This window comes from Budorcas taxicolor, chromosome 11, assembly GCF_023091745.1.
Source record: "Budorcas taxicolor isolate Tak-1 chromosome 11, Takin1.1, whole genome shotgun sequence".
NCBI lineage: Eukaryota > Metazoa > Chordata > Mammalia > Artiodactyla > Bovidae > Budorcas > Budorcas taxicolor.
Window position 1 is genome coordinate 89,240,875 of NC_068920.1, and position 119,205 is coordinate 89,360,079.

The 119,205-nt window shown below is 40.6% G+C and overlaps 1 protein-coding gene and 1 pseudogene across 1 annotated transcript; one reads left to right on the top strand and one right to left on the bottom strand.

Annotated features, from left to right (window-relative positions):
• The first annotated feature begins 8,310 nt into the window (after positions 1–8,310).
• On the top strand, positions 8,311–92,299 carry MSH2 (mutS homolog 2). The gene is made up of 16 exons (XM_052649449.1): positions 8,311–8,548; positions 15,000–15,154; positions 18,428–18,706; positions 19,518–19,664; positions 22,104–22,253; positions 22,867–23,000; positions 33,259–33,458; positions 56,573–56,682; positions 75,723–75,846; positions 77,523–77,673; positions 80,099–80,196; positions 83,522–83,767; positions 85,018–85,222; positions 88,041–88,288; positions 89,874–90,049; positions 91,859–92,299. Exons 1-16 carry the CDS (start codon positions 8,338–8,340, stop codon positions 92,027–92,029), a joined length of 2,805 nt encoding a protein of 934 aa, XP_052505409.1. The 5' UTR covers positions 8,311–8,337; the 3' UTR covers positions 92,030–92,299.
• LOC128056645 (60S ribosomal protein L17-like) lies at positions 73,555–74,108 on the bottom strand (annotated as a pseudogene).
• Positions 92,300–119,205: the final 26,906 nt, after the last annotated feature.

A 119,205-nucleotide genomic window follows, 5' to 3' on the forward strand; every position in this document is an offset into this window, starting at 1 on the left:
TCTCTGCTTTTGAATATGCTATCTAGGTTGGTCATAACTTTCCTTCCAAGGAGTAAGCATCTTTTAATTTCATGGCTGCAGTCACCATCTGCAGTGATTTTGGAGCCCCCAAAAATAAAGTCTGACACTGTTTCCCCATCTATTTCCCATGAAGTGATGGGACCAGATGCCATGATCTTCGTTTTCTGAATGTTGAGCTTTAAGCCAACTTTTTCACTCTCCTCTTTCACTTTCATCAAGAGGCTTTTTAGTTCCTCCTCACTTTCTGCCATAAGGGTGGTGTCATCTGCATATCTGAGGTTATTGATATTTCTCCCGGCAATCTTGATTCCAGCTTGTGTTTCTTCCAGTCCAGTGTTTCTCATGATGTACTCTGCATATAAGTTAAATAAGCAGGGTGATAATATACAGCCTTGATGTACTCCTTTTCCTATTTGGAACCAATCTGTTGTTCCATGTCCAGTTCTAACTGTTGCTTCCTGACCTGCATACAGGTTTCTCAAGAGGCAGGTCAGGTGGTCTGGTATTCCCATCTCTTTCAGAATTTTCCACAGTTTATTGTGATCCCCACAGTCAAAGACTTTGGCATAGTCAATAAAGCAGATGTTTTTCTGGAACTCTCTTGCTTTTTCCATGATCCAGCGGATGTTGGCAATTTGATCTCTGGTTCCTCTGCCTTTTCTAAAACCATCTTGAACATCAGGAAGTTCACGATTCACGTATTGCTGAAGCCAGGCTTGGAGAATTTTGAGCATTACTTTACTAGCATGTGAGATGAGTGCAATTGTGTGGTAGTTTGAGCATTCTTTGGCATTGCCTTTCTTTGGGATTGGAATGAAAACTGACCTTTTCCAGTCCTGTGGCCACTGCAGAGTTTTCCAAATTTGCTGGCATATTGAGTGCAGCACTTTCACAGCATCATCTTTCAGGATTTGAAACAGCTCAACTGGAATTCCATCACCTCCACTAGCTTTGTTCGTAGTGATGCTTTCTAAGGCCCACTTGACTTCACATTCCAGGATGTCTGGCTCTAGATGAGTGATCACACCATCGTGATTATCTGGGTCATGAAGATCTTTTTTGTACAGTTCTTCTGTGTATTCTTACCACCTCTTCTTAATATCTTCTGCTTCTGTTAGGTCCAGACCATTTCTGTCCTTTATGGAGCCCATCTTTGCATGAAATGTTCCCTTGGTATCTCTAATTTTCTTGAAGAGATCTCTAGTCTTTCCCATTCTGTTCTTTTCCTCTATTTCTTTGGATTGATCGCTGAAGAAGGCTTTCTTATCTCTTCTTGCTATTCTTTGGAACTCTACATTCAGATGCTTGTATCTTTCCTTTTCTCCTTTGCTTTTTGCTTCTCTTTTCACAGCTATTTGTAAGGCCTCCCCAGACAGTCATTTTGCTTTTTTGCATTTCTTATCCATGGGGATGGTCTTGATCCCTGTCTCCTGTACAATGTCACGAACCTCATTCCATAGTTCATCAGGCACTCTATCTATCAGATCTAGGCCCTTAAATCTATTTCTCACTTCCACTGTATAATCATAAGGGATTTGATTTAGGTCATACCTGAATGGTCTAGCGGTTTTCCCTATTTTCTTCAATTTGAGTCTGAATTTGGTAATAAGGAGTTCATGATCTGAGCCACAGTCAGTTCCTGGTCTTGTTTTTGTTGACTGTGTAGAGTTTCTCCATCTTTGGCTGCAAATATAATCAATCTGATTTCAGTGTTGACCATCTGGTGATGTCCATGTGTAGAGTCTTCTCTTGTGTTGTTGGAAGAGGGTGTTTGCTATGACCAGTGCATTTTCTTGGCCAAACTCTATTAGTCTTTGCCCTGCTTCATTCCGTATTCCAAGGCCAAATTTGCCTGTTACTCCAGGTGTTTCTTGACTTCCTACTTTTGCATTCCAGTCCCCTATAATGAAAAGGACATCTTTTTTGGGTGTTAGTTCTAAAAGGTCTTGTAGGTCTTCATAGAACCGTTCAACTTCAGCTTCTTCAGCGTTACTGGTTGGGGCATAGACTTGGATTACCATGATATTGAATGGTTTGCCTTGGAGACGAACAGAGATCATTCTGTCGTTTCTGAGGTTGCATCCAAGTACTGCATTTCGGACTCCTGTTGATCATGATGGCTACTCCATTGCTTCTGAGGGATTCCTGCCCACAGTAGTAGATATAATGGTCATCTGAGTTAAATTCACCCATTCCAGTCCATTTTAGTTCACTGATTCCTAGAATGTTGACGTTCACTCTTGCCATCTCCTGTTTGACCACTTCCAATTTGCCTTGATTCATGGACCTGACATTTCAGGTTCCTATGCAATATTGCTCTTTACAGCATCGGACCTCGCTTCTATCACCAGTCACATCCACAGCTGGGTATTGTTTTTGCTTTCCTTCATCCCTTCATTCTTTCTGGAGTTATTTCTCCACTGATCTCCAGTAGCATATTGGGCACCTACTGACCTAGGAAGTTCCTCTTTCAGTATCCTGTCATTTTGCCTTTTCATACTGTTCATGGGGTTCTCAAGGCAAGAATACTGAAGTGGTTTGCCATTCCCTTCTCCAGTGGACCACATTCTGTCAGACCTCTCCACTATGATCTGCCCGTGTTGGGTTACCCCACCAGCATGGCTTAGTTTCATTGAGTTAGACAAGGCATGAGGACTACAATTAAACATACATTAAAAAGTGTGATCCAGCAATCCCACTTTTAGGTATATAGCCACTAGAAATAAAAATGGACATATGTACACATAGGAACTTATAAACGAACATTCATAGCAGCATTATTCATGATGGCCAAAATGTGGAAATAACCCAAATGTCCACTGACTGATGAATAAATAGAAAAAACGTGGTATAGTCATACAATGATATACTGCTGCTAAGTCACTTCAGTCTTTTCTGACTCTGTGTGACCCCATAGACGTTAGCCCACCAGGTCCCCCGTCCCTGGAATTCTCCAGGCAAGAACACTGGAGTAGGTTGCCATTTCCTTCTCCAATGCATGAAAGTGAAAAGTGAAAGAGAAGTCGCTCAGTCGCGTCCGACTCTTCGCGACCCCATGGACTGCAGCCTACCAGGCTCCTCCGTCCATGGGATTTTCTAGGCAAGAGTACTGGAGTGGGGAGCCATCGCCTTCTCTGAATGATATATTATTTGGTAATAAAAAGGAGTGACACATATGATGTGAAAGAACTTCAAACATTATGCTTAGTGAAAGGAGCCCGTCACTAAACATCCTGTCTTGTATGATTCCATTTACATGCAATGCCCAGAAAAGGCAAAATTATAGGGACAGAAAGTTGATCTGTGGTTGCCAGGAGCTAGGAAGGGCAATAGGGAGTGACTGCTTATTGGTATGCAGTTCCTTTTTGGAGGGACAAAATATTCTAAAATTAGATTGTAATTATGGTTATGCCTGCCTGTGTGCTAAGCTGCTTCAGTTGTGTCTGACTCTTTGTGACCCTATGGACTACAGCCCATCCGGCTCCTCTGTCTATGGAGTTCTCCAGACAAGAATCCTGGAGTTGGTTGCCATGCTCTCCTCCAAGGGATCTTCTCTACCCAGGGATAGAACCCACATTTCCTGTGTCTCCTGAATTGGCAGGCGGGTTCTTTACCACTAGCACCACCTGGGAAGTCCAGTTAGTAAACTGGACTAACCCTGTTAGTAAACCCCAAATCACTGAGTCACCAGGGCAGGCCTTTCCTGGTGGCTCGGATGGTAAAGAATCTGCCTGCAATGCAGGAGACCCTGGTTCAATCCCTGGGTCAGGATGATCCCCTGGAGAAGGGAATGATGACCCACTCTAGTATTCTTGCCTTGAGAATTACATGGACAGAGGAGCCTCAAGGGCTATAGTCCATGGAGTTGCAAAGAGTCGAACACAACTGAATGACTAACACTTTCATTACTTTTAATGGATGAATCGTGCAGTATGTAAATTATGCTTTCATAAAGCTGTTTAAAAAAGAAAAAGATGTCTTAATTTTCAGCTACAAGGGCCCTTTTAAATCCTCCTTTCTCTGAAACTGCAGTGACATGGTTGACAGCACTTCACTTACTGTCTCTTTTTAATAATGGGATAATACAACCAAATTACAAAAATTTTAGAAACTAGAGTGGTGGCAAAATTGGTGTTGAATTTCTCATGGGCATATTATCATAGAAAACTGAACTGACAATAATTTACTTTCAACATTAAGTTAAACGCATCAAAATTTACTAAACATTTCTCTATTTTTGGTTGTTTAAAAATCTTACTACTTCTTTGAAGAGCCTGTTTGTTAGGTGTATGTGCTTTTTTGCCCAACACTTATTCTGATTATAAATAAGTAATAATTATTATAAATTTGATAAATATGAGAAAAGTAAAAACCATTTGGGGGTAATGGTTTTATTGTGTATGTTAGTTGCTTAGTCGTGTCCGACACTTTGTGACCCCATGGACTGTGGCCTGCCGGCTCGTCTATCCATGGAATTTTCCAGGCAAAAATACTGGAGTGTGTTGCCATTTCCTTCTCCAGGGGATCTTCTCGACCCAGGGATCAAATCCAGGTCTCCTGCATTACAGACAGATTCTTTACCCTCTGAGCCACCAGTACTGCACCCTATCAAGCATATGATGTCTTCCAGCTATACTTTGGCAAAATCCCTCATCTTTTATTTCCAGAAACTCATAGTTTCCTAAGTGGGGCTAGAAAATATATAAAATTTCTGTAAGATACACTATTTCATATAACTTTCAAAATTATCAGCTTCCCTCATAGCTCAGTTGGTAAAGAATCGGCCTGCAATGCAGGAGACCCCGTTCAATTCCTGGGTCAGGAAGATTCCCTGGAGAAGGGATAGGCTACCCACTCCAGTATTCTTGGGCTTCCTTGTGGCTCAGCTGGTAAAGAATCTGCCTGCAATTCAGGAGACCTGGGTTCGATCCCTAAGTTGGGAAGATCCCCTGGAGAAGGGAAAGGCTACTCACTCTAGTATTCTGGCCTGGAGAATTCCATGGACTGTATAATCCATGGGGTTGCAAAGAGTCGGACACGACTGAGCGACTTTCACTTTCCAAAATTACCATAAATGTTTAATCTGTGCACAAGGCTTTAAAGAAAAGATGCTGTTAAAACAATTTCTTTAGAGAGTTTACTGGTGGCCTAATGGCCTGGGGTTTAGTCCCTAGTCAGGGAACTGAGATCCTGCAAGCCACATGGCATGCCATAAAAAACAAACCAAAAAACCCCAACAAACCAAAAGAAGAAAGCCCAACTTATTAGGCAAATTGATTACAAACACATTTCAAAGTATTACTTCAAGCTTGTCTCTAGGCAGGGTAATTTAAAGGTCCCTCTTGCAGACATTTTAGAGGGAAAAAAGTCCTCTGGATCATTGTTATTAGTCTGGATACAAAGAGTCTCTGAAATCATTAGCTATCTTTAAAGTCTGGTGAAAGGTTACCATCCTTGGCCAAGGCTGATAGCCTTGTAGATGAATTTCTAGACTTTATGCCCATTAAAATCAACCAGTAAGTAAATGTCAGTCGGTCAGTCGTGCCCAACTCTTTGCAACCCCATGGACTGCAGCCCACCAGGCTCCTCTGTCCATGAGATTTTCCAGGCAAGGATACTGGAATGGGTTGCCATTTCCTTTTCCAGATCTTCCCAACCCAGGGATCAAACCCTGATCTCCTGCACTGCAGACAGATTCTTTACTGACTGAGCTACAAGGGAAGCCCTCAATTAATAAACAAATACATAATTCAATGAGTAAGTGAAAGACACCGTCTGGGTGGGGGAAATGTGATGATAAACAGTGTAAAGGCTTTTAAAAAAAACATAAAATATTTTCCAAGCTATTACCTCATTTAATCCTGACATCACCCTTGGAGGTTATGACTATCATGTTGCCTTCCTCTGCACTCACTATTTATAATGTGTATGGGGAAAGGGGAGAGATGGATGGCACTTAGGCTAAGGTTATCAAAAAGCAGTGGTTGTTGTGATATACAGTTCATTCATTTACAGACATTTCCTGTGTTCCTCATATGTGCCAGGCTCTCTGGCACATAGATAGTTAAACTTACAGAATCTGGAGACTGAACTCTAGCTCAATCACTTACTATTAGTTCTGGATTTTGGGGTAAGCTACTTCACATTTCCTAGTTTCAGTTTCCTCATTGTAAAATAAGAATAACCATAGTTCTTAACACTTAGAGTTGCAAAAATTAAAATGTAAAAATAAAGAAAAGTTAATAAAATGCTGATAACATTGGCCATTATCATTAACTATAAATAAATATAATACTCATCTGTGTTCTTTCCAAGTGTTTGGTAAGAGACAGGTAAACAGATATTTCTAAAACAATGCAGCAAATATAATATGGATATGAATATGAATAAGGGAAAGACTGAAGGCAGGAGGAGGGGACGACAGATGAGATGGCTGGATGGCAGGATGGACATGAGTTTGAGCAAGCTCCAGGAGTTGGTGATGGATAGGGAAGCCTTGCATGCTGCAGTCCATTGGGTTGCAAAGAGTAGGACAAGACTGAGGGACTGAACTGAACTGATGAATAAGATGATACTTCAGAAGATAACTCAACTAATTACAGCTGGACAGAATGGGCTTCTTTCAGGTTTGGGCACTGAAGAATGACCAGTAGTTTGCTACACAAAGGGCAGGGAAGGACCTTTCCAGAGCAGAGGGACAAGTTTGTGTTAGGTATTGAAAAGTAAGAGGAAGTTTATTTCTGCAGCTGGAAGAGCTGGTGTGAAAGGAGGGAACACTAAACCAAGCAGAAGATGTAGTCAGCAGTCTGACAGCTCAAACTTTCTCTTCTTCTGAAACTATTTGAATTTTAACATGTAGGTCAGTGGTTTCTAAACCGGGCTGATTGTCAAGAATTTCCAGGGAGCTTTCTTAAAAGATTCCAGTAACATACCTTCAGAAATTCCAACCCATTAGGTGGGGGTGGGGCCCAGGAACACCTTCGAAAAGCCCCCAGGGGGAATTGTGCAGCTTTGAAACAGGGTTTGGGGCAGCTTTCATGGGGGAAGGGTGATCAAACAGGAGAGTGCAATACCTTTTGTTAGGCAGGTAACTGTGCAGGATGTATCCTGACCTCCTTCCTTCAAGTCTTTGCTCAATATTAAAAAAAAAAAAATCCAACCCTCCCCACCCTGTTCTTTACACCTAAACACTTCTAACAGTTTACTTACTATAAGTTTGGTGCTGTTTTAGTTGCTAAGTCGTGTGCAACTCTTTTCCGACCCCATGGATCCTCTGTCACTGGATTTCCCAAGCAAGAATACCGGAGTGGGTTGCGATTTTCTTCTCCAAGGGATCTTCCCCACCCACGGATTGAACCAACGTCTCCTACATCACCAGGCGGATTCTTTTACCACTGGGCCACCAGGGAAGCCCTACTGTAAGTTTGTGAAGTCGCTCAGTCCTGTCCGACTCTGCGACCCCATGGACTGTAGCCTACCAGGCTCCTCCATCCCTGAGATTCTCCAGGCAGGAATACTGGAGTGGGTTGCCATTTCCTTCTCCAGATCTTCCCAACCCAGGGATGGAACCTGGGTCCCCCGTATTGCAGGCAGACGCTTTACCGTCTGAGCCACCAGGGAAGCCAAACTATAAGTTTACTTAGCATATTATCTGAATCCATTCACTAGAATGTAAGCTCAACAAAGGCTGTGATTTTTCTCTTATCTTTACTAATCCTCAGATCCTACGTCTGGCGCAAAGCAAGTTTTCTGTTTTTGAATGAATGAATCAATCAAGGGGTGAAGTCTTGGCTAGGATGGAGTTTGCTTAAAAAAGAAAACGGAGGCAGCTGGAAGGAGAGGGGCATAGGTTAAAAAAAATACTGTGATAGGAAGGCTAGTTTTTCCTTGCTTTCAAGTTTCTTTTTGATTTCATTCTCTTGCTTACGGGTACATAATAAACTCAAAACCAGCCGGAACCTCCCACCTGACCTCTTAATCTAGCTATTCCTCCACCTGGTGCCCACGCCTGTGCAGCCGAGAAAACCCGGAGAACTAACTCTTTCAACGATGGGCGTCTGCCAGCGTCGGCGCGCGACCTAGGCTCACGCATGCGCATTATACAGAGTCGCCAGCGTGCGCGGGAAGCTGGGCCGCGTCCGATTATGATTGGTTGTTGGGGTGCACTCCCACCCACCGAGTCGCAGTACTGGATGCTGATTGGGTGTCTCCGCAGAGGCCAGACGCGCTTGGGGGGCGAGGGAGGGGAGGCGGGAAACATCTTGGTGGGTGCGGGGTCGTGCAGTTCTCTCGGGCGGCTGGCGGAGAGGTTTCGAAATGGCGGTGCAGCCGAAGGACACGCTGCAGCTGGAGAGCGCGGCCGAGGTCGGCTTTGTGCGCTTCTTCCAAGGCATGCCGGAGAAGCCGACCACCACAGTGCGCCTTTTTGACCGAGGTGACTTCTACACCGCGCACCAGGAGGACGCTCTGCTGGCCGCCCGCGAAGTGTTCAAGACCCAGGGGGTGGTCAAGTATATGGGGCCGACAGGTGAGGGCCGGGACGGCGCGGGCTCGGGGCGGGGGGGTACCCCGCAGAGTGGCTCCTCTCAGGAAGTGGTAGGGTGTCGGGCCGGGAGGCCCGGGGGCGGGGACGCTGGTGTCTCGTGGGGGCACTGCGCGTGCTCCGGTCCCTGCCTGGCCGAGAGGGGCGCCACCCGCCCCCTGCCCTGCCTCCGCCCTAACTCTGTCCCTCGGCAGTTGCCCGGGATCAGAACTAATAGCAATCGCCATGTGCCTGGCTTCATGCGAGGCGTTTGAACACATTGTTCTTTTTTTTTTTTTTTGCAGTCCGCGTGGGTGTCTGCTTCTCAGCCCCCGCCTTGGCGCTGTGGATCTCATCACAAACGCTGCCAATCCTCGTTATCACAAATGCCAGTCCAGGATTGAAATTTAGAATAGAAGGGGTTTAGGGAGACCGTTTTAGGTCACCATCGTGTTTTTACTTATTGGCAGAACGTCATTTATATCGCTGTTCAGCGCAGGGACTTACAGTGTCTACAGTTGCTAGGCACAGTATTGGTGGTCGGGACCTTGAACTCTGGAGTCAGATTGCCTGGATCCAAGTCTTAGCCCCTCCTCCTACTAGCTGTGTGTCCTTGAGTTAGTCATGAATGTCTGTGACTCCGCTCGGCATTCAGCGCCCTCGGTAACCTATCTCCATTTCTCTAGCATTATCTCTCCCTGGAAAGCTACTACAAACTTCTCACCCTCTGGTGAGTTAGGTGTTCTAAACATCTTGTTTTATTTTAATCTTTTATCCCTGACTCTTTTGTGAATGAACATTCTGGAAGGAGTAAGGAGTTGCAGGCTTTAGACCTGCCTTTGCCGTGTGCAGATGGGATGTTACTGAGGAAAGATGTTTAATTCAGCAGACAGACATTGAAAGCTACCTTGTCAGGCGGGGTTCTGGACACTGGGAGTACATAGATGAAAAGGCAGTATCCCCACCTTCACAGAGCTCCCTTTAGTGCATGTCTGTGTGCTTAGTCTCTGGATGTGCTAGGCTTTGTCGCTCAGTCCTGCTGGGGACTCTCTGCGACCCCATGGACTGAAGCCCGCCAATCTCCTCTGTCTATGGGGATTGTCCAGGCAAGAGTACTGGAGTGGGTTGCCATGCCCTCCTAGGGGATCTTACCAATCCAGGGATGGAACCCAGGTCTCCCTCATTGCAGGCGGTTTCCTCTGAGCTACCAGGGAAGCCCCCCTTTAGTGGAGAGCAAGGTAGAAATCTCATTCCAGTTGAAGACCTGTGGAAGATGCTGCAGAACAAGTTACAGAAGAGGCGGAGACAGGGTTGCCAAAGACTGTAGTCGGCAGAAGAGGCATTATAAGAGAGGCTAAATTTCACTTGAGTCTTGAGAAACCCTGTACCTGTCAGCAGGAACTTTCCCTTTCCCCTCAGTCCTCCCAAATACAGGCAGCCACAAATCTGCTTTCTCTCTCACTCGAAACATTGGTGTTGAGTGACTTCTTTCACTTAACATTTTCAAGTTTCATCTGTGTTAACAATCCTTCATTACTTTTTATTGCCAAATATTCCAGTTGTATGGATGTACCATACTTCATTTAATCCCCTTGTTAGTTGAGCCATATTTGGATTATTTTTTGAACCTATATTTTTAATGTCATCTGTATCCATTCTCTCCTTCCCTGTTGTGCCAGTGAAGAGAGGAGCCTTTTGCTGTGGTCTGGAGCCCATCTCCTCTTCTCACAGATGGCTTTCTGTTGATCATTTCTTCTCTTTGTCTGGTTCATCCTGTTGGCATTTAGTCTTCTTCATATCCTTTTGTCTGCTTTTCTCCGACTCTAAAACAACTAGTGATACATTATTATTATTATAAAGCCCTGCTACTTGTGTTAGTACCCAATTTATTGATGAGAAATCTGAGTCCTTAGAAAACAAAATTCCTTATCCTTTGTCTCTTTGGCTGTCAGAACTCAGCTTAGGAGGCATCTCCTCCTGGAAACCTTTCTTGACTCCCATCTTAAGGCTCCCTGCTTAGCTGCCCCTCTTAGGTGTTCCCTGCCTTAGGACCTTCTCCTTACCAGTCTCTGCCTCTGAATCCCAGCCCCTGGTACAGTGCCCACGTGTGAGTCAAAGTCGCTCAGTCATGTCCGACTCTTTTTGACCCCATGGACTATAGTCCATGTATAGTCCATGGAATTCTCCAAGCCAGAATACTGGATTGGGTAGCCTTTCCCTTCTCCGGGGATCTTCCTAACCCAGGGATTGAACCCAGGTCTCCCGCATTGCAGGCAGTAGCAGACACACCATCAGCTAAATGAAGATGGGGGTTCCAAGTTATTCCTGAGGCGGAGAATCTTGTACCAACCTGAGGTTTTTCTTCTGTGCCAGATGGAGGCTGGTTAGCTTTCTCTTCAGCTCCCCTTCAGTTTTTCTTCCTGGCTTTCAGACCTAAAGCATACAGCCAAACTCTTCACCAGAAACATAGAGTAACTATACATCTGGTGCTTATCTGTAAACAAGACTTCAAATGCATTGCCACATCAGTGTGTCACTTGTTTGAGAGAAATAGTATCTTTGGAGGATAACAGTATCTTTGGAGATGGTTTGACAACCTAGCTGGAGATTAGTAATGGAGGAAGTGTGAGAGGCCTTGGGGGGAGGGGAATCACCTCATTTGCCTCTTCACCCACCACTTTAAAGAAATCTGCACTGGGGACTTTCCTGGTGGTCCAGTGGTTAGAACTCTGTGCTTCCACTGCAGAGGACACAGGTTTGATTCCTGGTCAGGGAACTAAGATCCCTCATGCTGCTTGATACAGCCAAAATAAGGCAGTGCTGTTAATGTGTTTCCCTGTTGAGTGTGTCTATAGAAAGACAGGATTACTTTGGATCCCTCCGCCCTTGGCCAGGCAGATAACTTTGATGTGCAAATAGATGTAATAATAGAGTGTTGGGGCTTGTGGATCTGAGAGTGCTTGTTCATGTGTGCGAAGCATTCAAATTCCAAATCAGTGCTGGCCAGACAAGTATGCTGGCACATCCTACTAGGCTTATTTAAGAATTGTTTTTGAATTATGTGCCAGACCAGTGTTTTTTTCCTCTCTCCCCAGACGTGTTTTTGCTGAGTTGGACTTTATGTTTTGCCTTCTAAATTAAAGGATGATATCACTGTTTTGAAGCTCATTGCTCTATTTATTGGAAGTTGTTGACCGATAATTACAGTGGCATTTATAAACATCTCTGGGAGAAATTCCTCTCTAATTTTGTATTGACTGTGGTTCAGTGCTTTCCACGAGCAAATTTTTTTATGATAATATTTCATCATATGAATAATATTCAGTGTAGTGTTAGTTGCTCAGTCATATCCCACTCTTTGCCACCCCATGGACTGTAACCCACCAGGCTCCTCTGTCTATGGAATTCTTCAGGCAGGAGTACTGGAGTGGTTACCCATTCCCTTCTCCAGGGGAATCTTCCTGACCCAGGCATCAAACCCATGTCTCCCGCTTTGCAGCGGATTCTTTATTGTCTGAGCTACCATAAATAATGTTTCTTATGTATCCAACTGGATGAGCTAATAGGTTGTCCAATAGTTCTGGTTTGCATGGGGACTAAGAGGGCTCCTGGGGTGCTGGACTTTCAGTGCTAAAAGTTGGAGAGTCTTGGGCAAAGTGGGATTAGGTAGTCACCCTGTGTGCTCGGCAAAAACTGGAAATAGTTTAAATGGGGCCTACCATTCCACTGAGGTTCTGGTCCTGAGTGAGTCTTAATTGGGAGAAATGAGACTATTGCAACCTGGATAGACCTTAGATCTCTCATACGCTTCTTGAGAATGTGAGTATAGACTTTGCTGAAGGAGTAACATTCAGAGTAGACATAATTTTCATGCAGCTTACTTTTCTAAATGCAAGGTAAAGAAAGGTAGTCTATTGAAGTCTGTGGCTGTGTTTTACTTGCTGAGTTGAAAACTGGCAACCTAAATAATGTTTTCTTAAAAGTTTGAGTTAATTGCCTATTTTAAAGATTGGGTGGTTTCATGAAAACATGCAGATTTTGAGCTTCTTTTGGAAATTCTGCATAGTTGGAAACTGGGCAGATTAGCAGTAGCTTGAGTCCAGTGGCTGCTCCCTCTGACCTAGTGAGTCTAGCTTTTTCTTTTACCTTGTACTTTCCTCATTTTGTCACAGTTCCCGCATTTGAAGTCATTTGTCATCTGTCAGTTGTGTTCTTCCTTTGGCTTTCTCTGCTCATTTGATACCTGCCTGATCCCTGTACCTGGTCCTGGACTAGATCATAAGAAATGATCTAATAACTTTAGAGAGGCAAGATTTGAGCCTGTTTTCAGGGTGTCTGTGACAGCGGGGGTGCTTGTCCACTGCTTATGTAACTAGTAAAATGATATTGAAAGTATCAGCTGTGTCTTGCTGTACAAAATAATTGTATTGTGTCATTTAATTAATTTGTATTTGTATTTAATATTTGTGCTTGATACAGTCTACTGTTAAATTTAAGTCTCTCATAAGATCCAGACTTGTCAGAATAATCTGCACATATATTCTGTAGTTTTATTTCTGAAATTTATTTGACTGTACTGGGTCTTAATTGTGATTTTTATTGCAGCATGTGGGATTTATTTAGTTGCAGCATGTGGGATCTAATTACCTGACCAGGGAGTGAACTCGGGCCCCCTGCATTGCGAACATGGAGTTTTAGCCACCGGATCACCAGGGAAGTCCCTACAAGTATATTCTGAATTACCTTTAAGTGAATCATTGCTATTACCTGTATTATTTGAAAGTTGAGTTATAATTCCATTTGATGGTATAAGTGATTTTATTTATTTTGTAAAGAAATTGTTATTTATGAATCAAAACTAAGATGAGATTCTGTAGTCCATCTAAGATTATACATCTAAGACTATCAGGTAATATGTGGCTCAGCTGGTAAAGAATCCGCCTGCAATGTGAGAGACCTGGGTTCGATCCCTGGGTTGGCAAGATCCCCTGGAGAAGGGAACAGCTACCCACTCCAGTATTCTGGCCTGGAGAATTCCATGGACATACAGTCCATGGGGTCACAAAGAGTCAGACACGACTGAGCAATTTTCACTTTCACTTCACTTTGGCACTATTGATATTTTTGACCAAAGAGTTAATCTGTTGCTGTGAGGGGCTAGCCTGTGCATGGTTAACAGCGTCCCCTCCTCTACCTACTGCTGCTGCTGCTGCTGCTGCTGCTGCTAAATCGCTTCAGTTGTGTCCGACTCTGTGCAACCCCAGAGACGGCAGCCCACCAGGCTCCCCCGTCCCTGGGATTCTCCAGGCAAGAACACTGGACTGGGTTGCCATTTCCTAGATTATTCCCTTGCCCCAGTTGTGACAACTTAGATGCCCCCAGACTGTGATAGTGGCCACTAGGGGAGCAAGATCTTCCCCAACTGAGAACCAGTGATATGAGATGAAGACCAGTAAGTTTTAAAACTCTGTTGACTGGATAGTGAAAATAAATGGCATTAATACTTTACAGATGGTGGTGTTAATTGGTATAGCCAACCAAGGGGGATAGTCTGGCAATATTTATAAAAATCACACGTATCATCCTTTGAAAAAATCCAGTTTTAGGACTTTATCTCAGAGTTACACTCTAATGTTTAGAGAATGAAGCACATGCAAGATTATTTATGTAACCTGTTGTAATAACAAAAATTGGAAAAATCTATATGTCTATCACTTAGATATTAATTATAGAACTTCCTGAGGGTCATTGAAATGTTGCAGCTGTAACAGAAGGAATCTGATTATGTATTAGTGAACAATCTTTTAGAATACTAAATCAAAGTTAAAAAAGATATAGAACAGTATGTATAGTGTGGAGTTAAGAAAAAAAAGCAGTGCTTTATATTTGTCTGTGTGTGCGTGCATAGAATGTGTTTGGAAATATATTCTATGAACTGGTAACACTTGGGTGGTAAACTGAATGTGTAGGGGACAGTGGTGAAAAGGAAAGTCTCCTTTTTGATGTACCTTTTGAACCTTCAATTTTTGAACTATGTTACCTAGAACATTTTATCATAATTAGTAATTTATTTTATGGACCTTCTGAAAAAATTATATAAATATTATATTATTATTATGTATATAACTATTGTAATAGTTATTATATAAGACTTTTATCCAAACTTGTTAAAAACAGATGATGAAAAAAGATAAGTAGCATCAGCTGTATATATATTTATTCATTTTTTTAATCTTAATTTCTTATTTTGATATGTAGTTGGCTATATTTATCCACCGTATTATACCCTTCACCTACTAGAATCTCTGGGACATGAAATAGGTGCTTGATACGTTATTGAGTGAATGAATTACTGGGAAAACAACATAGCTTGGGGGGAGGCATTGTCTTAGGTCTTGAACACTTCTGACTTTAAATCCTGAAATCAGTAACCTGTATTTTTAATATTTTTCTTTAGGAGCAAAGACTCTGGAGAGTGTTGTGCTTAGTAAAATGAATTTTGAGTCTTTTGTAAAAGATCTTCTTCTAGTTCGTCAGTACAGAGTTGAAGTTTATAAGAACAGAGCTGGAAATAAGGCCTCCAAGGAGAATGATTGGTATTTGGCATTTAAGGTAATTCTCTTCCTTTTAAATTTAGTTGTGTTTTTAAGAATAGAAAAAATAAAAACGCAAGAGGATTCTATGTTGCTTTAATATTTTACCCAGGTGTTGTGATGGTAAAATCCTTTGGGAGACTTCAATATTCTTTAGCATGTGGTCTTTAAAATCACAGTTTAATAGCAATTCAGAAATGCAGTAACTCCTTATGAGTATGAGTACTCTGAGCTTTGTCACTGTCACTGAAACTCAAGTAATTAATAGCTTTTACGTAAAGTTGAATGCCAGCATTAAAGAAAATTTGATTTTTACTGGTTTTGAAGTAATATCACACAAATTAACATGTTCTGGGAAACTCATTTATACAGATTTGTAATGTATTTGGCTTCTTGTGTATTCCTTTCTCTTTCATTTGACCGTAATTTTTTTAAAGTCTGGAACTTTGTTTAATGCTGATCATATTCCTAGGTGTGTCTAGAAGGGCTTGTTGTGCTTCTAATGCCTCCATGGACATGATTGTGCTAGCTTGTTTTATTTAAGGACTGTATTTTTAGTCTGTAAAGTCGTATTTTTCTTCACACACAGTACATTCTCTCGTAGCTCAGTCAGTAAAGGATCTGCCTGCAGTGCAGGAGACCCTGGTTCAATCCCTGGGTCAGGAAGATCCCCTGGAGAAGGAAATGGCAACCCACTCCAGTATTCTTGCCTGGAGAATCCCATGGACAGAGGAGGCGTTCGGGCTTCAGTCCCTGAGGTTGCAAGAGTAGGACACAACTTAGTGACTAAACCAATACATGCACATTAATACTGGATAAAGGTTAAAATGTTGGGGAATTGAGATTTATCCTTGCAGGGGAATAAACATGTGGTAAGCGGGGGACAGTGCACTGGGCTTGCAGTTGGTGCATGTCATTTCTTTTCTCCTCTGGGTGATCTTGGCAAATTTCCCAGCCTTCTCCTATAACTGTTTCTTTATAAATGTAAAATTAGAAGGTTTTCAAGATGTTTTCTGACCTGAAAGGTCTATGAAAGTTTTTGTGTGTGCAGTATTTAAACATGTGATGTTGGTGCTGCCCCAAGTATAATATTCTTCAATATCCCTTCCATGTTGCCTCCCACCACCGCCGCCCCCGCCCTGCCTTTGAAAATGTAGACATTTCCTGAAGATTACATCTGAGAGAATTTAGCATCCTGTGTTATGGAGTTTCCTCAGAATTTTCAGTGATACTTTACTGAGAAAAGTGGGACTGAGAGTATTATCCTCAATGGCTCAGCATTAAGAATCCGCTGCCAATGCGGGAGAATCGGGTTTGATCCCTGGGTCAGGGTGGTCCCCTGGAGGAGGAAATTGCAACCTAGTCTTGTATTCTTGCCTGGAAAATCCCATGGATGAGGAGCCTGGTGGGCTAGAGTCCATAGTGTCACCAAGAGTTGAGCATGACTGAGCACACACACACATGTTATGATGGAGTTTCCTTAGAATTTTCATTGCTAGTTTACTGAGAAAAGTGGGACTTAAAGTATTATCCTACATCTTGAAAGATTTTAATAGAAAATTGAGGGTACTAAAACATGTTTTTCTATCTCACTCTTCACAGAGCTCAGTTAGTAACAACACCAAAATGTGGAATCATGAATTTAGGTGATTAACTGTTTTATCAGCTCATCACGCCTCACTCCTTTGTGTCATCAGAATTCTTTCAGATGAATTGTTTTTAACTCCTAGCTTTTAGATTGGGGCGGGGCGGGCGGGGCATTAAGTGTGTATCTTGATCAGGTTAAAATGTAGTATCTTCATTCTGACATTTTAAGAAGTTCAGATTTACAAGCTGCTAAAGTTGATATATCTTAATTTTTAGTTTATTGATTTTGTTGTAAAGTATTAGTGATATTTAGGGTAGTTGACTTCTGTGACTTTTTTTTTTTTTAACTTTTGTCCATACCAAGTGGCGTGTGTGACCTTATTTCCCTGACTAGGGATCAGACTGGTGTCACCCGCAGTGGAAGCTTGGAGTCTTAACCTCTGGATCATCGGGGAAGTCCATGTGAATGACTTTTTCCCCGTGTTCTCAGTAGTATGTTCAGAGCAGGAAGGGGCCTTAGTACCATCTAGTACTGTCCAAAACTCAATTTTTATTAGCTACTGGTTCACTTTTGAAGGTTTTTTAAAGATATCCTTCATAACCTGTGTGTAAATCTGAAGCATGTATGTGAAAATATGGTGTTTATGTTTGTGAGTGAATCAGTGCTCTTAAATTTAAGTATCAGATAACAGTTTTCCATAACATTTTCTTCTTTGGGGCTGGGCTGTGAGGCAGTCAGGATCCCTGGCTAGGGATTGAACCCAAGCTTCCTGTGCTGGAAGCTCAGAGTCTTAACCACTGGACTACCGGGGAAGTCCCTCTGTTTCATTTTTGATCCAGATTTTAATCGATTCATACAGAGTTACAGTATATTCAGAACCATATTGTGAAAAGATACTGTTATGATGCTAAAGACATCCAAGACTTATTGATGGTTATGGGTTGCCTAAGTTTGGTTGTCACTGCTCATTTGTACTGTTTCTTACTATGTCAGTTTTCATACTGTGGTCCGTCAGTTGCCCCGGAAATGCCTCATGTTAACAGGCAGCTGTCAGCTTCTGATCATGTTGAACTGCTGTAACCCACCAACTTGACACAAGTAGAGCCAAAAGCAAAGAAAAAGCCCTTTAGTTACCTTGTATATTCTTAGATTTGTAATCTTTTTGAAATATTGAAAATAGGTCAAAGACCCTTTATTTGGAAATCACTGTTCTAGAACAATCTGCATTTTACAAATATATTGATATAGAGAGATGACTATCCAGGGTTAATATTTTAAGCTAATAATGCAATATGTGTATAACTACTCAGTGAAAATTCCGATACGTGTAACTAATAGGTAGTATGGCAGAGTGTAGAAATGTAAGCATACCATTGAGAGGGTTATCCCTTTGGGTTCCTTGATGAATGAGTGAGTGTAAACCTAGCTGCCACATTTCAAACTGAAAATCACTTTTTTTTTTTGAAAATCACTTTTGATACTGATGTTTTGAGATGTGCCCAAGTGTTCTTATGGAAAATTAGGGAGGATAGTTTATAGAAAATATGGTAATATTAATTGGAATACATGGTTATAAGTAATTTTCTGTTTGGTAAGAAAATGTTTTGTTAATAAAATCCATCTAGGTTGGGTAATTTTTGTTTGCTAGTGAAATATTAAAGTACATTGAACAGTTTCTTACAGTTTCTCTTTATTTTTGCTTAGGCCTCTCCAGGTAATCTTTCTCAGTTTGAAGATATTCTCTTTGGTAACAACGATATGTCTGCTTCCATTGGTGTTGTGGGCATTAAAATGTCTACAGTCGATGGTCAAAGACAGGTCGGAGTTGGGTATGTTGACGCCACACAGAGGAAGCTGGGACTGTGTGAGTTCCCCGATAACGATCAGTTCTCCAATCTGGAGGCTCTCCTGATTCAGATTGGACCAAAGGAGTGTGTTATACCAGGAGGGGAGACTGCTGGAGACATGGGGAAACTGAGGCAGGTAAGGGGGTGGAGTCGGTGATAGAGAGTCTGAGGCTGGGAATGCCTCTAAAGTAACATGATGCTGCTTTATTTCAATATTTTGACAGAAACTTTGTATCTTTATTAGGACTTGTTCTCCCTCAGGTCATTACCCCCTCCCCCCTTCCTCTCTTTCCTTCTGAACTGAATGTCCTCTTAAAGGGATCACAGTTTATAAAAGAACTGCTTTCACAGTTGAGGGATGCAGGGTGGGGAGAGGTGATGTCGGGCCTTTAAAAGTAAAAAACTATGCCCATATTTAGCATGGATGTAACAAATAAGAGCCAGTTCTTCAGGATTACTTATTTCTTAATAGTTTGAGTAGATCTTTAGCCTCTTTTATTTTTCTGATTCTTTTATTTTAACAGAGTTCTGATTTTTGTTGTTCGTATACGTATCTGGTTTTTTATTTTAGATTTTTAAGGGTTCTTTTCTTCTTGTGAGCCTCAAATATGATAAGAACTACTTGAGAGTTAGCAAATCTGTGATGGGCATTTTTAGCATAAATATATCTAGGTAACTTTCCCCAAGTATTATTCTGTTTATAGTTTTTACTACTGAGACTATTTTTTGAAAGCTTCATGTAAGCCTAATTTTGAATTTCCACGAAAATTTTATTTATAGATTTTTAAAATACATGTTAGCAACATTTTCTTGGATGTATTGTTGTGTAACAATATAATGTGGGTTAATAAGCTGTTTATTAAACTGTTGTTACTTTATATTTGTCAGTGGCACAACTTTCTGTATTGCTTTTCTCCTAGTAATTTAAAATATTTCCTGTAAAATAGGTTATTCAGAGAGGAGGAATTTTGATTACAGAAAGAAAAAGAGCTGACTTTTCCACGAAAGATATTTATCAGGACCTCAACCGGTTGTTGAAAGGCAAGAAGGGAGAACAGATGAATAGTGCTGTCTTGCCAGAAATGGAGAACCAGGTATGTGGATTACACATGTGAATTTACCCTTAAATAGTGATGTTTTAGAAGGGTGGTGCTTCTGTCATCTATATTTCAAAGCCTAAAATGGATCTCTGATTTTTAAGCTTATTTTAATCTGTGATGAAGTTTGTGAAAATGGCTAGAAAAATTCAAACATAATCTTAAATATAACTTCATTATATTTATACAACATATATCCTTGGGGTGAGGAAGAGATTATTGTTTTACTGGTTTCACCAGAAAGCCTGATTACTGTCAGCTAAGTAGGTGAGATAGCAAAGTTGGTACTATTAAAGTTTTATAATACAGGAGCTGTGAGGTTTTAAATAAATTACTTCAGCTTCATTATGTCTTAGAGGATTGTTGTGGAGATTAGAAAGTAATAAGGATGGAAATATACACAGTGCATAATAATTGCAAAATAAATGTTAGATTTAAACAGTTTGTCTCAAAAATTGGCACTGGTTGTGTTCAGTGTTAGATATGAACATGCAAACAATGGTTGAAGTTTATTTTCAGTTTTTCAAATCTTTGAGGAAAGTATGGTTTGGGAGTTATATTTTTATGTAAAATATTAGAAACCTCTTTGGTTATTTCAAATGGTTATGTCAGTGGATCACTGACAAGTTAAACTAAAAATTTGTATATTTAAATAAGAGCGAGTTATAGCTACTTATAATTTTCAAAATTGACTTCAAACCAGAATAAACTGAGACTATTATTACTATCATGATTTTACAGTCATTACTTATCACATAATAGTTTGGTCCTTATAAACTAAGTTTATCTGTTTTACTTTCTTTGTGTGACGGAATGAAAAGGCATTGTGTATGAGTAATAATCCCAGTACAGACATTCCCTGACTTATGGTTCAACTAACGATTTTTTTTTTTGACTTTACAATGGTGCAAAAGTGATATTTATTCAGTAGAAACTATACTTTGAATCTTGACCTTTTCCTGGACTAGCAGTATTTGGTGCAGCTTTCTTGTGTTGCTGGGCAGCGAGCAGCAGCTCAGTCAGCCGTGGGATCACAGGGTTTAATAGCTGATACACTTACAGCCATGCGGTACCCATAGAACCATTCTGTTTTCTGCTTTCAGTACAGTGTTCAATAAATTTTGAGTTATTAAACTATTATAAAGTAGGCTTTGTGTTAGATGATTTTGCCCAACTATAGGCTAATGTGTTCTGAGCACATTTAAGGCAGATGAGGCTAAGCTATGATGTTCAGTAGGTTAACAGTATTAAATGCATTTTCCATTTATGATAGGCTTATTGGCATGTAACCTCGTAAGTCAAGGAAAAGCTGTATTAGAGAAAATTACTGTAGTGTGGAAAATTGGAAGACGCTACTGAGGGTTTCCCAGGTGGCTCAGTGATAAAGAATCTATTTGCCAGTGCAGGAGACTCAGGTTTGATCCCTGAGTGGGAAGAGCCCCTGGAGGAGGAAAGGGCAACCGACTCCAATATTCTTGCCAGGATAATCCCATGGCCAAGAGGAGCCTGGTGGGCTACAGTCTGTGGGGTTGCAAAGAGTCAGACATGACTAAGCACCCGACCATGCACACAAGCGTCTTAGGGCCACTAAAAATTGTTACCATCTGTCCCTGACGGTGACATAACAGGGGATTCTTATATATTTGGCAGAGGCAGATAGATGACTGTGTTGTCAATTAGGAAACGTATGCACCTTCACAATGAATTTGGTACCAAATATAAGTAGAATTTTCATTGGACTATCAGTTTAATGTCCTTAGCTTCTTTATGTTATGTTATAATAGTAATATAGACAGTTATTTCTTATTTAAATATATATACAAGGAAGTATATGTATCATAAGTGTATAACTAAATTTTTATGAATTATAAATACCCACATAACCAGCACCCATGAAACAGAATAGTACCGGGATCATAAGACCCTCTTTATGTTTTCTTCCAGTTGTTAACCTCCATTAGTACCTCTGACAGTATGAATTAGTTTGATCTATTTTTGTAGTTTATATAAATGGACTCATAAAGATTGTGCTCTTGTGATTTCCTTTATTCATTATCATGTTTGTGAGATAATCTGTACTGTCACGTGTTGTGGATTGTTTGTGCTTATATCTATTATTGTTATATGTAGTATTCCGCAGTGTGAATATGCCAGGCTTTACCCTTTTCACTCTTGGTGGACAGTAGCATAATTTCTCCTTTTGGCTATTATAAATAGTGTTGCTATTACAGTAAGTTTTCACTTCCTTAAAATCATTTTCTAGGCTTAAAAAGGTTTATTTAAACTTTGTCTGATTTTCTTGGTTTGAATTGGGAAAAAAATACCAGGAAAAATGATAATGTTTGAAATTTATTTTCATATTCCCATTTGTTTTTCTTTTTTAAATCTCTAGAATTCTAGTGATAGCCATCTTTTGTTTTAAATTCTTAATCTTAGGTTGCAGTTTCTTCCTTGTCTGCAGTAATCAAATTTTTAGAACTCTTATCAGATGACTCAAACTTTGGACAGTTTGAACTGACTACTTTTGACTTCAGCCAGTACATGAAATTGGATATTGCAGCAGTGAGAGCCCTTAACCTTTTCCAGGTAAAAAAAATACATCCGTTAAAAATATTTGCTTTTATATATAGAATATAAGACTTTTAATAAGGAGCTTAAATATTTTGAAATATTATTATACTTAGTTTTGAATTACTATATTTTTCTAATTGCAAACTATATAAATATAATTTGTCCTGACTTTATGAGTAAATTGTGTATTAACAGCAGTTTTAAAAACTTATATTTTAAGAAGTTTTATGTCTAAAACTGCAGTAATTATAAAGTGTTGTTGTTTGGGGGGAAAATATACAGCAAAAAATCAGATTAATATGGTAAAAGTCTGATTTTCAGATAAGGAGCTTCTGTGTACATTTCAGTTTAATATTTGAAGAATGTTAAGTTTTGTGTTGTCACAAGTTTGGGGAGTAAAGGGTTTTTTTTTTTTTTTTTTTTTTTCCATGAGTCTTGTGGGATTTTAATTCCCCAAGCAAGGATTGAACCCAGGCCTTTGGCACTGAGAGCTTAGACTTATAATCACTGGACTATCAGAGAGTATCCAATGTTAGTGTTCTTGTTCCAAAATTAAGTAATCCTTTTTCATGGCATAGCAAGGTCACTAATGAGCGTGCCACTTTCCTGTTTTATTTTTGTTTACTAGGGTTCTGTTGAAGATACTTCTGGCTCTCAGTCTCTGGCCGCATTGCTGAATAAATGCAAAACCCCTCAAGGACAAAGGCTGGTTAACCAGTGGATTAAGCAGCCTCTTATGGACAAGAACAGAATAGAGGAGAGGTATATTAAAAAAAAAAGTGTACACTTTTGTAAACTCTTAAGTAACTTCCAGTCACTCCCTATGCTTATACCACTTATTACAACATGCAATTTGGCACCTGTATTTTAACATCTAACTGCACAGAAAGTTAATCAAGTAGTGGAGTAGTGGTGATTTAGATGGATTAACTTATTTTCTTAATTATGTTTTTTTACCCTTCACTGTAAAAAGGTAAACTTTTATTAGAGAGGTGGTGTAGGTATAATGTCTCAGCATTTGAGCTTTGGAGCTAGTTTACCTTGGTTCATATTGAGCTCTTCCACTTAGGTGCTGTGTTATATTGGGTATTATTGAACCTCTGGGTGGCAGTTTCTTCCCTTTTAAAATGACAATGGTAACACACCTCCTTCTTAGGGTTGCTATGAGGATTAGATGATTTCATGTATTTAAAGTACTTTGAACAATGTAGCACAAAGGAAGCACTAACTCTTGATTATTCTAGAAAAAATTTAAGGCAGCCTAAACATATTTCAGAAAATCTTTAAAATTGAGGAAATAAAAAACGATATAATGCTGCTGCATATAATGTGAGTAGCATTGGAGTCTGTTTTATTTTTATCTTTTGTTTTAGATATAATGACGTGTAATACACATAAAAGCGCAAATCCTAAAGGTGTGGTTTGATGGATTTTCACAAAATTAATATCTTGGTAACAACATACAAGTCAGAAAACAACATAACTAGCATCCCCAAAACCCTTATCAGTTATCCTTAGAGTTACTGCCTCTCCTCACTTCAAGGGTAATAACTGTGTCTTTCTAGCCTCATAGATTAATTAGTTGTACCTGTTTTTGAACTGCATATAAGTAAAATAATTTTCTATAGTTCACTCTTAATGTTTGATAGTTTTAAAAACACAGTTGTAATCCTAATATAGTTTTGTATCCTAGTATTTTCCCACTTGTGCTTTTATTACATAAGCATTTTTTAGTGTTTCTGTTTTATGTTCATATTCAGTACTTTTTATAAATTCATAATATTTTATTGACTGGATATACTTTACCTTTTTCAATAATTAGGTTATTTCAATGGCCTTATTGTATACCTAACATTTTCAGTTTGGTAAATTAAGATATATTGCCAGAATAGGTAAAAGAAAGTCAGTAATTTTGTGGATTTGATCTTGTCAAATTGTTCAAGAATTTGTTGACTACCTACTGAATTCTGATGGTATACAAAAAGCATGATGATCCCTTGACTATTTGGGACTATATATATGCCAGGCAAACGTAAAATAGTTGATCAGTATCATAAGACACTGCAGATAATTACCAAGCTAAGCATTGATCCTATAGATTCTAAAGGGTCTTACAATAAAAATAACTCATGAAGTCAGCAAATTGTGGGTAAGTTGACATATCATTGAAAATATGGAAGTTGAAATGCTAAGGTAACTTCCTGAAGCCAGGTTTGCTGCAGAAGAGTGGGATTTAGTAACAAAATAAGAAATAGGAAGGATTGGATATTTACAAGTAATTAAGGCAGTTTACAGGTTTTTATTTTAATTATTTGTGACTGACTACATTTACATAAGTCAAATGTGAAATGGAACAGAAGGAGATACAGTGCTGAGTTTCTTGCTCTTATTTCCCGGTTTCCCAGGACTCCCTTCCTCAGGGCCTCTGCACAGCAGCAGGGACACATTTTTTACTGTACTCTGTGTGAATTGCCAACACTTGCCCTGGGAGCAACCAACCGGTCTTAATCGGATTCTCGAGTGTCCTTCCATGGAAAGTCTGTGCCTGCACAAGTAGAAGTGTATATCCATTCTCCCTCATCTCTTTGTTGTTTCTGAAAGGATAGGTAGTTGAATTCCCATGCTCTAGGTCATTGGTTGCATTTTTAACTTTGGGCTTGTAGGGACAGAGCACGTGTCAGTGGTCCTCTTCTGGTTTAACAGCTAGAGCGTGCTTGTATTTGGACCCTTCAAAAACCTGAGACATCACTTACTGTTATCAGAGTAGCAAGGTATTTAGAAGGCAAGATACCAAAATTAATTTTTTGGCTATAATTAAAGGTTATTTTCATAGGACATAGCAATAATTTCCAAAATCTGATACCCTTGCAAGACTGACTAATTAGGAATACGATTTGCGAGAATGGCTTTCTGAGTCAGATCATGATCTGTTTTTCTGCACCTGTAGGATGAGGAAATATTTTCTCCTTTCTATCTTGGGGAGAATTTTTTTGTTTTAACCAGCAATTAGGAAGGTCTGTGGTTTTCAAGGCCCAGTGCTGAAATTCCAGAGTGGGAAGACAAAGTTATATTCCTTAAGGCAGACTTCTCTTGGGCCAGTCTCCTTTTTTAAAATACCCTTTCTCAGTTCCGCCTGCTGTGATACATCATGCTTCTGGTTTATGCCTTGCTGGGGTTCTCATTGTCTCCCTCTGTGAGCATTTAAGATTTAGATGGATTATTCTTCAGAGCTGTGTATCGAATCAAGCTTTTGTTCTTACTGTCACTGTTTTGCAGTGATTTTCTAGCAGAGAGGTGGTGGAAATCTCCACTCCACCCTTCTGAAACTTACGTGAGGAGTTAATGTGTGTGGCTCTGCAGGGAATTCTGTTAAGGAAAGCAAAGATTTCTCTCTTTTCTGTTGTTACTAGAGCAGACAGAGGAACAGTTGTGACTAGATCTTTGAGTTTGATGGATACATCTATTCCAGAGCTATCAGTTCAGTTCAGTTGCTCAGTCGTGTCCGACTCTTTGCGACCCCGAGAATCGCAGCACGCCGGGCCTCCCTGTCCATCACCATCTCCCGGAGTTCACTCAGACTCACGTCCGAGTCCGTGATGCCATCCAGCCATCCCAGTGATAGGTTCAGAAATAACAATGAAAATAGGATTGCTTTTCAGTCATTGTCAGGCTCTTAGGAGGAAGAGAAGACTGGTTGCCTGGCACTTTGCTAAGTATCTCACGTTCATTAGCTGAGAGGTGGTGGAGACTGGCTCCTGTCTGGCCTGACTCCAGAGCCCAAGCCTTTCATCACTGTACTGTATTTCTTGTTTCTACCAATTGTGTTTAATTTGATCCAAGTTGAATTTTAACATCAGAAATGAAATGTACTATTTTGGCTTTTAAGTTATACCTGTGGAATAGCTTTATGTGTGGTAATGCTCATTTTTCCATTCATTAAAACCTGTTTGCACTGCAATACTTTATAGCTAGCTAATGGCTTAAGTACTTTAATCTCCAGTGAGAATTGCTATGTTACTACCTTCAAGAAGTGAGTTTCTGGGTATTTCTTCCTAACAGTCAAATTAGGAATTATAACAAGAATTCTGTCCGTATTACTATTAAGAATCCTCACATTTGCACATGGCACTAGGGCTGTTACCATTAGTTTTAATTTTTTAGGACTTTTTTTGTTTTTTGCCTTTCCATAGATTTATGTGAAGCCTTAATGAATTCTCCTTTTTTGTTGTTGTTGTTAGACTTCTTTAAAGAACATTGAATATATGTTAGCATAGGACATAGTTCACTCTTGAAGTTGCTGATGATACCATTTGCACATGTTGAATTGGTATTCTTATTGCCTTCTAGTTTAAAATTATTTTTATATGACATTTAATGGCAGTTTTATTTGAAATATGTCTCCAAATAAAAGTAGTTCCTATAAATGTAGAAATGGTGGTGGTGCTCATGGGATAGTATATCATGCTTCTTGCTTGAGGCAGTGTACTTCCGGGGCTGTATTCAGACTTAGACCTACATTTCTTTCCAGGTTGTGTTAAGTATCCTTCTGTGCAAGGATGTTTTTAGTTGGTAGTGAGTGTTGTGCGGAAACAGGCGTCTGGAGGTTATACAGTGAGTGCAGTTTCTTTGCAACTGCAGAGCTTTGCTCTGGCCTTAGAGGACAAACAGGAGGGCTGTGACTCCACTGCCTTCCCACCACTGTTTTCTCTGTTTCCAGATCAAGTTTAGTGAAACCCCTTATTCTGGTTTCTGGACTGATCTGCTAGTCCCTTTGAATTTTATTTGCCTTCCTATCCAGCCTGTACCACGAAGGCAACCCTTTTTCCAGTGCTTTCATGGGGGACATAGAATTTCTTACCCCATTAGCCCTTTGTCAAACTGGCCCCTCTTTCTCTATTAAAAGCTGCTGGAGAGGTCACACAATGCAAATTGAATCCACTGTACTTTTCAAGCTATCTAGCTTTCACTGCTTCCTGGTGTTACTTTTGTTATATGACTTATTACAGTGACCAGTGCAGCATTTTGTATTTTTCATTCAGCTTCTCCTGTACTTAAACAGATGGTTCTCCTCCCTGATTGTTGCAGTCTCAAAATGTGCCTATATTTTCAGTTTTCAGTTTTCTATTCCCTGGTTCTGTCTCACAAGAGGAAATTGTACTCTTTCCTTTCCAAAGGCAACATTTTCATTTTGCTTCTGGTTACAGTTTTCTCCTTTCCCTATTCTCTCCTTCCGTTTTCTTCTGTTGAGTCCTGTATTCTTCTCCCGTCAAGTCTCTGCTGTTGCTGCTCCGCCATTCCTTCCCAAGCATTTTCCTCAAAATCCTATCTCTTTAAATCCTGAGTGTTCAGAATATTGGAAAAGACCCTGATGCTGGGAAAGATTTAAGGCAAAAGGAGAAGGGGGCAGCAGAGGATGAGATAAGACAGCTTCACTACCTCAATGGACGTGAATTTGAGCAAACTCCGGGAGATAGTGGAGATCAAAATGTGGTTCCCAAGCTCCCATGGGAGTTCCCTGCTTTCTTGTATCACATTTTGTTGCATTTTATATCTCATTTGTTATTCAGCACTGACTATAAGAACAGACATGTCCTCCTTCACTAGATTCAGTGTTCTTTGAAAGCATATTCCTCTCTTATATGTTTGGCTATTTTTTTTTTTTTTCTTTTTTAATTTTCTCAACCCTACCTCGCAGATTATCTATTTAATGTATCAGATGAGTGGTGCTGTCTGTATTAAACCATGTGAAGAACAAAATCTTGTAGTTCTTTAGATACCAAATTTATTCTCAGCCATATAAATATACTGTTGTGAAATTCCAGCTGATTATTCATACAGTGAGATCAGAAATAGTGGTTTTAAAGAATGGAAAGAATGGTGAATTTAAAATATCAAAAATTTCACGACTAATTTTATAATTCTTTTGAAATTTTAGAGAGGAACTGACCCCCAAAATGATCTTATATTCTAGTCAGCTTGAAAATTAATGTATCAAATTGTGACAGCTGAGTAATTTTGAGTAGGATTGATAGGTATACCTTGTTTTACCAACAGTAACTTTGTTACTTCTGAAATTGTGATTTGAAAATGGCATTGTCATGGAAACAGTAGAGCAGTCTTTTTTAAAAAAAAACACCTCTGTTAGCCAGAACATAAACTAATACTATAATTATTTCTGAAATGGCTTATTGAATAGACTTGTGAAACTAGCAGTTTATTAGACTTTTAATGATACCCAGACCAAAGACTGAGGGGACTGTGTATCTTGCCTTGTCCTATGTGTTTTAGAAGCTTTTTCATTCTCTTGCTGTTTTACTTCTTAATACTCTTACTGGAACTTTATGCTCTTTTTTTGTTTGTTTGTTTTATTGTAGTTCAGTTGATTTATGATGTGTTCATTTCTACTGTACAACAGGGTGCTTCAGTTTTATATTTCTTCATATTCTTTTCCATTATGGTTTATTATCAGTGAATACAGTTCCCTTTGCTATACAATAGGACCTTGTTTTATATGTAACAGCTTACATCTGCTAACACCTCTTCCCCTTGGCCACCACAAGTCAGTTCTCTATGTCCCTGAGTCTGTTAGTGTTTGGTAGATAGGTTCGTTTGTGTTATATTTTAGACTCTACATATAAGTGATATCATATGGTATTTGTCTTTCTCTTTCTGACTGACTTAGTATGTTAATTTCTAGTTGTATCCGTGTTGCTGCAAATGGCATTATTTTGTTCTTTTTTAATGCCTGAGTAGTATTCCATTGTGTGTGTGTGTGTGTGTGTGTGTGTAAAATGCCTGAGTAGTATTCCATTGTGTGTGTGTGTGTGTGTGTGTAAAATGCCTGAGAAGTATTCCATTGTGTGTGTGTGTGTGTGTGTGTAATGCCTGAGAAGTATTCCATTGTGTGTGTGTGTGTGTAAAATGCCTGAGTAGTATTCCAGTGTGTGTGTGTGGGTGTGTGTGTAAAATGCCTGAGAAGTATTCCATTGTGTGTGTGTGTGTGTAATGCCTGAGAAGTATTCCATTGTGTGTGTGTGTGTGTGTGTGTGTGTAATGCCTGAGAAGTATTCCATTGTATGTGTGTATGTGTGTGTGTGTGTGTAATGCCTGAGAAGTATTCCATTATGTGTGTGTGTGTGTGTGTGTGTGTGTGTGTGTAATGCCTGAGTAGTATTCCAGTGTGTGTATGTGTGTGTGTACACATGTACATACACGCCACATCTTTATGCATTCGTCTATAGGTTGCTTCCATGTCTTGGCTGTTGAGAATAGTGCGGCTGTGAACATAAGGGTGCCTGGGTCTTTTTGAATCATTTAATTCTGTCTGGGTATATGCCCAGGAATGGGATTGCTGAATCATATGGTAATTCTATTTTTTGTTTTCTGGGGAACCTCCATACTGTTTTCCAAGTTGCTGCACCAACTTGTATCCCCACCAGTGGTGTAGAAGGGTTCCCTTTTCTCTCCAGCATTTGCTTGTAGGCCTTTTAGTGATGGTCATTCTGACCAGTGTGTGAGGTAGTACCTCACTAGCTTTGGTTTGCATTTCTCTAATAATTGGTGATGTTGAGCATCTTTTCATGTCCCTGTTGGCCATCTACCAATGTGTCTTCTTTGGAGAAATGTCTACTTAGGTCTTCTGCTCATTTTTCAATCGAGTTGTTTGGGTTTTTGTTATTTAGTTGTATATGAGCTGTTTGTAAATTTGGAAAATTAAGCACTTGTTGGTCACATTGTTTGCAAAGTTTTCACCCAGTCTGTGGTAATTTTTTCATTTTGTTTATGGTTTCCTTTGCCACGCAAAAGTTTGTAAGATTGATTAGGTCCTATTTGTTAATTTTTATTTTTGCTGCCTTGGGAGACTGACCTAAGAAAACATTGGTAGGATTTATGTCAGAGAATGTTATTGCTTACAGTCTCCTGTAGGAGTTTAATGGTTCATGTAATATATTTTAGTCTTTAAGCTATTTTGAGTTTATTTTTGTGTATGGTGTGACAGTGTGTTTTAATTTCATTGATTTACATGCAGCTGTCCAACTTGCCCAGCACCACTTGCTTAGGAGACTTTCTTTTTCCCATTGTATATTCTTGCTTCCTTTGTTGAAGATTAATTGACTGCATGTGTGTGGGTTTATTTCTGGGCTCTCTATTCGATGGGGTTTTATGCTATTGAGCAGTGTTGGTTACTGAAGATTCTGTGATCAGGTTTAGAGGAAACAGTGATAAGATATTTCATGGAACAGGAAAGAATCGTAGGGAGAGTCTTGATCAGAAATATCTTCTCTGTATAGGACTTTCTGGTAATCTACGGGTTAAAACTCCATGCTTCCACTTCAGGGGGTGTAGATTGGGGATCCCTGGTTGGGGAAGTAAGATCCCACATGCTGTGTGGTGTGGCAAAAAAAATTAGAAAAAAAAAGGAAATATCTTCTCCAAGAGTGTTCTTATCATTTACGGAGAGTAGCCTAAGGATACACAAGTTTTAGAAAGAAAAGAGAAAAAGAGACATGAGATAGGTCATCCAGCATCAGGTTACTTTCATCCTTTTCCTGACCCCCTGGAACTTCTCTTCCTGCTTTATCATGAGAACTCAGAAATTTCTTGTGACTTTTAGGACTCAAGACTTTTTTTTCAAACAGTTGCCTGCAGAAGAATCACCTGAGAAACTCATTCATCGCCGAGTCACAGGTGGGTCCCACTTTGGGCCCACCTCCAAGTGATTTTGATGTGTGTGATCTTGGACCAAACTCAGAAGCCCAGCTAGAGCCAGAGAACTAGCTAGGAAGGCCCAAGTTTGCCTTATTGGACTGTGTGATCTGGTTGCATCCCTTACTCAGTTTTGTTTATTTGTTAAAATCTAGAGTACAAACAAGCCAGAGAAATCTTTTCTGGAGCAGTAAGTGCCTGAATTATTCTGTTTGTACATATAGGCTGTGACTGGTTCACAATTCAAGTTTGGTAGCAGTCATGTTCCCACTAATTTGGCATTTGCTACAACGAATATATCTACTACCAACTCCCTCTCCACTATCTTGACATTCTATAGAGTTTGTTGTTTTTCTCTTTATTTTCATCTTTTAAAAGCTGATTTTTTTTTTTTTTTTACTTCAAGATCTTTTAATCCTGTGACTCTTAGCTAGGGGCTATCCCCCTCCCCCACCCTGCCGCCTCTGGGACATTTTTAGCAGTGTCTGGAGATGTTTTTGAATTGCTAGTCTGGGAAGAGGGTAGTGGGTAAAATTCAGGGATGCTCTTAAACTGCACAGAATAACAATAGCTCACAACAGAGGGGTTATCCAGCTTAAATGCCAACATCACCAAGGTTGTGAAGCGTTGCTTTAACATCTGTTGTCATTATACGGCTATTCCAGGAGCAGTGTAGTTTCCCCTTTATGTGACATGCTAGATGAACATGATGATGATGCAGGAATTGTAAGTGTTGATGGACAGATCAGAGAAAAGAAATTTAGAGAACTCATTTGGTTCCTTTCCCTGTTTCTGTGTAATTTGAGGATTAAAGGAAAATGGTTGTTCATCTGATAGTGTTCTAAACCTAGGATCATTGGCTGTGCCCACGGCCTATCTTTTGAAGCTTACCTTTCAGCTGTTATTAATACTTCAGTACTATCTACAATATAGTTTTTCAAACTGCATGTTGTGACCCACTGGTAGGTTGTGAAATTAGTGTAGCAGGTGATAACCAGCATTTTTGAAAAGTTAAAATAAAAGCGTGCACCACATCTAGTAAGAGTAGGTTTTGTCTTGTGAAACCTATTTTAATTATATATTGTCAAGGAGGAAAATTCCTTTTTCCTAATTCTTCCTAAATAATTATTCTCTTTGCTAATTTCCTACTCTTCTAATTCTTTGGCTGTGACCCTATGAATTAGACTGACAAAAGACAGATTAATAAGAAAACAAACAGAAGTTTATGCTTACACGTGGGAGCACTCAGTGATGAGTAACTCTAGGGTTAGCTAGAACTTGGGCTTACATAGCATCTTAGCAAAGAAACAATAAATTTTCAAAGTGACAAGACAAAGGGGAAGGACTTTGAGTTTCTAGGGCTACAAACTGGGAAGGTAAATGTATGGGAAGCTAATGGTCAATAAAAGATAGTTGGTAGGGTTACGTGGTTCCTCTGGTGCCATCTCCAGGGTGATTAGGGTCTAAATTTGAGTTTAATTGTTGTCCTTCCTGGCAAAGAAAAAGTGTGGGGGAGGGGTACCTGTGTAAATTCATGTCCTGCTTTTTTTTGCTTCTTCTCAGTTGTTCTTAACTTAAAATAGTCCTTAAGGACCAAAGTAGTCCTTACAGACACTAGCATGGCATGTTTTGAGGTAGCGTATTTTGCCCACTACAGCATCTGTGCATGGGTGTTCTGGGTCATGATGTAAAAGTATATTTCTTGCTGTGGCTTACAGGGAAAAAATGGAAAACCACTAACTCCAATTAATTATAAAAGCAATATAAACTGCATGTTTTATAGTTCTGGAAACTAAGATTTAATTTATTGATTTTGGGAAGCAGAAAACTTAGTTCAGTTTTTAATTAGAAAATTTTGGCTTTGTACTGTCATGTGGTAATTTTAGAGTGCGTTTTGAATTTATAAGATTTTCTGATAAATACTGGGTTTGGCAGCATTCTTGAATTGTAATTTTGTTTCATTAAAGATCATTGTTTACATGTGCAGTAATGTATCAATATCAGTGGAGTCCCAATAATGAGATTTGGATATTAACTGATTAGAAACTGCTTACATCACAGTGTTATGGAACTTTTCCATTGTCTACAAAAAGCTGACATTTCAGAATAAATTCAAACTTCTTACATAGAGTTTTTGAGTTGAGACATGCACCTAGTTGACAAATTTTAATTTCATATTAAAGATTAATTCTGAAGATTAAAATATTAAAGATTAATTCAAATGTAATTTATTAGAATTAAATAAATTATTAAAGATTAAGTAATATACAACTAAACCAAAATATTAAAAGATTAATTCTAATATTTATTTTAGATTAAATTTGGTAGAAGCTTTTGTAGAAGATGCAGAATTGAGGCAGAGTTTACAAGAAGATTTACTTCGTCGATTTCCAGATCTTAACCGACTTGCCAAGAAATTTCAAAGACAAGCGGCAAATTTACAAGATTGTTACCGACTCTATCAGGGTATAAATCAACTCCCTAATGTTATTCAGGCTTTGGAAAAATATGAAGGTAAAAAATTATTTTGTTTTTGTTTTCCTTCACTCCAGATATACTTAGCAAATGTGCTGTCCTTTTTAAAGTTGGTTCTGGTAACTCGTCTTTAAGTTTTTCTAATAACAGGTTTGTATTACCCTCTGGCTACATTGCAGAAGCCAGAAGTTGTGAGACAGTTTAGAATTCTTGTTTTTTAGAAATGAATATTAGGATTATGAGGTTTATTAATAGATCTCTTGCACTAACAGGGGAGGCTAAACAAGATTTGATTGATGAAGAAGATGAACAAGACCCGAAATGACAGTGCTTATGAATGTTTGGCTTCTTACAGGGCAAGGATGCAGTCTGGCAGCCACACTAGAGTAAGGATAATGTGTCAGAGCCAAGTGGGGCCAGGGAGCTTAGGTTCTGTTACCTGTGGAAAGGTCCTTGATGAGGTGCACCTTCTCAGATCAAGGACCACTGATGTAAGGAGAACATCCTGGAACCAGGGAGCTTTAAACAGTTTTGTTGGACTTTTTAATATTTTGCTGGTCTTGTGGACGGTTTCCTGTTCTGTAACTAGCTTCCACAGCAGAGCCCTCTGGGGGCCTCACTGAGACCGGATACAAATCATCAATCATAATGCTACTAAGCTGAATGAACTACCTTGAATCTCCTTGGACTAGTGGTTACAAAATAACACAATTCGTATGTTTCATGCCTTGACCAGGGGGCTGCCATGTAGGAACTTTAGGAAAACACTGCAGGCTAATTCCAGATCTGTTGGAATTAACCTTTCCAGTACACCTGTGAAAGAAAGTTAAGACAGAAAGTCTTGGTGGTAACAGTTGAAGTCAGAGGGAAGCTACTAGAATAAAGTAAGCAGAGTCATATAATAGTTGATCAATATAATATTAGTGGATAAAATCAGATTGCTCGTATGAGCATAGTTTTTAAAGTGAACATAAGTTTCTACAATGAATAGGAAGTACAAAGGTATATGTCTAATATATAAAGCATTTTAAGTTTCAGAGTTAAAAATCAATATCTCTTAGAACTATTAAAAATAAAACTTCAATATTATGTGAAAACTTGATGAACTTTTTTGGAGATAGGCTTAGAACAATGATGACTGGTACGAAATAAGTATAGATTTAACTTAAATTTTGTGATAACCTTTCCTCTTATTTATCTAGCAGAATGTTAAAGAATAGCTAACTGCTTGTCTTTTCAGAGTACCATTGTATATAAAGTAATCCTGTTCTAGTCAGGGCTTCTCATTAGACCAGTGAGACTTAAATGCTCTTGTATTTAGTGCCACCAAAGTGAAATTAGAGGAGATTGGTCTTTTCTGTTTTTTCTTGTGCCTCTATTTCCTCACCCTATAAATGAATATCTTCTACTGTTTTGATTTCCTGATTGCATCTCCTCTGGCTTCATTTCTGCAGGATCAGCTGGAAGTGCCAGGGGATTGACTAGTGTTAGGGGTGTAATCGAGGTGTGGTCATGGAGATAGGCTGTCTAAACAATTCACTCTTACCACTTAATATCAGCTGTTTTAAACATTCCTCTTCTCATCTCTTCCTTCATAAGGTAAAAAAGGTTTCCTTGTCCCTGCGTCCCCTTCTTATACCTGTACCCAGTGAAGTTTCTGAAAGCCTACATTTTCTTCTTCCATTGATTGCACTGGCTTCAGCCCTACCCATAGTACTGAAATGGCATTTGTTGAAACTTTCTTGTTGCTAAATTCAGTGAACAAGGTCTAGTCTTACCTAACCAGGTTTCACTGGTGTGTGTGATAGTCTTTTTTTCCTCCCAGTTTTATTTAGATGTAATTGACACATACCATTGTATAAGTTTAGGTCTACAACACAGTGATTTGATATGTATATATACTGTGTAAATCACCACAATACGTTTAGTTAACATGTCACCTCACCTCACGTAGTTACTTTTTTCTTGTGATGAGAACTTTTAAGATGTAATCTCTTAGCCACTTTCAAATATACAATACAGTTTTGCTTTGTTTTTTTTAACTACAATCTCCATGCTGTACATTACATTGCCAGGACTTTTAAATCTTACAACTTGAAATTTGTACCTTTTGACTACCTTCACCCGTTTCCTCCCCCAGCTGTCTCTGGCAACCGTGAACTCTGTTCTGTTTTTATGAGTTTGGTCTCATTAGATTTCACATGTAGGTGAGGTCATACAGCATTTAACTTTCCTGTCCCTTTTCCCTTGACATATGCTCTCCAGTTCCATCCATGCTGTTGCAGGTGGCAGGATGTCTTTCTTTACGGTTGGATGATGCTCCACTGTGTGTGTGTGTCACATTTTCTTTATCTGTTCCTTCCTCGGTGGACACTCAGGTTGTTTCCATGTCTTGGCTCTTGTAAATAATGCTGCAGTGCACGTGGGAGTGCAGATATTTCTTAAAGATAATGATTCAGTTTTCCTTGCCTTCCCCTTAAGTATAGCCAGCCGCCAACCCTCTATTTTTGACCCTCTTTTCACTCAGCACCTGAAACTTTAAAGCTGGGATTCTTGAATGCATTCTTGACAGTATCTTGATATTTCATGCAAAATTTTGTGTATATATATTTTGAGCGGGAGGGACGATCTGTCATTTTCATCAGATATTCAAAAGCGTATGTAACCTCCCCCCCCCAAAAATGTAAGAAATACTGCTTTGCACATTATTTGGGGACTCGTTCCTCATTCCTTGGTATGTGCACAGAAGTTAGAAATTTGACTTGAAAGTGGCACTCTTTAACAACCTTCCTGCATATATGTGGCTTAATGTGACTGAGCAACAACAATAAAATGTGCTTGAGGGTTTTCAACAAGTCAGTTATGAGATCATAACATTATGAAAATTCAGTGCTTCATATTGTCAGTTTGTTAACTGATGTCCAGTTAAAATATTTGAAATCACCCAGCATAGAAAGTATTAGAGGAGGAAGATGGTTCCAAGTTTTGTGATGCTAAGAGCTACACTTTTCTCTTTCTATAATATGGAATGTTGGAGAATTGAGGTGTATCCTAGGCACTGAGAGACTAACTGACCTGTCTGGAGTTTATTTTAATTGAAGTGTACTTGATTTACAATATTGTGTTAGTTTCAGATGTACAACATAGTGATTCAATATTTTTATAGATTATGCTCCATTTAAATTATTATAAAATATTGGCTATATTCCTGTGGTGTGCAAATTATCCGTGTAGCTTGCTTGTTTTACCCGTTGTAGTCTGTGCCTCTTAATCCCTGTCCTTCAGTTGCCTCTCCTCATTCTTTCTCCCTGCCGGTTGAGCGACTGAACAAGAGCATATGGGGAACAGTGTTCTCTGTATCTGAGTCTGCTTCTGTTTCGTTATATTTGTTCTGTTTTTTAGATTCTGCATATGAGTGATAACATACAGTAGTTGGCTTTCTCTAGCTTCTTTCTTTCTTTTGTTGTTAACTATGCTTATTTGGCTGCATCAGGTCTTGGTTGCAGCCTACGGGATTTTTGCTGTGTCAAGAGGGTCTTTTGATGCTCGGTGGCATGTGGGTTCTCAGTTCTCTGATCATACTGTTTTTCACAGTGGCTACACCCGTTTACATTCCCACAATACAAGGGTTCCCTTTTCTCTACATCCTCGCCAACAATTTATTTGTGGTCTTTTTGATGATAGCCATTCTGACAGGTGTGAGGTGATGTCTCATTGTGGTTTTGATTTGCATTTTTCTGATGATTAGCAGTGTTGAGCATCTTTTTATGTGCCTCTCATGAGTTTCTTAAAAAACACAGTAGAATGGCATTTTGCAGAGTTCAGTATAGCTTGTTAGCCTACTGATTTCATGGAGAAAGCCAAAACAGGCTAATTTATGAGGAAAAATCAAATATGCTGTCTTTAAAAGTAAACTCATTAAAAGTTTTAAAAAGATTGTATATTACTAGAAATTGAGTAAGTTCTGCCATCGTGTGTGATATTTTAGTTTTGACTAACTTTAGGTTTAATGTTACTTTAATGTTATTCCTGGAAAAAACGAAAATAAACTCAGAGACAGCAGAGGGCAGCAACAGTTTAGAAAGTAGATTTGCATTGAGTGATGAAAGCTCTGCTCTAAATTATCTTTCTCCTCTTTGAAAAAGAAAAGGCTATTTTAAAAGTATACTTGGCCTCTGTTATTCCTCGTATCTTTTAAAATTAAAAAGTTGAGGCACACATTTATAACATGGATGGATCCAGAGATTATCATACTAAATAAAGTCAGAAGAGAAAGACAAATACCTTATGATATCATTTATATATGGAATGTAAAGTACGACACAAATGATCATAGCTGTGAAACAGAAACAGACTCATAGACAGCAGACCTGTGGTTGCCAGGAGGGAGGAAGGGGAGGGGGAGGGAAGGATGGGGCATTTGGGGATAGCAGATGCAAAGTATATATGGAATAGATAAAAACAAGATCCTAGTGTACAGTACAGGGAAGTATATTCAGTATCTTGTGGTAAACCATAATGCAGAGGAATGTGAAAAAATATGTATAACTGAGCCATTTGGTTGTACAACAGAAATTAGCACAATACTGTAAATCAACTAAACTGGAATACAATTTTTTTAAAAAGCTGAGGCACAACCTAAAACAATGGTATTCTGCATTTGGAGCAAATTTCTGACAGTGCTTAAAGCAACTGTAAGTATCAAGATTACTTTATTGATGAACTTTATTATAACAGTGTCATACTGAGGTTTGTAACCCTTCCCCCTATCCACGTCCAAATTAAAAACCTTACATGTGCTATTTTCCTTCCCCTGGTCTGTACCTCCTCCTCAGTGAACCCATAGTAATCTTTTTTTAGCATGTCTGATAGTGTCATTTCTTCCCTTTTGGCTCTGAACACGTTGCTTTGCTTCCTGTAGCCTTCCAGAAGCAGCCCCATTCCTGCGCCTGGCCTGGCTGCTGCTGCTCGGTCAGGCTCCTTCATTCTCCCTCGCAGCACCGCTCTGCTCATTAGATTGTTTCTCCAGACTGCTCTGGTGACACATGCTTTTCTGCACGTTTTTACTTTGTCTTTATTGCACTTTACTACCTGGTCTATGTGATGGACTCCACTAATATTTAAGATTGAGCTCAAACCTCACTCTTTCTATGAAGCCTCCTCTGCCCTCATTATTCTGGTTTCCAAAGTACCTTCTGCTTATCTCCATTGCTTTTAACCCTAAATGACATAGTTCAATTCAGTTGTTCATTTGTGTCTGACTCTTGGCCACACCATGGACTGCAGCACGCCAGGCCTCCCTGTCCATCACCAACTCCCAGAGTTTACTCAAACTCATGTCCATTGAGTCAGTGATGCCACCCAACCATCTCATCCTCTGTCATCCCCTTCTCCCACCTGCAATCTTTCCCAGCATCAGTTCTTCACATCAGGTGGCCAGAGTATTAGAATTTCAGCTTCAGCATCAGTCCTTCTAGTGAATATTCATGACTGATCTCATTGCTGTCCATGGGACTCTCAAGAATCTTCTCCAACACCACAGTTCAAAAGCATCAATTCTTTGGTGCTCAGCTTTCTTTATAGACCAACTGTCACATCCATACATGACTGCTGTACAAACCATAGCTTTGACTAGATGGACCTTTGTTGGCAAAGTAATGTCTCTGCTTTTTACTATGCTGTCTAGGTTGGTCATAGCTTTTCTTGAAAGGAGCAAGTGCTAGGGTCCAGCCCCCGCAGGATCCAGGGGAACCCGAAGGAGAAATGGCGTTGGCAAATGAATGAATGAATGAATGAGAGAGGAATAGAAGGGATAAAGAGGCTGATATTCCTTGGTTTACATAGAAAGCCAATAAAACCCCGAGACAAGGAGCTTGCCCTGTTCACGGAGGCCACAGGTGCCCTCCCAGTCTCCCGAGGGAGTGAAGACGCAGAACGTCTTCCTGTTCAGGTCTTAGAAACCCGGGCAGATAAGTGAATGCAGGGAGCCTCTATGCTCCAAGGGATCAGCCTGAAAAAGAGAGTAAGAGAAAGAAAGAAAAAAAAAAAGACACGGGGTGACCAAGCTTCTTCGAGCGAGCCCAATTACTTTATTTTCAGAAGGGATTTTTATACCTTAACTTGTACATAGAGGGAAATGAAAGATGCAAGGTCATCCAGAGTCAGCCCAAACATTCCAGCATTCCATTTTGCCCTTATCGAAACCAGGATTTTTTCCTGCAAATCTTTCCCACAAATGATGTTGTGTACATTATCTTCTGGCCTTGGAGGCCTGTGGACATTTTATGACCCTCTTTTGATAAAGGCTGCTTTATCAACCAGAAAACTATTTTCCCTCAAAGTATTTTTCTTTATATTTCTAATCTATGTCAGCCTCAGAAAATGCTAAACAGAGTTACATTTCTTGAAGAGCAAAGGTGCAGTGAGTTACAAAAAAGAAAGAACCAATTAGCTCAAAAGTCTGATGTGGTTAATTTCAAGGCTACACTTGTTTTTCTTACATTCCAACTATGTTAACTAATGCACTCCCAGGTGCACAGTGGATAAGAGATATGGGAACTTAGCAACAAGCATTGGCCCAATAATGAAATCCCAAACCAGCACTACTCTAATAACTTTTAACTCTTTGAAAGGCTCTATGTTATAGGTTTCCCGTGCCTGTCACAGTTGGGAGGCTGTGAATAATCACATGCGTAGCTGCAAGAGTCTGGATAAACTTGCCAGGCAAGCCAGAATGCTAACAGAGGGGGTTTGATTTGAAATATTCCTCTCATGTCCAGGAGACTTATTAGCTAGAGCCGTAAGTTGAGCCCCCTGTATGTCAGGAGAGTTGGTGAAAGGCACACAATAGTAAGACAGACAGATTCTGGTTTGGGGGTAGATGCTCGAGCTGGTCTAGGGAGCCCCTTGAGTCTGGAAGCCTTGATTAACAGTTCTCTTCCACATGACCTTGTCCTGGGTGGGATGGCCCATGCTGCCTCCCGGCAAGCAAGCATCTTTAATTTCATGGCTGCAGTCACCGTCTGCAGTGATTTTGGAGCCCAACAAAATAAAGTCTCACTGTTTCCATTTTTTCCCCATCTATTTGCGATGAAGTGATGGGACCAAATTCCATGATCTTAGTCTTCTGAATGTTGAGTTTTAAGCCAGCTTTTTCACTCTCCTCTTTAGCCTTCATCAAGAGGCTCTTTAGTTCCTCTTCACCTTCTGGCACAAAGGTGGTGTCATCTGTGTATCTGAGGTTGTTGATATTTCTCCCAACAATCTTGATTCCAGCTTGTGCTTCATCCAGCCCAGCATTCCTCATGATGTACTCTGCATGTAAGTTAAATAATCAGGGTGATGATATACAGCCTTGACATAATCCTTTCCCAATTTGGAACCAGTCTGTTTTTCCATGTCCAGTTCTAACTGTGTTTCTTGACCTGCATACAGATTTTTCAGGAGGCACAGTAAGTTAGTTTAATAATAATCCCTCCTTTTAACCCGATCGCTTAGCTTCCTTCTAAATGGGAGATAAGAATATGAAAGCAATTTAGTTGGCATTTCTGAAAAGGAATCTGGTTTACTAATGTAGCACTTTTTAAACCTTAGGTTTATATAAAGCTATAGTTTAAGATCTGGCTGGTTTTTGTGTTTCGGAGATATTTTCTTTAAATTTGGTTTTTATCAGTTTTTAAAGCAAGGTAAACTCTGTAGTAATTATTCTACCATCCAGAGGTAATCATTATTAATATTTTGGTATATGTTGTTTCATTCTTTAAACAAAATTATAGAAGGTTAGTTCTGTTTAATACGTGCTTTGACAGTGAAGACTTGTTCTGATGTAGTTCATGTATTGGAATAATTGAGCATAATGTAAATTTTACATTACTTATGTACATTTTTGTCTATGGGAAACACTAGGTGAATGCAAAAGATTGGCACCCAGCAGAACTGAGCAGTGTAGGAATATACAAAACGTACACTCACACACACTCCCACCCCTCGGACATCTGTGATCTCAGTTCACGTGTGTGTCGTGAGCCACACTTACTCGTGTCTGGTGTTACAACTTTGTGCTCCAGTTTAGATGACTCACCATTTCACAATAACTCACGAGCTGCAGCCTTTTGGAAGTCCATCTCAAGAAGCAGACTTTGTCTTTTGTGAGGTAAATGCATTATTTATTGTAGTGTTTATATAGTTCCTATCAAAACTGTGCAGTTGTTCTTATCATTAAGAAAGAAATTTTTAATAATTTTTTTCTTTATTTCTTTATGGAAGTATAGTTGACTTACCCAGTTAGTGTCAGAGAAAATCGCGTGGTATGGCAGGAACCTCCACACAGTTGGTGACCAGAAATGAACTAGTGTGTGTAAAGGAGACAGAGGAGGAAGACTCACAGATGGGAAGGAAAACGGGGGAAACTGAGTTTTCCTTTGCAGTCGTAACCCCTTAAGATTATTTTTTCCTTCCTCTCACACATCAATTCCTGTAGCAATTTTCTCATCTTATCTTCTATTAGAGTATAATTTAAATGTCTTCTTTCTTGTCTTCCCATTGCTACTTAGATCACTACCTTGACTATCTTCAGTCTTATCTTCAGTGATAAAAGCTTTCACATTCTTGAGTCAATATTCATATTATCTCTGCATTTCTATTCTTTCAATCACCGAAATACACTAACTGATCATCATAATAAAAAGCGAACAGTGTTGGTGAGGATGCAGAGACATTTTCTTGTACACCTTGTGGCTAAAACTATAAATCAGTAAAGCCTTCCTGGAAAAATAACTTGTCAAAGTATAATTATTTGCCATTCAAATGCAGACAAGAGGGCAAAAGTCTAGAGGGATTAAAAAAAATTAACAGGTTTTTCTTCTAGAGTTAGATTGGAAGTTGACATTTTTACATTATTACTTTTATTACTAAAAAAAATGCAGAGCCTAGTGAAAAATAGTTTCAGGAATTTACTAATAGAAAAACAAAACACCAGAGTTGGGGTGGGGGGAATACCAGAAAGGTACTCAAACCTTTAAGTTTATGCATAATAATTTCCTAGAACTTTAAAATATAGTAGGTGTTAGCTAAATATAATTTATACGTTATAAATATTTTAAAATACTAAAAAATAACTTTTAATATTTAAAATATAATATCAAACAGTAGAGGTTAACTTATAGCAACTGACAGTTGGTACTATTTTTACTATTGTAAAATTGGTACTATTTTTTAAATTGAGTGTGCAGTTAGTACATTTTTATCCCACCAATATATTGTTACACTTTCTCATATAGCCAGTTGTGTTATAATGTGACATATGGATCCCTATGCAAAACTTTAATTAAAACCAGTTTACAAGATAAAAGAGGTCAAGATGCAACACTCAGAAACTTCATTAGTGACGCCCTGGTCACCAAATGTGTGGAGGTTCCCCCCACCACACCAAGTAACTTCTGTGACACTGACTGACTACAATTAATTGCGATTTAACTCAGTCCTGACATGATCCCCTAGAGATAGCATCAGATCCCACAGGTTAAGGGCTCAATCCCACAAGATGGCCTCCAACCTCTCCACCCAGTCTAAAACCCAGGTTATCACCTGTGCTTCTGACCAAGTGGTCCCAATGACCACCCCTCCCTTGGGAGTTAATTTGCTTGAGCAGCTCACAGAACTCAGGGAAACACTTGGTTATACTTACTGATAAAGGATGAAGATGAACAGCCAAATGAAGAGATAGGACAAGTCTGGGAGGTTCCTAAACATAGGCGCTTGTCCTTTGAGGTGGGAGCATGTCATTCTGGTATAGATGTACTTGCCCACCTGAACGTTCTCTGGCCCCTTCCCCCCCACTATTGGGATTTGGAAGCCCTCCTCATGTAGCCATGATCAATTATTAACTCCATTTTAAGCTGCTCTCCCCTCCTTGGATGACAGGAGTTGGGGTTAGAGCTAAACATTCCAAATCCTAATCATGGTTTGGTCTTCCTGGTGAGCAGCCCACCTCAGGTCACCTTATTAGAATATGAGATGCTCCTATTGCTCTTCTCACTAGGAAATTACAAGGGTTTTAGGAACTCTACCAGGAACCAGCGGCAGAGACCAGCATATATTTTCTGTTACAGAGACTAGCACAGTGTAAAATGATACTCATAACTAATCAGTGAAATCAGAAGAGAAAGTCAGCGTAGGAAAGAAAATTACTATTTTGTCAAAATGACAGTAGTAATAAAGGGAAACAACGGATGTTGTCAGAGAAAGAATTACTTGCAAATAAAGGAATGGGGACAGGTGGCTGTGATTAGCAAAGGGGATGACATGACCAGAGGACCTGAAAAGTAGGAGAGGGCAAGGGTGATGAGGGAGGAAAAGAGGTCAAAAATGTCTTGTGATAAACCGTAATGGGAAAGAATATGAGGAAAAGTATATATATGTATGACTGAGTCACTTTGTTGTTCAGCAGAAATTAACACAGCATTGTAAATCAACTATACTTCATAAAACAAAAAAAAACTAATAGGGTGACTGTTGGCAGTGAAGGAATAACAGAGATGCCCTTGTGCTGAAGGCTGTTACTCACAGTGATTGAATTATTTTGTTTACTGTGATTCACTGCACTGTTTACTGTGATTCACTCTTGGTTTCTTTACTAATTTGGTAATATTTTGATTCCAACCTCATATTTGTGTGAATACTGTAAACTTTAATTAGCAGCATCTTGCCAACCTTTTTTCCACTTATATGAATTTTTAAATCCATTTCATAAATATATTTAAGGGTGAGATAAAGTTTAATTGTACTTAATAAAACTTCTAGACTGGAATTAAAAAGATGAGAAAATTATGTTAAATTAGTCATGGGAAGGTGGGCATAGAATAAATTTTAAAATCTTTGTTAGTTGAAACTCATGTCTTTTTATTACCATATACCAAAATATTTACTGGAACAAGAATGCTAATACTAACTTTATTATTATTTTTCTTTATTTAATTTGTTTTTTGGCTGATCTTTGTTTCTGTTACGTGGGCTCTCTCTAGTTGCTGCGAGAGGGGGCTGCTCGTCATTGCCCTGCAGCGGGCTTCTCACGCAGTGGCTTCTCTCGCCACTGAGCACAGGCTCTAGGTGTGCAGGCTTCAGCAGTGGCAGCACGTGGGCTCCGTAGTTACGGCACACGGACCTAGTTGCTCCACGGCATGTGGCATCTTCCAGGAACAGAGATTGAACCCATGTTCCTGTGTTGGCAGGTAGATTCGTATCCACTGGACCACCAGGGAAGTCCCTAATACTAGCTTTATAATTAATTTAGACTTTAGGTTGCTTTTTCTGGTCTTAAACTATTTTGGAAAGTCTGACTGAGTAGATCTATGACCAGTGGCAGGCCTTGGACCTGAGTTTAGTGTCAGAAGGACACATGTAAAGAAACACCTCATATGTTATCCGGAACTTCCCTATAGTTCATTTTGATTTTAGTGTTACTTTCATTTAACTTGATTAGAACATCTTAGTGTCTTTTTCTTAATCATTTTGCCAGCCATTTCCAATTACTTCTTAGTTACATTTAATAAGATGTAAATGATTTGAGAAAGATGTTTACCAATAATTTTGGTGCAACTGCAGCCAGTTTACCTAGCAGCCTCAACTTTGCCACACACTGATCTAGGAAGGTCTTCTTGTGGTGGGAAGCTGGGGGCCTGTGGTGTGGTTGGCATCTGCCTGTGGTGGATAAGACCAGGCAGTGCAAGCATAGGTGCTTAAAGGGGCCTGGCAGGTTACAGATAAATCGTGCAGAATGGTGGGCTGATGAGCTGGGGAAGTCATGGTCTGACTAAAGTGGGCCACTGCTAGTCAGACCACTGATTATCACTGAATGGGAATTCTGACTGAGGATTTCCCATAAGGGCCCATGTTTCAGTGTCTACCGTGAATTCTTCTCTTTAAACTCTTCTTTGGTGTTCTCTCTGTAAAATGGCCCCAGTCATCTGCCCAGCAGCCTAAGCCTTGGGAATCAGCCTTGCCTCTTGCCCCTCTCTCGTTGCGTTCACTCAGTTACCAAGTCCTGTTGGTATCGCATCATATGTATTCTTCACCTCAGACACCTCTCCATCCCACCGCCAGCTCCCTCAGTTCAGTTCAGTTCAGTCACTCAGTTGTGTCCAACTCTTGTGACCCCAGGAATCGCAGCACTCCAGGCCTCCCTGTCCATCACCATCTCCCAGAGTTCATTCAAACTCAACGTCCATCGAGTCGGTGATGCCATCCAGCCATCTCATCCTCTGTCATCCCCTTCTCCTCCTGCCCCCAATCGCTCCCCGCATCAGAGTCTTTTCCAATGAGTCAACTCTTTGCATGAGGTGGCCAAAGTACTGGAGTTTCAGCTTTAGCATCATTCCTTCCAAAGAACACCCAGGACTGCTCTCCTTTAGAATGGACTGATTGGATCTCCTTGCAGTCCAAGGGATTCTCAAGAGTCTTCTCCAACACCACAGTTCAAAAGCATCAATTCTTTGGCACTCAGCTTTCTTCACAGTCCAGCTCTCACATCCATACATGACTACTGGAAAAACCATAGCCTTGACTAGACAGACCTTTGTTGGCAAAGTAATGTCTCTGCTTTTGAATATGCTGTCTAGGTTGGTCATAACTTTCCTTCCAAGGAGTAAGCGGCTTTTAATTTCATGGCTGCGGTCACCATCTGCAGTGATTTTGGAGCCCCCAAAAATAAAGTCTGACACTCCGTAGTCCAGGCTATAATCCTTTCTTCCCTGAACTACTGTCAGCCTCCTAATGTTTTTGCTGTCTTTTGCCTTAGCACTCTCTAATCCATTATCTGCTTCAGCCAGCTGTCTTTCTTAATATGTAAATATATTTATATGTAAAAATATAAATGTCATTAGCCCTTCGGGGGTTTTTCACTGGCTATAGGATTGGAGTATGAGCCGAGCCCTCATAGATTGTTGGCTCTGCCTGTCTCTGTCTTTCCTTTCTCTGCTAGTACTCATTGCCAGTGTTTCTTACACTTTTTGATGATGACTCCAAGTAAGGTTGGAGAAGGAAATGGCAGCCCACTCCAGTATTCTTGCTTGGGAAATCCCATGGACAGAGGAGCCTGGTAGGCTACAGTCCATGGGTTGCAAAGAGTTGGACACAACTGAGCAACTAACACTTCCACTTTTCACAGTAAGATACACATTTTCATTTGACTTGGTGCACTCCTGTGGGTGTGTCTGTGCACTGTTCAGAAACAAAATTCAACTGAGTAAATTTTAAAGAGCTTACTGGCTTTATTCAACAATTCAAAAACTGGGCAGGAGATAGAAAAGACCTCAATCTGTACAAAATGAAAGACTTGCATAGGCAGAAGGGAGCAGAAACAAGTTAATTTTGGCGAAACAGCTAGCAGGTTATGGTAAGGTTTATTTTCTTTAGGAGGATTGTAGGGGCCTATCAAGGACATTATGTAACTGGTGCTGATCAGGTGATTGCCGATTGACTGGCTTAAAATTCCATTTCTGGGAGAGACGAAACTATAATTAAGGAAGCCTTGATTTGATGACCTGCGACTTAGTATAAGCAACTCCATCTGGGGCCCGTTGTATTGTTTTTAACAACACATAGACACTGTATGCAGTGTCTATAAAAACTGAAATTATTATGTAATAAATAGTATTAGCTGAAATAATATATAAAACTTGAAACAAATAGAGTGTACTTTGACTTTTTTTTTCCTTTGAAAAATGCTAAGATTTTTAAATTTTATGTTGGAGAAAAGTCTGCTGTTTGAAAACACAAATTGCATTTGTTTTTTGTCTATTCACGTGAACTTGAACATCCTCTGGACCTCACATACACTGTGCACAATCATCAGCCTTTGTACTATTCCTTTAGATTCAGACATCTTCCCCCTCTTGTCTCACTTGGCTTTGTTCTCTCCATCTTTTTTTTCAAATGTACTTTAAACCTTTTTTAAAAATAATTTTTTTGCTTTTGGCTGTGCTAGGTCTTTGTTGCTGTGGTGGCGTCTTTTCTCTAGTTGTGGCAATGGGGGCTTACTCTTCATTTTGGTACATGGCTTCTCTTGTGGCAAACGGACTCTGGAGCAAGAGGGCTTCAGTAGCTTCGGCTCCCTGGGCTCTAGTGCACAGGCTCAGTAGTTGCGGCACACAGGCTTAGTTGCTCCCTGTCATGTGGGATCCTCCCAGATCAGGGATTGAACCCGGCATTGGCAGGTGGATTCTTTTATCACTGAACTGCCAGGGAAGCCCTGTTCTCTTCATCTTAGATTTTCATCTTTAGAGTCATTTCTTGGGGTAAGCCAAGCTTGTTCCTGCCTTTGGGTACTCTCCTGTCCTGGTTTTGTTTCCAAAACCTTCCTGTATTTCCCTGTTGTTATTATCCTTGCTTGTCATCCTTTGTAATGAGTTTATCAGAAAAGTACCAACATTTTATTTTGGGGCAATGCACATGTCAAAGTAGTTTTCATTAGTGTTTTTCCCAATAGGAAATTAACTTTTTTTTGTTTTGGCCATGCCATCTGACTTATGAGATCCTTGTTCCTGGACAGGGATTGATCCAGGCCCTGGGTTCAATGAAAGCCCTGAGTCCTAACCACGGAAATGCCAGGGAAAATTAACTGAAATTAATTTTCCCCTGAAAATTAACTTCTCTAAATTCACTAAGGATTGTCTCCTTAGTATTTCTCTCAATCAGTGGCGTGAACATAGGCGAGATGGAGAAAAGTCCCAGAACTGGTGTTAATACACCAGTTAAGGTTTAGATTTAGAAGCTGGCTTGGGTATGAAGAAAGCCTTCTTCAGCGATCAATGCAAAGAAATAGAGGAAAACAACAGAATGGGAAAGACTAGAGATCTCTTCAAGAAAATTAGAGATACCAAGGGAACATTTCATGCAAAGATGGGCTCCATAAAGGACAGAAATGGTCTGGACCTAACAGAAGCAGAAGATATTAAGAAGAGGTGGCAAGAATACACGGAAGAACTGTACAAAAAAGATCTTCATGACCCAGATAATCACGATGATGTGATCACTAATCTAGAGCCAGACGTCTTAGAATGTGAAGTCAAGTGGGCCTTAGAAAGCATCACTACGAACAAAGTTAGTGGAGGTGATGGAATTCCAGTTGAGCTGTTTCAAATCCTGAAAGATGATGCTGTGAAAGTGCTGCACTCAGTATCCCAGCAAGTTTGGAAAACTCTGCAGTGGCCACAGGACTGGAAAAGGTCAGTTTTCATTCCAATTCCAAAGAAAAGCAATGCAAAAGAATGCTCAAACTACCACACGATTGCACTCATCTCACACGCTAGTAAAGCAATGCTCAAAATTCTCCAAGCCAGACTTCAGCAATACGTGAACCATGAACTCCCTGATGTTCAAGCTGGTTTTAGAAAAGGCAGAGGAACCAGAGATCAAATTGCCAACATCCACTGGATCATGGAAAAAGCAAGAGAGTTCCAGAAAAACATCTATTTCTGCTTTATTGACTATGCCAAAGCCTTTGTGTGGATCACAATAAACCGGAAAATTCTGAGAGAGATGGGAATACCAGACCACCTGACCTGCCTCTTGAGAAATCTGTATGCAGGTCAGGAAGCAACAGTTAGAACTGGACATGGAACAACAGACTGGTTCCAAATAGGAAAAGGAGTACGTCAAGGCTGTATATTGTCACCCTGCTTATTTCACTTCTATGCAGAGTACATCATGAGAAACGCTGGGCTGGAAGAAACACAAGCTGGAATCAAGATTGCCGGGAGAAATATCAATAACCTCAGATATGCAGATGACACCACCCTTATGGCAGAAAGTGAAGAGGAACTAAAAAGCCTCTTGATGAAAGTGAAAGAGGAGAGTGAAAAAGTTGGCTTAAAGCTCAACATTCAGAAAACGAAGATATGGCATCCGGTTCCATGACTTCATGGGAAATAGATGGGGAAACAGTGTCCGACTTTATTTTGGGGGGCTCCAAAATCACTGCAGATGGTGACTGCAGCCATGAAATTAAAAGACGCTTACTCCTTGGAAGGAAAGTTATGACCAACCTAAATAGCATATTCAAAAGCAGAGACATTACTTTGCCGGCTAAGGTCCATCTAGTCAAGGCTATGGTTTTTCCTGTGGTCATGTATGGATGTGAGAGTTGGACTGTGAAGAAGGCTGAGCGCCGAAGAATTGATGCATTTGAACTGTGGTGTTGGAGAAGACTCTTGAGGGTTCCTTGGACTGCAAGGAGATCCAGCCAGTCCATTCTGAAGGGGATCAGCCCTGGGATTTCTTTGGAAGGAATGATGCTAAAGCTGAAACTCCAATACTTTGGCCACCTCATGTGAAGAGTTGACTGATTGGAAAAGACTCTGATGCTGGGGGGGATTGGGGGCAGGAGGAGAAGGGGACGACAGAGGATGAGATGGCTGGGTGGCCAACATCACGGACTCGATGGACGTGAGTCTGAGTAAACTCTGGGAGTTGGTGATGGACAGGGAGGCCTGGCGTGCTGCGATTCATTGGGTCTCAAAGAGTCGGACACGACTGAGCGACTGAACTGAACTGAACTGAACTGAACTTGGGTATGATTCCAGAAAGTGAAAGTGAAGTCGCTCAGTCGTGTCCGACTCTTTGCGACCCCGTGGACTATAGCCCATCAGGTTCCTCTGTCCATGGGATTCTCCAGGCAAGAATACTGGAGTGGGTTGCCATTTCCTTCCCCAGGGGAATCTTCGCGACCCAGGGATCAAACCCAGGTCTTCTACATTGCAGGCAGACGCTTTAAACTCTGAGCCACCAGGGAAGCCCGATGATTCCAGAGTACATCTTAATGAACCACTTTCTCTTGATAAACTTAGGAGCTTTCAGTGTATCCTGAAATTTGTTGTAATTTTTATCATAGTAAATGGTGATGAAATGTTTGATAGAGATTAAATTATGCTTTGTTTGGGTTGTTACAGAAATGTAAGTACTTAGGCATATTGACCTAAACATTGCAGCAGTTTCTGAGGCACACAACCACACTCTTCTAAAATTTTTCCTTGTGATGAGAACTCTTAGGATTTACCTACTCCTTAATAGTTTTCATATACATCATATAGCAGTGTAAACTACAGTCATCGTGCTGTACATTATATCCATACTGTTTAATTATCTTGTATCTAGAAGTTTGTGCCTTTGGACCTCCTTCCTCCAGTTTTCCTCTCCTCCCAGCCACAAATCTGATCCCTTTATCTATGCATTAGTTTTGTTGTTGTTCTTGTTGTTTTAAGATTTCACAGATAAGTGAGGTCACTGAGTGTCTGTCTTTTTCTGACTCATCTCACTTAGCATAATGCCGTCAAGGTCCATTCATACTGAATGGCAGTATTTCCTTGTTTTGTTTTTTAATGGTAGAATAATAGTTCTGTGTATGTGTGTGTATATGTAATCACATTTTCTTTAACCCTTTGTCCATTGGCAGATACTTAGGTTGTTTCCATATATTGGTTATTGTGAATAATGCTGCTTCAAACATGGAGGTGCACATATCTTTTTGGATCAGTGTTTTTGTTTGCTTTGGTTATATTCCCAGGAGTGAAATTACTAGCTCATATGGTAGTTCTGTTTTTTTTTTTTTTTTTTTAATTTAATTTTTATTTATTTGGCTGCACTGTGTCTTATTTGAGACATGTGGGATCTCATTTCCTGACCAAGGATCGATACTGGGCCCCACTGCATTAGGAGCTCGGAGTCTTAGCCACTGGACCATGAGGGAAGTCCCCCGGTAGTTCTGTTTTTAACTTTTGAGGCTCCTCCATACTGTTTTACATAGTGGCTGCACCAGTTTACAATCTCAACCAAGAGTGCTCAAAATGTTCCCTTTTCTCTCATCCTTACCTTTGTTCTTTGTTATCTCTTGTCTTTTTGATGATGGCCATTCTAATTAATGAGCCTGAAGTGTTATCTCATTGTGGTTTTAATTTTCATTTCCCTAATTTTGAGCTTCTCTTCATGTACCTGTTGGCTATTCATGTATCTACTTTAGTGAAATGTCTATTCATGACTTTTGCCCATTTTTAAATTGGATTAATTGGGTTTTCTTTTTGCTGTTGAGTTGTGTTAGTTCTTTATCTATTTTGGATATTAATGCCTTGTCAGGTAAATGGTTTGCAGATATTTTCTCTCCTTCCATAGGTTGCCTTTTCATTTGTTGATTGTTTCTTTTATTATGCAGGAGCTTTTTGGTTTGATGTAGTCCCTCTTGCTTATTTTTAATTTTATTACTTGTGCTTTGGGTGTTCTATCCAAAAAATCATTGCCAAGATCCATGTCAAGGAGGTTCCCTGCCATGTTTTCTTTTGGAAGTTTGGTGTTTTCAGGTCTTATCCTGTTTAAGTGTTTAATCTATTTTGAGTTAACTTTTGTGAGTGGTGCACTTAAGGGTCTAGTTTCATTCTTGTGAATATCCAGTCTCCCCAGGACTGTTTATTGAAGGCTGTCTTTTCTCCATTGAATATGTAGCTGCATTCTTGAAAATGAAATCTTCAAGGAGTTATGACTTGAATGAATCTTTAGGGACTGACAAACTGGAGTTCTTAGAAACGTTGAATTTGATTACTTAAGACATTCCACATTTTGATACATTTAAGAAGCTAAGAATTATTTCCCTGTGTGATCTTTGTTATCCTTGCTAGATGAGTATTGCATGTATCAGAACTGCTGCTGCTGCTGCTAAGTCGGCTTCAGTCGTGTCCGACTTCGTGCGTCCCCATAGACGGCAGCCCACCAGGCTCCCCCGTCCCTGGGATTCTCCAGGCAAGAACACTGGAGTGGGTTGCCATTTCCTTCTCCAATGCATGAAAGTGAAAAGTGAAAGTGAAGTTGCTCAGTCATGTCCAACTTAGAGACCCCATGGACTGCAGCCTACTAGGCTCCTCCATCCATGGGATTTTCCAGGCAAGAGTACTGGAGTGGGGTGCCATTGCCTTCTCCTATCAGAACTAATGACCAGTGACTGCTTGCTTCTTCATCCTTTGCTCCTTTCATAAAATCATTGATTGAGCAGATGGTTGTCAGTTGCCTGCTTTGTGCTGGGCATTGTTCTGGGAAGTACAGTAGTAGATATGACAGATAAAGTCTCTCTTAATGAAGGTTCTGTAATTGTGGAAGAGTAAAGACAGATAAATAAACGAGCAAGAACTTCAAATAGTAATAAGTGCAACAAAGAAAGCATAATATTTTCATGTGATAGAATAACTTGGCTAGGCCAGGAAGACACTAGATATGGTGGTTGAAGATGGCCTCTCCATGGATTTGCTGTCTCAGGTAAATCTCAAATGATGACAGAGAGCTGATTGTTAAGATACAGGGGAGGCTAGTGGGGGTAGCTAGTATAAGTGCCTACAGCTTGACTTGTTGAAGGAGTGAAGAGAAGCTAGGGTTGTCAACCATAGAGATGAAGAATCAGGGCACTATTAGAAGGTGAGGCCTTTCTGAGGTTCTTAACATTTTTTATGCTTGGACCCGTTTGACTTCCAATAAAGCCTGTGAACCACTTCTCAGAATAATGTTTTTAAATGCATAAAATAAAACACGTAGAGTTAAATAGGAAGCCACTTACATTGAAACACACTTATCAAAATATAAAATATTCTTGAGAAATATGTGCTTTTTATTAATGCATTAAAAAACATGGTTTGGGTGAAGTTCTACTTTGAACTAATTAGTTTAAATGTTACTTAAAGTTATCTAGTTACCTCCAAAAACTGTGATATGAAAATGTTTGGAATTTTAGTTGATTACAAAGACAATAATACTATGTGATTTATTACTTCTATTAACGTTGGAAGGTACTGATAATACTACTGTGATTTATTACTTACATTAACATTGGAAGAAAATGCTTGATTCCAGTTAGAGGTTATAGAAAATGAAGATGAGATTAATTTCTCTTTGTTTATGTAGTACCTTGAATTCAAGGATCTGTGGACCTTTGTTTAAGACTCTAGGATAGATCATGTAGAGCTTTTCAGATGGTGGTAGCTAGTTGAAAATGGAGTATATCGAAAAATTTAATGGTGCCCATCAGTTGATGAATGAATAAATAAAATGTGGCATGTCCATACAATTGAATATTGTTCCTCAGTCAAAAGGAATGAAGTAATGATGCATGATACCACATGGATGAACCTGGAAAGCATTATGCTAAGTGAAAAAAGACAGTCACAGTATAATATCCTTTTATATGAAAAGACCAGAAGAAACAAATCCATAGCATGGAGTAGTGGTTGCCTAGGCTTGAAGGGGTGGCAGGGGTTTGGAGGAAAATTGTAAGTTAATGCTAATGGGTACAGGGTTCCTTGTTTCTTTTGAGAGCAGTGACAGTTTGAAAATTGATTGTGGTTGTGATTGCATAAATCTGTGAATATACTGAAAACCACTGAATTGTATACATCAAAATGAAGAATTGTTTGGTATATGAATCATATCTCAATAGAGCTGTTATTTTTTAGTTAAAACCTTAACCAGTTGGGAGGGGGGGGAAGCCAGCTGAAATTGGCAACTAGGGCTCAGTACAAATTACAAGTAGGGAAAGGAATTCAGGATGCTAGGGAATTCCTTGGCAGTCCAGTGGTTAGGATTCTGAGCTTTTTACTGCCGAGGGCCCAGGTTTGATCCCTGGTCAGGGAACTAATATCTCCCTAGCCATGTGATGCAGCCAGTAGATAGAAAAACTGAGACACGGTGGAGTATTACAGCCATGAAGGGAAAAAAATAATTCCATATGCAGTGATATCGATGGACCTAGAGATTGTCATATAGAGTGAAGTAAGTCAGAAAGAGAAAGAAAAGTATTGTATAATATCACTTATATGTGAAATCTAGAAAAGTGGTACTGATGAACTTACTTGCAGAGCAGAAGTAGAGTCACAAATGTAGAAAACAAACTCATGGTTATCAAGGAGGAGCAGGGCAGGGTGGGATGAGTTGGTAGACTGGGACTGACATACATACACAACTGTATTTAAAGTAGATAACTAACGAGAATCTATTATATAGCACAGGGAACTCCACTCGGTGCTCTGGGATGAGCTAAATGGGGAGGAAATCCAAAAAAAGAGGGGATATATACGTGTGTGCAACTGATTCGTTTTGCTGTACAACAGAAACTAACTTAACATTGTAAAGCAATTATACTCTGATATCAATTAATTTATTTAAAAAGATGCTAGTTAGGGCTTGCAGTATAGGGAGCAAGCGAGCAGAGAAGAGACATTAACTCTGAGAAGAGCTACAGCAAGTGGGCCTGTGTGTGAGGGACTAGAGGACATATTCTGAAGTTTGTACAGGTGTTGCTGCAGTGATACTACTTATGTTTTTTCGGGAAACCTGAACCTTCTTCAAAGTAATGTGGTAGAAAAGAACTTAACAGAAAAAATAGTGATAAGGTAGACCTCAAAATATATGAAAAATTTTAAAAGATTGCTAACAAAAGTGTTAACAAACTTTAATAAAAACAGAAGCCTATTGTAAAACAACTATACTCCAATAAAAATTAAGTAAAAATAGTAGCCTACATAAATCTCCATCACATTTGTACCCAATAGCAGCATTAAGTGACTTGAAGCTTTTACGTTTGGGACTCTTTTTTCCCTCCTTTGAGATGCCCTTCAGGGGCATTTACTTCAAATAAAGGTCAGTTTCAACAAAGTTAAAAATCTGTACCAGGGAATATACAATTCAGTTAGAAAAAAAAATTGTTTTAAACACCGGCAGATATTTTTGTACTCTTCATCTATATTCAGCCTTTCTACATATCTTAACGTAGTAGAAAGTATAATGGTTAAGCCAGCTACTCTGAGGTCATGTAGCTGTTGCCAAGCTTACTCTTTAATTGTGGAAAAGCTTGCCCTTGATCTCTTCAAAACAAGGGTGGTCTGGAGGAGAAATCATTTGTGAATCTGTGCTAGCACCATGTTTTGCTGCCACCATTCCCCTCTTAACCCATCACACGTGAGCTGATTCAGACTGAAGAACCAGACATTGTAGCTCAACAGACATTATGTGGGCAAAGTGTTGTTTATAGACTGTCTAAATAATGGTTCACACATATGTACTATTTTCTAAATATGTCTAGAGACTGTTGTGGTTAATAATAATAAATGAATTCTCATAATCGCTGGACTGCCATCGTAGCTTTTTCATCATCTTCCCAAGAGCTTCCCCTACTTCTGTGAAGGCTGGTAACTACTGCTTTGGAGTGAAATGCAGTATTGAGTCTCAGGTACTGTATATACTAAGTGTTGTGTCTGGTGGTCTTACTCTTGCATCTCCTGGGTAGCTGCTGTTACCACTTCTGTTGCAATAGAGAAGGAAAAGGCAGCTTCAGGTCACAGAGCCAGTAAGTGTGAGAGCAGGGCTTGGCTCCCAGCTCTCTACTCAGGCCTTTCAAGCTGTAGATCCTGTTGCTTCACTTACTCCTCCTCACATGGTTCCCCAGCGTGTGCTCTTAAACAACATCAAGCAAAGTTCCAGTGTAAATACGTGACTTGATTTAGCCTCTGTTAATTGGAACACTGTATTACTAACGGAAATTAGGGATTTATAAGGTAAGTTAGAGATACTTTATTTTAATAACGTTGACTTGGGATTGTTAAATCTGCAAGGAAACACAGTTCATTTGGTTGTAATTAATGTCTCGTTTCTGTATATAGTACCGCTTATGAAGGAGATTACAGACTTGTGGGGCTTCCCTTGGGGCTCAGTTGGTAAAGAATCCATCTTCCATGCAGGAGACCTTGGCTCAATCCCTGGGTTGGGAAGATTTCCTGGAGAAGGGAAAGGCTATCCACTCCAGTATTCTGGCCTAGAGAATCCCATGGACTCTACAGTCCATGGAGTCGCAGAGTCGGACACGACTGAGCGACTTTGACTCACTCACTCACAGACTTGTGGGGGAGGCACAGTTTTATTAGTAGAGAGTTGTGAGTGACAGACCATCTCCCTTTCCATATAAGTCCTAAACACGTTTGAATTAAGGTATCCTACTAAGTAGTAACTTCAGAGATCTGCTGCACAGTTTGTGCTTTTTAGGATCAAACGCTGCTCATTATAATCAGATTTTTATGATTTGTAGTTTTGCATTTTTAAAAATAGGACCTACTTATTTACTTTTCTTTTTCTTTTAGGAAAACATCAGGCATTGTTGCTGGCAGTTTTTGTGACTCCTCTTATTGATCTTCGTTCTGACTTCTCCAAGTTTCAGGAAATGATAGAAACAACTTTAGATATGGATCAGGTATGCAATATACTCTTTAAAACAGGCACCAAAATAATTTTTAAAAGCAAAGGCACATCAGAAAACTTCTCCAGATTTCTCTTATTAGTGTTGAATTGTAGCACTTGCAGGGCACTTTTGAGGCAGTGGATATAAGAATGAGTGATGAGAAAAGGTTTTTAAAATTTATTTTTTTAATAAAAATCATTTCAGTGGATAAAAATTAAGAAAGGTTAACAGAGGAAGTGAATATTGGGCATAAGTGCCCTGTGTAAAGGAAATTTCATAAATAAAAGATTTCACATTTGCAAGCTGAGTTTTAATTCCAAGAAAGAAGGAAAGTTAAAATCATTGAAAAGGGACAGGCTATAGAGGTAAATATGGAAAATAAGAGATGTCAGCTTCTCTTGTTTATTTCCACATAGGGAAGGTCTTTGGGGGAGGAGGTAAAGAGTGAATGTATCTCTAGTAGTCATTATATACTGAAAAGTTAACCATGACTCTGCATACTAATAGTGTGAAATTTTTCTACACTGAATTTCCTGTTAAACGTGATCATGCAAGGAATACATGCTTCAGTTCAGTTCAGTCTCTCAGTCTTGTCTGACTCCCTGCAACCCCATAGACAGCAGCATGCCAGGCTTCCCTGTCCATCACCAGCTCCTGGAACTTACTCAAGCTCATGTCCATCAAGTTGGTGATGCCATCCAACCATCTCATCCTCTGTCGTCCCTTTCTCTTCCTGCCTTCAGTCTTTCCCAGCATCAGGGTTTTTTCAAATGAGTCAGTTCTTCGCATCAGGTGGCCAAAGTATTAGAGCTTCAGCTTGCAGTCGAAGGAACTGCAAGGAGAATGAACAGCTCAGTTGGTAAAGAATATGTGCTTACGTTATTCTTATTAAATGATAGATTCTTTGCATTCTTCTTAATAACTAAATTAACTGGAGTTAACACGTGACAGATGTGATGCTGATTTAATTTTTTGTTGGATAATTAACTGAGATTTAAAATACTAAACCACGTTTACTCTATGCTTTTTAGATTTTAGAAGCAAAAGAGAAGGAGTGTGTGTGTATAGGTATAAATGCTTTTCTGGTACTGTTTTGTCAGTAATAGGGCAGTCTTTTCCGTTTACTTGTAGGTTAAACAATTAGAAAACTTGCATCATTTTTATCCATTGTTCAGGAAGACTTGTGTTTTAGTTCTTGTTTCTTCTGTAATATCACTTTTAGTGGAATGATTTTAGGTACACAATTTTTAGATCATTGGGAGCCTAGCAGTCTGTTTTATGTTTTAACAAGCCCACCAGGTGATTCTGATACATGCTTAAGTTTGAGACCCACATATTTTTAATGCATGGAGCTAGTGGCTTAGAAGTTTCTAATAAAGGTGGCCACAAAGGGCAGAATCAGTTGTAGTATTTCAGCAGAGCTTTGCCTGACCTCAAGGGTTTTTCAAGTGTGGAAACATCTATAATGACACGGAAAAGTTCAATTCTTGCTTTCCCATCTCTCTGTTTTAGTCAGAGTGTTGTTGATCATCAAGATCTACACATTTATTTTCTTTCATTTAAAGGAATGTTTACAAATATCCAACTCTCCCCAGTCATAGGTGAGGCCACATCCTTAGCTGTGGGGGAGAAGGGGGCATCAGTATCCAGATGTCTAAAATCTTTGGATTTTAGGAACACGTGAGTGTGTGAGACTGTGTGTGTTTGTATATGTGTCTGTGTAGGCATAAATGCTTCTTTTCTGGAATGATTTCTTAGTGACGGCAATCTTTTCCATTTATTTGGGGGTTAGTGTTCTTGAGGATAGTTTTCCAGAAAGATATTTAAAGTACCAGGATACAAATGTGTAAAATGCTTTTCTTTATTTGATGTTTTCCTCCTTATAAATGGAACACATAATATTAGAACAAGAGAAACAAAATGATACAGGGAAATACAAAGGCAAAAATTACCATCTTTGATCTTTCTCCTTCCCTCTTTTCAGATGAACAGTGTTAATAGCTGGTGTTTGTTCTTCGGCTCCATTATATTTGCCTTATTGTGGATTAAGGATTTTTTACTTTGATCTGAAATACTTGACACATACCTGTTAAACTTGAAATTTGCTGTGACTGTAAAATAGTAGTCAGTGTCAGTTCTTGACTGATGCTGCCGGAAGAGCATTTAAAGATTTTATAAACGTCTGGAAGGAGTGAGTCAGAAAGGAAAACAGTGCAATAACTGGATATAGACTGGAAAAAGAGAGATCATTTGTCCTAATTTCATTGCTATCAAAGAAGTCCCAGTTTTTAGATCTGAAGATGGAATATTAAGTAGTTAACTATCGGGGAAGAAAAACTTGTCTTCTTTTAGGTTCACTGTGTGTTGCCGTTCAGTCTCTCCGTCGTGTCTGACTCTTTGCAACAACGTGGACTGCAGTACTCCGGGCTTTTCTGTCCTTCACCATTTCCCAGAGCTGGCTCAAACTCATGTCTATCGAGTCGGTGATGCCATCCCACCATCTTCTCCTCTGTCATCCCCTTCTCCTCCTGCCTTCAGTCTTTCCCAGCATCAAGGGCTTTTCCAGTGAGTTGGCTCTTCACATCAGGTGGCCAAAGTATTGAAACTTCAGCCTCAGCATTGATTTCCTTTAGGATTGACTGGTTGGATCTCCTTGCAGTCCAAGGGACTAAGAGTCTTCTCCAGCACCACAGTTCAGAAATTCAAAAGCATCAATTCTTTAGCGCTCAGCCTTCTTTATGGTTCAACTTTCACATCCATACATGACTACTGGTAAAACCATAGCTTTGACTGTAATAGGACCTTGGCAAAGTATTGTCTTTGCTTTTTAACACATTGTCTAGGTTTGTCATAGCTTTTCTTCCAAGGAGCGAGTGTCTTTTAATTTCATGGCTGCAGTCACCATCTGCAGTGATTTTGGAGCCCAAGAAAATAAAGTCTGTCATTGTTTCCATTGTCTCCCCATCTGTTTGCCATGAAGTGATGGGACCGGATGCCGTGATCTTAGTTTTTTGAATGTTGAGTATTAAGCCAGCTTTTTCACTCACCTCTTTCACTTTCATCAGGAGGCTCTTTAGTTCTTCGCTTTCTGTCATAAAGGTGGTGTCACCTGCCTGTCTGAAGTTATTGATTTTTCTCCCAGCAGTCTTGATTCCAGCTTGTGCTTCATCCAGCCTGGCATTTCGCATGATGTACTCTAACATGTAAGTTAAATAAGCAAGATGACAATATACAGCCTTGACATATTCCTTTCCCAATTTTGAACCAGTCCATTGTTCCATGTCTGGTTCTGTCTGTTGCTTCTTGACCTGCACACAGGTTTCGCAGGAGGCAGATAAGGTGGTCTGGTACTCCCATCTCTTTAAGAATTTTCCACAGTTTGTTGTGGTCCACACTGTCAGAAGCTTTAGCATAGTCAGTGAAGCAGAAGTAGATGTTTTTCTGAAATTCTTTTTTCTATGATCCAGCGGATATTGGCAATTTCATCTCTGGTTCCTCTGCCTTTTCTAAATCCAGCTTAAACATCTGGAAGTTCTTGGTTCAGTTCAGTTCAGTCGCTCAGTTGCGTCCTACTCTTTGCGACCCCATGGGCTGCAGCATGCCAGGCCTCCCTGTCCATCACCAACTCCTGGAATTTACTTAGACTCATGTGCATTGAGTCAGTGATGCCATTTAACCATCTCATGCTCTGTCGTCCCCCTCTCCTCCTGCTTTCAATCTTTCCCAGCATCAGGGTCTTTGCTAATGAGTCAGTTCTTCGCATCAGGTGGCCAAAGTGCTGCTTCCAATGAATATTTGGGACTGATTTCCTTTAGGATGAACTGGTGGATCTCCTTTGCAGTCCAAGGGAGTCTCAAGAGTCTTCTCCAACACCATGGTTCAAAAGCATCAATTCTTCGGCGCTCAGCTTTCTTCAGGGCCCAACTCTCACATCCATACATGACCACTAAAAAAACCATAGCCTTGACTAGATGGACCTTTGTTGGCAAAGTAATGTCTCTGCTCTTCAATATGCTATCTAGGTTGGTCATAACTTTCCTTCCAAGGAGTAAGCGTCTTTTAATTTCATGGCTGCAGTCACCATCTGAGGGACTTTGGAGCCCAGAAAAAATAAAGTCTGTCCTTTTCCAGTCCTGTGGCCACTGCTGAGTTTTTCAAATTTTTGGCATATTGAATGAAGCACTTTAACAGCATCATGTTTTATAATTTGAAATAGCTGGGATTTCGTCACCTCCACTAGCTATGTTTGTAGTGATGCTTCTTTCTAAGGCCCACCTGACTTCGTATTCCAGGATGTCTGGCTCAAGTGAGTGAGCGCACCATTGTGGTTATCTGGGTCGTTCAGATCTTTTTTGTATAGTTCTGTGTATCTTGCCACCTCTTCTTAATATCTTCTGCTTCTAAGTCCATACCATTTCTGTCCTTTATCGAGTGCATCTTTGCATGAAATGTTCCCTTGGTATCTCTGATTTTCTTGAAACAATCTCTAGTCTTTCCCATTCTATTGTTTTCCTCTATTTATTTGCATTGTTCACTTAGAAAGGCTTTCTTATCTCTATTTGCTGTTCTTTGGAACTCTGCATTCAGATGGATATCTTTCCTTTTCTCCTCTGCCTTTCACTTCTCTTCTTTTCTCAGCTGTTTGTAAGGCCTTCTCAGACAACCATTTTGCCTTTTTGCATTTCTTTTTCTTTGGGATGGTTTTGATCACCATCTCCTGTACAGTGTTACGAACCTCTGTCCATAATTCTTCAGGCACTCTGTCTATCAGATCTAGTCCCTTGAATCTATTTGTCACTTAGACTGTATAATCAATTGTAAAGGATTAGATTTAGGTCATACCTGAATGGTCTGGTGGTTTTCCCTACTTTCTTCAATTTAAGTCTGAATTTTGCAATAAGGAGTTCATGATCAGAGCCACAGTCAGCTCCCGGTCTTGTTTTTCCTGACTGTATGCTGCTGCTGCTGCTGCTAAGTCACTTCAGTTGTGTCTGACTCTGTGCGACCCCATAGACGGCAGCCCACCAGGCTCCGCCATCCCTGGGATTCTCCAGGCAAGAACACTGGAGTGGATTGCCATTGCCTTCTCCCCTGACTATATAGAGCTTCTCTATCTTTGGCTGCAAAGAATCAATCTGATTTCGGTATTGACCATTTGGTCATGTCCATGTGTAGAGTCTTCTCTTGTGTTGTTGGAAGAGGGTGTTTGCTATGACCAGTGTGTTCTCTGGCAAAATTCTGTTAGCCTATGCCCTGCTTCATTTTGTACTCCAAGGCCAAACTTGTCTGTTACTCCAGGTATCTCTTGACTTCCTACTTTTGCATTCCAGTCCCCTGTGATGAAAAGGACATCATTTTTTGGTGTTACTTCTAGAAGGTCTTGTAGGTCTTCATAGAACTGTTCAACTTCAGCTTCTTCAGCATTAGTGCTTGGGGCATAGACTTGGCTTACTGTGGTATTGAATGGTGTGCCTTAGAAGCAAAACAAGATCATTCTGTCGATTTTGAGATTGCACCTAAGGACTGCAAAACCAGATGAGCAAGAGCACAGATTTTGAGTTCACAGAAAAATATTAATTAAGGAAGCTGTTAGAATTTGGGACTTGTATCCTATCTTAGTAGGGAAGGGGGAGAGGGAGAAAGGGCACTGACTGACTGGAAAGCAAATGGCTTTTAGGGCAGATGAGTGAGCTCTTTGGAGAACAGATGGAAGATACGATAGTTTTGACTTCCCTGGTTGTGAAACTCTGTGAGAGAGGACTTGACAGTTGAATTTTTTGGGGTGCTCTGCTCTTATGGAAATAACGGGGCTCAGAAACAAAGTCTACTCTGATACTTTTGTCTCAGTATAATTTTTATGCCACAGTGATACATTGTGGACCCCTTCGACATTAAGTTCTTTGCCAGTAAGATGTGAGTTGTGGATTTCCTTTTTTTTTTTTTTTCTGAGTAGATTATTTGAGGTTAAACTTAGTATCAGTTAGGACTCGTATTTTTTTGCAGGTAATCTAAACTCAGTACATCTTGGCTCATAGGGTTGCTTTTATTCAGAAGCTCTGTGAGCTCATCAAAGAACTTCATTTCTTGATCTTTTCTATTATTTTATGATTTAAATTTTAACCTAAGGCTGGTTTCTCTTTTGGCTCTAAGATGGCTACCTACCAGTAGAAGTTCATGCCATATTCCAAGAAAGATTCCTGCAGTTTGCCTTGATGGGACTATTTAAGCAGTGAGTGTGGCCAGAGAATGTGATGATGGGCCTAAGATAACTAAGGGTACGTTATTTCTCTAGCTGGAGGCACACAAAGTAAGCGCTGCTGGGATGGGGGAAGGAGGGGAGTAACTGTCATGAGACCACCAGGAGTGTCTTCCTAAGATTCTGCCCTGCAGCTATAGACTTTCATGCTTTATAGTATGATACTGTCTTTTAAATAAAGCAGATTCCTAGATAAAACCTGTCTAGAGTCTCTAGGGAGGTGACTTACTATAATATCTTCTTTATTCTCAGTTACAAACTTTTAAACTTAGCTTGGGTTATAAGGTGATTCCAACCCTTCACTGTCATTGTGGATATTTGTGATGAGTTTAGGCATTTCAATTACATGACTCAGAACCACTTTGAGAAAAACCTCAAGAGAATATCAGTCATTTTATGTATGATTTCATATTTTCTAGCTGTGCACTTAGGAAATCATGTGATGAGGGGAGCAGTCGTTTATGTGAATGGTTGGGTTACTTTTTATCTTTTCCTAGGCTTAGCTTTTTACATAAATACATCAGTTGTTTTTGTGGCTGCTTTCCGTAAATTTTATGGAATGATTTTCCGTTTTTGAAGTAAATTGTAGAGCAAAACTACCATAAAGCAGGGTTCAAAAATAACAATGATTTTTCACAAAAAGTAAACAATGTTAGTTTATTGGGTGATTCAGTGGAATGTATGAAATTTTTAAACCTTTCTGTGTGTATTTGGACCATTTTATCTTTGAATCTTAGTTTTCACATATACTCCTTACTGATATTTCATCTTGGAAAAGTAATGACTTTAGATAAATTTTTATTGAAAATACTGGGACAAAAAGTTGAAATCGTTTTTAATAAGCCACAGTTGAATAGCTCTGATATAACTATATCATTGTAGAGTATATAGAAGTTTTAAAGATACTGTATTTTATATGCAGTATGCTTTAAAGGTTTTATACTTGAGAATGAAAAAGAAATATAAAAAAAGGAAGTATTTCTATTCTCCCACCTAGAATTAACTGTCAGAACCTATTGGCATTTTTTCTTATAGTTCTACTTTAAAAAACACAGGACTAGGGGATGTCCTGGAGAAGGCAGTGGCAACCCACTCCAGTACTCTTGCCTGGAAAATCCCATGGACAGAGGAACCTGGTGGGCTGCAGTCCATGGGGTTGCTAAGAGTCAGACATGACTGAGCGACTTCACTTTCATGCGTTGGAGAAGGAAATGGCAACCCACTCCAGTGTTCTTGCTTGGAGAATCCCAGGGATGGTGGAGCCTGGTGGGCTGCCATCTATGGGGTCACACAGAGTCGGACACAACTGAAGCGATTTAGCAGCAGCAGCAGCAGGGGATGTCCCTCTTGGTCCAGTGGTTAAGACTCCCTGTTTCCAATGCTGGGGGCGCAGGTTTGATTCCTGGTCGGGAAACTAACATCCCTCATGCCTCATGGCCAAAAAATAAAAATAAAACACTGTTTTTATAAAACCGATACCTATATAAAGCATTCACACAATGCAGAAAGGAAAGAGAGATGGAAGTTAAAATATCTCCCACATCTATCACCCAGAAATGACTGTTATTAAAATTAGTCTGTTTTCAAGTATGAGCAGGATTGAAGGTTTAGAGAACAGATGTTGAAATTTTGCATTTTAATCCCTTACAATAAAGTACTGTCCTATTCAATATCCTAGTAGTGCCCCCATTGAGACATAGCTAATGGTCTTTTTATGGTTATGTGCAGACAGATGCATAGATAAATTAGAGCAGGAAACTCATACTGTAAATGTAACTTTTAATTTTAAAAGGGTCTAACCTAATGGCTTTTAGTGTAATAACAATAAAAAATTACTGGAGGGAATTGTTTAGCTTCAGTTGAATGATTTTTCACCATAAGAGAGGGAAAATAATCTAAAACATGGGTTAAAGAAACTTAAATTAGAAAAATATGGAAAGATTGAAGTTTCTTTGACAAACATGCTTCAGTTTTGGAATATTAATTACCTGCCCTGAAAGTTGAGCAATTAACCACTCACTCATATATGCTTCTAGAGAACTCCCTTTATACCTCTTGGTTTTTAATAGTTTTATTTTTGCACTGGCCAGATCTAAAATATGCATATGTCTGCAGCCTTAATTCCAATTTCCAGGCTGTTTAATGTTCATTTTTATTTGTAAATGATTTCAGTGCTCATCATGTTCTTTTACCATGGCTTCTTCATTCCTGTGTTTTAAAATGCTTAATTCGACTTTTATTTGGCCAGATTTGTTTTTCAGGTATTTTTTGTTTAAGTTGATGAATATTATTATAGGCCTTGAATTTCTTCATGCTTGATAACCATATCTGTCTTTTAGCTTTATTCTCAAACAAATCTTTATTATAATTCAGTTCAGTTCAGTCGCTCAGTCGTGTCTGACTCTTTGCGACCCCATGAATTGCAGCACGCCAGGCCTCTCTGTCCCTCACCAACTCCAGGAGTTCACCCAAACTCACGTTCATTGAGTCAGTGATGCCATCCAGCCATCTCATCCTCTGTCGTCCCCTTCTCCTCCTGCCCCCAATTCCTCCCAGCATCAGAATCTTTTCCAGTGAGTCAGCTCTTCACACAAGGTGCCCAAAGTATTGGAGTTTGAGCTTTAGCATTATTCCTTCCAATGAATACCCAGGACTGATCTCCTTCAGAATGGACTGGTTGGATCTCCTTGCAGTCCAAGGGACTCTCAAGAGTCTTCTCCAACACCACAGTTCAAAAGCATCAATTCTTTGGTGCTCAGCTTTCTTCACAGTCCAACTCTCACATCCATACATGACCACAGGAAAAACCATAGCCTTGACTAGATGGACCTTAGTTGGCAAAGTAATGTCTCTGCTTTTGAATATGCTATCTAGGTTGGTCATAACTTTCCTTCCAAGGAGTAAGCGTCTTTTAATTTCATGGCTGCAATCACCATCTGCAGTGATTTTGGAGCCCCCCAAAATAAAGTCTGCCACTGTTTCCACTGTTTCCCCATCTATTTCTCATGAAGTGATGGGACTGGATGCCATGATCTTCGTTTTCTGAATGTTGAGCTTTAAGCCAACTTTTTCACTTTCCTCTTTCACTTTCATCAAGAGGCTTTTTAGTTCTTCACTTTTTGCCATAAGGGTGGTGTCATCTGCATATGTGAGATTATTGATATTTCTCCCAGCAATCTTGATTCCAGCTTGTGCTTCTTCCAGCCTAGCGTTTCTCATGATGTTCTCTGCATAGAAGTTAAATAAGCAGGGTGACAATATACAGCCTTGATGCACTCCTTTTTGTATTTGGAACCAGTCTGTTGTTCCATGTTATAATTAGTGCTTTCTTAAAACTTCCAGGGTGCATCACTATTTTCTGACATTCAGAAGATAGTGAATGTCTGTTACCACTTTGATTTACAACTGCCCCCTCTTCCCCACCCACCTCTCCATCCCCACATTTCAGGTGATCTGCTCTTCCTGCCTGGATGTCTGAAAAATTCCTCATTCCTATTCTCTTTTCTTCACCCCTTAACTTTCCCTGCTTCCACCTCCCCCCTTTCCTTTGTCTGGCCTCCCGTGCCTCGACCCCTGTTTCCTTCCTTTTCTCTTCCAACCCCTGTCTTTCCTTCCCCCTCTTTCTGTCCACATCCTTTCTCCTGTCAATTTTTCCATTCACTTCCCTCCTTTTTGAGGTGTTTAAAAATCTTAACATTTAATTAGGAAATACTTGTCTAGTATACTAATAGTATGCTCACTACAAAGTCCTATTTCATACATCCCTCCACAGAATTATGTGCTATCCTGGAACTGGTGTTTTTTGTTATAATTTTCATCCATTTCATTACTATAATTTCTAAACTTTATAAATAATATTGTCTTATCAATATTTTGATGGAAATTGCATTTAATTTAGTGATTAACTTAGGGGAGAATCAACATCATTACAACCTTGAGTCTTTCTATCCATGAATATTATATTTTTCCCTTTTTTTTCTTTCCAGTGATTACATTTTTGGAGAGTAATTTACATAAAAATTTTAAAAGCGTATTATTCATTGGTATTTAGCACGTTTCCATTGTTGTGCAGCCACTACCACTTAGTTCTGAACTATTTTCCATTACTACCAAACCAGTTTCCTTAGTTGCTGGCAACCGCTGACCTACTTTTCATCTCTGCTGACTTGCCAATTCTGGACATTTATAAATGGAATCATACAATATGTAGCCTTTTGTGACTGGCTTCTTTTATGACCAACAATGTACCATTGTATGGGTATACCATGTTTTGTTTCTCTAGTCACTTGTAGATGGACATGTAGGTGGTTTCCACTTTTTGGCTAGCAGGAATAGTATGCCTTGGAACAGTCGTGTACAACTATTTGTTCTGTTCTTTTAGATATATAGCTAGGAGTGAAATTGCTGAGTCATATGGTAATTTTATGTTTAACTTTTTGAGGAATCACTGCACTGTTCTCCCTGGTCCCTTTACCACTTAAAATTCCTACCGGCAATGTATGAAGATTCCAGTTTCTACACATTCTTGCTAACACTTGTGGGTGTTTTTTTTTTGTTTTTTTCTTCATTGTTGTAGTAGCCATCCTAGTTAGTAATGAAGTTATATTTCACTGTGGTTTTGATTTGCATTTCCCTAGTATCTGAAGGTAAGCATCTTTTCTTATATTTGTTGACCATTTTGTATGTTTGGAGAAATGTCTTATTCCGATTTTTTGCTCACTTTTAAATTGGGTTGTTTGCCTTTGAATTATGGATGGGACATGTTCGCTCAGTTGTGTCCAACTCTTTGTGACCCCATGGACTATAGCCTGCCAGGCTCCTCTGTCCATGGGATTTTCCAGGCAAGAATACTGGAGTGGGGTGCCATTTCCTTCTCCAGAGGATCGTCCCAACCCAGGGATTGAACTGCATTGCAGGCAGACTCTTTACCATCTGAGCCACCAGGGAAGCTCATTGAGTTATGAATTCTATTTATATTCTGAATACTAAACCCTTTTTCTAGGAGATCAAGTTGGAACCAACTTTTGGACACAGAGTTTGTTTCTGAGTTTTCCAGTTGCCAAAAGTTGTTCATAGTGATTGCTTATTATTTTTAAAAGCACTGCTGTATTTGCAGGCAGAGTTCCTGTTTATTTTTAATATAATTTGTGCCTCTGATATTCTGTCTTTGCATAGCCTGTTTATTTTAGAGGATCAACTTTTGACTTTTAAATCCTCCCTGTACCTTTGGGTTGTTTTGTTTTTCATGAATTTCCAGTCTTACATATATATTTCATCTATTTTTGATGTCTTTCAGCCTCTATTTTTCTAGCCTTTTTTAGTAAGCAATTAAGGTTATACTTTTCTATGTGTTGTTTTAGCTAAATGCATCCCATATGTTTTGAGAGGTATTATTTCTTACTCAGTTTTGAGTCATTTATTCCCATCATCACTTGTTCTTTGATTTGTCATTTGTTTAGAAAGTTTTTAAATTTATAAGCTTGGTATGTGTCAATTTCTTTTTTTTTTTTTTAATTTTATTATTATTATTTTTTTATTTTTTAAGTTTTTTATTTTTTTAATTTTAAAATCTTTAATTCTTACATGTGTTCCCAAACATGAACCCCCCTCCCACCTCCCTCCCCATAACATCTCTGTGGGTCATCCCCATGCACCAGCCCCAAGCATGCTGTATCCTGCGTCAGACAGACTAGCGATTCAATTCTTACATGATAGTATACATGATAGAATGCCTTTCTCCCATATCATCCCACCCTCTCCCTCTCCCTCTGAGTCCAAAAGTCCGTTATACACAGCTGCGTCTTTTTTCCTGTCTTACATACAGGGTCGTCATTGCCATCTTTCTAAATTCCATATATATGTGTTAGTATACTGTATTGGTGTTTTTCTTTCTGGCTTACTTCACTCTGTATAATCGGCTCCAGTTTCATCCATCTTATCAGAACTGAATCAAATGAATTCTTTTTAACGGCGTATGTGTCAATTTCATAAAATTCTCCATGTATTCGTGGATTATAAGTGCTCCCTAATTTTGGTTGCAGAGTTTTCTATATGTCCATTAGGTAAAACTTTAGTTGTTTTGTTCACATTATCTGGATACTTGCTAACTTTTAATCTGCTGAGTTACTAAGAGAAATGTGAAGAAATTTTCCTTCTTATGTTTTCAAGGCACAGAGCTGTTATTTTTTTCTGCAGTGAATTGAATCTTCAGGGACACTTTCATAATAGTCATCCTATTATTATGTAATGTTTTTTGCCTTAGATATATTTTGTCTGATAATAAGAAAGCAATGCCAGTCCTTATTTTTTGTTTTTTACATAGTATATCTTTTTCAATCCTTTGTGAGTTTTTTTTGGTTTAGGTAAACCTTATAGATGCCTTTTATTTATTTCAAAGTAATTTGATAATCTTTTTTTTAAGGGGAAGTTTGGATTTATTTCTACCAAATTATTTTGTGATTCCTATTCTTCCTGGTTCCCCTTACCCACTCTTTCTTTCTTTTATATTGATTGGATTTTAAAAATTCCCATTTGTTTCCCCTCATGCTCCTCCATCCTATCAAACACGCAATGGTTTGAAGTTATTTGCAAACTTTTTTTTTTAATGTGTATACGTAACTCATGAAAGTGAAAAACCTGTCAGCATGTTTTTACATCTCCCCTCAAATATCAGGACCTTAGAATACCTTAGATCAGATAACATTTCTTCATTATTGGCTGATCCTTTATTTCTGTCTTTATGCCCCTTGGATTTCCACTGTTTATAGTCAGTGTTCGGTTTAGATTTACCTGTATGCTTATCATTTTTGTTGCTATTCATTCCTTCTTCCTGGATGTTCTTTAGGCGTTCCTTTATTGGGGGAGGGGGGGCGCGGCTGTTAGTCAGATTTTGTTTGTTGGAACCCACTGCTGGACAGAGTAGGAAAAGGAGCCAATATCTGGAAACAAGGTGGGTCAGCAGCCCAGTGGTGCAAGCCAAAGGACCGTGCAAGAACAAGGGTGAAGCCCAGGGCTAGGTTGCTCGTGAAGTGTGTTTTTACTGGGTGTGCAGTTTCACACTGACGGCTGCTTTTCTTCAGTGCTTGTGAAATTGTGTTGCACGGTCCTTTGGCTTGCACTATTTTGTTGTTTACAAATCTTGTTTCCAGATGTTGGCTCCTTTTACTACTCTGTCCAAAAGTGGGTTTCTTTTTCTTTTTTCCTATTTGGATTTGCTGCATTTTCTTAATCAGAAAATTATTGTCTTTTATCAGTTCTGAAAAGTTATTAGTCATTATCTCCTCAAATACTGTATTTCTTCATTCTCTTTTTCTAATGCTATGATTAGACGTGTGTTGGCCTCTCAAGTTCTTTTTCAGCATGTGTCTTTGCTGCTTTCTTTGTGGTTACTTCAGATAGTCTAATTTGTCAACTCTAATGTGTAGTTTAACAACCCATTTAAAAAAAATTAATCATTATATTTTTAATTTATAAAAATTGTTTGGTTCACTTCTAAGTCTGTCTACTCTTTTTTTTTTAATATCTTGTTCTTTGCTCACATGTTCTATTCTCATTCTTTAAATGTTTTAAATATATTTAATATTCCATCTTCTAAAATTTCTTGGATTTAAATCTGCTCCTTGTCTTCTTTCTGCTGTCTTTTGTTATTGTTTTGAGTCTGTTACTCATGGTGTCTTGTTTCCTTGTCTGTTATGTATGTTTAGATAATACTCATTTATCTGCATTCTTCCTGTGCAAGTTATACAGGCAAATCATATATCCCCTCAGATAAAATTTGCTTTTGCTTTATACCCTACAAATGTAATTAACCCAGGAACACTTTTAAGTTAATTTCTCAGTCTGGAGCTTTCTACATTTGTTTGGGCAAAGATTAGGGTACTGGCAAAGACTTAGCTGCTGAGAAAGAAACCAGAGTCAGACACCATTGAGCAAATAAATAACAATGGCTTAAAAAGGATAGGGGTTTAATTTTCTATCATGACTGTGTGGGCATAGCAACACAGGGCTGGCAGGGCAGGCTCACTATCTCTGTAGCCCATCTTCTCCTTTACTTCTCCTTCAAGATCCAGGATAGCTTACTTCCTTAACTTTATTCCAGCCAATGGCAGAGGACAAAGAAGGAAGAGGAGGTCACATTCTGGAAATGGTACACATCATTTCTGCTCACAGTCTTTTGATTATATGCTCACACCAGCTGCAAGGGAAGCTGGAAAATGCAGTGTTTGTTCTTAGTAGTTAACATTTCTTCTGAAAAATTGTCAGTTCTATCACTGTAGAAGGAGGGGATAATAGAAATGGCCACAACCAGCAGCCTTTTGCATTGCTAAGATAAGTAGCAGACATTTGAAATCCCAATCCAGGTGAAGGCATTTATTTATTTGTTTATTTTACATTAGTTTGTATTGGAGTATAGTTGATTTACAGTGTTGTGTTAGTTTCCGCTGTGCAGCAAAGCGAATTAGTTCTACATATTCCCTGGCAGCTCAGAGGTTAAAGCGTCTGCCTGGAATGCAGGAGACCCTGGTTCAATTCCTGGGTCGGAAAGATCCCCCAGAGAAAGGGATAGGCTACCCACTCCAGTATTCTTGGGCTTCCCTCGTGGCTTAGCTGGTCAAGGATCCACGTGCAGTGCGGGAGACCCAGTTTGATCCCTGGTTTGGGAAGATGCCCTGGAGAAGGGAAAGGCTACCCACTCCAGTATTTTGGCTTGGAGAACTCCATGGACTGTATAGTCTGTGGGTTCACAAAGAGTCAGACACCACTGAGCAACTTTCACTTCCCGTCATGCATGTATCCACTCCTCGTTAGATTCTTTTCCCATGTAGGCCATTACAGAGCGTTGAGTAGAGTTCCCTGTGCTGTGTACACTAGATCCTTACTGTTAATAGTTATCTATTGCCTGGAAAATCCCATGGACGGAAGACCTGGCAGGCTACAGTCCACGGGGTCGCAAAGAGTAGGACATGACTAAGCCACTTCCCTTCACCTATTCTGTATATAGTAAAGGCAGGCTTTTGGTCACACATTGTCAGAGAGAAGATTCTGCCCCGACTTTCCTTTTCTCGGGGCCCAAGCTGCTGGAGGCAGCTTTCTCTAATTGTGACCATTTCTCATGAGGTAAGATTTTTTTAAATGGCCCTGTGGCCTGCTTTATGCTGGGGACTGATTCTGCTTTGTAGGAGCTCAGGTATCTAGTTTTCTCTTAACTATAAACATATTTGAAAAAAATGCTTGTAATGTTTTATCTAGTATTTCTAGGATAGTGGAGTTTTTGCTTTTGTTTTTGAAGATTTCTAGTATCTTCCTTATATTCTTTTTCTCCTCTCTAATTACTTCAATCTCTGTCTTGTGAAATGTCTGATTATATCAAGTCTTTTCTTCTATGTCAGTACAGGTAATTCTATTCAACAGTATCTCTTCACTGTTGTATTTATGTGTTGTTAAGTCCCTAAGTCATGTCCAACTCTTTACAACTCCATGGACTGCAGCACGCCAGACTACCCTTTCCATCACTATCTCCCAGAGTTTGTTCAGACTCAGGTCCTTTGAGTCAGTGGTGCCATCCAACTATCTAATTCTCTGTTGACCCCTTCTCCTGTTGCTCTCAATCTTTCCCAGTATCCGGGTCTTTCCACTGAGTCAGCTCCTTGCATCAGATGGCTAAAGTACTGGAACTTCAGCTTCAGCATCAGTCCTTCCAGTGGATATTCAGGGTTCATTTCCTTTAGGATTGACTGGTTTGACCTCCTTGCTATCCAAGGGATTCTCAAGAATCTTCTCCAGCACCACAATTCAAAAGCATCAGTTCTTTGGTGCTCAGCCTTCTTTATGGTCCAGCTCTCACATCCATACATGACTATTGGAGAAACCATAGCTTTGACTCTAGGGACCTTTGTTGGCAAAGTGTTGCTCTGCTTTTTAATATGCTGTCTGGGTTTGTCATAGCTTTTCTTCCAAGGAGCAAGCGTCTTTTAATTTCAAGGCTGCAGTCACCATCTATAGTGATTTTGGAGCCCAAGAAAATAAAATCGGCCACTGTTTCCACTTTTTTCCCCCTTCTACTTGCCATGAAGTGATGGGACCAGATGCCGTGATCTTCATTTTTTGAATGTTGAGTTTTAAGCCAGTTTAAATTTTATTTGTATTTTATTTGTATATTTACATGTGTATTATTTGTATTTATTTTTACTTCAGTGATACTGCTAGGATCTGATTTTCCTTTCTTTTTTTTTTTTATCTTTTTTCTTGATTTTATTATACCATTTTGGAGTTCTAAGCCTGGGTTTGTTTTGTTCTATTAATATTTCCTGTTGTGTAGTCTAGGGTAATAGCTGTGTGTGTTTCTGGTGCTAAGTGGCTGATGATATGAAAACAACTCGTAGAAGTCATTGTGTCATGTTTGTTGGAATACTTCAGTTCTAAGTTAGAACACTTAGTTGGGTGGTATATTTTCTTATCCATTGTTTGGGAGGAGTACAGCATTACCGAAGGGCACTCCATTTGGGGTGCAGCCTAAGACTGTTTAGTAAGTTAGAGCTCAGTCATTACTTTCCCTTGCTTCATTTGGGTCTTCTCTCCCGATTGGGATTTTTTTTTTTACTTTTATTTGCATTTATTTTTTGCGGCATTTATTCCCGGGCCATAAGTTTTTGTTTCTTCAGTTTCTTCTGGGGTATCTTTTTCTTCTGTGCAGCCTCCTCTTCTGGTTTAGGAACGATCTGTTCTTTTCCAGTAAGGATCATCCCAGTGTGGCAGGGAGAGCTCGTGTAGGGGTGGGTCCGACCGTGAGCTCTGCAAGTCCTGCGCCGCATCTTGGGGGCTTTGTTCACTTGGATGTGCTCAATGACCGGAGAATCTACATCTAAGCCCTTAAGTTCAGCATTACTCTCTGCATTTTTGAGCATGTGTAGTAAAAATTCAGCACTCTTTTTGAGCCACCGACCCTGTGTCCAGCCCCACTGTTTGGCCTGTGCACACCTACCAACTCCACCGATGTAACGACGGAATGGCACACATTGCTTCTTTAAAGTGACATCCTTCAGATACTGGTGGCTTTTCAAATATGCATTCCCTTTATGGCCTGGGCAGTTTCACGAGTGTTCTTAAAGTGAACACGAAGATTTGGACCTCTTGATTTGCATGATTTTGTGGGGTTTTCTGCGTCAAGTGAATAGCATACCATTTTTAGGGATCACCTCAGGCCGCTTACCGGAAAAGCCAGATTGGGATTATTAAGTGAGCTTTCTCAAGGTTTTTTTGACTCACCCATAGATTACTGGAAGGTGGGAATGAGGATAGGAATTTAGCCTGGCTCAGCATCACTTCTCTTAAGTTTGTTGGAAGAAGGCAGTTCTGTAACACTGTCAGTCCACCATTGTAGCATTAATTTTTCCCTTGGAGTTATCGTGAGTCTTGGTCCTTGTTTCTAAGTTGTCTTCATTGTCTGTTTAAATAACTGTACAATATTCTGTTGATGTACCATTGTGCAAATATTGTGACGTTCTGTTATTTCCAGGCCTTATAACAGATAAATCTGTAGAGATCTTATTCATCCATGTGGTGTTTGCTTCTGTCGCATTATTTCCTTAGACTGAATTTCCAGGAGTAGAATTGCTATGTGAGAGTATAACAAATATCTCTGAGTCTTATCGCATATTGCTTTTTTGTTTTTTTAAGGTTATAGCAATTTAGATTCTCACCAGAAATGAATGACTATGCTAATTTCACTGTAGCCTCATTAGTATTTGGGAGTAGGTTTCTTTTTCTTAAAAAAAAAAAAAAAAGCTGTAGAATAATATCTTAAGGGTGCTTAAACATTCATGCCTTTTATTATTATGGAGCTTTAGCATTTTTCTGTGACTTTAGTTTACTACTTATTTTCTCATCTGTGAGTTGTGTATTTTTATACTTCCCCAGTTAATGACTTGATGTTTTTCTGATACATGCAAATGAGTGCCTTTTTAAAAAAGAAAATGTCAACCTTTACATTTTTATATTTTACAAAGCTATTTTTACAAATCTTCTGCCTTTAAAAAAAGGCAGTTTTGTTTGAAATTTAAAATTTTAGTATGTAATAAAGTCTTTTTTTGGTTTAAATTGAGAAAGTTATTTGATAAATGTTTTATTCTCTTTTATGATAGTTTTCTGTAATATTTTATTTTCTCATTCTTGTGTTTGGTATGTGGAGAAGGTATGCTCTGATTAAGTGGATAGTAATTAGGAATTTATATCAATCTCACATACTGATTTTTTTTTTAAATTTCCTCATTTTAGAAAACTGGCTCATACTTTTATATGAAATTAGCTCTTTTTAATAGTTCTTATGTGTGTGGATAGACATCATTCTTTTTTTTAAAAATAGTCTTTCATAATTTTGTCTGTTCAAGTTTTAGTCATTTTGTTTTGTTTCAAAAAAGGATTTCAAGAACTAACTTTCTGAAATTCCGAAGATAGATCCTTGGTTTGGGCAAAAACCATTCTGTTACAGTCTTTAAACATTGTTTAGGGAAAAATATAAATAAAAATAACGTATACTGTTGGTGGTAAAAAGCATCATTAGCACTAAACTGTTTCATATGAATAATTTTTGTGTATCTAGAGGTCTCAGCTCCTAATAAATAGAACTCTTTACATCTGTTAATCAGTAAAAACTCCTTTACAGTTGTGACTGAATAACTTATAGATAGTGAATCATTTAACTCAAAACATTGGTGAATTTTAAATAAGCAAAGAATTACATGACTTCCATCTTTATCCATCACTGATAAAATTTGGCTACACTTTGTTCTGTTTATAGGTGGAAAACCATGAATTCCTTGTAAAACCTTCATTTGATCCTAACTTGAGTGAATTAAGAGAAATAATGGATGACTTAGAAAAGAAGATGCAGTCCACATTAGTAAGTGCAGCTAGAGATCTAGGTAAGAATGGGCCCTTGAAGGTTTGAATAATTCTTTTGTCTACACAGTATCCACACTGGAGCTAGAAGACACAGTTGATCATGCCACCTCCTTGTTTAAAATGCTAGCCCCGTTTTCTACTGAATAAAATTACAGTCACATAAAGTTTACATACAGGATTCTTTACATCTGGGGCCTGGCCTCCCCTTCAGATTCATCTCTTAACCAATTTCTCTAATCCCAGGATGACCCCACATTCCTGCCAAACAAATCACCCCATATTGCCCTTGCAACATCTTTTAAGTAAGACCTGTTTTAAATGACACTCTTTGTGTAAGCCTAATTCTATTAGGAGTAGTTCATTGATTTGGCTTTGGGGTTCCCAAGCACTTCATTAATATCAACTTTAAAAATTACTTGTTTTAAACTCCCTAGCTTATTCCCTAATTTGTCTCACACTGTTTTGTTCTGTCTTGCTCTGAATTTATAAACCTCTTGTAATGAGCATCTTTGACTTTTATGTTAAATGAGTAAATCTTAGCATATCAGAAGGTCCCGCAGAGCAGTATCACTCTAGTATATGCCCGTGTGTGTGCTCAGTCATGTCTGACTCTTTGCGACCCCATGGACTATAGTCCACCAGGCTCCTCCGTCCATGGAATTTTCCAGGCAGAAATAATGGAGGGGGTTGCCATTTCCTTCTCCAGATCGAACTTGCATCTCTTGAGTCTCCTGCATTGGCAGGCAGATTCTTTACCACTGTGCCACCTGGGAAGCCCCCTGTTGTATATGCCCATACCAACATATATAAAAATTATAAAAAATAGTTTCCATGGAGAGTTCATATATGAACTTGATCCCTAGAGTTAATCTTTGACTTGAAGGATATTGAAATTTACCCTCCTCTTCTTATAGATCTCTCCATGTTCTCTTTATGTGTCTCCTCCCTGGTCAAGTGAGATCTGTCTTTAGTTGTTTGCTGTTTCTAGTACTCCATAGTCATGCTTTAGCAAATAAATTTATTTATCTTAAGTTTTAAGATACTATCTCTCTCTTCTGGTTTGGGGTCTAAAGATGACATTGATGAATGAATGAGGGGAGGACAAGCATAAAAATTTAAAAATCTTAGGTGCATAGTCTAGCTGATTGGTCATGGCCTTTTTTGTGATGCTCCCTACACTTAACAGAGTACAGGGCCTAGTGTTTTCTAGAGCTCCGTTGTCAATCTCAGAGTCTCACACTTTTCTTTGGAGAGTGTATTTTTTTTCCCTTAATTATGCTCTATATTAGTTCCAGGGAAAGGCTTTGGTTAACTAAAGAACCTTCAGCAGAACTCCTCAAGGGTAACAACCATACCTTACCTACCCTCGTGCCCAAAGCATCTGAAACACAGAGCTACCCCACTGCTGGTGCCCTGCAAGCTTGGATGGGTTTACCCAGAACGGGCTCCACATCACAGGCTAACATTAAAAGAGGGATTTAAATATTTTATAGATATGCTTAATTCATGTAGTTTTCTGAGTGAAATAGGATGTGCATCTTTCCCAGTCAGATAGTATGAATAATTTCCAGTATGCTGTCATGTAAATAATGAAAGAATATTTTTCACTATTTAGATTTAAGTATTCTAAACACTTATATTTAAAATGGCTGTACATATCTGTGACATACTCTTTCTTTTTTTCCTGATCTTGAAGGCTTAGATCCTGGCAAACAGATTAAACTGGATTCCAGCACACAGTTTGGCTATTATTTCCGAGTAACGTGCAAGGAAGAAAAAGTCCTTCGTAATAATAAAAATTTCAGTACAGTAGATATCCAGAAGAATGGTGTTAAATTTACAAACAGGTTTGTAAGCCTATGTTAAATTAAGTCTTTACTAGTCCCATAAACTATTCTCTGATGAAATGTGAACGTTGCATGATAAGGACGTTTTATTTCTTGACACAAGGCATAAAATAAGATTGAAGCCTTTTTGTTTTTTTCCTTATGAGAGTTTGGTCAGGTATCCTAATGCTACTTGTTGAATAATTCAGCTTTTCCTCATTCACTGAAGTGGCACTTTGAGTTTAAGATTATTCTTTCACATAATCTCTCTTATCTTTTTATCAATATGAAATAGATTATATTACATTTTTTTTGGTGTTTACATATCTGTTAGAGTTAGTTCCCTTCATATCTCTATTAGTTATTTTCACGTTTATTTTTTTCTAAGGAAATTTTGTTATTCTTCTGATATATCAATTGATGTGTCATTTAGGGAGATGCTACCAACTTTAATGAGGCCATTCATTTGGACTATAAGTTGTTTTTAAAAAATAATGTTAATGTTGGAAAAAAATCTTAGTAGTTTTTTATGTGTTTTCTCTTGCTTATGTTAGGAATAGGAAGCCCCTAAGGCAAATTACTTACTAGTGAAAAAGAATTATTTAAAAATAAAGTGACTGGGAGAGTAAGGCCATTATCCTTTCTCTTCTATATTATTTTAGAACTTATGGCCAGCCTTACTCCCACCCTTCTTGGATATTCTTAGTATTTCCAGTTAGCTTTTGTATATATGCCCCTCTTTTATCCATTTATTTAGTGTTTTTGAGTGTCTGTTATATGCAGACATTATTCTAGGTGTTCAGACAACCTAGTAATGAAAAACAGTGTATCTGCTTAGTTTGTTTCTCGTAACAACTCTCTGAAATAAATAGGACAGGTCATAGTTCTCGCCTTTAGATGGAGAGACTGAAACTCCAGTTCCCCAGGGCTGGATGACTAGTAACAGTAGACACTCAGACCTAGATCTTCTGTTGCTAGATTTATTAGTTGCTATTTCTTGATCACACAGCGTCCCTGATTCAAGAAATTTATTCAAGAAATTTATACGTTATAACTGACCAGTAAGAGATTTGAAGACGATATAACACCCCAAAAGTTCTGTCTTACCTAAGCCAAAATAGAACTATTAAGAAGCTGAACTGAATGGCAGCAGTGGTTCCAAAAGTTGTGAAAAGCTCATTTGTTTATTCATTCATTGATTTGTGTCAGCAAATTGAATGCTTGCCATGGGTCTGACTTTCTGATCATGTAATTGTCCTTCTTAAGAACCTCTAATCCTGTCATCAGGAAAAATCTAAAATCTGTACCATAACCCATACAGTCTGGTCCCTGCCCACACCTCTTCTCTCTGGCAGCTCTTCCCTTCACACAGCAGTCTCACTTTTATAGTATCTTTGCTTCTCTCTCTTTTCCTTTAACCCTTCCCACTTGCCTGTTTCGCAGCAGTCTGTTAGTGCCCCTCTGCTGTTCTTGAGCTGTATGTGTGTGCTATGCCACTGGCTGACTGCATCATGTTCACAGTTACTGCCTTGGTTGACTGATATTTCCTCCTCCTTGTAAGTACTTCACCTCTTTCTTGAATCTACTGTGAGCCCCTCACCTTGTTTTTTTGTTTTTAACTTCCTTTGATATCAGTGAATATTTTTTCTCTATTCTCATTTTTCGTCTTCATTTTTTGTTTTAACCTATAATTTTTATTTTCTCTTTAAACCACTCAGTAGAATTGTTTTCAAAACATTTTCCTTACTTTGACAACTTTTAGTATGAAAAGAGTTTCCTATGGTAATGAGAAAAACTGTGTGGAGTGTGTGTGTGTGTGTGTGTGGTTTTTTAATTGGGGTATAGTTGATTATTTGTCTTTCTCTGACTTATTTCTCTAAGCATGATATTCTTTAGATCCATTCACATTTCTGCAAGTGGTTCATTATTTTTAATGGCTCAGTAATATACACACACACCACACCTTTATCCATTCATATGTTGATGAGCAGTTGATTTGCTTCCGTATCTTGGGTGTTGTAAATAGTGCTGCTTGTGTGTGTATTTTAAAAGAGAAGATGACCTCTGTCCTAATAGGGATGAAGACTGCTGCTGCTGCTGCTGCTAAGTCACTTCAGTTGTGTCCGACTCTCTGTGACCCCATAGACGGCAGCCCACCAGGCTCCACTGTCCCTGGGATGGAGACTTGCTCAGAATTTTATGCAAGGGAATAAGTTTTATAGCAAGAATTGTGCCAGTGGGCCATTCCAAACAGCATAAATGTTAATACACTGAATTCCAATCACATCCACCCCTAATGAGTTGCCCATTTTCTCCTGATGTTTCCATTTTAATTATTGTTTTGATGCTTTATAGGATAATACTCCAGATATATTTCAGAGGTAGTGCACATTACCTCCAGTGGATGTTTTAATATTTCTAATAATACCATTATCTTGATTTGCAGTAAACTGACTTCTCTCAATGAAGAGTATACCAAAAATAAAACTGAATATGAGGAAGCCCAGAATGCCATTGTTAAAGAAATTGTCAATATTTCTTCAGGTAAATTTAACAGAACCAATACATTAGATGTTCGGAAAATGACCTGGATTTTGGTAACAAATAATATTGGGCTGTTTAAAGAGTGGGTTTTTTGTTTTTGTTTTTTTAAAGCTGCTGCACACTGTGACTATTGTGTTAAGCTTCTTCTGAAGAAATGCATGCTGTGTTGCATTAGGAAATTAACTGAATTAACTGGAGGTTGTTCTCCTACCTAGAAAGATGAGCTAGTGCAGGCTAAGGAATGGGAATATTCTGTAACATTCTGTAAAACAAAGACAGAAAAGCACAAAACTTGTAACAAGGAAAAGAAACACTAGGGACTATAAGGCACTAATACCTCAGATCTAGGAGCTCATGCTCTAGGTTATGGAAATAAATAAAGCAAATAGAAATTATATAGGCAGCAAGCTTTTTTGAGTTCTGCGTGCCATTTCATAGATTTTCAGAGTCTGTTCTTGAGGACACCTGTTAGAAATTATTCTCCCCCCCCCCCCCTGCCCCCCCGCCATGTTGTGTGGCTTGTGGCATCTTAATTCCCTGAACAGGGATTGAACCAAGGCCACAGCAGTTAGAAGTACTGAATCCCATCCACTGGACTGCCAGGGAGCTCCCAGGATGATTGTTGTATAATTGAAACGACAGCCTGACTTGGCTCTGTGACACCCTTAGCATGGAATGAATGTATATAGCACAGGGGTAGGTGGCGATGTGTTAAGCTGGAAGTCTTTGCCTATCATCATGTGTGTGTATTGAGCACAACCTTTATTGTGCCTTAAAAAAAAATCACCAAAGAATTACCTTAGCCAAGTGATCAAGGTTGACATTGCCAGTGACAAATGACATTATATGTATGTGCTTCCTGATGTGATGTCGAGGAAAAGATACATCACCTGTGTACAGGCATACCTCGTTGTATTCACAGGTATTGTCTTATTTTGTCTTGTCTTACAAATTGAAGGTTTGTGGCAACTCTGCCTTGTCAGATGATGGTTAGCATTCTTTAGCAATGTATAGTGTAAATATAACTTCTATATGCACTGTGAAACCAAAACATTGTGATATTCCTTTTATTGCGGTAGTCTGGAACTGAACCTGCAATATCTCCAGGATAGGCCTGTAGTGTTCCTGACCCACCCCCCCCCCCCCAAAAAAAAATCTGAATAGTAACAAGAAGGAAAATGTTGGATAAATTTAGATCGTGGGACAAACTTTTTAAGGCCTGCACTCTTTAAAAATGTCAGTGTCAGCACTTCCCCAGTGATTAAGGCTCCATGCTTCCAGTGCCGGAGGCAGGGTTTCTATCCCTGGTCAGGGAACCAAGATCTCATGTGCCATGCAGCTTGGCCAAAACATAACAAACAAAAAGCATGTCAGTTTCATGGAAGCAAAGAAGAAATTGGCAGATTGTGTTCGAGATTAAAGGAGACTTGAAGTGACAGGACAGTCAAAGACATGAAGATGATCCTTGATTGAATCTGGGACTAGGGGTTGGACCTGGGGACTAGCTATGAAGGACACCATTAGGACAAGTTGGCAAAGTTTAATATAAGATAATAAGGTATTGGTGTCCTACTTCTTGGGTGTGTATTGTGATTAAGTAGGAGGATGTCCTCCTACTTGTTCTCAGGATATGGGTACTGAATTATTTAGGAGTAATAAGTCATTTAAAAAGTATAAGCATGTATAATTTTGTAAATTGTTTTATTATAAATTTTTATAGTAAATCAGAAAGAAGCATAACACTTTTAAAGGGTTTTATTATACCTTATATTTGTGTTGAGATGAATGAGATCTGTAAAGATTACATTTTTGTTTGGTGTTAATCAGATCACTGTAGCATGGAGATCTTCTAGTTGAATTATGTTCCTTCCTAGATGGCACTGCAAGGACCCTAAAAATACACTGTGTAAACTCAAATTGGAAGTCTTCCCCCAAAATAATATTAACTAATATTCGTTAAGCACTTAGTATGTTAAAGCTGTTAGATGTTAACATTTGAAAAGAAGGTTTTGTAGTTGGAGTCACCTTGAATTGAAATGAAATCTCTTCTTGGTCTAATATGCACATTGTAAACTATCTTTATTAAAAATATAATAGATCATTTTTCTAATTTTCTATCTTACTCTTAAACCAGAAAAGGTGATGCTGTTAAGAACCAGTTGATGTGAGATACCAAATACAGACTCTTGATTGAGAGGCTTGTTTTCTTTTATTATAAATCTGTTCATGTTAGTATGTTAGAAGTTTTGTGAGAATTATGTAAGTGCTCCACTAATACTTAAGTAATTCTCAAATGTCCCTGTTGCTGTATGGTAGGGTAATGAGAACTCTCCCCTTCCCCCCTGTTTTATATGTTAGGTAAAACAGGAATAAATTTTAAAGTGAAACATTAAGAATTATTTGTATTTGGCCATTTATACATGAATTTTTATTTTCTCACTTTTATGGGGGTTAAGGGAATCAAAGATGAATCAGATTTCCTGCCATTTGATTAAGCTCGTAATGTTGTATTTTTCTAAAATGAGATGGTGTTCTCTTGAATGTCTCTTAAGGCTTTGGTCACATTGATATCCATGTGATAGTTCCACATAACCCAGGTGCCTGTTATACCAACCCCTCCAACCTGTTAAAATTTTGAAATCTGTTCTAGAAATTTGGACCATTTTTATTGGCTATTCATGCTTTGCCTAGCATGTGTGAGGGACTGTTTAATGTATGCAATAACTTTTAGTTTTATTGCTGTAGCAGAGTGGAATCTTGTTGAAAGTGTTCTGAGTGACAATTATGGATCTAAATTTATGCTAAAATTTAATTGCAAGGCAGGAAACAACCTCAAGTAACAATCTTGACAGTCACATTATATCTTATACCTGGTGTTTGCAGGTTTCTTAGGATAATTGTGAAATGCCATCCTGGTTTCAGACTCTTAAAATTTAGAACTCTGCCTCGCCCTGCTTTTCTTACTTGGAATATATCATGAAAGTGCTCCCATGAAACTTTTTCTTATTTTTTTTTAAACCTCTGCCTCATTTCTTTATATAACCAGCCATGTGCTTTTATATTTTAATGGATTTTGGTAAGAGATTTTTGAAATCCCTTGATAGTAAGGAGAAAAATGTGACAAGACATTTTAACCTCTTGTTGAATTTTAGGTGTTCCTTTCACATTTAGTTATAGCAAAAACCTCTGTTAATTTTTTTTAAGCATATAAATTAGGAAATAGATTTTGAATTCACAGATGGAATCAGGTTGAATTTATTCTTAAAGCTGCTTATCTATGTTTTTTCTTATTCCATCCTCCTGTGCACTCTCTGTTTTTACACAGGCTATGTAGAACCGATGCAGACATTCAACGACGTGTTAGCTCAGCTGGATGCTGTTGTCAGCTTTGCTCATGTGTCCAATGCAGCACCTGTTCCATATGTACGGCCAGTCATTTTGGAAAAAGGACGAGGGAGAATTACACTGAAAGCATCCAGACATGCTTGTGTGGAAGTTCAAGATGAAGTCGCATTTATTCCTAATGATGTTCACTTTGAAAAAGATAAACAAATGTTCCACATCATTACTGGTAGAAACCTTGTTTATGGGCTTTTGGGGAATAGTGTTTCCCCTTGTTTATGTTGGAGCAGATGGTTATTTTAGGTTGATGTAGAAAATCTAGTCTTTGATGGTAGAAAAAGAATGTTTTTTCATAGTAGTTAGTAATATATTAATAACATGTGCGTGAATGAATATATGAATGAACAAGAATGAAACTGCTATTCCAGGGCTTCAAAATAAACATCTCTTCATCCTCAAAGTGCACCTTTGGGCCAGACCTTTTCAGTAGTGAGATCATTGAAGGTCAAGCAGAATTAGCTGCTGGAGTGACTTCAGCTTAGGATAGCAGTTCTCTTAAAGACACAATACTATATTCATGTGAAACTAAATAGAAGTAGACTTGTGTGTAGACCAGTGTAGCATGTCTCAGACTAAAGCATTTTGAGAGATCTTAATCAGATTCTAGAAAACAAAAGTGTTAGAGTGCATGGGTGGTAGGAACCTTTGGATAAATGTGTTTGGGAAACAGTCAGTGATTATATTTTATTCCCCTAATTGGATTTTTGGGTTGTTCATATAACTTAACCCATCATCTCTAGCCTTTTTGGCACCGGGGACCAGTTTCATGGAAGATGGTTTTTCCACAGACCAGGGTGGGGGAAGGGATGGTTTGGGGGTGATTCAAGCCCAATACATTTATGCTATACTTTTTTTCTGTTGTTACATCAGCTCCACCTCAGATCATTAGGCATTAGTTTCCAGAGGTTGGGGACCCATGGTCTAACCCATTAATTGGTAAATTTCACATTTTCCAAAAGTGGGTCATGTCCTTGGGTTTTAGGGTGGAGTTTGTGTGATTTGAGGGATTTGATCACTGATTCATTCTCTACTAGATCCGTAATAGTGTTGAGTTAATTAATCAATTAGGCCAGTACTGCTTTCCTGAATGTCATAAAGTTATCCTGCAGGCAGCTTTGTGAGCTGTGGGGCAGTACCTATATGGTCTTCCTAGATCATAGTCAGATTATAGAGAAGATGTGTTTTTCATGGGTTCTTTTGAAGAAGGGCACAGCATAGGTTTGTCTGAACAGAAAATGGCATTGTTTCAGGGACTAGTGTAAGGCAGGAACTTTGTTCATGCCTTTGGGCAGCCTGTGGTCTGCTTTTCGTATGTTATATCACAAGAGAGTCATCAGTGTGCAACTTAGGACTAATAGTCAATTATTATTAGCAAAAATAAGTTAATAATCTTGCTTGTTGATATAATTTGTTTTATAGGTCCCAACATGGGAGGGAAATCAACATATATTCGCCAGACTGGGGTAGTAGTTCTCATGGCCCAGATTGGGTGTTTTGTGCCATGTGAGTGGGCAGAAGTGTCCATTGTGGACTGCATCTTGGCCCGGGTAGGGGCTGGTGACAGTCAGTTGAAAGGAGTCTCCACGTTTATGGCTGAAATGTTAGAAACTGCTTCTATTCTCAGGTGAGTACAGTTCCCCGTCTCCTGAAAGTAGAAATGGATGTCTCTGTCCTTTGAAACATTTGCAGTCTTTTATTTAGTGTAATAGTTTTCTTGTGAGCTTTATGTACTTTATATTGTCTTTTTTTTTTTTTTTTAACTCTTTATTTATTTATTTTTCTATGTTGGGTCTCAGTTGCCCTGAGGCATGAGGAATCTTCCTATATGAGGGATCAAACCTGCGTCCCCTGCGTTGCAAGGTGGATTCCTTACTGCTGGGCAACCAGGGAAGTCCTACTTTATATTATAAAAGGGTGCTAGTGCCGGAGTCCAGCTCCCGCAGGATCCAGGGGAACCTGAAGGAGAAACGGCGTCAGCGGACGAATGAATGAATCAATGAGAGAGGAATAGAGGAAAGAAAGAGGCTGATATTCCTTGGTTTACATAGAAAGCCAATAAAACCCTGAGACAAGGAGTTTGCCCTGTTCACGGAGGCCACAGGTGCCCTCCCGGTCTCCCAAGGAAATGAACACACAGAACATCTTCCCCATTCAGGTCTTAGAAACCCGGGCAGATAAGTGAATGCAGGGAGCCTCTATGCTCCAACGGATCAGCCTGAAAAAGAGAGTAAGAGAGAGAAAGAAAAGAAAGAAAGAAAAAAAAAGAGAGAGACACGGAGTGACCAAGCTTCTTCGAGCGAGGCCCCCTATTTTTATTTTCAAAAGGGTCTTTTATACCTTCACTTGTACATAGAGGGAAATGAAAGATGCAAAGTCATACAGAGTCAGCCCAAACATTACATCTGTTTTGTCTTTATTGAAACCAGGATTTTTTCTGCAAACCTTTCCCATAGACAATGTTATGTACATTATCTTCTGGCCTTGGAGGCCTGTGGACATTTTATGACCCTCTTTTGATAAAGGCTGCTCAACCAGAAAACTTATTTTTCCTTGAAATGTTTTTTCTTTACATTTCTAATCTATGTCAGCCTCAGAAAGTATTAAACAAGTTACATTTCTCGGGGAGCAAAGGTGCAGTGAGTTACAAGAAAGAACCAATTAGCTCAAAAGTCTGATGTGGTTAATTTCAAGGCTACACTTGTTTTTCTTACATTCCAACTATGTTAACTAATGCACTCCCAGGTGCACAGTGGATAAGAGATATGGGAACTTAGCAACAAGCATTGGCCCAGTAATGAAATCCTACACCAGCGCTACTCTAATAACTTTTAACTCTTTGAAAGGCTCTATGTTTTAGGCTTCCCGTGCCTCTCACAGTTGGGAGGCTGTGAACAATCACATGCGTAGCTGCAAGAGTCTGAATAAACCTGCCAAGCAAGCCAGAATGCTAACAGGGGGTTTGAATTGAAATATTCCTCTCATGTCCAGGAGACTTATTAGCTAGAGCCCTAAGTTGATTTTCTCCAGAGAAAGGTGGTCGAGGATAGCCCCCTGTTAATGTCAGAGGAATTGGTGAAAGTCATGAAATAATAAATCAGACAGATTCTGGTTTGGGGGTAGATGCTTGAGAAGGGGGGCTCCCTCGAGGCCTGATCTCTCCTTTGCCCATCTGGCCTCTTCCTCATGACCTTGCCATGGGCGGGATTCCCCATGCTGGCTCCCGGCATGCTAGTTGTGGAAAGCTTCTTTTATTATTTTTTATTTTTTGGCTATACCATGTGGCATGCAGGATCTTTGTTCCCCAGCCCAGGATTGAACCCGTGCCCCCTGCAGGAGAAGCACAGTCTTAACCTCTAGACCGCCTGGAAGGCCCATCTTTGATTTTTAAAGTTGTCTTCTTAAGGTTTCTAGTAGTTGTTCACCTTATAAGTCTCTCCACTGTCATGCTTTTGCTTACACTGGTCACACTGCCTGAACAGGTCCTTCCGTGCTGTTTACCAAGTCCTTTTCTAATCTTTAAGGACTTCCCTGGTGGCTCAGACGGTAAAGCGTCTGTCTACAAGTGGGAGACCCGGGTTCAATCCCTGGGTTGGGAAGATCCCCTGGAGAAGGAATCCACTGGAGTGGCAATCCACTCCAGGACTATTGCCTGGAAAAGCCCATGGACAGAGGAGCCTGGTAGGCTACAGTCCATGGGATTGCAAAGAGTCAGACACGACTGAGCCACTTCACTCACTCACTTTCTAATCTTTATATGCCCTTAACAGAAATTCTACTTCTTTGATGACTTTCTTTGTCTCATGTACCTAAGGTCACAAGTGTATTTTCAGACTCTTTGACATGCCTGTAATTTATTAGCTGTTTATTTTAGAGGTTATGAAATCTCTTGTCTTTATTTTATTTTTAGGAGCTTCCTTGCAGACAGGGAGGCTATGCCTTCTGTTTCTTGGAGTCTTCTGAAGTACTCTGCATATAGTAGATCCTTAATAAATTATGTATTGATTATTCAGTACATAATTATATGTAAAATTATAAAAAGCAGTACAGACGTTCAGTATAGTAATTGGTAAAGTTCCCCTTCCTACATTTGGTTAAAGAGAAAAGAAAATGCTAATATGTGGTGTTGGCAGGGCTGTAGCCGGCACATAGATTTATGTGACCATCAGCCGTGTATGTGAGAGGATCACCACACCCTCGTCCCATGTTCCTTGAGTGTTATTTTGTTTAAATCTTGACTGATTTGATTGTCAAGAAATGCTTTATCTGGAAATTTTTAGATGAGCTAGTGGCGTTGGTAATTTAAAAAATACTTATTCACCATTTGTTTCCTTTTATAATCTGTTAATGTTTGTGGCACACTTTCTCATCTATTGCCTTAATTTTTTTTCTTGTATTACCACATGCTGCGTCATGGGAAATTTTCATGTAATTATGTGTTTCAGGTCTGCAACCAAAGATTCCTTAATAATCATAGATGAATTGGGAAGAGGAACCTCTACCTATGATGGATTTGGATTAGCGTGGGCTATATCAGAGTACATTGCAACGAAGATCGGTGCTTTTTGCATGTTTGCAACCCATTTTCATGAACTTACAGCCTTGGCCAATCAAATACCCACTGTTAATAATCTGCATGTCACAGCACTAACTACTGAAGAGACTTTAACTATGCTTTATCAGGTGAAGAAAGGTGAGCACATTCCACTGGTGTGCTGTAAGTTCAGTGTTCCTACCCTTGGAATCATTAGTAATTGTCTTATTCTACAGTAGGATGAATTATTGATGTTTTATCTGTAAAATGTTTACCTCTTTACAGTGTAGGGACAGGGACATGGGTACATTATTTACATTTCTATGTCTCATAATAGAACCATTCATTTTAAAACAGTCACCAAAAGCATGATCTACACTCTGAATATCATCATAGATTTTATACTGCCTCTCAGGTCACCATGTTTTCTTGTCAAATTAGCTGTGGTGGTGGCTTAATCACTAAGCTGTGTCCAACTTTTACAACCCCATGGTCTGTAGCCCGCCAGGCTCCTCTCTCCATGGGATTTCCCAGGCAAGAATGCTGGAGTGGGTTGCCATTTCCTACTCCTTTTTATATAAACAGCTTAAAGTTGGGGTTTCCAGAGATCTTGAAATTGTTGGTAGTTACGACTTATTTGTTGGTATTTCAACCTTTCAGAAAAGTTTGTTGTTAGTGGGTCTGGCAGCTAATCGGATGACTGCATCGATGAGATTGACATACTGTAAAGTTTTTATTGCTTTAACATTTCATTAGACATCAGAATAGCTTTTTTAGATGGCTTTTTTATTTTCCATGAACATGTTTTTTCTGTTATCTGTTGGTTGCACATAAATGAGGTACTATTTTAAATTCTGTTTTGCTTATGTTTGTATCCTTTTGAGTTACTATTTGCATCATTATTGTTGATAGAGAATATAGATACCCTTGGTTAGACCTGGCATATAGCATGAAGTTGAGGTTTGGGTTTTAAGAAGTGTTTTGTGTGATAAAGAAATGGGTTCAAAATATTGAAAAAGATCAGATGAAGATAGGAACAGGTTTGTTCTTCACTGTGGATGTTTGTCAAACACTTGCTTCTATTTTATTTTTGTTTCTCTAAGTTGTATAAAATATCCAGCTCCAGAATGCTTGGGATGTCTACTAGGCCAAAAGAAAATTTACAGTTGAGGCAAAAATGGGAGCTCTATGATAACGCTGTAAGCATTGTTGATACTAAATGTTTGGAAGGAATATCTGAAGTCAGTTTATTTTCTACCCACAGGGGTGAAGATAACATGCCTAGTCAGTAAACTTACTAGTCTACATTTGGGTCAGAAATTTCATTGTCATATGAAGTATATTTTGAATTAAATGTTGCTCCTAATTAGGAGCTTTTTTATTTTCCATTTCATAGTACTTTAGTTCCTCCCTTTTGAAATAAGAAAACTTTAGAGATATTATGTTGACTAATCTTTCTATAGATTCAGTTATTTGTCTAGACCTTTGAAGATTATCTATCAAGCCTTTTCTCTGTTTTTATAATTTTTCCTACTACATTCGTCAAGGATAAAATATAGGGCTGTATTGCCAAGTCATAATCACTTTTCATTGGAGGCTTAATTACAATTCCTTTAAGTTACTGTAAAACATTTGGCTAATGCATTTCAAAAATGCAAGATTAAGTTTCCTGATGACAGAGTGAGAAAAATACATTCTATTTACATACATTGCCCTCTCTTCCTACTCCCCAAATTTCTTATAGGTGTCTGTGATCAGAGTTTTGGGATTCATGTTGCTGAGCTTGCTAATTTCCCCAGGCATGTAATAGAGTGTGCCAAACAGAAAGCCCTGGAGTTGGAGGAGTTTCAGAATATTGGGAAACCACAGGAATGTGATGAAATGGAACCAGCAGCAAAGAGGTGCTATCTGGAAAGAGAGGTTTGTCCGATTGTTCTTTTAGTTATTTTTTCCTCTGTATGATTCTATTTAATTATTGATCATTCATTATTGGTTTCTTCTTTTTTTTTTTTTTTCCATTATTGGTTTCTACTAACATTTCTTTGCATGGCAGAGAATCCATCTGTATCATTTTGGTTTCACCACTACACACATCTGCACAATCAGAAGATATCATTTCAAGTACCAGATTTCAAAAGTAGGAGGATAGGAATATTACTGTAGGTTTAAAATATGTAATTCAGAGGAGTTATAAAAGTCCACACACATCTTTGATTACCTATAAACAAATAGATCAAGTCCAGTTAAATTACATATTTACTCAAATACTTATTAGTTAAGATGATAAATATAAACACAGTTCCTGCCCTCCAGTTGTTTAGTTGGGGATGTAGTAATAGTGAACATGTCATAGAGAATGTGACCGGTGTTTACGTAGGAAAGCTCTCTGTGGACAGGCTTTTCAGTTCTTGTGGGAGAAGTGGATCTTAAGTTGGACCTTCTGAGTGGTGGGTGAAATTGAGGTGTTCACACAGAAAGGTATAAGCATTTATTTGCGTGGTGTATTTTTAAAAAATTAAAGGATTATTATTAATAGTTTTCCATAATAACAAAAATAAAAGAATTTTAATTTACTTCTGGCAGCATTTACTGTGATAATGCATTGTGACAACTTCTCGGCACATTGTTAGCTTTTACCCAGTGAAATTTTTGTTCTTATTTGGATAGATGTTACAATAATAGATGATGTGTATGGTTTTTGAAGATGTTATCTGTTGTGTCTGTACAAGCAGGAGAAATGTATTATAACTTGTTAATAGTTTTACCTAGGGAAGATTGCCATTCTGGATGTGAAATGGTCTTAGTATCAGCAGCACAGCTATCCATGATCCAGGATTAGGTAGACTCCTTTATGTAATTGGTTCCAATTAGAACAGAATTCATACACTTTTGATAACGTTACTTATAATGAATTTTTAAAAAATTCTTAAGGGAGACATATAACACAGAATTATCAATGTTACTCAGTCTAGATTTATTGGGGGGAAAGGCACTTGTTATTTAACAGAGATGTAGTTCTTCTTTATCTTCTCATTTGGGTTATCTACCTTTAACCTTTAATAAGGTATATATGGCCAACTGGCTCCCTGGTAGCGGACTTTAGTTCCGTTTCATACGTAGTGATAAACATTATACCTTTTGCCAGGCACTGTTATTAGCACTGTGCACATACTAACTCTAATTCTCACAGTAGCCCTGTGTTGTTCATAATATTATTGTCCCTATTTTATGGATGAGGAATATGTGTTAAGGAATTTGCCCATGGTTCACACAGCAAGTAACAAACAACCATGTTCTTTAGAATGGCAATAAGCAGGCAGTAAAATAAAGAAGAAACATCCCATGTGTATGTATATGATTACTAAATTTTCAGTGACTGTTTATGCCTCACAGTATTTGCAAACCTTGAGTTCTTTTTTCCCCAGAAGGCTAAGTTATGTATCAATTACAAAACCTGAGGGATTTGGAAACTACTAAAATATTCAGTCCCTTTGTCATTAGCAGCTGAAAATATAGTTATAAATATCCTTTTAATGACTTGCTATGAAGAAATACAGTCAACTGAGGGCTTTGCTATAAATTCTAAATGGTGTGCACTTTAGAGAATGTTTAAATATTGGGTGGTATGTTTAGATTGAAATTGTAATGAAACAAGTCATTACTATTTAATGTGGCTTTTAGAAAAGTCATTTTTAAAAGACTAATGAAATGTTCACATGTATTTTTCAGCAAGGTGAAAAAATTATTCAAGAATTTCTGTCCAAGGTAAAGCAAGTGCCCTTTACTGAAATGTCAGAAGAAAGCATCACAAGAAAGTTAAAACAGCTAAAAGCTGAGGTGATCGCAAAGAATAATAGTTTTGTAAATGAAATCATTTCCCGAATAAAGGTAACTGCATGAGTAAATTCCGCTAATGGATTGAAGATAATATTGATAAGCTATTGTTTGTAATGCTTTTGTATTGTTTTTTATTAACCCCTTTTCCATACTGTTGGCAATTGATGCCCATGGGGTATCAAATTAGTAGAATATTTAGTATACTTTGTGCTCCCTGAGTATATTTTCAAAAATCTTTATTTTGAAAAATGAAAGTTGTAACTGAGGAATACATAAATAGACATGGGCAATAGTAGGCAATATGTTGAATATCATAAATAAAATCATGTGTTAGTTTTTAGAATTTGATATGTGTTGTATTTCTTTGTAATAAGACTTTTACACATTTTTCCATATTCCTGAATGGTAAGAAACAAGTAGCCTGGAGACTTGTAAGAAAGTGAGGGATCTTAAAGCAGGAAGGAACTCACGGAACTCATTTCCAGTGATTCTGCAGTGTCCATCTGTTGGTAGGAGCCAGGTTAGCTGCTTGCACATTAGCTGAGAAACTTAGAAATCCAGGTCCTGGTGTGATCCTCCATCCCATCTGGCATTCTCCCACCCCCGGTCTGTGATGAGACTTAGAAACCTGGATTTAAAAAATCTTTCAGATTGAACCCTGATTTAATGGAGAGGTTAATAAGTCCTGCTGAATGCAGGAGGGACAGACAACCTTTTTAATAAAAGGTGATAAGATGATAGGGTATTCATATAGGAACAAAATGAAATTGGATCTGTATTCCATATCATATATAAAAATCAACTCCAGTGAATTTTCTACCTAAATGTATATAGCAACACTACCAAGTTTTTAATGTTGTAGTTCTATTGAAAATGATATAGGGAAATATTTTTTTGACTATTTGGGAAATATGAAAATGGCTTTGGAAAGGATTTCTTAAGTCAAATACCATCTTAAGTTTGACACACTTAGCTATATTGAAATTGGGAAATTATTTTCATTAAAAGATATCACAAAGTGAAAATACAACAGATGACTATTGAACAATGTGGGGGTTAGGGACAGTAACTGCCTCTCCCCACCTCCCGTGCAGTTAAAAATCCACATAAGACTTTACAGTCCCTCCATAGGTTCAGCCAACTGTGTATCATATGGTATTGCAGTATGTATTAAAAAAAACCCAAGTATAAACAGACCCACACAGTTCAAATCAGTGTTGTTCAAGGGTCAGCTGTAGATCCATAATGGAGAACATATTGGTACCACATAAAATATCAAAGAATATGTATCCAGAATATATAAAGAACTATAAAAATCACTAAACACACAACTCAGTACCACCCATTAACAAAAAGACAGCCCAGTTAAAAGGCAAAGGTCTGAATAGATAATTTTCCAAGGAAGATATGCAAATAGCCAATAAGCACATGAAAAGATGCAAAATGTTATCAGGGAAGTACACACTAAAACCACAGTGAGCTACCACTAGGATAGCTAAAATCAAGCCAGATAAACAGTGTTGAGGATGTGGGGAGATTGGAACTCTCCTGCACTGCTGTGAAAGGGTAAAATGGTGTAGTCACTTTGGGAAAACAATTTTTCCTCTAACAGTTAAACAAGCGTTACCAGATGATCCAGGATTTCCATTTCTAGGTATATATCTAAGAAAAACATGTCTGCACAAAAACTTGTACACAAATGCTTATAGCAGAGTTATTTATAATAGCTAAAAAGTAGAAAGTACGCAAGGGTCCATCAATGGATTAATGGATGGATATACAAAATATAGGGTATCCATACAATAGACTATTAATTGATAATAAAAGGAGTGAAGGACTGATAACATGCTAAAGCTAGGATGCGCCTTGGAAACAGTAGTGAAGAAGCCAGTCTCAAGAGCCTACATAAGAAGTGATTCAGTCCATGTGAAAGTCTGGAATAGGGAAAGCTATAGAAACAAGTATTAATATAGATTAGTATAGAACTGGTGGAGAAGGCAATGGCAACCCACTCCAGTATTGCCTGGAGAATCCCAGGGACAGAGGGGCCGGGCGGGCTTCCGTCTACAGGGTTGCACAGAGTCAGACACAACTGATGCGACTTAGCAGCAGCAGCAGCATAGAACTGAGGGGCTGGGAATGGATGGCTAGGGAGGTGACAGCTTAAAGATACGGGGTTTCTTTTTGAGATGAAAATGTTCTAAATGGTGACGGTTGCATATATCTGTAAATATGTCTAAAAACCATTGAATCATATACTTTAAATGGGTGCATTGTATGATGTCAATTATATCTCAATAAAACCTTTTTTAAGTTTAAAATTTTGTATTGAAGTATAGTTGATTTACAGTGTTGTGTTTGTTCCTAGTGTACAGCATAGTGATTCATTATACATATATATGGGTTCTGTTTCATATTCTTTTCCATTATGACTTATTACAGGGTATTTAATTTACTTCCCTGTTAAATACAGTAGGATCTTATTTGTCAATTTTACATATAGTAGCTTGTAATTTTCACTCCCTCGTCCCTTTCTCCTTTGATAACCATGTTTGTTTTCTGTCTGTGAGTCTGTTTCTGTTTTATAAATAGGTTTATTTGTATTATATTTTAGATTTTACATGTAAATGATATCATGGTATTTATCTTTGACTTCACTTAATATGATAATCTCTAGGTCCATCCATGTTGCTGCAAATGGCATTATTTCATTCTTTTTATGGCTGAATAATATTCCACTGTATATATATGTACCACATTTTCTTTATTTATTTATCTGTTGGTGGATGCAGGTTGCTTCCATGTCTTGGTTCTTATAAATAGTGCTTCAGTGAACATTTGGGTACATGTAAGTTTTCGAGTTACAGTTTTCTCTGGATATATGCCTAGGAGTGGGATTGCTGGATCATATGGCAAATCTATTTTTAGTTTTTCAAGGAACATCCGTACTGTTTTCCATAATGGCTGCACCAGTTTGCATTCCCACCAACCCTTTTCTCCAGTAACACTCATTTTAAGAGTTCTTGCACTTTACCCAAGAGGAAATCTAAATGATCCATATACACGAAAAAATCTTCAATCACTAGTCAGAAAAATGAAGATGAAAACTATTCCAGGTTACACCCTCTCAACTCCATTCTCCTCACCAGACTGATAATCCTTTAAAATGTGACAATACCAACTATCGATAAGGGGGTAAGGGTGTGGCACAACACCGCTAGTGAGAATAATTATCTAGTGAAGTGGGAAATTTGCATGTGACCCAGCAGTTCTCTTCCTCGGTGCATACTGTGTACAAGAGATGCTTGTACATATTGTGCAGTGATAGGTAGACAAGAATGTTTGTGATAGACCCAAACTGGAAATAACCCAGCTGTGAAAACAAACTACAGCTACACAAAATAAAATAAAGGGAATCTTTAAAACAGTACGCAAAAGAGACGACAGATAACAAGTAATACAGGTTTTCTCCCAGTCATACGAAGTTGAAAACTGTTGATAGAATACCGTTGAATGGTGCACTTAAGGGGGTGAGACTGAAGAAGAGCAAGGATGTGACTGTGTAAGTCAGGAGAGTGGTTGGGGATGCTGATGGGAAGGGACTTCTAGAGGACTTCTGAGGCGCTATAGTGTTCTGTTTTTTGACCTGAGTGGTGGCTGTGCAGGTGCTTACTTTATGATTATTGCCAAGCTATGCAATTATGTTTTAAGCACTTTATGTTTGATATGAGAACACATGAAAATTTAATACCAATAAGTCCTTTATAATGTTAATCTTAATTTACCATGCTGTTACTCATCATCATTGATAATTTGGAGTGAATGACATCAGTTTTTCCTTTATGGCTATCAAATGCTTGGAGAGAAGGCAGACTTAACGAAGAAGAACTTTAGATGTGTACATTTTTATTGGTCTTCAAAATATTGTGGCTACTTATAAGTGGAGGACTTTTTGATACAATTCAAAAGGCAGTTTTTAAATTCCAGTGAAACATTTCATCCCTTGGTTAGCTGTGATCAGGTGTTTTTAGATTGCTGCACAAAAAAGCATGTATAAAATGGAAATCAGCCTATGGTTTTAGTTGTTAGGGCTACAGGAAATGGGGCGAGGGGTGAGGTGTTGATTCTAAGAAAACATGTAGTCTCTCAAGCTCTGATAAATCAGGGTGCTTTCATTTTTCTAAAAGAGACTTAATGTTTTAGTTCTAAGATGTTTTTGAAAAATGAAGAAGCTCATAATAGACCTGTAGTTTAAGATGTTTCAGACTTAAGCTGTGCTTATTACATGAATATGCTAATGAAGCAGCCAGTCTCCTTCCTTTTGGAATGGTAGATGTAAAACAAAAGATAAACTAATTTCTGACCTGAGAAAAGACAGTTGCATTTTAAAATGCTAATTGCAGTGTGGTTTGGTTTTCTTTCTTCACTCAAATGTGAACTTGGATAATGCCAGAATAAAGCTGAACCTGTAAAAATTACCCAAGATTTAGGACTCAGCCATACTGTTACCATGAAATCTGTTGGCTACATCACCACATTTCTGAGAAAATACATGGGTTTTTTACATTTTAAAAAAGTTAGCACTAAGAATCCATCCAAGATGCAGTTGTTTTTGTAATTAGATTTTTTTCCCTTAAAATACTCTTTTGAGGGCAAAAACTGTAACAGAACAGAAGAAAGATGTTTTAGGATATATTTAAAGACTAACTTTTTCCCTGTAAAATCTCAGTGTTCCACATACTAAGCACATCCTGTTAGACTTCATGAGTATTAAATATATATTCTATCCTTGGTCTTTCTGCATTTAGCTTTTTTGGGAAGTATGTTTTTACCCACAACATATGGTATGAGCTGCTGATTCAGTACTGAGTGGCTCTTTAAGCTTGGTATATTCTGTGATTAAGATGGTGTGCAGAATAGTCAGAAGGAAAACCAGTGCCTGGTCTGAAATAAATTAATGTTAATCAGCTTATGGGGAAGAACAAATGAGTAAAGAGAGTTTTCATATACAAAGAAAATTTCTATTATTACCTTCCTAGGGTCAGTGTGTTTGGGATAAGGGAGTAGGGTGTAGCCAGGGAAGGTGGGTGAAAGCACCCAGAATACTGCACATATTTCTTTGGCTGCACCTGGTCTTGGTTGCAGCACATGGGATCTTTAATTGCAACATGCAAGATCTAGTTCCCTAACCAGGGATGGAATCCCAGTCTTGTGCATTGTGTGCAGAGTCTTAGCCACTGGACCACCAGGGATGTCCCTAAAACAGTTTTCTGCCTGATGTGTTCATTCCCCACTCCCCTTCCCTTGATAGAGCTGCTGGTTGCTATTATATTCTGCTCTAGAATTTACCTATTTGGCCAGTGTTCAGGTATCTGTGAGCATTGTGGTAGAGAGCCAGGGTATCCACAGGAAATAGTCCTTAGCAGAGCACCTCATTATAGGTAACAATGCCTCCTGTTGTTTGAGGAGGAAAATGGGGAGCCCTTGTGTTGCCTTTGACACAGCAGTTTCCCCACTGTCCTGGAAGCAACAGTGTGTCATGTGACAGACAACATTCAGAACATGATCCAAATTCAATGTATGTTAGCATATTTTTGCTTCAGCGTGTGGTTTGCCCAAATAGAAGTGCCCACGCACATCTTTGATCCAGCTTTGTGGGCAACTCAGCAGTGGCATGAACACTGCAAGGTGTTAGGCGGCTTTCGCTGGACCATCACAATCCTATTTCTAGACTTGGTAAATAGAAGGCCAGAGTGCTGCTGCCTTGCTTTACTTCAAAGAGGTAAAGAGAAATGATAAACTCCCTAAAAGTGTTAAATTTAGAAAGAAGGATAATTCTGTCTGGACAATTTTTTATTCTAACAAAAGAACAATGGCAGTGAATTTTTCAGTGTTTAAAATCAACCAGTAAATGAAACCGACTCTAAGGATTAACATCTGTGTTATCACACTATTACTATTGCATTTATTTCCTAGAATTTTGTTGACACTTAACTGTTATAATTATTAGTTTAATTTTATGAATAATCTTGAATGGAGATAGTTTAAAACCAAACAAAATTTAGTTAAATCTAAGACAATTAACTACTTTCAGTTCAGCCACTGATCTGAAATTTTATGGTGCACTGCCCATCTAGCAAGACATGGTTTATTAATTTTTTCTTCACATAATGATCAGGACTTTATTATCAATTCTAATGTGATGTTTTATTGCTTAACATGGTCTGACTCGGCTAAATCCACCATGAAAATGAGTTTCACATTGAATCCTTAATATTACAAAACAGGTGAATGATTGATGTTGTTTAGTCGCTAAGTCGTGTCAGACTTTTTGCGACCCCATGAACTGTGACCTGCCAGGCTCCTCTGTCCTTGAGATTTCCCGGTAAGAATACTGGAGTGGGTTGCCATTTCCTGCTACAGCGATCTTCCCAACCCAGGGGTCGAACCTTAGTTTTCTGCATTGTAGGCAGATTCTTTACCACTGAGCCACTAGGGCTTTCCATCGATGAATGATTGGGCAATATTAAATACTTTGTGGATATCTGAAGAAGGCAAAGTGTGGTGCTGGGTACCTCAAAAGACATCCTTTTCAGCAGTACTGAAAGGTGGGTACTTCTATTACCTGCTTTTCACAGGTGAGAACACTGAAGCTCACAGGTTCAGTGACTTGCCTCAGCCACGCAGTCAGTGGCAGTACTGGGATCTGAACGCTAAGAGTGTGTCTCTAAAATCTGTACTGTTTTTCTTTCCCTTTAAAGGCTTAAAATAGTGTTAGGAATCTGAGATGTGCACATGTGATAAATTTAACAACGGACTGCTTCCAAATAGGAAAAGGAATATGTCAAGGCTATATATTGTCACCTTGCTTATTTAACTTATATGCAGAATACAGCTTGCAAAATGCCAGGCTGGATGAAGCACAAGCTGGAATCAAGATTTCTGGGAGGAATATCGATAACCTCAGATATGCAGATGACACCACCCTTATGGCAGAAAGTGAAGAGGAACTAAAGAGCCTCTTGATGAAAGTGAAAGAAGAGACTGGAAAAGCTGGCTTAAAACTCAACATTCAAAAATCAAAAAATGAAGATCATGGCATCCAATCCCATCACTTCATGAAGAAAAAATGGAAATAGTGACAGACTTTATTTTCTTGGGCTCTAAAATCACTGCAGATGGTGACTAGCCATGAAATCAAAAGACGCTTACCCCTTGGAAGGAAAGCTATGACCAACCTAGACAGCATATTAAAAAGCAGAGACATCACAGACAAAGGTCTGTCTAGTCAAAGCTATGGTTTTTCCACTAGTCATGTGAGAGTTGGATCATTAAGAAAATTGAGCACCAAAGAAGTGATGCTTTTGAACTGTAGTGTTGGAGAAGACTCTTGAGAGTCCCTTGGGCTGCAAGATCAAACCAGTCAATCGTAAAGGAAATCAACCCTGAATATTCATTGGAAGGACTGATGCTGAAGATAAAGCTCCAATACTTGGGCCACCTAATGTGAAGAACTGACTCATTGGAAAAGATTCTGATGCTGGGAAAGATTGAAGGCAGGAGGAGAAGGGGACAACAGAGGATGAGATGGTTGGATGGCATCACCGACTCAGTGGACATGAGTTCGAGCAAGTTGGTCCTCCTCAAGTTGGTGATGGACAGGGAAGCCTGGTGTGCTGCAGTCCATGGGGTTGCAAAGAGTTGGACATGACTGAGCAATTGAACTGAACTGAAAATATTTGGTGTCAGAATGAGTGATGTAGGTAGTGTAGCAGGAGTTAAGGAAAATAGGAGATGCGGAATAGATGTTAGGAAGTACTATTTCTAGTTCTCTTGTGGAAGCTGGTTCTCCTACAGAAGGCTTTGCTCTCGGTGATGTGGACACAGCAGGCGGCATCCACCAGTGCACTGCTGCCTGTCTGGCTCATGGCAAATTACTGGGCTGCTCCCTGGGGCTTGATCACCCAAAGGAAACAGCAGTTCAGCAACTGCATTATTTCACAAGTTCACCAGTCACCAAATGCCAGCATCCAGCCAAGGGGTTGCATTGAACCCTGTTTGGACACAGGATTAGGTTTAAATGAGAGACAGCCAGAAGCTTGCAAAATGAGGAGATGGAGTTAATGTCAGCAGGTTTGGAGCAGGACACCAATCTGGTGCACTCAGATATTTTGATCACTTGACTTGCAGGTTGTATATGTTGTGTTGAGCCAGGAGTGTTTTATCCAGCTTGTGGGTAATGACCCTGAAAGTTTGCGCCATTGCTGTGCTCTGAATTCGTGCTTAGTGGGTGAAGGGTTGGTAAGTGGGTGAAGGGCTGACCTTCACAGGTCAGGATCTGGGTGAGTTAAACTGAGGAGCAAGGGACGCATCAGAAAGCTTGCTTGTGCTGGATTAGCCCCTATTTGCCACTGAGCTGTGTGACTAGAAACTGCCCCTCTGTGGGTTTCCCCTCTTCAGTAATTTAATGGGGTTGGGTTGTTGCAGGTCTCAAAGGCCATACCTTCAGGGCCAGGCAGGTGCAGAATACAGAGACTAGGAGGGTTAAGGTGAATGCCCCAACCTAAAAACATTGAGAAGTTTAAAACCCTACAGGCCGTGAAAATGTGTATGCAGGCCTGATGTGGTCCTAGGGCTGCCAGTTGGTGCACTCTGGGTGGCCACTGATGTTTCCTGATTACATGAGTAGTTTGTGTCATAGGTGCTGTAAACGGGTATAAGCCTTGGTTGCACTTGGTTTAAGCCAGCATCCAGAGAGCCACCCTGAGGTGGTACCTGCCCTCCTTTCTCCTCAGAGGGCCATGTCAGTAATCTAGCTCATTCTCTAATCAGCAACAGAGCGCTTTTCTGCTTTATTTTATAATATTAGCTGTGATCTTAGCACACAAGTTTGTTGAGGCTTGGAAATATTCATTGATAATGCTTTTCCCTGAACCTTCTTAGTGGTCCTTTAACTCGAATCAGACATGGAGAGAAAGGGCCCAATGAATTGCAAGCAGAGAGAGTGGGGTGAGGATGTCAGGTCATCTGAGAAGGGAAAGGCAAGGTAGTCAGGCCGAAGTGGCGCTTCCAAGCCTCTGAGCTCCGTGAGTTAAAGTCTAGGTTTTATGGACAGTGGGGCTAAGGAGAGAAAGCAGGCTGTTTCCTTCAGAATTCACTATGACTGAACTAACTTCCAGGATGGAAGCAAACCCAGACAGCAACCAGATCAAGGACAGGAATCCCCAGAAGGATGGATGCAAGGAAGAAATGGACCTGTCGTGTTTGAGTGCAATGATGGGAGTGTGGGGGTGAATTAATAATAGCTAATGTTAACGATAGGAAAACAATTGAGAAGAAAAGGGGTGGGATTATTAACTCCAGAAATATCAAAACTATCATGATAGTACACTGCCTACGTTAACTGAATTTACCTCATTTAGTTATAATAAGTTAAATACCAAAAGTGATTTAAGGAAAAATAGTTAAAAAAAAAACCTATGTTTGGAATGAAGGGTGTTAAGAGAATAAATCTACCACTCTTTCTGTAAGATAATGTCTAAAATTGGAAAATAAAGAAATAGCAGAATAAGCATGTTAAAAAACATGGAGATAAATGCTGGAGGATTCCAAGAGAGCTGAAAGTGACCAGGGCAGCAATGAGGGGAGGGACTATCATTTTTTATTACAAACCTCATGATGTTATAAACCTCATGATTTGATTTTTTAAAAACTATATTGCTTCAATAAGAAAATCAATATTAAATTGAAAATGAACACAGAAGAAGAAAACTGCCTAAGAGGATATTTAAATTACGATATTACTCAATTCGTATGTTGACTTAAGAAAAACCCAGGAAACACAATCTCATACTTTTGCCCTAAGTAAATTGCTTTATAATGTAAGGTTGACAGGGAAATCTGTCTTATCTTACATCAAGGACTATCTAATATTCTAAAATATCTTCAAGCACTCTTAAAATTGTGACTAAAGAGAGTTTACTATTGAAAAAAAAAAAAACATACCTAGGGCCGGGGAGGCAGAGGGGAAAATGGGCAGTGACTGATTATGGGTACAAGGTTTCTTTGGGGGATGATAAAAGTGTTCTAAGATGAGATCATGGTGATAATAGAAACACTATAAATATGCTGAATTGTATACTTTAGGCAAACTATATAGTATGTATGTTTTTTTCTCAAAGCTGTTAAAAAATAATAGCTTGAGTAAGATGTAATAATAGCTATGTGTCTGGCTTAGTTTACTGTTTACTCTCAACAAAGTATTAGGTAAATACTATTCCATTTTAGAGACAAGGAAGCTGGGGTGTAGGGAAGACAAGAGGCTTGTCAAAGGTCATCAAACATGAGTGGATTAGGATACAAATTTTTCTTTCATGTAAAGGAAGTCTGGAGAGAGGAAGACTAGGTAAGTTGGCTCCACAAGCATCAGGGACCGTGATTCGGCGAGTTTGTCTCTCCACTGTGCTCGAATTCTCTTGCCAAGATCCCCTCATGGCCCAAGGTGACTGCTGGGGCTCCAGCCAATGCACCCACATTTCAGTCAGCAGGAAGGAGGACTGTGTAAGGATGCTCTTCCTTGCTTTAAGGAATCCTGGATTGTTGTACAGATTGCTTCCACTTACATCTTCTTGGCTAGATTGAGTCATGTGTCCATACTGAGAAGGCCAGTAAATGGAGTCTTTTGGCTGTCCTCCCTACCTCATAAGGGTGCTGGGACCAAACTCATCTTGAAAAGTGTGTTTTGGGAATGGCAAGGGATTTTTAATTTGGTGCTTTGGGATGATGATATTTCCTCTGTCCACCATCTTCAAAGCCCCACCTTGTCTAAATGTTAATTTAATACTACTACTGGGCTTCCCAGGTGGTGTTAGTGGTAAAGAACTTGCCTCCCAATGCAAGAGATGCAAGAGACACAAGTTTGATCCCTGGGTCGGGAAGATCCTCTGGAGGAGGGCATGGCAACCCACTCCTATTATTAATTGATTTATTTCTTCTCAAAGCATATCTTGGCTTCTGTTCTTTCTCTTTCCTGAGTAATAGCTTCTTTGGACTCCACTCTGTTCTGTAATCCTGTTTCCACTTGAATCCAACTAAGCTAAAAACTCAGGACCTCGTCTGTCTTGCCCACAGTTCTCAGCACAGCAGGCGTAGCCTCTTAGGAAAGACTTGTGCGCAGACTGTGATCTCCCTGGAGACAGGGGTCACTGACCCATGGAGCAGGGACTGTAATGGGGCCCAGTGTGGTTTCTTCTCTCTGCGTCATTGTGAAGGCCAGGGGAGCACTTGAACATTGGCACGGATGGAACAAGATGATCCTCCACAGGAGGCGGGGGGCACTGACCTCATGGCTGGTTGGTGGCAGAGTTGGCCTGGAGGGTGAGCCTCCTGACTGTCGGGCACCTCTGACATAGAGCTTCTCAATCAGACATTTTCAGACAGCCACTTCGCACTGGGTCAGTAAGTACAATGGAAATGGATGATAAATTTTTATGTATTCAGAAATTTTTTCTCTCCTCCCCTCCTCTTGGGATTGACTAACTCATTGGAAATAATGAACCTGAACTGATTTTTGAGCAGCAGATCTAAGGGTAATTACTGTACTTGTACCTTGTTTGCAGACTTTTCAGAGACTGTAATACTTACTAAGATAATCCTTTTCTCTCCTCTCTCCCAGTTTTTCCCTTGGTGTAAGAACTGACAAGCCAGAAAAGTGAGCTGGAGAAAAAGATAGTTTCAGTTTTCTAGGAGTTGTGCCCTCTTTCTGAAGGACAGTGCTGGAAATGCCATCTTCTTCCCTCTGGGGAAGCAATCATGCTTGAAGGACAGTCACTGGCGGACAGGTTCCAGGGGCAACAAGGCCAAGTCAGGACCTGCAGTCATGGGTCAGACCCCTTTCTTCCAGCCGTCTTGCCTGACAGCGGCCCCAGGGTCACCTCTGAGGGTGTTTTGAGGCCATTTCTGCTTTCTTCGGACTTCCCACGGTAGATTTTGTGGCTCTCTTAATGACATTGTCTTTCAGATCACTTGAAATCAATCCACAGATATCTCGTTTCCTCCAAATGAATCCTCAACTGATTTATTCTTAGCTGGCTTCTCAGGGTTTAATGGAGACCCTTTTTCCGAGTCTCGGGTTGGCGAGCAATTCTACCTAGTGAGGGACGTGGAGGCCTCATAATCTCCCCTAGAGCTAGTCCCAGGGTGACTCCGGCCTAGATTCTGCGGTCACCAGAGGTCACAGGTGACAGTTCAGAGAGGGTGCCATCCCCTAGGAGACCTGGGGACTCCTACTAGGTTGAAGATGCTCTCGTATTGATACATCCCACCTGGGCCCGGGCAGCACAACAGCCAAGTAAGAAAAGGCCCAGCCTCGGCCTGCAGCTGAGTTGCTGCTCCTACACCTGGAGCTCTGTCACCCTCTGTGGTTCCTTCCTGGAGCTTCCAGATCCCTGCCACCCTGGCCTCATGTTCTCCGCATAGTCCAGGAAGACTAAGGGCCAAGTTCCTGGAGCACCTTCACCACTCTCAGCAGTCTGATGTCAATTCTTCCTTACCCACAAGCATCTTGATCCTTGAAGATTGTGAAGCTCTGCTGTTTGCTGATCTTGGCTTCCCAAGGGCTGGCCTCCTCCTGTCCTTGACCCTTTCCCTGCCTGTGGCCAGCCCCCGCTTCAGCTACTTCACCAACTCCTGCACAGGTGGAGGCTTAGGCTGTGGGAAGGGTCGCTTTGCCAAGAGAAATTCATTTCACGTAGCTGGGACTGTCCTTAGATAATCAGGACTGCGAGGATCTTTAGACAGCTCTGTTAAGTTCAAGCACCTGAGAAAATTAAGGCCACACGGGCAGTAAGGAGTGGAATTGCCAGGAATGGGCATGTTAATAAGCCACCTGTGTGTCCCCATCCCCAGGTGCTGGAGGAGGCCAGACTGGATGCCCTCCAGTGAGCCTTTTGCAAACTCCAGTCCACTTCAGTGGTGAGATGATGCCTGATACGTGTTGACCATCCCCTCCGCATCTTTCTTGGCAAAGCCCCTCCATGCAGTTCTGAAGGGGCTGCAGGTCATAGGGCCCACTGTCCTGGCCAGAGCGGTGAGCAAATGAGTCACGCTTCCCACAGATGAGCAGCTCTCCCTCCTTCAAGATTTTACACTGGGGTGTTGCTCACCTGGAACTCTTTACGGGCATGCTCCTCCCCTCCTTTCATCTTCCCTTGCCCACCCAGCCGTCATCGCATGGAGCCCAGCAGTAGCTGGAAAATTTGAGTCAACAGGAGAGCTCAGAGAGTGGTGGGGGAAAGGTGCAAAACCAGGCTGACCACGTTGTTAAGAGTCCCTGGCCTCCCTTCTCCCTGGAGGCCAGCTTCACCCCTGGGCTCTGCATCACCAATCCAACCAATTCCCTTTGGCTAAGTTACTTTGCAGTTTCTGTTGCTTGTGACCAAAGGGTCCCTGGATGATTCACGCACAGATTTCGTTCGGAGCCAAAATGAAAACCCATGACAACCAACTCCTAATGGGCCTCAAAAGAGACATAGGAGACTCGTGCTTCTGTGAATTATTCAGGCATCCACTATTTAAGGCAACTCTGACGTGAGATGTTTTGCAGCATCCTGAAGAACATAAATACGGCATTGCATGTGTGGATTTGAATAAAGTGGGGTTAGATCAGTAACATGACTGCACCTCTTTCCCAGGCTGTAATTTCTGAGAGAGCAGTCGTTTCCCCACTGTTTTATTTGCACAGTATCCAGCGCATGGCGGCATTGGGCACTCATTTAGAATGAAATATATTTATGCAAACATCTTTGCTCTGCCTCTGGACCTCAGAATCTTAACCTCACCTTCCGTATCTGTAAATTGAGGATAATAATAAGAGAGTTTGGCTAATGTACCTGTATCTACTACTAATCAGAACTTTTTTGCTTTCAGATAAGAGAAAGTCGACCTATACCAGCTTATACAAAAAGAGTCATCTGAGGTTGGAGCTGCTGGAAGCTGGAGCAGTGCCGGCTGGCCACCCTCCCTCCTTCCCTCCTCCCTGCCTGCTTGGGTGTTGATCTCATCCTCAGGTTCCTTCATGTGACAGGAGGACCCTGCCACCAACAAATAGTAACAGGGTCATTTCCTTGCATCTCTCAGTCCAGAGAAACATCTCTCTCTTTCAGGTCCCCAGGTAAAGTCCCAGGAAGGATTCCACTCACTTTGATTGAGGCAAAGTCTACCAGGGCAGCCCTCCAGAACCATGCAGCATGGAGGAGGGGTTTTCTAGAGGAAATGAGGGGCAGTACCCTGATGCAAGGAAGTGAGGAAGGGATGCTGGGCTGAGGAAAGTGGCATGTGTCCACATCTTTACAGAGACTTGTGTGACCAAAAGAGGCATGGCTCAGGAGACAGTCATACAGAGTGAAGTAAGTCAGAAAGAGAAAAAATTATTAACTCATGTACATGGAATCTGATAAAATTGGTATAGACAATCTTATTTACAAAGCAGAAATAGAGAGAACCAGTGTATGGATACCAAGGGGGAAAGGGCGGCGGGAGTGAACTGGGAGATTGGGATTGACTTACATGCACTATTGATACTAGGTATATAATAGATAACCAGTGAGAACAGACTGTATAGCTCAGGGAACTGGACTCAATGCTCTGGTGACCTAAATAGGAAAGAAATCCCCGAAAGGGGGAGGAATATATGTACACACAACTGATTCACTTTGCTATTCAGTAGAAACTAACACAACATTGTAACACAACTACATTCCAATTTTTAAAAAGACATGGCACAGCCTCTGGCTCCTAGCAAGCCCTCAGTAAGAGAGCTGCTGCTATAACGTCCGCAGAGTGGGGAGGGAGGGAGAGGAGGAGAAAGCGGAAGAAACGAGCAGCAAGGTGGCGACTGCACGTTGCACGGGGGCGGCCAGCCTGTGGCTGAAGGGGCAACATTGCAGTCTTCACCAGTCACCCTGGTCTGGCCTTTTATCTGCTCAGAGAGGTGCCTGGTACCCTCAGAGCCCCGTGAGTGAGCCTTGGCCTCTGAGGAGGAGGGGATCTGTGTGCTGAGACAGAACTGAAATCCTTGAACTCAGGATGGCCAGAGTTGGGAAAAATAATTCTCAAGTCTGCTAAATGATGCTGCATGGAGCATGAAAGGAGGAAAGGTTTCAGAAAATCATTTTCAAGGACCAAGAAGCCACCGAGCCTGGCTTGGTTTCCAAGTGGAGGTCAGCCTAAGAGAAGACACTAAACAGCACTCTGTTGACCTCAGCTTGGGTGTCTGGGGCGCCCTGTGCCTCCTGTCCTAGGTCGCAGGGACTTTGCTGAGTGTGGCCCGCAAAGATGAGGGTGGGGGGAGGGAACAAAGGCCAGTGAGCACCTGGCGTGCGCCCCGCACTCTGCACACGTCATCTCGTTTAACTTGCAGCAAACGTGTAACCTACACAGACACAAAAGTGGAGGCTTGGGGAAGGGACGTTAGTTGTCCCAGCCACTGACCTCACAAGTGATGGTTGTCACCACGCCTCCTCCCCCATGAGCCAGCTCATGGAGAGGACTGCACCGTCACCAGCAAGCTGGCCGACAGAGGTTGGTGAGGCCCGTGCTCTCCCGACTTACCTGCTAGTAAATACAGATTCAGAGAGTTGGAGGGCCTTGCTCAAACTCGCAGGACTGGTGAGTGACAGAGCTGGGCCTTCTGTCTTCAAATCTGCAACACCAAACAGCCCCACTGTCCACGTTGGGAGCATTCGCTCAGCAGTGTCTTTGCAGGAATTTAAAAAAGAGCTTTGTGTATTTATTTATTTGGCTGCGCTGGGTCTTCTTTGTGGCCCTCGGGATCCTCCATCTTCCTTTCAGCATTCAGACTGTTAGTTGCTGTGTGTGGGTACCTAGTTCCCTGACCAGGGAACAAACCCAGGCCCCCTGCCTTGGGAGCAAGGAGTCTTAACCATTGGACCACCAGGGAAGCCCCCTTTGCAGGAATTTTCCAATCAAACTTCTGGTGGGTAGTGGCCTGCAGAGATTATGGGGTGTTTCATTCATCACGTTGACGGGTCCTTGTTTCTCACTGCAGCAACAAAATTTGTAAGATTTTCCTCTTTTCATCAGCTGAGAAATATAGCCCCATATTGTTTATCTGGCACTTTCATAGGGAGATACTTTTCCCCTAATTCTTCAGGGGTTGACTTAAGTCTGGACAGAACTCAGGTGGTGGGGAGAGGGTTTTAGGGAGGTGGAGGCTGGCTGCTGATGCTGCAAAGCCCTCACTTAATGGACTCTCGGGCAGACTGCTGTGTAGGGAATGCCTGGCCCGAGGCAGCTGTCTTTAATGTATCCATCATCTCCTCATTTAGCCTATTTTGTTGGTTTCAAAATCCCTCATGGACAGTCCAATTAAAAACTTGGAAGGGATTTGGACTCTGTACATTGTCCTCAGTGGAGCAACTGAGAGCTGAACACAGTAAAATGAAAGCTGAGACAAAGCCAGAGCCAGGTTAGGATAATGAGAATCTGAGGCATCTTCCTTGTGCAGGAGGAAAAAGTTCTGGTCGTCTCCAGTCGTTAGAGAAAGAGAAATGTTTTATCAAATCAGGCGTAATCCTGGCAATTGCCTTCTATGGGAGCTTGAAAAGAGGTCTGGGAGTGTTTAATCTCCCAACACTTTCTCTGTCCTTCCCTGAAGACACTTTTCACTTTCTGCCAAGTTATTTATATCTTGGTCATAATGTTTAATTTTTGCTTCTAGATTGCATATTACTATATCGACATCAGTGGACAACTCACAGTGGCTTGTACTTAGAAGGTGTTCAAAAAATGATGTTATATAGATTCGGGGATGGGTAGATGATGGGTGGGTGGATGAGTAGATGAATAGTTGGATGGGTAGATGGATAGGTAGATGGGTGGAGCAGTGGATGGCTGCATCAGTGGATAAGTGGTTGGATGGATGGCCTGTTACAGGTTGAAATAGGAAAAGTAAGTTTTGTGGATTGATAAAGGGTGGTAAGGGAACTGAGTAGCTGTGCTAAATACTGTGTTTGGCACTTTATAGTATCATTTCACACCAATGCAGTAAGGTAGGTTTGTTTTTCTGTTTCAAGATGTTGAAACTGATGCTAAGAGAGGTTAAGGAATTCACTTAATGGGAACCTCATCTAGGTCAGTCTGAATAGAAAATGTCACCACACTCGAAAGTCAACCCATTACCAAGTAAACACCAAAAGCTGACTTTTGTGATGTTGTTTACTCAGAGCATTGACTCAGAAAGCATGAGGATGTGGCTTAAAGTGGAATAGGCCCAGGCTTGACTGAGGGTCTGCAGTAGGGGCTGAGGGAAGAGCTGCCCCCTCCCACCCAAAGGCCTGGGTGTCATATTGCATCAGCCTCAGAAGACTGTGTTCCTCCTTGGTTTGAGAGGAGCCTGAGGATAGGTGTGGCCTTGACAGGCATGTCCTGGAATGCTGTTTGCTGAAAAGGGGGTGCCTGGGCCCCCTGACCCTGCCTAGCTTGTTCCTTCCCTCCCATGTCCTCCAGCCCTGCCTTCCCCCAGGCAGCAGACCACCCCCTTCCCAGTATTTATCCCACGGTGTAAAAGTAGAGAGCAGGTGTTGAGTGAATGTTGCAGGAGCTGAGGGCTGCCTGGGAACAGCCCCAGGCCAGGGCTCGCTGGTGTCAGAGGAGCAGAGCTCAGAGGAGATGAGCCAGCAGGGAGCAAGTGGGCAGAGGGGTTTGAGAGCCCAGACTGGATTTGGTTCTGGAGACTGATCAGTGGTGACAGCCCAGCATGATTGTGGTTTGGCTCAGAAGCCTACTTCACCTTGGTTGTGGGCCTGTCCTCCCAGAAGCCTGGTCGGCCACCAAAGAGAACACATCAGTCCCGTTAGGCCCTTGTTAGAGGAAGAGAGGGTCTGTGGGGCTGGGATCTGGAGCTGATTCTCCTGGGAGGGGGCATGAAGCCAAGCCCAGCTGTGCTTCCGTGCACTTCTGTTCTGTTTATTTGGTATTTTATTTCTGGCTGTGCTGGGTCTTCATTGCTGCACAGGTCTTTCTCTAGTTGGGGTGAGCAGGGGCTGCTTGTTGAGCACGGGTTCTAGGGTGCATGGGCCTCAGTAGTTGCAGCTCCCGGGCTCTGAGGACAGGCTCAGTAGTTGTGGCACACAGGCTTCATTGCTCTGTGGCATGTGGGATCTTCCATTAGGATTGGAATCTGTGTCCCCTGCATTGGCAGGTGGATTCTTTACCACTGAGCCACCAGAGAAGCCTTCCCAAGCTCCCCTTTCCCTTTTGGCCACTGGCCTCTGCTGGAATGACCCAGGCAGGAGAGGCTGCTTTCCAGGGACGAATGGGGCCTGGGTGCAGGTGTGTGCAGTGAAGGGTGGACTCAGCAGGCTGGGGTGCTCACACCTGCACTTTCCAAAGGCTTGGCCCTTGAGCTGCTCTTGGGAGATAACCTCTGAGCCCTGGGAAGATCTGCTGGATAGCAGTGTCTTTGCTCACCTGGGAGCTTGAGCCATCCTGCATAGTTTAACCTAATAGTGTGGTTAAAGTGGTCACCTGGGCACTAAGCAGTGCTGTGTTGGTTTGCTCTCTGGAGAGACTGAAGACTGAGTAGCTGAGGTCCATCTGTGGGTGCTCCCTGCCTGCGTGACTGACCCCCATGAAAACCCTGGACACCAAAGCTTGAGGGAGTTGCCCTTGTTGGCAATACATTACATGTTGTCACATGTTGTTACTGGGAGAGTTAAGTGCTGTTTCTGTGGTTCTGCTGGGAAAGGATGCCTGGGTGCTTGTACATGGTTTTTCCTGGACTCTGTTCTATGTGCTTTTGTCCTTTACTGATTTATTTATTTATTTGGCTGCACTGGGTCTTAGTTGCAGCGCATGGGATCTTTAGTTGCGATGTGTGGGATCTAGTTCCCTTACCAGTGATCAAACTGGAGTCCCTTGCATTGGGAGCACAGAGTCTTAGTCCTTTGCTGATTGTAATCTGTATTCTTTCACTGTACTAACCCACAGCTGTGAGTACAGTAGCTTGTTTGAGTTCTCTGAGTTCTTCTAGTAAGTCATTGATCCTAAGGGTCGTTCTGGGGGACCCCTGACAAAAGGTGCCTGGGCCTGAGCCTCATGTTTGTTTCAAAGATCCTACAGCAGGTGATCTTGCCAACTTTCAGCATCAGGAAACTGGGAGTGGGGGGAAGTATTGTTTTTTCTTCAAGTGGCACCATTGGTGAAACTGGAGAAGAGATGCCTGAAATCTCAACCCAGAGGCAGCTGCTAATTTGCCTGGGGGTTGCAGGTTTTCTTGAATGTCTCAGGTGGGGTGCTGGACACTTCATTCTCTGGGAGCAGCAGGTAAGCACTGGTGGGGCTGGGCCCTGACGTGGCCACTGGGGCAGATGGGGGTGGGGATTGATGACGGAGACGTGGGGAGTAAAGAGATTTTATACTTAACAGTTGTGCTGTTTCCAAGCTGTGTCTCTTTTTTATTCTTGCAAAAACCGTATGGGATATGGGCTAACATTTTGTTGATTGGTTGGTTTTTGACGGTGCTGGGTAGGTCTTTGTCGCTGCACAGGCTTCTCTGTCGCAGTGAGCAGGGGCTCTTCTTTAGTTGCGGTGCACAGGCTTCTCCTCGTAGCGACTTCTCTTGTTGCAGAGCATGGGCTCCAGCGCATGTGGGCTACAGTAATTGCAGCACATGGGCTCAGCAGTTGTGGCTCCTGGTTTCTAGAGCACAGGCTCAGTAGTGGCGGTGCACAGGCTTAGTTGCTCTGTGGCATGCGGGATCTTCCCAGACCAGGGATCAAACTCGTGTCTCCTGCATTGGCAGGTGGATTCTTTACCACTGAGCCACCAGGGAAGCCCTATTTTGATTCTTTGACCAGTGAAAAGGTAAATTCCTTGTTAGGGAGAATGGGGTGAGGCTAGAGGGGCTGGGGAGGGGCAGACCTTCCAAATTTCTGGAACAGAGATGCTCCCTGGCTCTCTAGCCAGGAGAAATCTCCCTCTCACCACCCTCTTGCCCCAAGCTCTGGATGCTCAGGAGAGAATCTGGGGAAGTTGGAACATGGAAGAGGGAGACAGATTGAGAGACTCCTGTGAATGTTGGGGTGTTTGGTTAATAGAAGCTGGGCTGGCAGAGACCCTGTCACATAAACATTCAGTCAACACAGGAGACTGAGCATTTGTTAGAAATAAAACAAGGGATGGCTGGAAATTTGCAGACCCTCCGCATGGCTGAGGAAGGGCTTGATCACTGGCTGATAGGCCCTTGCATCTAACCCACCCACCTTGTCCTGTACTGCAGAGGCTAGAAGGCTGAAAACGGCACATCCCCGACTCTCCTGCAGCTACCAGTCTGGAAAATGTATGTTAGATGTACTTGCACAGATTTGAGAGGCAGATTGGAGGTAGAGCCCATGCTTCTGCTGTTTTCTGCCTGCAAGTGAGTGTGCAGCTGCAGAGCTGAAGTTTTCATTCCATTTAATTTAAATTCATTTACAATTAAAGAGTTGTGTGTGGCTGGCGGCTACTGCATTGGACATCACAGCTGTAAAGAAGAGGACAGACCAACAGGATGACCCGGAGCTCATGGAGGTTCTCACAGGGTTAGGGGTGTGTTGAGCCTGCAGCTTTCAGCAGGAAGCTGGCCCATCCTCAGTGGGGCACAGTTCCTTCTTTCCTGCATCCAGATGGCTGGTCCCACTCAGCCCAGTCCATGGACAAAGAAGAACTGGGACAAACTGTCCAAGCTGGGTCGGGGAAACAGCTGAGGTTTGCTAAGGATGGTTCTTGATAGGAATCCCTGTGGCACTTTGATATTTCTCCTCCTGAACCTCGGAGTTGCAGGCTGAAAGCCAGCCCCTCATTTTGCTGACAATTAAAAGGAACCATAGGAAGGAGGGGAGGTCTGTTCACCACAGGCCAGAGAGACAGAAACCAGAGAGGCAGAAGTGAGCTCTCACACCAGGCATTCCTTGTCTTATGGTTACATCTTTCTTTAGTGATTCCACCAACATCTCTTCTGTGAACCTTTCTCTCAAAGTGGAATTGGAAAGAGAAACAAATGTACTTTTCTTTGCCAAAACTCCACTTGTTACAATCAAGAAAGCTCTGTGCCGGCTCTAGGCCCAGGGGACTGCACACAGGTCCCTTCCCTGTCTTCCTACACATGGTTCCTTCTGCCTGGGACACCTCTACCCCTCAGTAGCCAGCTCATTGGGCCCCTCTTGCACTCAGCTTGGGCAGCCTGCCTCTGGGAGGCTCCCCTGACTGCCTGGTGGGCTGGCTGCCTCTCCGGCAGCCCAGACGGCCCGCGGACATGGAATGCTCATCCTGCAGAGCTGCCAGGCGCGCTCTGCTGTTGGCCTCCCACAAGCCTGGAGTAAGGGCTGTGCTGTCTCTCAGCCCGTCTCTCCAGGCCCTAGCATGGCAAGAGGTTGCTGGCCCCAAACTAAACCAATGACCTATCCCCTCCAATCTGGGACCAAAACAGGGAAAGTACCAAACTCGCCGGGTTGGTAGGAGATTGAGATAAACACATAAGTCCCTTGTCCAAGAGCCTGGCTTGGCAAATATGGTATTTTCTTATCTTCTCATCAGTCTTCCCTGGTAGCTCAGCTGATAAAGAATCCACTTGCATTGTGGGAGATCTGGGTTTGATCCCTGGGTTGGGAAGATCCCCTAGAGGGGGGAACAACTACCCACTCCAGTATTCTGGCCTGGAGAATTCCATGGACTGTATAGTCCATGGGGTCGCAAGGAGTCTGACATGACTGAATGCCTCTCACTTTTTATCAGGAAAACAGAAAGGTAACTGACCATAGAAGGGAATTGTTGGCAATCCATCCAGGATGGCTGGGTGGAGATCTATTGATCAAATGTCATAGGAATCTTAGGCCTTAGAGCTTGAAAGGAAGGTAAGGACCACTTCATGCAGCTGAAACACCCACCTGAGCTGATTATTACAGCTGGGGAAAGAGACCCAAAGACAGAGGAAGGCTGATGGGTGACCGTAGGGCAGGCTCCTCCACTGCAACAGCTAGCTGGTAGGTCTCCGCTGGAAGCAGGGGAATGGGAAGGCCTCTTTCCAGAAACACCACAGGCTATAGTTTTGCAAAGTTGGGTATGATTCCTAGGCAGATCAGGAAATCAATTTAATAGCATTAAAACAAACCACAATGGAAAATAGTACACTGTGTATCATTGCAGCTATACGGGAACTTTGGGGTTTGGGGGAGCCAGGGAGTGATTTTGTAGATTGAGGCGGGCAGGGCCTGTAGTTGAGTGACCTATCAACTACTTCTCATCTCTAGAGCAAACTGAAGGATAAAGATAACCTGGGGAGGAGGCTGAGGAGGAGAGAGGAAGCCTCCGTGGAATTGGAGATGGTGATTAAAGAAGGGTCAAAAAGGAGAGGTTTGCAAAGGCATCATGGGCAGAAGAAATCATTTGGTTGAAGACTTCACTCCAGTATTCTTGCCTGGAGAATCCCAAGGATGGAGGAGCCTGGCAGGCTACACTCCATGGGGTTGCAAAAGGTCGGACATGACTGAGCGACTAACGCACTTTCTCTCCCAGCTGGCACCGCAGAGGGCCTGCTGCAGAAGCCATAGGAGCTCCCTGGTCTCTTATCATGAAGTGCTTCTGTAACAGTGATATTGCATATGTGGAGCATTTACACTGTTTAGCATTCCAAGCCTCCTAGGAGGCGTGGGGAGGGGTGAGATCATTATCCCATTTTGCAGATGGGGAGACTGGTGATCTGGGAAAGCTGACTGCCAGATGCAGAATGAGAATCCAGTCTTCCTAGCTTCTGAATGGGTGGCCTTTCCACCACACCACAACGGGAGCACTTTGTTTAGACAAGGTTTAAGGTTTAAGACGTTGGTTGCCCTTCAGAATCACCTGGGCAGCTGCCAAAAAATCCCAAGGCCTGCCTGCTTCCCTCCTGCAACCACTGAACTCAGAATTGGGGCATAGGGCTGGGGTATTAGTATCTTTCAAAGCTCCCTTTGGAAAGCCTAGTGCACAGCCAGAACTGGAAACCTTGGGCACAGTTGGGACTGTTTCCCCAGTGCTGGTTCCTCCACACCCCTACTTTCTTTCCGGGCCTGGCTATCAGGTTCTGCCTTGGCCCATCTGGCCAAGCTGCCTAGGATGTCTGTTGGTGTCCTTAGCTCACATGAATGTCACTGTTGTTTTCCAGAGTGACTCCCCCAGGACACTGCCACCCAGGCCCAGTCCTCAGAGCCAGGTCTCTTGGGGCCCCCTGAGAGGAGGTGTGATCAGGGAGGTGGAGAGGCAGTCGGCTCTGACAGACAGAAAGCAAACAGCGCAAAGGGGTGGCAGGCTGCATTTTATTGATCGTTAATTTCAACACCCTTCAAACCCTCTCTTGGAGTGCTGCTCGAAAAAATAAATGTATTGTTTAAGAAATCCTGCAAACTGGCCCCACATGCTCTAAGTCCCTCCTAAGAGAACAGGGAGCATAAAAAATGATCTGTAAAGCAACGGGGGAGCTTCCCTAGGGAAGAGAGGGTGGAAGGGGGGACGGGGTTGGGGGTGGAAGGGGAGGAGGCTGACAGCAAGGGGAAGGGGAGGGTCTTGGGTCAGGTTGGTGCAGAAATCTCACCACTTCAGTGTGGAGACTGGCTGGGTGGGCACGGTGCCTGGAGGTGTCAGAGCTGCTCCAGGGGCCAGAGTCCATGCTGATGGCCCTGTCCTCGGGGTCAGGAGTGCTGTCAGCAGCCCTCTCCTCCTCTCCCCCTCCCCACAGAGTAGGGAGGCTTTGGCAGCACCAAGCAGCACATTTTCTAACAACTGTTCCAACAAAGAAATGAGCCCCAGCCAGTGCCTCTTCTGGACTCAGAAGTGCCTCAAGCAGTCTGTCTGAATGTGCTTTCCAGACAGTGAGCACGTGCAATTGTGCTTTTTGTTTGTGAAAAATGTAAAAAGTTACAGTAAGATGGAGCCGTCTGGCTCATGGCTCTGGCTGTGCCAGGCTGCTCCTCACCCACCTGGGAGGGGGCGCGCAGGAAGCAGGGCTCTGCTGGGAGGCCTGTCTGAGGGATGGAGGAGCCTGAGTACATTCAGCAGCTGTTTTCCAGGGTTTGGCTTGGGTTTGGTCGCTGGCTTCTGTGTAAAACACAGATTTGTGCAAAGTGTTCATGAAACTCCCCCAAGACAGGGAGGAATTTTCCAGGCCCTTGCAGATTTCCAGGGAGCTAAAAATGCAAAAATCCTCCTTCTTAAAGTAACCCAGACTGGGATTTTTTCCCCTCCTTGGGAAAAGGGGCTTGTAGCTCTTTATAAAGCTGACACGTGTGTGTGTGCGCGTGTGTGTGTGCATGAGGCTGCAATATGTGACACTCCTGGCAAAAGCCCAGGATTGCCTGGCATTTTCCACAAGCTGAGGGGCTGAGGCTGCCTGAGCCTTCTGCCTCCTCCGCCAGACCCAGACAGAAGCACTAGCTTCAGACAGAGAACACAAGGGCCGGCCAGACTACTTGGTCTTCTCAGTGAACATGGCACCAAGGCATGCCCTTGCGTGCTCGGCTCTGGGAAGGCCGGGCTCCTGTCTAGTATTCTGGCCTCTGCCTGGCTACAGCTGGGTGACAAGGGCTTCTCAGAGCCCATGCTGTCTTTACCAGAGGCTCGCAGCCCCAGCACCAGAGGAGTGAGTGTGGGCCTCAGGTTAGGAAGCAACTCTTGGAGCCTGAGGGCACTGTGAGCTACCAGCTGTGGGTCAGACTGCAGACCCCCCGGTGGTGGGAGCGGCCACAGCATCTAAGAGAGGGGAGCACTTTCTTAGCCGGGGGTTCAGAAACCTGCACCAAATAAGGGGTCCCTAATAATGTCTATAACCCTGAAATGACAGGAGGACCCCATCCCAGTTTGTCAGGCAGGTCTAGTTCTCGATGCTCGCCCTCAAGCAGGATGTCAAACAAGTCCTTTAGCTCTGGGTCTAGGCTCTGACAATCCCACTGACCTTGCGAGTTTGGCTTTTCCAAGGGAAGCAGCCCCTGACATCTGGGGCACTGAGCCCTTTGGCCTGGGGTGAAAGACAATGTTTAGTGAGAGTGGGGAGTAGTCTAAGGGAAGATGAGCAAAAGTACGTGCAAACCACTAAGCCCTGATCTGCCACTGTGCACTAGAGGACTGGTGTTTCCCTGGGAGGTTGCTGAGGAGGAAAGGTCCCTTTCCTGGCTCCCTGGAATGATGCTTTCAATTCCCTCAGAAGCATGCTCAAGCTGTCTGCAGCTGCCTCCTTTCAAAGCCAAAGCACAGAAAAAGAAGTGAAAACAGCTAAGGCTGCAGCATGAGCAACCCAGAAGAGATGTTAGGGAGCAGCGGTGACAGAGAAGACTGCCAAGGAAGGTGGCGAGCTTTTCTTCTCTGGAGGCAGATCCTGTTCCCTCTTGTGGGGATGGGATTCTGTGCGGTCCTGTTTGTGGTCAGAGGATTGCTGGACGCTTCTTCTAGCCTGCCTAGCTCAAGCAGCCTTGATGACTGTGTCTTAACTCTTCCATGCTGTTCCTGGGGCTCACCTTTCTGGGTAGGCTGCTGTTTGGCCTGTTGTTAAGTCCTCGTGGTCTAGGTATCTCTGTCATGGGGATGTCTGCTTTCCCTCTGGATGGCTCAGATCCCCAAGTTATTTCCCGTTGCCTAGGTGACATCTCTAATTGGATGCCTTTTAATCTTTCCTTCTTTTAAAGGGACAGACCTGAAACTTTATTTCTAGGTCCCATTAGAGGACTCTGCCCTGAAAACGTGTACCTTTCTGAACATGTCGTCCCTTCAGTGTGACTGCAGCTGTTGCTCAGATGGAGGAAGGGTGGTGGGGTTGGGAAGGGTGGCTCATGGAGCCAGGCTAACTGATGTCACAGTGCATCCTGGAAGTGTTGGCTCTCTGGAAGCCTACCCTTCAGGAATTGGCAAGATTGACTTCTGTCCAGGCCCGCTCCTCACTGGCTTCACCCCCAGATTAGGGTCTGTGTGTAAAAGTCAATTCAGATCCAAATTAGAAATGACCCCTCACCACCCAAAAAAGAAATCATCCCAAAGTAGCTAGAGAGTTGCTCAGATCTGAATTTGTCTTTTCCTTCCTGCCGTGAACTGGAAGGGGCGAGGGGAGGCTGACATTCAAGCAGGACTCTTAATGCTGTGTGTGTTGTTTTGAGAGCTCCAGGCGCATATGCTTCCTTCATTTCCAAGAAGGGAGATTTCACGGCTTTTGATGCCTCTCAGGCAGAGGGTGTGAGGTGTCCTGGTGCTTTTCTAAGACTTCCTGTCAGAAGCTGTATATATATTGGTGGGTCACACTGTGTCTGACTAGACTCTGGTATTTATCCTTGGATCGTCATCTTTTTAGATGGGAAAATGGGCCCACAGAGGATAGAGGATTGTTCCTTCATAGTCCGAGACCTTCATCTCTTCAGTGAAGACTGGGCATTGGGCCTTCCTCCAGGTGGATGACTCCCTGTGAGGCAGAGGGTGAGTCTAGGAGATACTGTCCTTCAGCTTGAGGATTATCCAGACCAAAACTTGAATCCCAAAACTGCTTCTTCCATCCACCAGCTCTCTCCCTCCGGCTTGCCTCTACTTCCAATACAGACTGTGTGTGTGTGGAAAAAAAACACATTCACCTGAGTATCAGAGAGACCAACAGGGCTCAGAATGGGATGTATCCCAAACACATCACAGGCTCTGGAGTCATGTTCTCTGTCACTTGCAGGATGGCTGCTTTGGTTCCCAGGGCTGCAGGCCCTGGTGCCCACCAGTGCAGCTAGCAGAGCCCTGCTGCAGGGGAGGGGCAGCTGGAGGGGGTGCTCTGCACCCCTCAGGCTCTCTAGAAAGGGAAAAAAGGTTGAGAAAAAAAATCCCCACCAACAAAGAAAAATCTTGTTTGAGAAGACTCAGATGTTCCTGGCTAACAACAAAAAGCATTCCCGTGGATGATGCTGGTGAAAGGAAGGAGAGTTGAGGGGATTCAGAGATGCGCCCTGAGCCACAGAGATCAGCCAGCTGAGGCAGAGCTGGGCTCCTGTAGCCTGAATGAACCCTGCAGACCACTCCAGGTTTCCCTCCTTAAAAAGAGTTGCCCAGCTCCATGTTCTAAGTGGACTAACTCCAGGCTGAGAAAGGCCTCCTAAGCCCCTTACCATGGCAATTCCCAGATCTCTGGGAAATGCCACAGTCCCCAAGTTGCTGCTATGTTTCATCTCATTGCATAATACTACACCATT

Bases quoted from the DNA above. Each gene is read 5' to 3' on its own strand.
- MSH2 (XM_052649449.1), top strand. From the start codon at position 8,338: ATGGCGGTGCAGCCGAAGGACACGCTGCAGCTGGAGAGCGCGGCCGAG. The intron at 88,289-89,873 runs GTGAGCACATTC...AATTTCTTATAG, and splicing joins GCTTTATCAGGTGAAGAAAG to GTGTCTGTGATCAGAGTTTT. The intron at 90,050-91,858 runs GTTTGTCCGATT...TGTATTTTTCAG, and splicing joins GGTGCTATCTGGAAAGAGAG to CAAGGTGAAAAAATTATTCA.